Below are 144,179 nucleotides of genomic sequence, written 5' to 3'. Positions count from 1 at the left end.
TATAACTACCCTCCCCCACCAACTGCTATGGTATGTTGTGCCTGCACTTGTTGGCTTTTCTTTCTTTATTTATTTATTAGAGAGGGAGAGAGAGAGGGAGAAAGAGAGGGAGAGAGAGAGAGTCAGTCTACCATCTGCTGCTTCACTCCCCAAATGCCTGCAACAATTGGGGCTGAGCCAGGGTGAAGCTAGGAACCTGGAACTCAATCCACAACTCCCATAGGGTGGTGGGAATCAAGAGTGAAGCCAGGACTCCAGCCAGGCCCTCCCATACAGGATGCAGATGTTCCAAGTGGCATCTTAACCAAATGCCCGGTGCCAGGTACTTCCATACGTTATTTAGTTTCCTTCCCACAGCAACCCTGCAAGGAAGGAACTTTAACCCTCATTTGGCAAAGGAAGCCCCTGAAGCTCAGAAATTATAGAATTGGCTTAGAATACATAGCTCTCCAGGGACAGAACTAGGAATCGAATTTGATCTTTGCTCAGTTATTCAGCTCTTTTATTCTGTTTAACTTCTGAAGATCATAAGCCACATCATTCCTGATTATATAGTCATTGTTTTGGGGGTAAGAACCAAGTATAATACTTCTTTGAAAGTCCCACAGGGCCAGGAGTAACTTATACATAATTGTTGATTGATCCCCATAAGAGGCCGTGGTATCAGACAGCTGACCAGTCTTGTGACGAGCTTTTCTCTTTGAGAAGCTTCAGATCCATGAGTTGGCTCCAGGACGTGGGGCTGAAAGCAAGTATTATGTTTGAGGATAGGATTGGGCATCAAGTTTGTAACCCTGGGAACCTGCTTTGCCAGTAGCAGTGAGCCCGAGTCAAGTTCATGGTTAAGGTTCTTAATACTTTTTAACCTTCTGTTCCCTATACACAGAGACAGGCAGTCAGCATGGATTAAGGGAGCCCCAATTAACCCCTACCTCTTAATAGTTGGTCACTGCGCAGGAGTGGGCTGCCAGGTACGGAAGATTAGCTGGTCTGGATTATCTGCCTGGGCAGATTAGCTGGCCCAAGGTGGAGCAGCTGAGTGTCCCTCGGCTGAGTGGTGCTTGGTGTAGGCCAGGGCAATGGGGAGTTCCATGCCAGGTGGAGATCCTGAGAGAATTCTGTTCTATGTTGCCTTTCATGAGCATGCCAGCTTGCCCAGGCTGCCCTAACCAGGGATCACAGGCTGAGTGGTTTAAACAAGAGGAACTGATTATCCCATACTTCTGGAGGCTGCAAGTTTGAGCTCAGTGGGTGGGCAGGGTTGACTTCCTCTGAGGCCTCTCTCGTCAGCCTGCAAATCTTTTCTTTGTGTCCTCGCATGGTTGTTTCTCTGTCCTCGACTCCTCTTGTTACAAGAAGACCAGTTGTCATTGGATTTGGTTCATTCCGATGACTTCATTTCCACTGCATTCTCTTTTCAAAGTCTCTATTTTCAAATGCAGTCACATGCTGCGGTGGTGGGGGTTAGGGCTCCAGCATATAGGATTTGGGAGGGACACAATTTGGCCCATACCAGTGAGATTAACCAGTGATATATACCACAAAATGCTTATTAGAGATATACTGCCCCAGTGACTGCTGTGGCACCTGGTATGGTGAGAATAGGTTGTCTCCCATTGTGGCTGCATGGGTTACCAGGGGCCTGACTTGGGGGCCAGCATGTCATAAGCAAGGTTCTGGAAGAGGCCAGTGTGGTGGAAGCAAGGGAGCTAAACCCTGGGCAGACACGGTATAGCAAGGAGCCACCATCTTAATGGCTGTGAGAATTATTTCTATACTGTGTATATAGTATATGGACTCATACATAGTATATATTCCACATGGACACACAGTGTATTTGTGAGTAGAGGCTGTAGGAAATATGTATATATATGTGTATGAATATAAATATGGTATATAAGAGCCCTTCAGAAAGTTTGTAGAAATGCATATTATGAAAAAAATATGCAGGAATTTCAAAATTTTTACATCAAAATGTATCTTATAATTCCACTTTCCATGAATTTTTGAAGTACCATATATATAGGGATTATAGTATACTTAGTGTATATATTCTATACACATGTGTATATATAGTATATGTGTATTCACTATATATAATAGTAATATTATATATGTGTGTGTGTATAGTGTATATGTGGTGGTGTAAATAGTGACTATAGTATATATTTTTCCTATGTATATATACAGTATATATGTGGGTGTAGTATATAGTATATAGTAGCTATAACATATTTTTATATGTATATGGTATATATGTAGTAGTATTTATAGTGGCTATAGTATATATATGCCTACTTTAAATTATTTATTGGTTTCATTGAAAGGCAAAGAGACAGAGATAAAGATAGAGAGCTCCTATCCATAAGTTCACTCCCCAAATGCCCACAACAGCTGGGACTGGACTGGGTTAAGGCTAGAGCTGAGAACTCACTCCAGACCTTCCCCATGAATAGCAAGACCTCAACCACCTGCTGCCTCCCAGGGTAGGCATTAGTAGGAATTGGGAGAGGAGCTGGAACTTGAGCCCAGACACTCTGACACAGATGTGGGTATCATAACTGGAGTCTAAACTGCTACAGCAAATGCCTGCCCCACTATGTGTACTTTATGTTTGTGTCTGTGTATAGTTAATATATATATGTTTATGGTACATATGTAGCATGGATAGTGGATATAGTACATATATTTTATTTGGGTATGGTATATATATAGTAGGAAATATAGTGATGATTATATATTTTATCTATGCACACATATGTAATATATATGTGTGTGTGGTATACATGTTAGATATAGTAGTAGTGTAGCTCCTGGGTTTCTGATCGCACCCATTCATTATGATCCAGACATGATTTTGCATCACTTCTAAATGCAAGCCACCCTAGAGCTTTTCACCTAGCATGTTCACCTCATTTTGCAGTAATGAGAGTCCCCAGGAAAAGCACAGATTGGATTAGCACAAGACCCTGTTACTTCAGCACCCTGGGGAGTCCCAGCTGTGGTTCACAGCTATGAAAAACTGGTTCAGCCCCACTCACTTTCTTTAAATCACGAGTGACCTAAACAAATGAACCCAAAATGCCCAGGAAATTTAGCTGGAGTCAGTTCTTTGAAAACTGAAAGGCATGATGAGAATGAAAATTTTACGGTTCCCAACAGCTGAAGCTGAAAGCCAGAATTTATTGATTTGTCTTTGTAGCCCTTAGAGCTCAAATTTCTCACAGAAATTGTCAAATTGTTTAAATGCAAATGCTGTATCTATTCCAGGCTCCCTAGAAAGCTCTGCTTCATCATTGGACTAGAGTTTGGTGGGTCCATTCCTCATCTGGCATTTTCAAGTCAAACTTCAACCCAGAATGATGCATTTTTAAAATCTCCTAAACACGGTAAGGTTCCATGTGGAATTCCTAAAGAATTCCCAGAGTAGGGTGCCGGCACTATGGCATAGTGGGTAAAGCTGCCGCCTGCAGTGCCGGCATCCCATATGGGCACGGGTTTGAGACCTGGCTGCCCCACTTTCGATCCAGCTCTCTGCTATGGCCTGGACAAGCGGTAGAGGATGGCTTAGGTCCTTGGGCCCCTGTACACGTGTGGAAGACCTGGAAGAGGTTCCTGGCTTTGGATCAGCCCAGCTCTGGTCATTGCAGCCATTGGGGGAGTGAACTGGAAGATGGAAGACTTCTTTCTCTCTGCCTCTGCCTCTCTGTAACTCTGCCTTTCAAATAAATAAATAAATCTGTAAAAAAAAAAAAAAAAAAAAAAAAAAGAATTTCCAGAGTAGCAGAAGGGGAGTCACGTGTTCCCAGCAGCCATGACAGGAACTCACAGAAGCTGGAAGGAAGTGGGATGGCAGCTCATGGGAGGGAGAGGTGGATTCTGGTCTGTTAGGGAGAGGAATCAATGCAGTGTCATTTCCTTCTGGAAGGGGTATGGGAGCTGGATCTTCCAGACTTTGTTTCTTTCTTCGCTTTGGGTTGCCCTTCAGAATGAGAGATTATGGAGATTGCAGAGGGAGTACCCCAAAGAAAACACTTTGCTTTTGTGCTTGAAATGATAATGCAGACAAAGAGAATCATATCTTGAGAGGGAAAGCACACTGTACTCCATAGGTCTGCATAATTATTATGTGTTAATCAAAAAAGTTTTTAAAATATTAAAAGAAAATGGAAATGTTAACTATCTTCATTTGATTTTTTTTTTTTTTTTTTGACAGGCAGAGTGGACAGTGAGAGAGAAACAGAGAGAAAGGTCTTCCTTTGCCGTTGGTTCACCCTCCAATGGCCGCCGTGGCCGGAGCGCTGCAGCAGGCACACCGCACTGATCCGATGGCAGGAGCCAGGTGCTTCTCCTGGTCTCCCATGGGGTGCAGGGCCCAAGCACTTGGGCCATCCTCCACTGCACTCCCGGGCCACAGCAGAGGGCTGGCCTGGAAGAGGGGCAACCAGGACAGAATCTGGCGCCCCAACCGGGACTAAAACCCGGTGTGCTGGCGCCGCAAGGCGGAGGATTAGCCTAGTGAGCCGTGGCGCCGGCCTCTTCATTTGATCTTTTCACATTTTATCCATGTATTGAATTATCACACTGTACCCCATACATTTTAAAAAATGTCTTTTCATTTTATTTGAAAGGCAGACACAGAGAGATCCTCTATCTGCTGGCTAACTGGCCAAATGGCCAGCAATAGCCTGAGCTGAGCCAGGCCCACTCGGGAGCCTGGAACGCCCACTAAGTCTCTCATGGAGGTGGCGGGGACCCAAGCACTTGAACCATCATCTGCTATCTTCTATGCTGCACATTAGGAAGAAACTGGATCAGAAGTGGAGCCAGGAATTCAAATATGGGGTGCTGCTGTCCCAAACAGTATCTTACCCTCCTTGATAAATGCCTGCTCTTGAATACAATATTTTAAAAAAGATGTTAAAAGAAAGCTAACGCAGGAAAACTATGGGATGGTAGATTTGTGAGGGCTTCTTCTCAGAGAATCAGGACCCCTCCTCCAATTAGCAGGGGCCAGGGGAGTGATATAAAACGATGGGTGGACACTCTAGCTAAAACATGTTGCCTCATAACACATTGGCCAAGTGGTGAATTCGTGATGATGAATACTATTTTTTTTAATGGGAAGGTCAGCAATTTTTTTCTTTTTTCTTTTTGTATTGTTAAACATCTTTGCCCATTTTCTAGAATATTGGAGACTTTAATAGGTTTATGTTTTTGATCTTCTGTATATATAGAAAATTGAAAATGAATCTTGATATGAATGGAAGGGGAGAGAGAGCGGGAAAGGGGAGGGTTGCGGGTGGGAGGGAAGTCATTGAGGGGGAGAAGCCAATGTAATCCATAAGCTGTACTTTGGAAATCTATATTCATTAAATAAAAGTTAAAAAATAGGTTAATGTTTTATAATATTTATTTATAATATACTTTTACACAATGTAACACTTTTACCTCCTGGTGAACATTTTCATGAATTCTTTTTTTTTTTTAAACAGGCAGAGTTAGAGAGAGAGAGAGACAGAGAGAAAGGTCTTCCTTTTTCCATTGGTTCACCCCCCAAGTGGCCGTTACGGCTGGTGCGTTGTGGCTGGCACGCTGCGCCGATCTGAAGCCAGGAGCCAGGTGCTTCTTCCTGGTCTCCCATGTGGGTGCAGGGCCCAAGCACTTGGGCCATCCTCCACTGCACTCCTGGGCCACAGCAGAGAGCTGGACTGAAAGAGGAGCAACAAGGACAGAATTCGGCGCCCCCACCAGGACTAGAACCTGGGGTGCTGGTGCCACAGGCGGAGGATTAGCCCAGTGAGCTGCAGGACTGGCCTTCATGAATTCTTAAAATTTTCTGCATTTAGCTGTTAGTGAATTCTTGGTCTGGAAAAACACTGGTTTAAAATGGATGTTGTTGGATGCGGCACTGTGGTGTAGAAGGTTAAGCTTCCACCTATAGTGCCAGCATCCCATATGGGTGCTGGTTCGAGTCCCAGCTGCTCCACTTCCAATCCAGCTCCCTGCTAATGTGCCTGGGAAAGCAGTGGAAGATGGCCCAAATCCTTGGTTCCCTGCACCTGTCTGGGAGACCTAGAGGAAGCTCCTAGCTCCTGGGCCAGGCCTGGTGGTTACAACCATTTGGGGAGTGAACCAGTGGATGGAAGATCCTCTACCTCACAATACTTCACCTCCCTCCCCTGATTACATATACTTTAATCAAATGATTAGGGAGTTCTTCCGTAAACCTTGTCTTGACCATTCCATGATAGCCTATAATCATGATTTGATACCAATCTTTTTTTAAAATATTATTTATTTAAGAGGTAGAGTTATAGAGAGAGGGAGAGACAGAGAAAAAGGTCTTTCATTCACTGGTTCACTCTTCAAATGGCCGCAACAGCCAGAGCTGAGCTGATCCAAAGCCAGGAGCCAGGAGCTTCTTCCAGGTCTCCCCAGCAGGTGCAGGGCCCAAGAACTTGGGCCATCTTACAGGGCTTTCCCAGGCCACAGCAGAGAGCTGGATTGGAAGTAAAGCAGCCGGGTCGTGAACCAGTGTTCATATGGATTGGTGGCACCACATGCAGAGGCTTAGCCTACCCTGCCACAGTGCTGACCCCTGGATACAACTCTTGCGGTCAGATTGAAGCTACACTGAAAGGACTGAGACGCCCTCCTCCGCCTCCCCACCCTGGCCCCGGACTTTGGCGGAGATTTCTCAGAACAAGAGTAACAGACATAGCAATGAATAAAGGGTCCCCCAGCAGATTTCCTGTTGGAGAGGGGCTGAGGGGAAGGAAAGACCTGAAGTCAAGGAAGATAATAGTTTTCCTGCCATTCAACCTACAACCTAATGCATTTATTATCCATTTCCCTCAAGCTCATGAAAACCGTATGTGAGCTCACATTACAGTTCTTGCTTCCAAATTTAGAATTTCTCCAGAAAGCTAAGCAGAGCTGGCTGGCAGGTCTGCAAATACCAAGGACGTCCACAATCACCTCCCCAAGCAGCATTTCACAAACTGGAGATAACAGCTCACCATCATGGATTAAATGAAGCAATGCATTTAGACATGCCTAGCGATACACCTGGCACCTGGATGTTCCGGATGTCTTTCTTTTCTGCTGCAAAAACAGTGGCATTCATTTCTCCCCTTTTACTCACATGATTCAGATGTTCTGAATGCACTGAGAGGGAGAGGCTGAGATGGAGTTAGATGTGTAGGAGACTCACTGGGGGTGGGAATCTGTGGAAAACGAAGGGGAGACGGAGCAGACAGAGACAGGGAGACCGTGGTGCTGGCCCGACACTGGGGAGAAGGGAGGGGGGAAGAGGGAAGAGTGCGTAGGAAGAGCTTGAGAGGCCGGTACAGCAATGAGAAGCTCTTGTCCAGGCAATAGGGAGCCCCTGAGCAACCACTGCTCTTTAGAGGGCCCTGCAATGGTTAGGAATGGCTGACTCAAATCTCAGTGTGGCCACCCTTCGTCCAAGAGGTGCAACAGCTGACAGCTCCCTGCACTGCCTGCAGCAGGTTCTCTCTGGAAGGAGAACTGAACCATGCATTCCCATAGTTGCCGGGGATAAAGGAGGAAGCTTTCCCCACAATTGCACAGCTGCCGTGACTCTGTGTCAGGTTATAGCTAAAAGTCAAACCTCCAGTAGCTGAATAGAACAATCCGGTGCAGAGTCCCGCTGGGACAGGTGGGAGTTCACCATAGAGCCAGGCTGCAGGAAAGCCTCCCAGGTAAGAAGATTCAAACCGGAGAATCCAGAGGCTGCTTGGCACATGCTGGGTTAATTTCAAGTCCTCTGGGGGAGATGCAAAGCATGTCACTGAGTGAATGAAGTCTCATAATTAATTCTCCACTTTTAAATGTGAAATGAGAAGTTCACTGGGGCCTTGAGCATGTTGGGAGAATGACAGCTCCCAGGGCTGAGCAGGCTAGGCTTACGAAGGTTTAAGGGGAAACCTATTCTTGTTTTCTATGCCCCAAAGAGACAAAGGTTTAAAGGAGAGTTACACTTTGATTCCAGTGTTTTCCCTGACTCAAGTTCCTGGGCTCATGGGGCTGTCAGTCTTTAGCATAAGTAACAGAATTACCCTGTGGTGCTAGTTCCAATCTTTATGTCCTAGACTGGCAGATTCCAGTGTTAACTTGATACTACTCGCCAGCGCCGCGGCTCACTTGGTTAATCCTCTGCCTGCAGTGCCAGCATCCCATATGGGCACCAGGTTTTAGTCCCGGTTGCTCCTCTTCCAGTCCAGCTCTCTGCTGTGACCCGGGAAGGCAGTGGAGGATGGCCAAAGTGCTTGGGCACCTGCATCCACATGGGAGACCAGGAGGAAGCACCTGGCTCCTGGCTTTGGATCGGTGCAGCGCCAGCTATTGCGGCCATTTGGGGGGTGAACCAACGGAAGGAAGACCTTTCTCTCTGTCTCTCTCTTTGTCTATAACTCTACCTGTCAAAAAAAAAAAAATGATACTACTTGGTGTAGGTCTAAATTTTGTGGGAGTTGTAGTTTACATAACTTGGGAGGCCTCTTTTAGAAAAAGGATAGAAAATATTAAATGAGGTAGGAAAAGGAATATTTAGAAGAAAAAAAGAATTCATAACAAATGATAGATCAGGAATATCTGATACATGGCACAAAAATTACTTACACCAGAAAATAACCCAATATTTTAATGCACTAAGCACCTTATACACTTCTATCATACTTTTTCTTTGCAATTTTGGGCTGCATAATCTTTGTTCTCTTCCTCTTATAGCAATGATTTTATAGTATTATTTTTGTAGAGAGACTAGAAAGGTAACTGAGACTTTCCTCTAGTATGGCTGACCAAAAAAATGTTCTGGTTGTTATTTGATATGCATGTAATATGTGACTTTCCATACAGAAGTACAAGCTATTGGTATTACCTATAGGTTTGTATGTTACAGACACAGAAATTCTAATAAATTCTACTTTATATACTTACTTTGGAAAAGAACAATGCATAGTATGTTTATAATTGTATATATTTTATTGTTCTGATAAGAGAGCTTCTATTTTGCACCTATAAAATGGCCAAAAATAAAGCCAGATCAAGTTTGGAACAAAAACATTTATTGTCTTATAAAACATATAGATCTCGATTTGGGAGACTTCACACCAAGTGCAAAGAAGCTACCTTCCAGCAGCTACAGCTCAGCTTCCATTTTGACCTTTTTTTGTGATTGATTGTGCTGAGAGGACTTCAGAAAGCTTTTGGAAAAGTGGAATTAAAATATAAGTTTATTTTGTGTGAAAAAATTGAAGTCTATGCATAGTTTTTTTCATTATGCATGTTTTCTATGAACTTTTAAAAGGAATCGCATACGCATTGACTATTTTAAGGGCAAACAGAGCTGCTTAAACTCATTTGTGTACAGCTGACAGATTTAATTTCACTGAATCCTGCTGACAAGGGCATAATAAAGTTCATGTTTTGTGTTTATGATTAGAGATAGTGTTTCAAGGAAATCAAGATGACTTAAGTTTTGGTTACGAGGTTTTGGGCCATTGGCCTTGGGCTATATCTCAGCTGTGGCCTCTATTTTTCTTTTTCTTTCACAGAACTGAATTCTTTGCTCACATTTTTGACACGTGTGGGGATTGGAAGGATTCTCCCCAGACAAGCTTCTGGCTTGAGACATTTCAAGCCTCACTTCTCCTCTGCCATGCAAGGATGTGCAGTGCCAGGTGCCAGAGGACACGGCCTGAACGCCAGCCTGCCCCTGCCCCTCCACCTCAAGCTGTAGGCCTCTCTTTGATCTTCCTGGAAATCATTCTTAGCACTGTGACATCATCTGTCTCTTGACTTTACAAGGGAGAGACTGCAAAAGAACACAAAAATACGTCCCTTAGACTCCAATGAAATGTATCTCAGCTTAACTCCCCCTTCGTGGGATGCCAAAAATGCTTGTAGATTCTAGGAGAGATTGCACTAAGAGACGTGTTAACAGCTCATGGTTAAAATATCTTACTTTTGCAAATTTGCCAAAGTATCTGCCCACGTGAACATGTTGTCAGGAAAGAGCCCATGCAAATGAGGGGCTCTTCAAATCCACTTCAGGGCAGGGCCCAAGGGAAACTGCTCTGGGTAAAGGGAGAAGCCTTGATTTTGAAATGAGACTGAAAGCTGAGACACTGATGTTCAGTCTGTTTTCTGTTCATACAAAATGTTCCTGAAAATTTGCTAAAAGATCATGAAAAAATATCAGAGTTGACTTAGAAAATCTAAGGGTAGAGAAGGTGATCTGATTTTAGAGGACTCAAAAACAGCAAAATCACAAATGACATATTCTCTTTCTAGGTGTGATACTTACTTTAGATTATATTTTAAAAATATTATAAGATTGCAGAATTGGAAAGGTGCAAAAAAGCACACATTAAAAAGACCCCATGTCAAATTAAATTGGCAAACAAAAAAGCTGTCTGTACATTAATGTTTATTGCAGCTCAATTCACAGTAGCTAAGACCTGGAACCAACCCAAATGCCCATCAACAGTAGACTAGATAAAGAAATTATGGGACATGTACTCTATAGAATACTATACAGCAGTCAAAAACAATGAAACCCGGTCATTTGCAACAAGATGGAGGAATCTGGAAAACATTATGCTGAGTGAATTAAGCCAGTCCCAAAGGGACAAATATCGTATGTTCTCCCTGATCGGTGACTACCTGAGCACCAAAGGGGAAACCTGTTGAAGTGAAATGGACACTATGAGAAACAGTGACTTGATCAGCTCTTGTTCTGACTGTTGATGTACAATGTAATACTTTATCCCTTTTAGTATTTTTTTTTTTGTTCTAGTACTATTGGTTGAACTCTGTGATTAACACACAATTATTCTTAGGTGTTTAAATTTTAACTGAAAAGTGATCCCTGTTAAATATAAGAGTGGGAATAAGAGAGGGAGGAGAGGTACAATTTGGGATATGCTCAATCAAATGGTGGAGTTAGAAACGTGCCAGGGGATTCCAATACAATCCCATCAAGGTGGCATGTACCAATGCCATCTCACTAGTCCAAGTGATCAACTTCAGTTCACAGTTGATCACACTGATAGGTCTAAAAGTCAAAGGGATCACACAAACAAGACTAGTGTCTGCTAATACTAACTGATAGAACCAAAAAGGGAGAGAACGATCCAACATGGGAAATAAAATAAAAAAATTTTTAAAAAAAGTTAAAAAAAAAGACCCCATGTCATCTCTGGGTCTCTGACACCCAGTGACCCTGATTTCTTGTGTTTTAGTTCCATTCATGCAAACAATTATATGACCACATGGTGGTATTCACACATTAAATTTTGTATGAAGAGCTAAATGCAAACATATTGCAGGTATTATTCTAATTTTTGCTCTTCTCATTCATTAAAATGAAGGTACTTCAAAAAATTTGTGGAAAATGAAATTGAAAGATAAGTTCATTTTGGTGTAAAAAATTTAAAGTCCATGCATAGCTTTTTCATAATGCCTGACTTCCGTGAACCATTTGAATACCCCTTTTATGCATCAGTTTTAAAATATTTTGCACCCAAGTAGCCTCGCTTTTTTTTTTTTGATAGATAATGCCAAATTGTTCTTCATAATAGTTTTACCATTTTGTACCTTTTTAAAAAGATTTTTTTTGAACTTTTATTTAGTAAATATAAATTTCCAAAGTACAGTTTATAGATTACAATGGCTTCCCCCCCCATAACTTCCCTCCCACTCGCACCCCTCCCATCTCCCACTCCTTCTCCCATTCCATTCACATCAAGATTCATTTTCAATTATCTTTATATACAGAAGATTGATTTAGTATATATTAAGTAAAGATTTCATCAGTTTGCACCCACACAGAAACACAGAGTGTAAAATACTGTTTCAGTACTAGTTATAGCATTACTTCACATTGGACAACACATTAAGGACAGATCCCACATGAGAAGTAAGTACACAGTGACTCCTGTGGTTGACTTAACAATTTGACACTCCTGTTTATGGTGTCAGTAATCTCCCTAGGCTCTAGTCATGAGTTGCCAAGGCTATGGAAGCCTTTTGAGTTTGCCGACTTCGATCTTATTCAGACAGGGTCATAGTCAAAGTGGAAGTTCTCTCCTCCTTCAGAGAAAGGTACCTCCTTCTTTGATGGCCCTGTTCTTTCCACTGGGATCTCACTCGCAGAGATCTTTCATGTAGGTGGTTGTTGTTGTTGTTGTTGTTGTTGTTTTTGCCAGAGTGTCTTGGCTTTCCATGCCTAAAATATTCTCATGGGCTCTTCATCCAGATCTGAATGCCTTAAGGGCTGATTCTGAGGCCAGAGTGCTGTTTAGGACATCTGCCATTCTATGAGTCTGCTGTGTATCCCGCTTCCCATGTTGGATCGTTCTCTCCCTTTTTGGTTCTATCAGTTAGTATTAGCAGACACTAGTCTTGTTTGTGTGATCCCTTTGACTTTTAGACCTATCAGTGTGATCAACTGTGAACTGAAGTTGATCACTTGGACTAGTGAGATGGCATTGGTACATGCCACCTTGATGGGATTGTATTGGAATCCCCTGGCACGTTTCTAACTCCACCATTTGATTGAGCATGTCCCAAATTGTACCTCTCCTCCCTCTCTTATTCCCACTCTTATATTTAACAGGGATCATTTTTCAGTTAAAATTTTTGTTTATCTGTAATGTAATTTGTTTTTTAAAGCTTATTCCTAGGGATTTTTTAAATTGTAGTCATTATACATAAGATTCTTTCTTACTGTTTTTCTTCCAATTGTTGGTTTGTTGATCTCTATGTACTAAAATTTTAACCAGCCACTGTACTGAATTCTTGTTTTTTTCTTTTCATTTGGATTTCTTAGTTCTCTCATGTGAACCCTCTTGTAACTCACAAGTAATTGTACTTTTATTCTCTCCTTTTCAATTGTTACACCCTTAACTTCTTTCCACTGGCTGACCTCATAGACCAGTGCCTCAGAACAGTGTTAAATAATTGAAGGCTGATGGACATCTTGACGTCTCGTTTCCAGCCTACATGGGGATGCTCCTAGTATTTCATCCTTAAGCTGGCCTTTAGGCTGGGGCTGAGGCTGAGGGGAGAGATTTCACTATCTTAAAGACATCTATGTCTATTTCTTTAAGAGTTTATGCCAGTAATAAACACTGATGAAATACACAGCTGGCTGTATATTTGATTAAGTGTGGATTAAGATGTCTGCCATGAAGTGAGACTTCCTCCCCCAGTTTTGACACACTGACTCTTCTGAGGGTATAAAACTCCTGGTGCCTGTACTTTTATCTCTCGGAAGCAAGAGGCTCTCTGAGTGCTTCCTGCTCATCGGGCCCTGCTGCTCCCCCCACAGCTCATCAGAGCACTTGCATTGCTGGGAGAGAAGGACATAGTCACAGAGAATGGCTCCGTGCAGTCTATTAGCCTCCTGTTTCTGCTATAACAAGCTACCACAAACTTAGTAATTTAAAACACGCAAATTTATTATCTTACAGTTCTATAATTCAGAAGTCTGAAATGGATTTCACTGGGCTAAACTCCAGGTGTCGGCAGGGTTCTGCTCCTCTCTGGAGGTTGTAGGGGAGACTTCTCAACTTCTAGATGCTGTTCCTTTTTTGAGGGAAGGGGCTCAGGGCCCTTTCCTACATCCTCAAAGCCAGCAGCACAGCGTGTCTCTGACCCTGCTTCTATCTCCCGGACTCTCTTCTTCTGCCTCTCTCATCCGCAGTGAAGGACTTTGGTGATGACAAAGGCTCACCCACTGCTAAGGTCATCTGATTAGCCACCTTCATTGCCCTCTGCATGTGACTTAACATATTCAGAAACGCAGAGTTAGGAAGAAAACATCTTTGGGTGACATTTTTCCATTTAGAAAGGAGACCAAACCTGGGAAACTGCATGAAGAGGAAAGGAGGTGTCAATGCCTGGGATGGCCCAGCTGATGCCTGGGGATCTCCCCTGACAACACACACTAATCTATGAGGGACTCTGCGTGTCCCTGTGATGAGGGAGTGTAAATAACCATTCTTCCTGCCATATTCAGGGAAGAGTGGACACCTGTTTTGGTCCTGAGACTCAGGACCTATTGGACTTAATGTTTACGGACACCCCTGTTCTAATGGCTCAGGAGACTTGTTAGTGCCTCTCAACAGATAGCAGGACCCTTAATGATGAGGGTGGGTGGAATCTAAAGAAAAAACTCCTGACATTAGTACTGGTGAAGATCACTCCTATGGCACTAATAGCAAAATGTCAATTCTTACTTTCTAGCACATACACATACGATAAGGGCAGAATACAACAACATGTCAAATAATTGCATAGTCACCAGTGAGCCTAGATGACATTCTGGCTGAGTTGAATTGTGGTGGTTTGGAACTGCTGGTATGACTCAAAGACAAAATCAGGCTCCAGAAGGAGATTTAGGAATCTTGATGTAATGGGAGAGAGTTTCCTGGCTATTGCAGCCATTTGGAGAGTGAACTAGTGGATAGAAGATCTCTCTCTCTCTCCCTCTCCCTCTCTCTCTCTCTCTCTCTCTCTCTCACACACACACACACACAGAGAGAGAGAGAGAGAGAGAGAGAGAGAGAGAGAAACCCTATTTCGGTTGCTCTGTCTCTCAAATATATAAATACATTTATTTTTTAAAAATAAAGCTAAACATGGAAGTTGTGGGCCTGGGTCCAGACACCTTGGGGGCATCACTGGGTCCCAGCAATCTGTAGGACATTAAGCCATGTAGTGCAGTAAGGGAAAAGGTTCACATGGCTTCAGTTAGTCTCCCCAGGCAGCTGCCTTCATGGAGACCTTGCAAACAGAGCGTAGAACAGTGATATGCCCTGAAGTTCAGGGTCAAGTGTTGTCATAGCAAACACCACGGGGTGGTTCATGGTCTTGACTGCACCCAAGCTTGACTTCATTTAAAATTGCTTGACATGAAGGGTGTGCTGGTTGAGTTTGGGCCTTTTTTTCCTACTTGGGGATTTTTATTGTAATTGGAAAAGATGTTTACACAGATGCTTTGAACCTGTACTTTTTTTCATCTCATATCGCTGTCCCTTCTGAGACAGTCTGTGCTGTCAGGATGGTGTGCTTTAAGAGCTTCATTACTTGTTTTCTAGACTTTTCCCCCCTTCTTTTATTTCACAGCTTTGGTGTGTGTGTGGGGGCCAGGTTATACATGAAAAAAGATGACAGTATGTTATCAAACTTATTTTGGATTATTCCATTTGCCTTTGATTTCTAGGAGCCTATAAGAAGCTAAACATTCATGTAAATTTTGGAGTAATTGCACAGAAAAGAGAAATGTTACTACTTTTTCTTTTGGGTTGTCAGAGCATAAGAAGGACCAAATTTTATCTTCTTAGGCTAATCTGAAGATTAAATAAAATAAATAAAAATAATAAATAAAATAAATAAAAATGATAAAATACCTCAAATTTCATGAAGATCTCAGGGTCCTTGTTTTATGGGTATCAACTTCCATTACTGTCTCTGATTGGCAGGTCTGAGTGCTGGGTTTGATGCGAGCTATGCTGCCTTTCTCAATTAAAAAAGTCATAGAAAATATGATCGACTTGTTGTATGTGTGTTGGGCTTCAGTATTTACAAAGCAGCATTATAACATATCTCATAAAGACCCTGCAAGTGCAGGAAACTAGTCAGTGCTCTTGGGGAGTATTAATGCATATTAATATGTATGTGGTACATGTGCCTGCATCGCTATAGAATTTGCATGTTGATTTATAATTTACAAAACCCTCTCACAAATATATACACTCAAGGAAAGGAAACTACTTAGTGCCTCTGCTCCCTTGGGTATAAATAAATATTAAATTGGGCTTAATAGCACCGGAATCACTTCCTCTGTTAAATTAGATTCTTTACTAAAACTTGGACACCAGTAGAGGCGGAGCCTCACTGAGGACCACTGATCTGTGTCCAGAAGGATGGCATTGTTTGGCTGCTACCAGCCATCTTATCAGCTCTTTCAGAGCTTCCCTTTGATGTCTTCATGATGTCTTGCCGCTGGTAGGATAGAACTTAAAGCGACTGCTCTTTAGTAAGCTGTCATTTCTCCACCTAGATTTCCTGCCCAGATTTCTGAGTCATCTTTTTCTATTTTTCAAGCCACAGGTAAATGGCCCTTCACTTCACATGCCGGGGAGTGGCTGGCGAGTCAGAATGGCTGCTTGAGGGAATCTGCCTGCAGGAGGCTGGCTTACACCCACAGGCGCCATTTCTGAATTCAATTATATCTTTGGAACTTATTTTTCCCAAGTGGTAAGCTACATCTTTTCTCAGCATTTTCGTTTCATGGCATCATGGTTCAAAAGAGACTGAAAGCAGTGTGTTATGGTTTGGGTGTGTTTGTTCCCATGGTTTCAGGTCCTGGAGGCTTGGGCCCCCATAGTGATGTTATGAGATGGTGAAACCTAAGAATTAGGGTCTACTGGGAGGTGGTTAGGTCATCAGGGCTGCAGCCTTGGAAGGGATGAGTGCTGTTTTCACGGAGTGAGTGAGTTATCCCCAAAGGAGATTGTTATGAAGAGCAAGACTGGCTTCTTCCGAATCTCTAGCTTCCTGTCCCACCATGTCATCACTCTTGCATGCAGTCTTGGCCATCGGGATGTCATCCAGTGTGTGGTCTTGGAGCTAGCAGATGCTAACACCGTGCCCTTGAACCTCCTAAACTTTGAACAAAATAAGCCTCTTTTCTTTATAAAGTACTCAGCCTTAGATTTTTGTTATAGCAACAGAAAATGGACTAATATGCATCCTCCAATGATGAGTCTACTCGCATTCCTCAGCCCCTCTGCTTCTTCAAGGTGTCTGACCCTGCACCGGGATCCGCTCTTCTCTTTCTGACGCTGGCTCTATATTTCAAGGCCAATTTAATCTGTATGTCATTGAATCAATGATAATAGTAATAAAGCAATGAAGCAAGAAGTACTTCAGATACACACTTCTAGTAGCTTACATCATCTGCTCTACTCTTGACAGAGTTGAGCAATTTTAAGAAGATCTGATACCCAATTTCAAGTAATTCCTTGAACCATATTTATGGTTATTCACAAGACAAAATGTCCCTTAAAATCCATGTTTACCTTCTTCCCATTAGTAATAGAGCTACTTGAGTTTTAGTTAAGCACATGGACTCTATCTCCAAACTCTAATCCCAGCCTCCTTTGTAGTTATGTCTGGCCATATGCTGAGTCTGGGCCAACGGGATGTGAATGGATGTAACGTGTGCAACTTCTGAGTTTCTACTTAAAAGCATTTGCCCTGGAACAATGTTGCAAGTTTGCCCTGAACAGTGTTGCATGCCACATGCTGAAGGGATGCAGAACTGCACTACTTGTCCCCCTCCACTGGCTCCAGACCACTCAGCTGTGGACTGTGTAGTGTAGTGTTTAGCTTGGTCTATCCCTGAATATTGTAACAGATGCTTAGAATGTTTAAAATGTACACTCCTTATTATTAGAGAATGCAATACATTTCCAGGAAAGCTGTGTATGTAATGATAGTGTGTTTCTAACTGGTCCCCTGTATTCTCTCTTTTCTCCAACCCAGTCTCCAAATGACTATCAAAAGATATCATTCTGCTGCTTAAAATCTTCTACTGGGGGCTGATGGAGTGGCACAGCTGGTTAAGCAGCCACCTGTGACAGTGGCATCTGCTATGAGTACTGGTTCATGTCCTGGCTGCTCCACTTTGAATCCAGCTCCCTGCTAACCTGGAAAAACAGTGGAAGATGGTTCAAGTGTTTGGGCCCCTGCCATCTACGTGGGAGACCTGGATGGAATTCTAGGCTCCTAGATTCGGCCTACCCAGCCCTGGCTATTGAGGCCATTTGGGGAGTGAACCAGATAATGGGATATCTCTCTGTGTCTCCCTCTGTCTTTCTGCCTTTCAAATACATAAATAAATATTTTTTTTTAAATCTTCTTTTGGCTCCCAGGAATCTTAAATTCTAAACTCATAGCAAGAGACTGAGACTGTTTTAGAATTTGTCCTAAAAATAAGACAAACATGAAGGCTTTGGTCTTCTCTCATCACAAGAAATCTGGAGGGGAGGTGTGTCTGAGGCTGCTCTCACAACTCACTGATGCTGTGGCTTTTCCCTCTTGGATATGAGGTGGCTGCAAGAGCTCCAGGCCTCACGTCCTCTCACCTATCCAGATGAGGAGAACATGGATTCTTCCTTTTCTTTTTGTCACACTGAGAGGAGGGGAATCTTTCCCAGAAGCCCCTGGCAGACTTGCCTCAGGTCCCTTTGGCCAGACATGGATCAGGGGTCTCTGTCCTGGCTGCAAGTTGGCTGGGAAAGGAAGGCTAGCTTGTGGAAGGAAACTGCCCACGGTGCACAGAGAAGCAGGCATGGCTCAGGGCTGGCAGCCAGAGGGATGCTTCAGGAGCCTCCTGCCTCCCCTGTATGCTGAAATTTAAAAAAATTATTTTCTGAGACTATAAGTCCTCTTAAAATATTTCTTTGGAATTGTTATTATTGTTTATTGATCATTAGACAACTGATCTAAACAACATATAGTACCAATTTTGATAGATCATGATGTTTAAGAAAAAAATTGACTTTGTTAGAAGTATCTTTCTTCATGCTAACAAAAAAAGCACATTTCCACACTGAGCAATCGCATGGTGGCGGGACTGAAGTCGGGCTCCCCCTTTTATTGATCACTGTCACCTCTTTAACTTCTAGTCCCTGATCCTTCCTGGCAGAGACCACAAAAACAACCCCAGGCATCTCCCCGGGCACTGACAGTAAATCTGCGGTTGGAAAGACATTATTTGCTGCTGAAATGGGGTAGGGTTAGCTTCCATTGCATTCTAATCTTTATATGTTAAGTACCCTTACTCAGAAAAGTAGGTTGATGGGAATGGCAGGTATTTTATAATAGTAAGGACCATCTGCTCTTTGGGCCCCTTCTGAGGAAATGCTAATTGGCCCATGATGATCTTTAACGATCAAACCTGAATTTGGGATGGATAAGAGGCATGCCTTCCTCCTGTGATGTGGGAGGAGGCAACTGGAAAAGGGGAGATGGGGGACAAGGGCAGCCTCAGGCCACTTGCATCCCAGCAGGTCAGTTACAGGGGAAAAGTTGAGGGCTCAACACTGACTCTAAACCATCCGTGCCCAGCGTTTCCCCCTGAGAATGTCTGTGGGGACCCTCAATGATGTGCAGACCTCAGTTTAGAAACCATTGGCTGGGAGGATCAAATCAGGTAATGTGCATCTAGCCCTTTGCACACCATGAAGAATATCACAAGTGTCACTGATGATAACTTATTGCACATTTTCTGTTTTTCCAAAATCCTGATACTACTCACAATGTAAAAAAAAGGCTCTCAGTACTTCCCATTATAAATCCTGAAACCTATCTACTCTCTAGCAGGCCGGCTTCCCACTGGCTCACTTACTATAAAAGAAGGTTGGGAGAAAGGAGTGAGGCTCCTCTCTGGGGAGTGGTGAGTGTGGTGGGGAAGGTGGCGTAGAGGTTGGGGTAGGCTCTCAGGGAGAGTGCCCTCCTGTTCCCTGGCTGGGTGTCTACTTCCCAGTATTTGCTGATCTCTTCTGGTCTTTGTGGACAGAAGGAAGAAACCTGGAGGAGCCACCACTGTCCTGTGGAGGTCCCTGTTCCAGAAACTGTAACGGGCCAGGTGCTCCGGGAACTGGAGTCTGTAGCTTGTCCTACTGCAGAGCGGGTCACCTTACCATGCAAAGTCACCAACAAGGGACAGACAGGCCACAAGGTCACTGCCAGGGCTTGGGGAGCTGCCTGGGTCCCTATCAGGAGTGATGGGGAACCAGAAGTTAGACTGGTGATAATGATGGACTGACCCATTCCCACCATCGTGCAATTGCTCAGTGTGGCGATGTCTTTGGCCTTCTTGGCCTTCTCCTCCTGCCCCAGTAGCAGAGGAGCAGGCTCAGGGACGGGGACAGGAAAAAGGGCCATTTCCCTCCATCTGCTCCCTGTGGTGCTCTTGGTATTGTTAGCTTGCAAGAGCTGATTGTGCCCATCACTTCCCAGGTCTACAGTGTTAGTTTAAAGTCCATCAGGGCAGGAATATTTAACTACTGGGATTATTGAAAGCTACAAGTCAGTCCATCCCCCATCTGCCACCCCCAAGCTGATAGAAGTCAGGGTGTTCAGCATCTCCTGGGACACCACTGATTGTAAGTGCTCAGGACCAGCAACCTAGCACATGAGGGACAGGAGGCACAGGAGGAGTATGAATCAAATTTGAGATTTCAAGATGGACAGGACTAAAGTTCAGTAGCTAAAATGAGATTTTTTAATAATAGAAAATGATTGAAAGGCTATTAAATGGGACTGAAATGGCCTTAAGGGAGCCTGCTACCCAGTAGAAAAGTTGAATTTGGCAAAGCACAATGGTATGCTAGAAGAACAATCCTGTTTAATGTTTACATTTCTTTTCTTTTCTTTCTTTTTTTTTAAAGATCTACTTATTTTACTTGAAAGGCAGAGTTACTGAGAGACAGAGAGGCAGAGAGAGAAAAAGAGAGAGACACAGAGAGACAGAGAGAGACAGAGAGAGATTCCATCTGCTGGTTCATTCCCCAAATGGTTGCAATGGCCAGAGCTGAGGCGATCCAAAGCCACGAGTCAAGAGCTTTTTCTGGGTCTCCCATGTGGGTGCAGGGGCCCAAGGACTTGGGGCATCTTCCACTGCCCTCCCAGGCCATAGCAGAGAGCTGGATCGGAAGTGGAGCAGCTGGGACTCAAACCTGTACCCATATGGGATGCCGGCACTGCAGGTGGTGGCTTTACTTTATAGGACACAGTGCCAGCCCTTCAATGTCTGCATTTTATAAGTGGAATCTCTTCCATCAAATCGCATACCTCAGCAAAACCAAAGGTACTGAAAAGGGCCCGTTTCAAGCAAGAGCTATACAACATACCACAGAGTGTTGGGAGTTTCCAAAAATGGCTCCCAGTGAGATCCACTTGGCTTTGAGCCCTTTTCTCTCCCCTTGGAAACGAGCCGCAGAGCAGTGCTGGCAGCTAGAAGCCTCATCTTTTCTCCTGGCTTCTGCAGGGAACTCCCTCGCTGCCCACTGAGGGGGCAGGATCCACTGCTCGGGTGGGAGGGCGGCAGAGAGGCGGCTCCTGTCTTGGCCGAGCCTGTTCTGGCTCCAGAAGCAGATTCTGCAGCAGCATCAGGATCACCCTCCCTCTGCTCCATGGGCCATTCTGAAGGATGAGCAGCTGTGCAGAGAATTAGTTCTTTTGCAGAACAGAATCCTTCAATGAGACTAATTGTTTTTATAATAGGACTTTCACAGGAAGGGGAAAAAAAAAACTTCTCTCATAAAAGCAAATGGATTCTCTCTCTGCTCAGAATGCACATCTTCTGCCCAGCAGGTACCGGGATGCAGATGGTGTCTTCCATTCCCAACTGGGTATTTAATGAGCAAGGAAGGGGCCCAGCTCTCCTCTCTCTCCCTGCCTCCAACACTGGCTACACATTTCCTCTTTTCTTTGAGATTCAGTGGGATTGGAGGGGGCATCTATTTTAAACAAAAAGTGAAAGATTCAACATTCAGATGGAATTTAAACCAAGAATTTCAAAACAAAGGGAGACAGCCGCAATTGTTCCTAAGCCCCCAGCTTTTAAGGACCAGTGGCCCACAGGTTGTGAATTCTGAGGTTTCCATACCAGTCAGGACCAAGGTCGGCTGAAACAGGAACCAGACCACAAAGGCAGAACCAAAGAGGAAGCTGCTTTTCTCGCAGAACCACAAGCCTGAGATGGACAGTCCAAGGCTGCCCAAGGCTACTCAGGAGGCCACCGAGGACCCAGGTCTCCTCTGGCTTCCAGTACCCTCCTCAGGTGGCAAGAGGGCTTTTCTCCCTCTGGGCATTGCCCCAGATTATAGGCAGGAAGGAGGGTGATAGGAAAAGTGCAAACTAATGGGATCAGGACCCAGCAGTCACACCCTGTAGTGCTTTGAGAATAGCCTGCCCCCTGCAAAGCCTTGAGGTTTCATTTCCCAATTCAGCAGTGTGAGGGGTGTGGCCCGGTGGGAGGAGTTAGGGCAGGAGGCCAGAACCCTCATGACTGGATTAACGCCTTAGCTATTGTGGGAGTTTGGCCCCCTTCTTTCTCTCGCACATCCACTAGCCCTTCCACTTCTTGCCACAGGCTGAAGCGGCACAATGCCCTCTCTAGAGCCAGGCTCTTGGCCTTCCCAGGCTCCAGAACGGTGAGAATGCTTCCCTTTGTAAATTACCCAGTCTCAGTTCTTCTGTTATAGCTACAGAAACCAGACTGAGGCACGTTCCTTGGTATTTACCCAGATACGAAAATCTACATGCATATGCTTATATTAGCTTTCACAAGTCCCCAAACCTGAAAGCAATCAAGTTATTCTTGAGTAGGTGAGTGGATAAACAAACTGTGGCATATCCAGACAATGGGATCTTATTCAGTGCTAAAAAGAAATGAACTATCAAATCATGAAAACACATAGCAGAATCTTAAATGCATATTACTAAGTAAAAGGAGCTAATCTGCAAAGTCTATATATGCTGTGATTCCAATTTTATGGCATTTTGGAAAGATAAAACTACAGAGACAGTGAAAGGATTGGTGGCTGCCAGGGATTACTAGGGGGGAGGGAAAGATGAGCAGGTGCAACATGGAGGATTTTTATGGCAGTGTGATATCACCCTGTGTGCTAGATACTGTGATAGTAGTCTTGTTTTATTCTACATTTGTCCAAGCCTACAGAATGTACAACACCAAGAAGGGACCCAAGTGGACCAAGGTCTCTGAATGATAGCGATGTGTCATCATTGGCTCATCAATGTCGCAAATGCACCACTCTGATGGGTGGTGCTGACATTGGACAAGGTTGTGCCTGTGTAGGGGCAAGGCTATGTGGGAAATCTCTGTCTTCTCAATTTTGCTGTGAACCTAAAACTGCTTTTTTTTTTTTTTTTTTTTTTGGACAGGCAGAATGGACAGTGAGAGAGAGAGACAGAGAGAAAGGTCTTCCTTTTCTGTCAGTTCACCCTCCAATGGCCGCTGCGGCTTGCGTACCGCGCTGATCTGAAGCCAGGAGCTAGATGCTTATCCTGGTCTCCCATGGGGTGCAGGGCCCAAGGACTTGGGCCATCCTCCACTGCACTCCCTAGCCACAGCAGAGAGCTAGACTGGAAGAGGGGCAACCGAGACAGAATCCGGCACCCTGACCGGGACTAGAACCTGGTGTGCTGGCGCCGCAGGCGGAGGATTAGCCTATTGAGCCAAAGCGCCAGCCCTAAAACTGCTTTAATAACATTCAGTTTAAGAAATGGTGAGGGGCTGGCGCTGTGGCTCAGTGGGTTAAAGCCCTGGCCAGCATCCCATATTGGCCTTGGTTCTAGTCCCAGCTGCTCTTCTTTAGATCTAGCTCTCTGCTGTGGCCTGGGTTAGCAATAGAAGATGGCTCAAATCCTTGGGCCCCTGCACCCACGTGGGAAACCTGGAGGAAGCTCCTGGCTCCTGGCTTCAGATCGGCACAGCTCAGGCCTTTGCAGCCATCTGGGGGAGTGAACCAGCGGATGGAAAACCTCTGTCTCTGTCTCTGCCTCTCTCTGTGACTCTGTCTTTCAAATAAATAAAATAAATCTTAAAAAAAAAGAGAAATGGTGAGCAAGTTGAATCCATTCCCTTTCATTTAAAAAAAAAATAATGGCTTCCCTAGAAATCCCTTCCAGGAAGATTTTGCTTATACCTCAAAAGCCAAATCTGGGACACGAGCACTCCAGGTGACAAGGGAGTGACTATTTTTAATTTTACAGCATAATTTTACAAATACTATTTCTGTTTTACACCACTGTCTTTCCCCTACCAGAACCCAAGTACTGTTTTAAGAAAGTAAAGGAGACTATGTACTAGGTGGGCAACCTGTGTTTGCCACAGCTTCCCTTCCTGCTAGAGAGTTGTTCCACACACTGCCTAATGCCCTGAATCAGCTGATTAGTAAGGTATCCCTTTGACTTAAAGCTGTTTTCTAATAAAACCCCTGGGAATATTGCTATATAACTGTTGGTCCTTTACACTCCTGGTTAAAGAAATTTAGCCAGTATTTTCAGAGGTCAGTGTTCCTTCAGGTCTAATAGCTCTAAGGCCCTCTCCACTTGGAATCTTCCACCCTTGAGTCTGTCTCTGCAGCTGGAGGAGACACTGTATCTTGTTTAGGAGATACAGTGCTGAGTGCAGTGTCCCTGTGCACTGATCAGGCACAGGAGGCCAGCTCACACCATGTCTGTGGTGGGCATTGGTAGGCATGGCTCCTGGCTGCAAAACCTCCATGCTGACCCTTGAGGCTTCTCGGAGACTTGATGAGCTAACTCATTTCTTTCACAGATCCTTGCTGCTTAAATACAGGATGCTGGAATGGGTTCTGTCAGTTGTCATTTGTAACCTGACCTGGCTCAGTCTGACAACCTTTCCTCCTTAGGTCCCTGTCCTAAATAAAGGCCTCTTTGGAAATCTGTCCACATGCATTGTAAAGAAACACCACTCCATGGGAATTCCTGCATCCCTGGGACCTTGACCATCTGACTGGAACAGCATTCTAGACACTGCCTGTATGCACAGTATGTGATCCTTGTTCCCTGTCCGGTGTTCCTTGGGCCGCGCTGGGGAGAGCCATCTCCACTCACATCTCCTGCTCCATGGATTGCATTTGTGCCCCTCAGGGTCTAACATCATATCTTGCTGTCCATCACTCTTAGTGTCTCAGCTCACAGAGCTGCACAGTGAGCTCCAGTCCCATCTACTCTCAGAACTGTTTATCTTGGCCCTTACATGGGCTGCCTTGGGTGGTTGATCACATGTTTCATGCAGTCAGATGCCATTCCTCCAGGACCCGATCTTTTTATTTTTTAATTTTAAGAAATATTTATTTTTTATTTTTTTTAAAGCCGAGTTACAGAGAGAGGAGAAGTAGGAGGATGAGGAGAGAGAGAGAGAGAGAGAGAGAAAGAGAGAGAGAATCTTCTATCCACTGGTTCACTCCCCAAATGGCTGTAGTGGCTGGGGCTGGGCCAGGCTGAAACCAGGAGTCAGGATCTTCATCTGGGTCTCTCATGTGAGCCAGGTGTCGAAGTGGTGCCCATGAGGGATACCAGCATTGCAGGCGGAGGCTTAACTAGCTTTGCCAGCCCTATGGCCTGATCTTGAATGATATTTCCTCACACTTGAAATCTTGGAGCTACTAGTGCTGTGTTCTGTACATAGTTGGCCCTCAGGAAATAATTGAAAATACTAAATCTTTATCTAAATCCTCTCTCAGTTTCCATATCGTCTTATTTTTGCATCCTCCCAGAGGATGTTGCAACCAGGTACAGCCATGTAATTTTTTTTAGAGATTTAAAATTTTATTTGAAAGGCAGAGTTACAGAGAGAAAGGACGACAGGCAGAGAGAGGGAGATCATCCATCCGCTGGTTCACTCCCCAGATAGCCACAACAGCCAGGGCTGGGGCAGCCTGAAGCCAGGAGCCAGGCGCTTCTTGCAGGTCTCCCATGGGGGTGCAGGGTCCCAAGGACTAGGGACACCTTCTGGTGCTTTCCCAGGCACATTAGCAGGGAACTGGATTGGAAATAGAGCAGCTGAGACTTGAACCGGTGCACATATGGATTGCTGGTGTCGAAGGCAGTGGCTTTACCTGCTGTGACACCACAATGCCGGCCCCAGCCATGTAATTTAAAGTCGGCTAATTAGAAACACTCAAGACAGAAGTAGGAAGTGAGAGATGGCAGGCAATGATGGGAGACTAAGACTAAACACTGTCCAGAGGCCCCGGCTTTTCCAGGGCACTTTTAGGTGAAAATCTAATGCTGAAACCCAGACAAGGCTAAGGTTGGATCAGAGCAGCAGTGGCATTTCTGCCAAAAAAATATCCCAAATAGCAGTTGGTATCATTCCTGGCTGTATTATTCCTGCTGTGCGGCATTGCAGCCTGGGTCTCTGCCCTTCAGAAACTCTGAGATCTCCCTGGATCCTCTCACGAATTTCTTTCTATAGTCAACTAGGACACTGAATTCTGTTGTTCACAGCTGAGAACTACTTCAAACCAAGTGGTGGGCACACAGGACCAGGTAATGATTTGGAGTACGATCTGTGCAATCAGATATACCTGGGTTTGAAACTTGACCCAGCTAGCAATTGGCTCTATGACATTGCCATAATTGACTTAGTTCCCCCACGTGTCTATCCTGTTTATCATGTATCATAATAAAACCTATGACATTGAGTTGTTCTGAGATTAAAAAGAGAATGCTTGTAAAGCATTTAGCACATTGCCTGGCATACAGCTGGCACTCAGTGAATGGAAGCATATGTGAAGAAGGTGTATTCCTTCCTTTTACCTGTTGGATTGTTCTAGAATTTTTCTGCCATAAAGATGCACAATGAAGGATTGGAAATAGCTAGAGGCAAAAGCTCCTTTCATCGGCTGCAGAGGTGGTTTCCCCGCCTTCCTGTTCCAGGGGCACGTGGAATCCTCTGGAATCCAGCAGCGGCATCAGGTGCTCTCTCTTCAGAATGTGGGATGATGGTCTTTTTATGCTGGAAATTGGCCTTGCCACTGACTCTAATCAGGAAAATGCAAGAGTGGACTTGAAGATATGAATTTGGATGAATGGGGAGGGGGTGGTGGGTGGTGGGTATGGAAGAATACAAACATTAGCATCAGGTGCAACTTCAGCAAGGCTTTGGTCAGTATGTCATGTCACTCCATGCAATGTAAATACAGCCTTCGTTAATTCATATCCCGTTGTTCCTTCAACATTCACTTTAGCTCTACATTTAAAGCTTTCATCCTGGCTTCCCTGTCCATTTGGTCCAAATATCCTCTTGAGTTATTTCTGGTTCAGCTGTTTCTAACATGCTGATTTATGGGGCCTTGCTGGAGATACATGGTCAGGGAGTGAGGTGCTAAATGCAATGGGAGACATTTGCAATTCAGCAGTGTGGTCTTGACTGTGGCACCATCTTCACCCCGTGGAGGGGTAAAGTGGTGCAGGAAGGGATCCCAGACAGTGTAATTAAGTGAGCAGACAAAAATCCAGACAGGGCAGTTGCTTTGAAGACCCCATGTTGGTCATATAACATCAAATACACCCCCAAATTGATGGTTCTTAGCTGAGACAAAGCTGGGCAAACTCTGAAGTCTCCAGAGAAGTCTGGGACAAGCTTTGAGCTGCACAAATGGCCTTTGTTCAAGAGTGAAACCCGCATGTAGGACCAGAGCCTTTTACTTGCTTCCCTACCATTGCTGAAGCCTGACCCACTTCACCCTGCCCTGCCCCTGCCCCAGTCCTGCTCTTGCCTTCCCTAGTTCCAGATGAACATCCTAACTTACCACCAAATAAGCACTGTAGGCAACTTCATATTAATTTTGTTTTGGGAATTTAAGACTCCTATGACCTTGTTGAAATGTCACAGATCTGACTCTCAGAAACTCTCTGGCCTTGGCTACATTCTTGTTCCTTTCTATGCCTCATGTCCTGAGATATATATATATGATATGTATGATATATATATATATATATATATATATGATCTCCAGGGAGATCTCAGAGTTTCTGAAGGGCAGAGACCCAGGCTGCAATGCCACACAGCAGGAATAATACAGCCAGGAATGATACCAACTGCTATTTGGGATATTTTTTGGCAGAAATGCCACTGCTACTCTGATATATATATATATATATATATATATATATATATAAAATACAGAAATATATATATATTATATATAATACAGAAAAAAATATATATATAACACAGAAAGCTTGTAGGCCGGCGCCGTGGCTCAATAGGCTAATCCTCTGCCTTGCGGCACCGGCACACCGGGTTCTAGTCCTGGTCGGGGCACCGGATTCTGTCCCGGTTGCCCCTCTTCCAGGCCAGCTCTCTGCTGTGGCCAGGGAGTGCAGTGGAGGATGGCCCAAGTGCTTGGGCCCTGCACCCCATGGGAGACCAGGAGAAGCACCTGGCTCCTGCCTTCAGATCAGCATGATGCGCCCACCGCAGCGCGCCGGCCGTGGCGGCCATTGGAGGGTGAACCAACGGCAAAGGAAGACCTTTCTCTCTGTCTCTCTCTCTCTCACTGTCTACTCTGCCAGTCAAAAAAAAAAAAAAAATAGAGCTTGTGGAGGGCTTTAAGGGTGTTGATGGTGGCACAGTATTGAGTCAAGGATTCCCAGGAATACTGGGGTGTCCTGCCAAATCTTCACCTCTCACCCCTGATTTTTCCAGGGGAACTCCGAATTTCTTCCATCCTTCTTCCTGTCTCCCCTACCCTCTACTTGGAAGTGGTGCCAGAATTTACTCCTTTATTAGCATAAAGGGTATGTAGACTCATTCCCAATTCTTCTTTCTGTCACCCCAAACCAGGAAGGGGAGGAACATCCTCCTACCAGATTGTATAAGGAAGAAGCTCTCATCTCTTTGTCAAACCGTGAGTGTGATTAGGACACTTCCGATAAGAGCATGTGACCCAAAGGGCACTGACTGACTGCGGCCAGGCTGAAATGTTGTTCAGGCAGATTGGATTCCATTGTACTTTGTAGACCCCGTGGGATTCTACAAATTGAAGGTGTGTGGTCAGCCTGCCTTGAGCAAGTCCATCAGTAAATAATTATGAGCAGTTTCTAGCAATCAACTATTTTGTAAAAAGATTTACTTATTTATTTTGAAAGGCAGAGTTAGAGAGAGAGAGAGAGAGAGGTATATTCCATTTACTTGTTCACTCCCCCAGATGGCTGGAATGGCCAGCACTGGACCCGGCTGAAGCTGGGAGCAGGGATATCATCCGGATCTCCTACATGGGTGGCAAAGCTTTGCTCAAACATTTTGGCTATCTTCTGCTGATTTCCCAGGCACATTAGCAGGAAGCTGGACCAGGAATGGAGCAGCTGGGAAATGGAGCAGCACCCACATGGGATGCCGTGTCACAGGTGGGGGCTTTACCCTCTACACAGTTCTGGCTCACAATCAACTATTTTTAAATTAAGGCAAATTAAGGCATGGACTCTTTTTTTTTTTTTTTTTTTTTTTTTTTTTTTTTTTTTTGACAGGCAGAGTGGACAGTGAGAGAGAGACAGACAGAGAGAAAGGTCTTCCCTTGCCGTTGTTTTACCCTCCAATGGCCGCCGCGGCTGGCGCGCTGCGGCCGGCGCACCGCGCTGATCATGGACTCTTTTTTTTACACTTAATGCTACCACACATTTAATAGACTGCTACTGAGTGTAAGTATACCTTTTTTCAACCTACTATTTAATTACTCTTTTGAGAGATGTTTTTAATTTACGTTACAGTCAAATGCTTAACAACTCTACCAAAGGGTTCAACAAATAAAAGGTACACATACCATTGTCCAGCAGGAAAATAGGCATGGGCTATAAACAACAATCAAAGGAAAAGACGTTCAGCTTTACTCATATAACTTTTAAAATATTCACAAATCATTAAATGTATATTAGTAGGCTGGTGCCGCGGCTCATTTGGCTAATCCTCCGCCTGCGGCACCGGCACACCAGGTCCTAGTCCCGGTCGGGGCGCCGGTTTCTGTCTCGGTTGCCCTTCTTCCAGTCCAGCTCTCTGCTGTGGCCAGGGAGTGCAGTGGAGGATGGCCCAAGTGCTTGGGCCCTACACCCCATGGGAGACCAGGAGAAGCACCTGGCTCCTGGCTTCGGATTGGTGCAGCGTCGACTGTGGTGGGCATTTGGGGGGGTGAACCAATGGAAGGAAAACCTTTCTGTCTCTCTCTCTCTCCCCCTAACTCCGCCTGTCAAAAAAAAAAAAAGTATATTAGTATGCAATTCCTATTCATTTTACCGTAGCTTTTGTATGTACTGAGAAACCAAAAACTGTGTGTGACTCACTTCACTGTGATATTTGCTTTACTGCAGTGGTCTGGAACCAAACCTGCCATGTCCCTGGAGTCTGCCTGTGTATTTGCCTTTCGTAAGAGCGGGTCTTTCATCTATCATACATGGATGTTCCTGAGCTCCTTTAGAAGGCACAGTTCAGACTCTTATGCCAGACATGCTCCTGCTCCCATGTGCTACAAACAGGGCTTTCCTATTTATAAGGAAGAGAGAACAGTTTATATAGTTAGTCTTGCTGGTGACTGTCACCGAGTCACAAGCCTCGAGTTTTTATTTTTTAAAGATTTATTTATTTATCTGAATGGCGGAGTTACAGAAAGGCAGAGGCAGAGAGAGAGAGAGAGAGAGAGAGAGAGAGAGTGCTCTTCCATCCGCTGGTTCACTTCCCAGATGGCTGCAACAGCCAGAGCTGCGCCGATCTGAAGCCAGGAGCCAGGAGCCTCCTCCAGGTCTCCCACACAGGTACAGGGGCCCAAGGACTTGGGCCATCTGCTACTGCTTTCCCAGGCCATAGCAGAGAGCTGGATCGGAAGTGGAGCAGCAGGGACTTGAACCGGCTCCCATATGGGATGCCGACACTGCAGGCAGCAGCTTTACCCTCCATGCCACAGTGCTGGCCCCAGGCCTCAAGTTTTAGTAGAATCTACTTAGAACTTGGGAGACCCGAACCTTGTCTTCAGCAAGATTCTTGTCTCAAACTGCATGCTACTCCTAGCAGAATTTTACCATTGGGTGCAAATGTTGTCACTGAGAAGAACGGCATTGCACTTACAATTAACTATGGGAATGAGAAATTAAAACACATTAATATTTCCTTAATGAAATGGTAAATGCTAACACTGGATGTGCTGCTTTGGTTGTTCATTTTCTGAAGGATGCTGTGGTTTGAATGTGTCCTCCCAACAAAAACAGGTGCTGGAAACTTAATCACCATGGTAACAGTATGAGAGGGGCTCTAAGTGATGATTAGACCATGAGGGCTCTGCTTTCCTGAGTGACTAATGCAGTTATCGGGGGAGTGGCTTCCTTCAGAAAAGGATGAGTTAGATTCTCTCTCTCTCTCTCTCTCTCTCTCTCTCTTTTTCTGCCATGTGATGACGCAGCAAGAAGACCATCACCAGATGCCAGCCCGTTATCTTGGTTTTGCAGCCTCTAGGACCATGAGCCCCTAAATGTCTAGTCATTGTAAGTGACCCAGTCTGTGGCGTCCTGGTATAGCAGCACAGAGCAGATGAAGGCCAGGGAGCTGGCCTTAACAAATGTTTCCATTTGGAAGAACTTGCTCACATCTTGTTGTTAGGTTCTGCCTCCCTTCCAAGCCCATCTCAGTTGTTGCTCCCCTGGCCAGGATGAATCCCCACTTCACGTCACTCATTGCACACCTCACCCATCCTTCTAGACATTTCTGTGCTGTTTTACTTCACCTGGCACACCCTTACCTCCTTTGGAGGTTCATGTTGCATACACGTTCACACATTCCACAGAAACTCAATAATACGCAGCATATTTATTTAAAAGAAAGGAACAATGAATGGTGACAGTCTACAGTTGGCTACTGGTGTGATCTTGGGCAATTTCTTATACTGTGTATGTCTGTTTCCTCATGTGTAAAATAGTGATAGCCACAACCTCCTACCTTTAAGAGTAAATGAGATTATATATATAAAGAGCTTAGCCCAAGGCCTGGCTTATTGACTTCTCAATAAATGCCAGCTTTTTGTGCTATTATTATTAACATAGAATGTATTTTTCAGTAGGTACATTAAGGTAGGTTGGTTTCTTTGCTGACCAAGAGTGTGGTGGTAAATGAAGATTAGATCTGATCAACACTATCCCATAAAAGCAAAGTAATAGTAATAAAACTAGAGTAATTTCAACCAGTAAAATGATGCTTCAAGTTCTATATGCAATAATGAGAAGTTTCCAGAAAGGCCTCAAGCATACATTTGGCACATAAAAATACGACTCTATCTCATCACAAATTTGATCTACAGCCAAAATAATCTTGTCCACTATTGAGTGAATGCATATTGTGCTGCTCTCTCTGTGATACAGCACACCTTTGGAGGCAGATTGGGCACTCTGCTCTTTTACAAGGACTCCCCAAGGAAGGTTAAATTAATACCTTTTCCTCCTTGCAATCACTTTCTCATAGTAAGTGGAGACCTTTGCAATCAATCTGTGACCTTCAAGTGAGCAGCCCATGTAGATTTGTGCAATATCTATTGAGGATGATGTGGGGACAGTTTGTCCCCCTGGAGATTCTTTTCTCCAAGTAACACCTACATCCAGAATTTCTTCCCTTCGTGTCCTCCAACTCTTCCAGTTATATCAGAGCTAACCCATGTCTCTCTCTTCTGGCATCAGGAGCTTTCTCTCATCTTCCCAGACCAAGCCCAAACATTGACCCTCTCTAGGAATCTTTCCCTCATTCCCCATTGGGTTGGAAAAACCAAACTCAGATGCAGTGTCTCTTCTATATAATCACAACACTGGTCACTTCTGATATCAGACATGTGGGCATTTGTCCCATGCACCAAACAAGCAGACAATTCTGTCGCAGCAGACACTGCCTGGGGTCCTCTAATCCAATTTGGCTCTCACTCCGTCTACCTGGAGGTAGTGTCAGATCTCACAGGTTAAGGATTTGGCTCTCACTCCGTCTACCTGGAGGTAGTGTCAGATCTCACAGGTTAAGGACTTGGCTCTCAAAACTGCTCTCCCCCTTCAATTGTGCTTCTGACTTGCCAGCTATAATTCAGGGTTCTCATAACTCCTTCTCAGATTGGATTAATTTGCTTGAGCTGCTCACAGAACTCAGGGAAACATGTGGGTTTATTGGTTTATTATAAAGAAAGGTACAAAGGAAACAGATGAAGAGATACAGAGGGTGCGGGGGAAGGGCCACTGAACTTCCAGGTCCTCTCTGGGTGCACCACCCTCCAGGAACCTCCAGGTGTTCAGCTCTGTGGGATCTGTTCAACTCTGCCCTTTGGTTTTTTGTGGAGGCATAGTTGTTCATAGCATAGGCATCATTGCTGGTAGGCCAGGCAGGGAGGTCAGAGGTGTCCAGCAAAGCCTGTGTGTTCGGACTCTTCAGCATTCCTTCTTGTTAAGGATGGGGCAGGGGCCCTCTGCAGCAAGGAGGGGCCTAGACCTACTCTTCAGCCTGTTCTGAGGGAGGAGTTATGAACTATGGATGAAAACAGAAAAGTATCATAATTTCACACTGTGAAGAGTTTGTTGCCCCTTGGGTCACTGCAAAATTGTCCTTATTTGTATTTTTGCAGTTTCTTTATTTCAGGGCAAGGGGGTGTTTCAAGATTTGTTTCTGCTGGAATACTTATGAATCTCTTTAATGTGTGTATCTGGTTTTGGTAATTCCTAGGTGTCTACATTATAACAGCAGGGTTTGGGGACAATGGGATGGACAGCTATGAGGGCTTCTCTGAGTCTGCCTGTGGCACAGTGTCTGTCACCAGATTTTTCCCCTTGTGGTCATGATAGTAGTCACCACAGAGCAGCCAGCCCCTCCCCTGAATCCCCAGTACCACAGAAGCCCGTATTACTAGAGGTGATTCCTGGACCCAGCATGGGAGTCTCAGTGAAAGCTGGGATTTAATTCCCTATGGGAGTAGCAGATGGGAGCCTTGGGAAATAACAGTTGATTTATGGAGACAAGGGATTCTGTTTTATCATAGACCCTTGAGTTGTGGTCTAAAATCACATAAACTCTGATGAAGACTTGTCATTCATGCAGGAATTTATTCACTCATTCATCTCTTCCACAGGTATCTGCCGAGCACCTGCCGGATGCCAGGACCTGAAGGAGGGTAGGTTAGAGGCAGCCTCTGCTGTCACGGAGGGTGTTAGAGTTGTGCTGTCAGACCGAAGCCCACATACAGCTGTGATCAGTATCACAAAGAATAAAAGGAATGGACGGAAGAGGATGCATCTGTGTGTGTGTGTAAGCAGGTAGCTGGACAGGTTTATATAGAAATACAGTTATATAGATGATAGATGGATGGCTAATGAAGGCTTTTTAGAAGAGGCAGCATATAAACAGAGACCAAAGGTTAAGCAGATTTTGGAGCAAAAAAGCAGGGAGGAGAGCACCGGTGGCAGAGGGTGGCTCGTGTGCGAGGATCTCATGGAGTGTTCGATGGACAACAGGAAGTCGATGGGGTTGGAAGACAGGGAGAGCAAAGCAGGTGGTGTAAGCGATGAAGCTGGGTTGAGCTTGGGGAGCTGAATGGGGTGGGACTTTGGCATCTCAGGACAGACAATTTGCACTTTATACCAGGCCAAGAGGAGTCTGCTGAAAGACTTTGAGCAGGACAGTGCCAAGTTCACGGATTCTGTCACCTTGTTTTAGTCCTTCATCTCTAATTTTCCCTGTGAGGTGGGACTGCTCCAGGGGCTCTTGCAGCATCTGTCTCTCATAGGTAGGTTCTCTTCCATACCGTTGCAGGTGCCTCTTCTCCCAGGACAGACTGGGGCACGTTAGTCCTCCTGAGGTCTCAGCAGTCTGAGCAAGGTGGATGTGCTGAGAGGCGTCGCCAGAGCACTGACCACAGGCAGGTGGCAGCACACCTGGAACCAGGCCGGCTACCACCCTCCTCCATCCACGTTTGGGCTTCCACGGCTGGGTCTGGCTCCACACTTCCCAGGAAACCTGGTGTTGAAGAATCTGCTCTGATTTTCCATTGGATTTTTTTAAAAAAACAAATTGTGCAGTCAATGCACAGATATGGCAAAAATGTGAAGCAAATGACAGAGTTGAGAGCTGCAGCACTATCAAGCAGTGGCTGCTCTCCCTCTCAGTGCATGGCCCCACACCCATCCGAGGGGATCCCTGTTTATGTCACACGTGTGGTTTGGAGGTAGAAAAAGTCAACACGGAGGGAAATTTCAGAGAGTGACAATGAAATGTTTTCCAGTCTCGGGCAAAGAATCAGGTGCTATGTCTGAACTCCCCGTCCTACCCTGACATGTTATAATTCTACCCTGACAAACCTTGAAGAGAGCAAATAGTACATTCAAGCAATTTTTATTTTCCTTCCCAAACATATGGATCCATGTCAGTTGGCTTTGGAGAACATTCAGTTTGTGTTTTTGCCGAGAGTTTTGTGGGTGAAAAGTTTAAAAATAGCTGGGTACACGTAGGAAGTCTGCAGGGGAATGGAGGTAAATGCTAAGCTGGAAAGAGGTTCTGTAAGCAAGTGCCTCAGTGTTGGCCCCAAATGTTAGCAAAGACAAGAGAGCAAACTAACAACCGTGTATTACTCTTGGTCCAGCCAGAGTGTCTGGATCTATATGTGGGAGTAGAGAGAGTGATTCAGAAATATGTTAAATAATTAAAATTGTAAAAGAAGGGCAGGCCTTTGGCATGGCAATTACAATGCTGGTCGAGATGCCTGTATCCCACATTGGATTGCCTGGGTTTGGGACCCAACTCCAGCTTCCTGCTACTGCGGGCCCTGGAAGGCAGCAGTGATGGCCCAGGAATTGAGTTGCTGCCACCCACGTGGGAGGCCTCGGTCGAGTTCCTGGCTTCTGGCTCCTGGCTCCTGGCTTTGGCTTGATCCAGTCTTGGCCATTGCAGGCATTTAGGGAATGAGTGATTCAGTGGATGGGACATCTTTCTCTGCCGGTCTCTCTCTACCTCTCAAATAAATAAGTAAAAATTAAATGCAGGAAATACCACTTAACAAATTAAAAATGAAACTATTTTAAAAAATTTAAAAAGTGGTGAGGGGAAAACAGGGAGAGAGAATTCCATGTGGACGGGCCAGAAAAGTCAGGACTGCAATCTGGAAGGAAGATGTCAGTGAGGGTAGACGCCTAGACAGAGTCCACAGTGGCTAAGGTACGTGCGGACCTGCTTGGAAATAGCAACCTCGCGAGCTTTCTTCTCTGCACGCAGTTTCACATTCACGGTCCCCTGGGACATTTGGACCGAGTGCCATTAAGCGGCCTGATCAGGGTCAGGGCCCTGGACTTGGGAATGTGAAGATGGGGGCTGCCAAGAAAAGCAGGGTGCCAGCCAGCTAAGACACCGCGCCACACACAAACAGATTGCACACGCATGCGTTCGTGCACGGCTTATTTACCCAGTGCTGTTTTGGATGAAGGGCTCATTTGTAATTTGCCCAGGTAGATAAGGCTCATGCTTAAGCAACTGCAAGACTAAGTAGTCTGTGATTTGTCCCCAGTCAGGGACAACCAAGTTCATGTGCAGTTCAGCGGTAGGATAACCCAGCAGGCTTCCTGAGGGAGGCCGTGTTTGGACTGGAATTTGACAGTAGGAGTTTGGTGGGCAGAGTGAGTTGGAGGAATACCTTGAGCTTTGGCCCACATGTGAGAAGGCACGTGTGTGGTGGAGAGTTAAGAGCCTGTTTGGCTGGGGCGTAGAGTGATGAGGCCAGGTGGTGAAGGCCTGGGGGCACATCTGGGGAGAGGTCCCCGACAGCGTGTTGGCAGGAGGGAGCGTCTTGGGCAGGACTCTGTATAAGACACTGTTGCAAATAATAATAATAATAATAATTAGGGTAGGCACTTGGTCTAGCGGTTAAGGCATCAGCTGGGATGCCCATGTCCCATATTGAGGTACTTGGATATGATACCCTTCTCTGGCTCCTGACTCCAGCTTCCTACTAATGCTGACCCAGGGAGGCAGTGGTGATGGCTCAGGTAGTTGGGTTTCTGCTTCCTGCTTGGAGACCTGGATTGAGTTCCTGGGTCCCAGGCTTGGTCCCTGGCCCAGCCCTGGGTTGTGGCTGGTATCTGGGGAGTGAACCAGCATGTAGCAGTGCATGTTCTCTCTCTGCCTCTCAAAAACCAAAATACTTGGTACTTAGTGTGTGTATGGATGGGGTGGATTGATGCTGGGACAATGGAAACCAGTTGGGAGTCTACAGACTAGGAGGAAGATAACAGCTCATAAAGACACTGGACAGGGGGCATTGGCTTTCAGGCCGCCAAGTCAGGGGTGCCAGGAATCCCTCTTCATGTCCTGTAAATCAAACTAATTCTGACTCAAAGTCATCATCCTGTGTGTCCTTGGGAAACTCTACCGCAGTCATAACTGGGAACCCCTTATCCCAAAGAGGGACTCATCAAAAGCCAGGAGGATTCTGTGGAAGGTGAGCACAGGGATGGGGCCTCTGGTGTCTTGGGGTTTTACTGCCTACTTCCTTGCTGTTCCAGGTGGTGGTCCGTGAAGGCCATTTCTACACCAGGAAGAACTGAGCATTTGAATGTCCTTACTTTACACGTGAGGGAACCAAATCACAGAAGGTTAAGGAACTTGCCATGGGTTAAGGATTAGGAGACCCTGCTGTAACCACTAGTCTACACCATCTGTGTATCAAGAGTGGGAGGGGAGGAAGGAACAAGCCCCTAAAACCTGTAGAGCAAGAATAAGCAAGAGTGGGGACAGATTTGCTGTGAAGGTTAAGAAATTCAAAAAAGGTGGGGTTTCCAACCTGTTTTAAAAATAATTTTTTAGGGCCGGCACCGTGGCTCACTTGGCCAATTCTCTGCCTGCGGCGCCGGCACACCAGGTTCTAGTCCCGGTCGGGGCGCCGGATTCTGTCCCGGTTGCTCTTCTTCCAGTCCAGCTCTCTGCTGTGCCCTGGAGTGCAGTGGAGGATGGCCCAGGTCCTTGGGTGCCTGCACCCCATGGGAGACCAGGAGAAACACCTGGCTCCTGGCTTTGGATCAGCACAGTGCACTGGCTGCAGTGCACTCGCCACAGGGGCCATTGGGGGGTGAACCAATGGAAAAAGGAGGACCTTTCTCTCTGTCTCTCTCTCTCACTGTCCAGTCTGCCTGTCAAAAAAAGAAATAATAATAATTTTTAAATAATTTTTTAAATTACAAAGTTAATAACACTTACCAAAGAAAATACATCAAATTCAAAAGGGGAAATGAAACAGAAAAATATCACCCATCATTGTACCACCCAGAAGCAAAAATTATTCTAATTTGACAGTCTTGATTATTTAGCTTAAATTTTTATCAAAATTTCCCCTTCACCATTAAATATGCTTTCAATTATTATTTGTCATGGCTGCATAATATTCCATTGCATGGGCACCCAATTTATTTTTCTTGCTTGCTTTGCTAATTATCTACATATCCAGGTTGTTCTCCAGTGGTTTGCTATTACAGACTGTGCTGTGATGTACCAATGCATACATCCATATCTCTGATTTGCATAATTTCCTTGTGATGGAGTCCTGAAAATTGAATAAAGAGACACATGCATTTTTAAGGCTACTGATTGTTCTACTTCTTTCCAAGAAGGCTGCACCAATTGCTGTTGAGATCTGGGTATGAACATGAAGTCTATAATATTTGTGAAACCTTTGCTAATTTGAAAGGTGGCAGTGATGTTTCACTGTGCCTGGGTTTGCCTCTTAATCTCTGATATTCTTCAGAACGACCCTATAAAGGATTCACTCCTTAAAACACGATACTCTCAATGACTGAGTTTTTGGTATTTTCTTAAATTTTGCTGAGGCGAGTGCCTCAGGCACCTCACCCTAATCCTGGCCCCATGTCCCCATTTTGCAAATGAGGTTACTATGATTGAGAAATAAATTAACTTGATTAGGGTTCCAGTGGTGGGATTCAAACCCAGGGCCATGTACTCCAAAACCCCGTTCCTTTCTACTAGGCTGTCTGGGTGCACCACTTCTTCCGTTTTTAAAATGTGACTGATGAGCAGAGAAAAGAAAATATGAACAGGACCATGAAATTCCAGAAAAAGAGGAGGATTGGTTCTTTCCATGTAGATGTGGGTTGATTCAGAGGCATGGCAAACCCCAAATCATGGCGTGCATCTGAAAATTCAGGTCTAGCCCTCCGAAAAGAGTGTAGCCCAGCATGTGGGAGCCACCAGAGTGGGCATGCAGGACAGGAAAGGAGGGCTGGGCACACCGAATGGAAAGCTCTGGTGTTTATCCGGGTTAGACCAGAACAGAACGTGACAAGCAGAGTGCCCAGGGATGGTCACGTGCGGTTGGGTCACAGTGCTGACCTTGCTGCCAGGTGCCTGGGAGTGCAGCCAGTTCACTGCTTCCAGCAAGGGCAAAGCTGGGCAGAGGAGACACTCTTAGGGAGCGAGAGCGGGAGCAGGGGGGAGGGCTGCAAGCTCTGAAAGGAACCAGAGAAGCTAAAGAGGTCACTGCAGGTCCTGTCCCAGTGAGGACCACAGCCTCAGACAGTTCCTGAGCACTCCAGAGCGCATGGTAGAAGATGATCTCACTTGCATCGGGCACCAGAGTCTCATCTTACAGGAAGTGGAACATAATTCTTGGAGTAGAAATAGGATGAGGAGTGGCCCATTGCACAAACCAGTTCCCTTGGTTCTGCCAGTCTTTAGACCACTGCCTAGGGCAAAGGCCCTGGTAGTAGATGCAGTCTGCTAATCAGTTTCTTTTTGCTTCTTAAGCATCGTGGTTGCTAAGGGGAACACTGAGGAGGGATTGGACAGTTTTGGCCTTGGTTGGTTGAGGGACAAGATTAGCTTCTGGGAGTGGAGCAACCCAGGGTATAGGGAGCACTTGGGAAGTTGGGATAGGTTTGGGTAACTGCAGAGGTGAATGCAAGTTGGTCATGTGTCAGTGAACGGGAGTGACTTGGCACAGCATGGTCTGGCGCTTATGATAGGATGGAATCAGAGCAACTTACATCAGAGGGCAGGGTCGACAGATGAGATGCACCAAAGTCCATGGGGCCAAGGTGCCAAGATACCACTGAGGGCAGCGGTTCCATGGCCAAGCTCAGGCTCCAGGGTCAGGAGATGGCCCAAAGAAGGCAGAACGGGTCTCATGGTTCTAGAGATTGGTAGGGAGTCAGCAAGAGGGAAGTCGCTGGGGAAGGGAAGCCCAGAGCTGAATCTCTGGGAAAAAGGGTGTATTTGAGCAGTAACAAGCAGCAAGGTCCAGTTTGGGGTGATGGCTTGAAGTGGTGGAAGGGAAACTCACAGGGAGGGGGGGTGGCATGGCGTGCGGGGTGGTCACCATGTGCCTGGTTTCCTGCGTGGTGGAATTCTGTCTAGAGATGGCTGAGCAGTGAGTGTAGAACAGCTGGTGCAAAGAGTACCTCAGGCAAAACCTGCTCTGCTCTACCTCTCACTAGGAACTGGGAAAGGAGGCCTCTGGGCTTCTATCCAGAAACTGTGGCCTTTCTGTAGCTTGAGAAAAAGCAAGGACATTCATGAATCATCTGGTAGGTAGTAGGCAGGATAGGGTCTTTTGTTTGAATTCTGGAAGTGACCCTCCCTGGTAGGGAAGGCTGTCCGTATGTGACAGATGCTGAAGCAGAGGCTGAGAGAAATGAGAGAACCTTGACCTCCATGTCGTCATTGTGGATGATGGAGGCAGGATTGGAAACCAAGTCTTTGATACCAAAAGCTGGGACTGTGTTTTTGACTCTAGCAGAGGTTTGTTCCATCAGCTCTATCAGGAAGATTTGAAATCTATGGGTAAATGGTAAATAGTAATGATAGTGGTGGGAGCATGTCTGTGCCCTGAGTGCCAAGGCTGTGCCAGTCCTGTGCCTCAGCTCGTAGCCAGCTGCGGGCACACAGCCAGGACTCAGCGACTACTTGTCAAATGTTGAATGAGGATAAGCAAATGCACCCAGAGCAATGGAGAAACAGGTGCAGGGACCTGAATTCCTGTCTATTTTCAGGCATCTCAGTGGAGCAGGGTTGGGGAACCTTTTGGATATTGATAACATCATTCACAGGCCATACAAAATGATCAACTTAAAAATTAAACTGCTATAGATTTATTGAATTTCAAGTCCCACCTTCAGTTGCCTTGGCAGGGTCAGGCCAAATGATTTTGCAGGCCTCATATGGCTCACAAGCTGAATGTTCCCCATCCCTGTGGTGGAGGGCAGGGTACGATAGGGGAATTTTTTTATTTTTTTATTTTTTATTTTTTATTATTTTTTTTTATCTTTTATTTAATGAATATAAATTTCCAAAGTACGTCTCATGGGTTACAATGGCTTTCCCCCCCATACCGTCCCTCCCACCCACCACCCTCCCCTTTCCCACTCCCTCTCCCCTTCCATTCACATCAAGATTCATTTTCGATTATCTTAGTATACAGAAGATCAGCTTAGTATACCTTAAGTAAGGATTTCAACAGTTTGTTCCCACACAGAAACATAAAGTGAAAAATAATAGATGATTTTTTTTAAATGATGATGAAATCAGATCAGACCTATTGTCATGTTTAATCCCAGTGAGAGTCAAGTTGGGAATTGATAGTTTCTTTTCTTTTTTTTTTTTTTTAACAGAAGATCAGTTTAGTGTACATTAAGTAAAGATTTCAACAGTTTGCACCCCCATAGAAACACAAAGTGAAATATACTGTTTGAGTACTCGTTATAGCATTAAGCCTCAGTGTACAGCACATTAAGGACAGAGATCCTACATGAGGAGTAAGTGCACAGTGACTCCTGTTGTTGACTTTACCAATTGACACTCCTGTTTATGGCATCAGTAATCTCCCTATGCACCAGTCATGAGTTTCCAAGGCTATGGAAGCCCCTTGAGTTCTCCGACTCTTATCTTGTTTAGACAAGGTCATAGTCAAAGTGGAGGTTCTCTCCTCCCTTCAGAGAAAGGCACCTCCCTCTTTGAAGACCTGTTCTTTCCACTGGGATCTCACTCACAGAGATCTTTTTGCCAGAGTGTCTTGGCTTTCCATGCCTGAAATACTCTCATGGGCTTTTCAGCCAGATCCGAGTGCCTTTAGGGCTGATTCTGAGGCCAGAGTGCTATTTAGGACATCTGCCATTCTATGAGTCTGCTGAGTATCTCACTTCCCATGTTGGATCACTCTCCACGATAGGGGAATTTATGACATCTGGAAAGGCTTCAAAATGCCTGAGGCCTCTTGGAGCTGGGGGAGATTAGAACATTGGAATTGACTTTGCAACTGCGAGGTGTGGATGAAGTGGGCTCCAGTAGATGGGGGACTCTCTGTCGCAGCAGGCTTGAAGGGTGGATAGAAGCTCCTAGGGTCCCAGTAGGGTGACAGGCTCACCACCTGGCTGCCCTCTGCTTTCCAAACTGCAAAGGTGACCTCAAGAGCAAAAGAGCTGGGGAAAGCCAGCTCCCCAGGCATTCTGCCAGGGACAACATTGCCGCCTCTCACTACAGTCCTGCAGCGAAGGACCTCAAGGGGGGCTCATGGGAAGCTCGTGGGTGCTCCCTCCACGTGTCATCAATTCTGTCCTCCAAGCCAGAAAGCTACAACCTTGGACCAAATCTGTGACTCTATGGAGAACATCCCAAAAGGAACATCCCCTGATGAGCTGATTTTCAAAATCTGCACTAAGAAAAACTCGATTTTCTCCGAGGAACTACATTGAAGCCACTTAAATTACAACGAAACGAGACATTGTCCGTGGATTCTTTAATCATGGGAATGACAGAGCTACCCGTCTTTCCCTTTTTGCTGTAACTTTCAGGAAATCCAACTAACGTTGTCCTTCTTTCCAGGTGACATCCTGGCAAGACTCCTTTTCCTTGACCAAGATTTTCTGCTTCTGTTTGTATTGCCTCATTTCATGATAATGTTAGTTGCTTCAATGCTTTGCAGAAATAAGCTAAATGGAAAATTAAATGCAAAATAATACAGGGATGTGAAGCGCCTCCCTCCTTCCTGTTATTGAGGTAGTCTTCATTGAAGAGAGCAGTGACAGACCCTCCTGGGCAGAGTGGCCACCAGGTGGCACCAAAGCTCTCCCACGGCCATCTTCAGTGTGGTAATTTGGCCTGCAAGTGTCTCTATTCAGCCGGCCATTTCTTGGACTGTGCCACACACACTCAGAGTGGCTCCAACCCAAAATGCTCTGGACTTGGTTCTAGGGACTGGAAAAGTTGACCTACAGGAGTTGGGATGGCTTCTTCAAGACCCTGAACTTACCAAGACCTTCCCCACCTAGATCAGGACCGTAAGGGCTGTGAGGCAGCTGTGTGTGTCTACACCATCCCTGGCTGCTGAATGGGTGACCTTTGTCACAAATGGAGAGTCCAGGGAGGGTGTCACGGTGACAGGGAAAGAGCCCTGTCTTCTTCCACAAATGCTCTAGTGTGACTCCCAGCTGAAATGGACATACTGCCCTTGATAATGACACATCACTGGACAGTAGCTATGACCACCTACAGAGCCAAGATTGAACGGTGGAGACCCAGGTGTGTTGATGTCACCACTCATGGCGGGCTCTGCAATTCATTCAGAGAAACGACATCATTTAAAGCCATTTTGTAACCAAAACTGTAAGCCCCAGATTAGAAATAGGCTTCATGAGAGCTTGAAGAATGACTCAAATATGATCTTTATATCAGGGTCTTGACTCCTCATGAGTACATTTGTTATAATATTTTTATTTATTTGGAAGGTGGAGAGAGAGAATTAATTTCATTCACTGGTTCACTCCCCAAATGCCTGCAACAACCAGGGCTGGGCCAGGCCAAAGGTAGGAGCTCAAAGCTCATTCTGTGTCTCCCACCTGCCTGGCAGGACCCTAAGTACTTGAGACATTATTAGCTATCTCCCAGGGTGTACACTGGCAGGAAACTGGAATTGGGAGCAGAGCCAGGACTCAAAACTCAGGCACTCCAACATGGGATGCAGGCACCTTGAGTGGTGTCTTAACAACAGCACCTAACACTGTCCCCATCAGGTGTAACAGTTGTGACAAAAGGTGTTTCTCTTGAGTGTCCACAGCATTCATGTTCACTTCTCATGCTGGCCTCTCCAGCCTCTGCAGCATCTAACTGTGTTCTCGGGGATTAAAAGAGAAACAGAGTGTAGAAATAATGAGGTGATACTTATGGTCAGTTAGACGCCTGGGGCAGAGAAAGAGCAGGTGGCTGTTCAGCCACTGTGCTACTCTGCTGCAACCCTGATCTTGGAGAGCCCTGGCCAGAACGGGTCCTTGTCACAGTTGTGAGGGTTTGGGGAGGGAGACGCTCTCTCTGGTTGGTTTCATTTGCCTCTAAAAAAAAAAAAAAATCTCTTCTGGACTTGTGCGTCTATTCGAGTATTTCTTGGTGGACAGACTGGAGAATTCATTCACCCAACGAAAGCAAGGCAACAGGAAGATCCCTGCACTTCTACTTTACTTGGGCCTGAAGCGATCAGCCATGGGCTTAAGACATCCCAACCAAAGCAAACACCTGGTCCCACCTGCAGTCAGTGCAGCCTGACACACCCTCTTGTGACTGCCCCCTGCCCTCAGGCCCTGGAATCGAGCAGCACCACAGTCCAGTTCTTCCTATCATGTGTGTCCCAAAAGGCTCAACCCTTGCCCCAAGGGTCCCTCTCATGCTCGTGTTAAGCAACGGAGGCAATGCAAGCTCATTTCTGTAGGGCTTGCCGGGTCAGTGGGAGTGGACTGAGAAACATCTGATGCTTGCAGCACACACTTGGTGGTGGTCAGTATTGGCCAGTGTAGGATCACGAGCAGTAATATGGGGGATCTGATTTGGATGTGTACTTGATCAGGGCACTTGCTGATACAGCCCCCCAGGCATTGCTGGGGCAGAGGAGACAAGAAACTGTGTTCTATTAAGCGGTTGTGATCTTTTACGTTCTATCAAGCTAGGGTTAAAACTGAGACTGCCTACCTCACAGAGCCTAGGTTAGCAAAGAAATAATAAATGAGACAACTCTTTTTTTTTATGGAAAAATTTATTGAGCACCTGTAAGAGGCCAGCATCTTTCACAAGAACAATATCCAAGAGGGTCAGGATTCCCTAGTGGGTGTCAGGAGCCCTCCAGGATAAGGAAGTGCTGGTTGTGTAGCCAGGAGGGAAGCCGAGGCCTCTGGAACCCACCCTATGGCTCCTTCTCCACAGAGTGACTCCCATTTCCCCAACATAGGCACTGGGGCGCCTGAATGCGGTCTTCCCGCCCCTTCCCCCCTTGTGTTATGGGGCATCTGCCTTTCCTGCTTTCAGATGACCCTTGGGGGTCACTCAGTTTGGACCAGACTGTGATGAGGGTGGCGCTGAGAAGACGCTGGGCTCTGAGGCAATCCTGGAGGACATGCGAGAAGAATAAAAGAAGGGCATGGGTTAAGGACGAAGACAGGGCCATCCCTTGCCAGCTGGGCCACTCATGTTTTGCCTCGTTGGCTTTTGTAGCTATTGGGCTTGTGCCCCTGTTCCCTGGGGGCTGTGCCATTGCCTGAGTGACTTTTTTCCTCCTCCCTGATGTCACCGCTGCCTTCCCTTGCCAGCGGCTGACCCTGAGTCACGTTTCCAGGCAGGAGGGCACTGCTGGTGTAGGAACTGGTTCTGTAGAAAGAAGCCCTTTGGTGTTCTGGGCCTGTAGTTCTGTAGTCATTGGCTTGACGGGAGCAGCCTGATTTCTTGGCATCACAACCACAGTCAGCCAAGGTACACACTTCAGAGTCTCAGTTCTTAAGTCTCGAATCAGCCCCAGGCAGTCTAGTTCAAGGGCTGGTTGACCTTCACCCTTGGACCTTGTCTGGCCCACCAAAGTCTTATTGGAACTCTGCCACTCCCGTTCATTTTCATTTTATCCACAGCAGCTTTCCTGCCACAGCGGCAGTAGTTATGATATGACTGCCTACCCTATTTATTACGTAGCCCTTTTCAGAAAATGAATTAGAAGAGACCATATTTTCATTTATTTACATTGGAGTAGAATATTACAGTTTGAAGTCCTACAATGTCCAGGCCGTTTGAGGCAGGATCTAAGGCTCTCATTGCAAGGACGGTGTAGACCTGAGTGGGAGTCTGAGATCAGTAAGGGCTGCGTGAATGACTGTGTCGGAAAGATTTCGGAGGCCGGCTGGGCTGGTGTGGGCATTTTGGGAGTGCTGAACTCTGTGCCATGAGTCATTGTGACAAAGAGCACCAGCCTGGGACATGAACAACACACATCCATGTTCTCCTTCCCCAAAGATAAATGTTTACGCATCTGGGAGACAACTTGGCATTGCCCCTGATGTCACACTTGGCATTGCTGAGGCTGCAGTTGTAAACATGCCCTTCCTGGGGGTGAGATTTGAGTGCCACTCATGCTGCGACAGAGCCAGCCACAGGCAGGGAGAGCCGAGGCTGGGCTCCAGCTGCAGCCGTCCCCAAGCCCACAAGCATTTTTTGGAAGTATTTGGTCAGAACAGTGTGGTAGGTAGGTTCCTGGTTTTGGGGAGAGGGCAGTTGCTAATCTGTGCAATCAAAATGCCAGCTAAAATGTCACCAGTCACTTAAAAATAAAAAATGTAGGACCTGTGGCCAGGCATGCTGACTGGAAAAAGCAGTAGAAAATGTAGCTCCTATTGTCCTTAGACTGTGCTTTTGAAAACTGAAAATTCTTGCGATTACCTACCCAGTATGTCTAATATTCTATGATTCTCTAACTCCAAGGAGAGTCTTACTCAGTGATCTAAATAAACTCAAGAGCGTGGAGAGGTGGTCTGGGGCTCTCATTCATTACAGTGAATGTTATTGGAAAATAGATGCAAATCTAATTTTTGGAACTCAAATCAAATTTTCAATGCATGATGAGTCTGTTACTTGTGCCAAACCCTTAGAAAATCTCTAAGCCACTTTAGTGTAAATTCAGATTTTCAGAAGCCGCATGGCCTCAAAGGCAGGCATCTGTCCACAGCTGTCTTATCGAGCTGACTCTCCCCATTCTAAGCAAGACTTGAAAATTCCTCGGGCTACTGCACATATACACAAAGAATCCCGGAAGGTGCACATTCTGTTACTGTGCACGGCTGGCTCGTGCAAGTCACTTAGTATCCTTCCCACATTCGACATTTTGGCTTTAATTGTTTTCCTTCTCAGCAGGAAAATGTGCTAAATCAGCTCTGGCTGACTGGATCTTCTTTTCATCTCAAATAATTCTAATGAAACATTTAAGTGGTATAAGTGCACTAAGCCATGCCTCAAATTGAGCATTCAAAAATATATATTTTACGGCTTATTTTATTTGCATAAAATGTCAGTATTTTACGGCGAGTCCCTAAAATACACCATCTCTCAGTTAAGAATGGAGAGACTGGCAAATGTGCTCACGGTCCCCAGGCAGCAGACAATGAAATCCCAGACAGACCTGGGGAGCAGGGCAGAGAACGCTGGTGCGTTCCGAGACCAGAGGGACAGGGAGGCCTGAGCCTGCGCGTCTGCATCCGTGCGTCTGAACGACAAAGGCGGAGGCGGTCAGATGTAGAATTCTTCCATGTCATCATCCCCGGGGCCAGGCAACACGGCGGGTGGTGGCATGGCTCTGCTGGTCTGGGTGATGCGAGGAGCGTCACAAGAGAGCTCTGGGGGTGACTTAGGGAGCAAGGAGGTGCTGGAAGCCGGGGCAGCAGTGCCATCTGTCCCTGAGGAGCTGGAGGACCCTTGGATGAAGAAAGAGAGGGAGGCCTGGGAGGCGCCCGCGGGGGCCTCACTGACAGCGGGCAGTGGTGCTTCTCTGGACCCCTTGTGCCCTGGCCGGTGGCTGCTGCGTCTTTCGGAGGGGAGGGATGCCTCTGCCGTGTTGCAGAACCTGCTGGGTGCAGAGTATGCGGAGACCACAGACAGGTCCGAGGAGGACAGCCGCAGGCCTGTGTCCACATCCGTCTCCTGGGCCCCCTCTAAGTCATCCACAGAGAGGGGCTGGCTGTGCCTCCACTCGGCCGCCCTGGGCCCTGGGGCACCTGTGCTGGAAAACCACTGTGGTTCGGAGGAGGTGGCTGGCGAGGGTCCTCCCGTGGGCAAACAGAACAAGGACTTGCTTCGCTGGAAACACCAGGGAGGGCCCTGGGGGCTGCTGGCAAGTTCCTGCTGGTGCATGGGAGGCAGGTGCGTCCAGCTGGGTCCTGGGAGTGGGCAGTCGAGCGGGGACTGCGGGCTGCCGCCACAGCTCGGGGCAGTGATGCTTGGAGAAGGACTGGAACGAGGCTTCTTGTCGGAGGAGTGGTGCGCTCGGCCGGCTTTGGGAAACTTCCTGTGTACCCTTGGCACCTATGGGTGGAGAGGGCACCGCACGTTAGTTAGCCAGGCGTGGATGCATGAGACACACTGTACCATCACCGGGAGACTGCTGGATATGACGGCACCAGGAACCTCATTCTCCCAACTCTAGAGCCAAGATGGGCAGTGGGGCTTTGAGGAGTTCCTGCGTCTTGGGAGCTTGGGGAGATGCAACTCCTCATCCCAGCAGGGAATGACAGCTTTAAATGCACACACATACCGGGTTCCGCAAATCATCCAAAAGGATGAGGGCCTGGCCGAGCAAAGCACTGGAGACAAGAATTACGAGGAAGTGCCAAAAGCATGTTTGATGGGTGTAAGTCTCCTTCCACCCAAAGCTATCCAGTGCCTCCCCTGGGGACGCTGGAAATGGTACTGATGGGAGCTGAGAGCAATCAGGACTGGACGCACAGAGACACCTTCAACTCACAATGGCCCATGGCCCAAGGCCAGCTATTCTCCATGGAGAGAGATTAGCATTTACCAACTTGCTGTTAGGAGCAACTACTGCCTTTCTCTATTTTGCTTTGCAAACATTCTGTATGGGAACGCGACCACTGAGTAATCTTGTGCAGCCCGGTGGGCCTGGGTGAACAGTTTCACCCACTCTGTCCTCCCATCCACTCCCCAGGCCTCCCCCCCCACCCAGCCCTCACTGCGGCTCCCCAGGAGCTCCCTCTCTCTGCTGCATGGAACTGGGAGCCTCCCATGCACACCCCCCTGCCCCGGTCTCCTAGATTCTCCTTGCAGTCTGTGTCCAAGCCTACTGGTCAAGCTTACGATGCGAAGTTTCAGTTAAATAATGGGTCTGAGGCCGGCGCCGTGGCTCACTAGGCTAATCCTCCACCTAGCGGCACCGGCACACCGGGTTCTAGTCCCGGTCGGGGCGCCGGAGTCTGTCCCGGTTGCCCCTCTTCCAGGCCAGCTCTCTGCTGTGGCCCGGGAGTGCAGTGGAGGATGGCCCAGGTGCTCGGGCCCTGCACCCCATGGGAGACCAGGAGAAGCACCTGGCTCCTGGCTTCGGATTGGCGCAGCGCCGGCCATAGCAGCCATATGGGGAGTGAACCAAGGGAAGGAAGACCTTTCTCTCTGTTTCTCTCTTTCACTGTCTATAACTCTACCTGTCAAAAATTTAAAAAGAAATGTTTTAAATGATTTATTTATTTGAAAGAGAAGGAAAGAGAGAGAGAGGGAGAGAGAGAAAACGAGTGAGAGGGCCCAAGAAGAGGGTTCTGACTGGGCTTACTGTATTTACCAGGCACGGGCTTTGCCTTTAGCAACACACACCCCTACCTTGCTATTAAAGAAGAAGTCGATTTCCCCACAGGCATGGAGGGAATTCAGCGAGATCAAATTCTTGTTTGTCGGGTACCTATTGTGGGCAAAGGAAGGGAAGCTTACGCTCCCAACATTTCAGTCTTTGGTCACACGGCACTTATAATTCATTGAAAAAAAAAAAAAAGGGAACAAATAACTGAGACAAGAGACTGTGACGAGGGACACAGTAAAGGGAATTGAGGGAGAGATCACGTCGCCCAGTGGGGCAAAGCAGTCTTCGGTGGAGATGGCCAGAGGTGAGTCTTGGAGGATGGGTACCTGCGCTCCCGATGGAGGGCCTGAGAGAAAGCGGCAGGCTGGGGAGAGGCTGAAGTAAGCAGAGGCTGGGTGCTGGCAGAAGAGCCAGGGGCCTGTAGGGGGCAGCAGCAGTTTAGCTTGGCTGGGGTGCAGGTGTGTGGAAGGTCAAGTTGGGAATGGGGTCCAGAGCCATATTGGTCAAGAGGATCCTGGCCATCTGGGTAAGTAATGCACATGCTGATTATCCTTCCACTAAGTCATGCTCTTGATTATGGTTCCTCTCTATGGCCCTTCCTTGCATTGATTTCTATCATTTGTCTAATTCCTGAAATCTCCTAATACTGTAGCAATTGAATTGACTCATCCTTTCAATCGTTAACTGGGGGTCTTTTAAGCAGAGCTGCTTGATGGGTGTGCTTAGGTTTTCAGCTTTCAGTGGATTATTAAAGATGCCCAAGAGGGGGCAGCATGGTAGTGTAGCTGGTACCTGCAGCACCGGCATCCCAGATGGGCACTGGTTCATGTGCCGGCTGCTCTGCTTCTGAGCCAGCTCCCTGCTATCGCACCTGGGAGAGCAGTGGAAGGTGGCCCAGGTGTTTGGACCCTGCACCCGCATGGGAGACCTGGACGAAGCTCCTGGTTTTGTAGCAAGATAGCGCACAGTCAGAACTGCACAATGAGTCGGATGGAGGTCAGTCTGGAGGCAGGGAGACCATTTAGTAAATAGCCCTGTACTCTTTCATGTATTAAGATTCAGGAATCAGGCCAGTGCTGTGGCTCACTAGGCTAATCCTCCGCCTGCGGCGCCAGCACTCCGGGTTCTAGTCCCGATTGGTGGCTTCGGATCAGTGCAGCACACGGGCCATAGCAGCCATTTGGGGGGTGAACCAACGGAAGGAAGACCTTTCTCTCTGTCTCTCTCTCTCACTGTCTAACTCGGAATCCACAATTGCTCCTTTTCTTCTCCCATGGATTCAGATACTCAGGATTCTCCATGAATTATCTGTTTGGAATTTTTGATGCTTCTTCAATCCTAGGTTTCTACCTTCTCTCTGTGTGTGGTTTCTGTTTCCGCCCCGGTGACTTGCTGATCCTATTCCCTCCCAGCATAGCATATTGCAAACCGCAAGTTGTTTTCCTGAGAGTGGCTTTCAGAGCTGCAGGTGAAGAGCAGCAATTCAGGTTTCTGAGAGCCTGAATTACGGAGCCTTAAAGGATGTGACGCAAACGCTTTTCGAACAGGCAGCAAGTGCAGAAGGTGAGGCTCCTCTGAACTCGTGCTCCCCCAGGTCACTCTCCACTCTCAGGTCTGGTTTGGGGCAGCTCCAGGTTACATGGCCATGGGCACCTCGCTGATAAGGAGTAGGAAGGTTCTGCCTGGAGTAGGACCCTCTCACCAGGGCTTGCTGAATGTGTTCCACGGTCCCCTACACTCCCACACAGCTGGTGCTCTGGTTGGATGGTCTTTCTGCTCTGCAAGGCTCCGAGCTCCACCAGGAAGATCCTGCTTGGCACACGCTTTGCCCAGTGCCTGAGCCTTAACAGGAGGGTAAGCGCCAGGAGGAACCACCTCTCCACCACGGGGTAAGGAGCAGCCCCAGAAGGCCCAGGTGTGCCAGGTGTCACAGCTGAGTCTGGCTGAAGGAGACAAACTAAGGCCTGAGGCTCTTTAGAGAAGGAAGTCTTTGGATATGCAGGCTGCTTCCAGGGGGCACCATGATGATTAATTAAAATACCTGCCTTATTTCTCCCAAAGGCCGATCCCTCTGGGTGTCCTAATGTCATTTTCTTACTTGACAAGTGTACGCCCCCTTGTACCGTCTGCCCTTGAGTGCTTGCTCTTGGTGAGTATGTTGACAGTCTGCACCCGCATGGAAAGGGATGCCTCTGTGGGCACTGCTTTGTAAGAAGCAAAAGGGCAAGGTTCCCCTGCAAGGACCTGCTGGGGAACATTTAAATCCTCCCAGGCTCAGGGAACAGGCTGGTGTTAAATTTGGCTTCAAGTCAGGCACAACCGGCAGAGGACAAATCCTTGGTGGTGGCTCTGCAGAGATTCATGACTGTGCTTGGTTACAGAAACCTACCTCGACTTGGTCTTATTTTTATTGCATGATGAAGGCAGGAGTCCAGATGAACCCTGCACTCTGCTGCTTAACGGAGAGGTGACACCCAATCTTTTTCACAGGAAGGGCTGCCCACATGCACAGTGGTGATGTCTGCGGGGTGGGCAGAAGGCATGGCTGGCCCCGTGCTGTCCATAAGGGCAGGAACCTTGAGGTGGGAGCCAGAAGGGGGTAGGTGCAGAGCCCCCATTCCTGCAGCTCCCAAGCTAGACCAAGGGCCCCTGTGCTTGTGGGATCTTCTTGGAGCAGACCTGCTGGCAATCTCTGGCTGTGCCCAGTGGCAGAGGAGTTGGCTTTCCAGAGCGAAGCAAGACCCTGCCTCCTCCTCACGCAGAAGCTCTCGGGGACGGCCTTGCTGGGCTCCTCCCGGCGCCAGCAGCAGTGGCCCATGGAGAGGGCTCCTTGCTTCCCCTGGGAAGCAGTGTGGGCCGGCTGCCTCACTGGATTCCCTTTCTGGCTATTTAAGGAACTTTCTCTAAGGAACAGAAGAGTGTTCCATAAACTAATCTGCATAGGGCTCCCAGCCAGGGAGATCTGGTTATGTTCCTGCACTCACCAGGAAACTGGAATTCAGCAAAGGGCCCACGAGCTTTCCTGCAATTTTGAGCACAGCCAGTTGGGGAAGTCAAGAGGGCTGGTGTGGCCACTGAGCCAAAGCATCTTTTTCAGGGATCAGGGTGCTCATTCCCTGGTGCACAGCCAGAATCTTTTCTTGTTACATCTCTAAAGAAGGGGATTCTGCTCCTGCCCCAGGAACCCCAGCAGATTCACTGATGGTCAGCCTCACCCCCATCCCTCGTCTTGCATAGTAAGGCCATTTCCTCTTGCTCTGTCTTTGGCACAAACATGACCAGGGTGGTGCTGTCTGCCATATAATTATGCAGTGGTGGATCTTTCCATGCAGGGACTCAAAGCAGTTAGGGACTGTCTCAAGGATACTGGGCAGTGGGTGCACCCATGGGACTTTTGCTCCAGAGGAAAACAGCCAGGGGCAGGCATTTGGCACAGGGATTAAGTGGCTGCTTGGGATGCCTGCATCACTGCTGGAGTCCGTTTGGATTCCAGCTTTCTGCTAATACACACCCTGAGAGGCACTTGGGTCCCTGATACACAAATGAAAGTCCTGGATTGAGTTCCAAGTTCCTGGCTTTGGCCTGGCCCAGCCTGGTTTTTGCATGTATTTGGGTAGTGAACCAGTGGAAGGAAGATCTCTCTTTGGCTCTCTCTGCCTTTTAAACAAACAAACAAACAAACACACAAAGAAGACAAAGAAAAACACCCCATGTTGCTTGTCCTTTCACTCTGCTCTGTGTGGTTTTTATATTACCTGCTAAGGATCCTGTCCCCTGGGCAGAGCCTGGGCTGCCTTTTGTTGAATGGTCAGTAGAAAGAGATGAGGAAGACTTGGAAGAGAAAGACAAGGTTCACTTTAAAATTGGACAGAGCCTGTGTGCATTTTATACCAGTGACATCCTTAGGAAGAGGTTTGACAGTTGCCACTGGGACTCCTTACCGATGGGGGGCTTGGCGGAGCAGCCTGTGCTGGATGGCCATGTGCCCACCTTGCTTTCCCCTTTGCCACTGTGGAAAGGGAAGGCTTTCTGGAGAAGCATCAGAGCCATGTGCCAACTGCACTCCTCATAGAATGGAAAGTGGCATACGATGCAGGGTAAACTCAAAGTGCTTTCTCTCCAGAAAAGGAGAATGGCTTCAAAGTGAGCACCATCCTGACTGCCAACAATTCCACAGTCTTCTGGCTGCACCCCACACAACTCCAAGTGATCTCCTCCTGGTCCAAACCTGAACATGTCTTTGGCAAACCCCACTCCTCAGCAAGTGTTGTAAGTCACCCCTGCTCCTGTGACCTTATGTTTTCCAGGATCCTAACCCAAGTGTTCCAGCTGTGGGGAGGTTCTGTTGTTCCCAAACACAGCAGGTTCATTTGTAACTGTGACATTTCAAGGTGATCCCAATGTCTGCTTCGAGAGTACATGCCCATCTTGAGACAGATTTCCAGGTGATGCTATGAAGCCTGGTCTGTCGCTCTTTTCTCTTGGTACTGTTATATGGAAGTGGTTTATCTTGTAAGATCCATGTGTTGGGAGCTTGGTCCCAGAACGGTGATGTTGGGAGGTGGTGTGGAGCCCTTAAGTGGTGGGATCTAGTGGGAAGTCCTTGGCCAATTAGGGGCACTAGAAGGGATTAAGTATCTCTGCAGGGACCCTGGTTAGTTTCTGAGGCAGGGTTGTCATAAGAGCCTGCCTCTGGTCGCACCCAGCCTCTCTCCGGGCTTCCTGTTCTGAGATGTGTGATCTCTTCTCCCACCCAAGTACTAACCAGGCCCGACCCTGCTTATGGGATCTCTTCTGCCACACCTACTGCCATTTGCACATGCTTGCAGGAGCCTGTGCCACACTGCTTGGACTTTCAACCTCCCAGGCTGTGAGCTAAATAAACCTCTGTGCTTTATGAAGTTAGCCAGCCTCAAGTATGCTGTGATAGGAATGAAAAGCAGACCCGCAGAGGTACATCACAAGAGTGGTGCTGCTGGGCCAAAGGGTGGGCGTACCTTTGGCTCTAGGAGAGACTTTTGAACAATTTTCCAAACTGATGGTATTGATGTACAATTCCACCTGGAATTTGTAAGTATCCCAGTTGCTCCACACCCAATGTTTGGTGTCATCATTCTTTCTCATCTTTGCCATTCTGGTGGGTGATGGTGTCCCATCCTAGCATCAGTTTCATTTTCTTTGTACTGAGGATACAGAGCGTCTCTCTGTGCGGTTACTGGCAATTTGGACATTTTTTTTTCCCCTGAAGCACCTGCTCTTTATACTCAAGCATATTCTAGACTTAATTCTTTTCTAAGATGTACACATTGCAAATATCATCCAATCCAGGACTTGCCGTTTTATTCTCTAACTGGTATAATCTGATGAACAGAAGTTCTTATTTTTAACATAGTCATTTATCTTTTTTTTTCCTTTTCTTTTAAGGCTCTGCTGTAAGAACTCTTTCCTACCCCATTGAGTGGCTATTCTGAGTCCAGGGGTGAGGGCCAGGGTAGCCAAGGGCTTGGGTCCCTGAGAACAAGCACGTGTAGAGGAAGGAATGAAGCATCCAGCTCTGTTACGCCACTATGTGTGATCCTCAGCTGGACCTGGGCCTACCAAACGCCTCTGCAGACAAATGAGACATTCAGCAGAAATGGACTTTTACACGTCTACAGGGTCCATTGTAAAATCTTCATTTAGTGCTATGAAGCTTTTAGGAGCTGTGCTGGCTGACCTCTGGTATCTGGAATTATGTATATAAAACAAATAATCTGGGGCCAGCGCTGTGGCGTAGCGGGTAAAGCCGCTGCTTGCAGTGCCGGCATCCCATATAAGTGCCTGTTCGAGTCTCAGCTGCTCCACTTCCGATCTAGCTCTCTGCTATGGCCTAGGAAAGCAGTAGAAGATGGCCCATGTCCTTGGGCCCCTGCACCTGCCTGGGAGATCTGGAAGAAGCTCCTGACTCCTGGCTTCGGCTAGGCACAGCTCTGGCAGTTGCAGCCAATTAGGGAGTGAACCAGTGGATGGAAGACCTCTCTCTCTCTCTCTCTCTCTCTCTCTCTCTCTCTGCCTCTCCTCTTTGTGTGTAACTCTTTCAAATAAATAAAATAAATCTTAAAAAAACCCAAATGATCTCGTTTGCACCTAACAGATACTAAATAAACTCCAGCTGAGATCTTCTAAACTTGCTTATTAGCAGAAAAATTTAATGTGCTTATTTTAGGGTACCTCAAAAAGTTCATGGATGGGGTCAGCACTGTGGTGAAGTAGGTTAAGTCTCTGCCTGTGGCACCCCTTCCAGTTAGAGTCCTGGCTGCTCCACTTCTGATCCAGCTCCCTGCTGATGGCCTGGGAAAGCAGTAGAAGATGGCCCCAGCGCTTGGGCCCCTGCACCCACATGGGTGCACGTGGCTCCTACTTCTGGATCAGCTCAGATCCAGCCCTTGCAACCATTTGGGGAGGGAACCAGCGGGTGGAAGACCTTTCTCTCTGTCTCTTCCTCTCTGTCTGTAACTCTGCCTGTCAAATAAATAAATAAATCTTAAAATTTTATGGAATAATGGAATTAAAAGATGTTTATTTCAGGGTAAACAATTTTTTTGAAGGGGCAGGCACTGTGGCACAGTGAATTAAGCTGCCATTTGGGACATCCATGTTGCATATCACAGTACTGGGTTCGAGTCCCAGATTTTTTGCTTCTGGACCAGCTCCCTGCTAGTAATGCACCTGGCAAAACAGTAGATGATGGCTCAAGTACTTCTTGGGTCCCTGCCACCCACATGAGAGACCTGATTGGAATTCTGGGCTTCTGGCTTTGGCTGTCGTGGGCATTTAGAGAGTGAACCAGGGAATGGAAGATCTTTCTCTCTCTCTCATTCTATCTCACTCACTCAGCTTTTCAAATAAATAATATTTATAAAATTTTTGAACTCCATGCATAGTGTTTTCATAATACACATTTTCCACAAACTTTTATATATGTGTAAACATATATATATATCATACGTCAAAAATGAACAAAGCTATGAGGACTCCGGGATTCTGGGGGAAAGCATTATTTAATGATAGCTTCAGGTGCCTCTGCAACCTGCTTTATTTATTAACAGTAGCAGCTCTTGGGAAAATTAGCAGGTATCATAGGAAAGTCTGAGGAGGAAGAAATTGAGCACCTAGCGGTGCCAGGAAACACCCAGGTTATTGATTCGATACCCAGCATATTGAAAGGATATCCATTAAGGAGGAACAACAGAGAAAATCAAGGTTATATATGAGGAGAGGGAGCTGAGGCTGACAGATCCAATGATCGAGAAAGAACTCGAGAAAGAACACAATGTGTGAGAGTACTTCAAACAGCCAGGCGGAAATGGAGTAAAAAGAGAAGTTTACTTTGGTGCAAAAAAAAAAAAAAAAAAATCCATGCATATGAGGAGTCTTCCAAAAGGTAATAGAAAAAGCATAATATGCAAAAAGTATGCATGGATTTCAAATGTTGCACCAAAATAAACTTGTCTTTGATTCTATTTCTCCATGACGTTTCTGAAATACCCTCATGTATGAGCTGCATCTTCCCTGAACATTTATGCTTCAATATGATTTGTAAATTCCGTACCCCTCGGCTGTAAAACACAAGAGTAGACAGAATTGATTTTTATATTAACAAGGGCTCATCCGAATTTCATGAAGTGCCATGATTTGAAGGAATTTCAAATGAGAAATACTCCTGGACATGCTTCAATAACGACTGATAATGAGCAGAAACTTTGGTAAAAATCTGATTCTTACTGCATTTGAACAATAACCAAGAGGCAGAGTTTTGCGGTTTGAATTATCCAGATATTTTCTTCAATTCAGCATTTGAGGATATTTTTAAAAGATTTATTTATTTATTTGAAAGGCAGAGTTACAGAGAGGCAGAGGCAGAGAGACAGAGAGGTCTTCCATCTGCTGGTTCACTCCCCAGATGGCTGTAACGGCTGGAGCTGCACTGATCCAAAGCCAGGAGCCAGGAGCTTCTTCCAGGTCTCCCACATGGGTGCAGGGGCCCAAGGATTTGGGCCATCCTCCACTGCTTTCCCAGGCCATAGCAGAGAGCTGGATCAGAAGTGGAGCAGCTGGATTTGAACCAGTGCCCATATGGGATGCCAGCACTGAAGGCAGTGGCCTTACCCACTATGCCACAGCGCCAGCCCCCATTTGAGTTTTTGTTTTTTTTAATATTTATTGATTGATTTGGAAGGCAGAATTGGAAAGAGGGAGAGACCCTCTCTCAGCACTCTCAGCACATGATAGTGATACCTTCCATCCACTGGTTTACTTCCCAAATGGCCACAACAGCTGGGGCTGGGCCAGGCCAAAGCCAGGAGCCTAGAACTCCATCCACATCCCTTACATGGGTTGGGGGAGCACAAGCACTTGGGCCATCTATTGCTTTTTTTTCTCAGGCACATTAGCAGGGAGATGAGTTGGAAGAGGAGCAGTCAGGGCTTGAACCAATACTCATTTGGGGTGCTGGCATTGCAGGAGACAGCTTAACTTGCTGCACCACACCGCTGGCTTGTGCATTTGTGTTTTGTGCTACTGCTGGGTTGAACTTCGGCAAATTACTATAATCTAGACCAGAGGATTATTGTGCATGTATATATTTGGGGCACTGAGACATGTGGCTTCACCCAGGGCTCCTCTGTCTCAGCACAATCGACATTTTAGGTTGCAGAGTTCTCTGCTGTGGAGAACTTAGCAGTGTCCAGCCACAGATTCCTGTAGCACACCCCCATTCCCCCCCATCTCCCAGCTGGCACAGCCCCAAATGCCTCCAGACGCTGTGATATGTCTCTTGTGGGGGAGAGGTACATAGTGCCACTCACGGAGAACCACTGCTAACCTTCTGTGTCGGGGACACTGCATGCCCTTGCATCAGCTCTGGGGTCAGAGTTTTGTGGGGACCTCTCCCTGTCATCTTTTTTTTTTTTTTTTTTTTTTTTTAAACAGGCAGAGTGGACAGTGAGAGAGAGAGACAGAGAGAAAGGTCTTCCTTTGCCGTTGGTTCACCCTCCAATGGCCGCCGCGGCCGGCGCACCGCACTGATCCGATGGCAGGAGCCAGGTACTTCTCCTGGTCTCCCATGGGGTGCAGGGCCCAAGCACTTGGGCCATCCTCCACTGCACTCCCTGACCACAGCAGAGAGCTGGCCTGGAAGAGGGGCAACCGGGACAGAATCCGGTGCCCCGACTGGGACTAGAACCCGGTGGGCCGGTGCCACAAGGTGGAGGATTAGCCTAGTGAGCCACGGCGCCAGCCTCTCCCTGTCATCTTTAAAACTCACATGTCAACAGAGTTTTCAAAATCAGGTAGTTCTACAAAGCTTATTCAGGGAGGTGGGAGGATTCTGCCTTTTCCTCTGAGTCTCACTTCTTGGAGAAGGGCTGTGGTGGGGACATTCAGCTCCTGTACCATCCCACAGGGGAGTGCCAGCCTGTCACTTCTCCCAGAAGAGACCCCTCAATCTCCTGCCTGGGCGAGGGTGAGGGAGCTGGCAGCTGTGTTCTTAGTCAGTCTGGGAAAAGGCTGGGCTGGTGGGATAATGGTGACCCCAGAAATGCAATACAGAACTGCATTTTTTCTCCTGGGCTCAGTGTGGCATGCCCTGCCTCCACTGTGCTTGGTATTGTAGGTCTAGGTCACTTGGTCCATCTTTCTGTAGAATAAGCTTCAGTCTTCTGGCAGGATGAGGAAAGGGGAGCTGATTTTGGGGCCCAACTGCCTTGCACATATGTGCTCTAATAAAATTTTACCCACAAAATAGGTGTCAGTCTAGGGTTTTACCTGCTTTATATGAGTGTGTGTTACAATAAAACTTTATTTACAAAGTAAGTGACTGTCTGGAGGTTCAACTATATGTGTTTTCTAATAATACTGTTTACAAAAATAGGCAGTAGACCAGGTTTGGCCTGTGATCTTTAATTTGTTGACTCCTGTCACCTTTTATACAAATGTTTGAGTCAACTTTCCAATTTTACCTTCCATTCACTGAAGCAAAAGCACTGTGCATGTACTCTACTTTTCTTCCATTTAGCTTGGCCATTCAGTGGCTCCAAATGACAAAGGCAAGAGACATTCAGTGAGGGCAGGAAAGGAGGACTTTTTGGGGCCTCTTGATCTTGTAGGGAGTAGAGCGGATGTGTTCTTCCAGAGGTGATATACCGACCTCATCTGCTCCCCTTTTATGAGATCTAGGGTGGATGGAGGTCCAGTTCTGCTGAACTGCTCCAACAACATGCCTTGAGAGGCAAGTGGTTGGGCTTATGGAGCTCCTCTGAACTTCATGTGTGGGATACTTAGCATTTTTCTTTGCTTAATTTTGGCCTGGAGTCCAAGGACTAGTTCTGTGACAACTAGGCACCCATCACCACCATCTGATATAGGAAAAAATGGATTAGCAAAACTCAAAAGCAGCACCATCGCAAGACTAAGCTAGCTGATTATGTTGAAAATGGCACCACACATAAACCAAGGAACCCCAATGAGTTAGGCCAACATCTTCACAACCCTCCAGTGGGCTTAGCAAGTCCATACTATTGCTTGACAACAGTGGATCCTCACCATCCCCTCCCGGCCACCCACATCATCGTCACCATCAGGATCCGCAAGCACACACATTGCCCAGAAAAGGTGATGTAAGGAGTTCTCAAGCCTGAGATGGTCATGAACACACCACAGGAGAACAGAAGAGAGCAGAATTTATTGTAGGGACTGGGCCAGTTCTTCACAATTCTGGCTGCACCAAAGAATCAACTGGGAAGCTTAAACAAATACCCTGAAAAAACTCCCCAGGTGATTAAAAAGAATTTAAAAAATATTATTTGAAGAGCAGAGAGAGGGGGACACACACACATACATCTCCCATCTACTGGTTCACTCTCCAAATGACTGCAACACCCATGGCTGGGCCTGGCTGAAGCCAGGAGCTGGGAACTCAATCCGGGTCTCTCACGTGGGTGGCAGGGACCCAACCACTTGAGCCATCACTTGCTGCCTCCTTGGGTGTGCCTCCCAGGAAGCTCGAATCCCAAGTGGAGCCAGGACTTGGGCAGCCCCGGTGCTGAGCATACGTTGCTCCTTGGGGGATTCCACTGTGCGAGAACGGCCCGCTGCTTCAGACCGACCTGTCATTTCCCCCTGGTGCCCAGCCTGCTTGTTTTTGCTTTTATGGCCTCTGAGGTCATGACATTGTGCACGACTCCCTACTCTATATTTCCCAACTATATGCTCTTCTGAACTTTAAAAACCTCTTTCTTGCTCACTCTGAATGAAACTCTTGCAACCTTTCAACTCCAAAATTCTGTGATTTGGGGAGGCTGTGAAAGCTGAGCCCCAGAAAACCGTGCCATATCTAACTTCTACCAAGCTAGCAGGAGAGGCGACAGCAACAGACAGCAGGATCCTCTTCTCTGTCTCCCCCCCACCCAAGTTGGTTCCTTCAGCAGTCACTTTTTTCCCCTCTTTTTTATACAAGTGTTTTAACTAAAAGTGTACTGAACTTGGCCTCTCAGTTCACCCCTGTCTGGAAAACGTCACAGGTAATGGAAATTCTGGAGAACGAGTTTCCACGGCGCATTTCCTTCCCAATAATTGTTTTACTTTGTTCTTATCTGCAAATCTGTTTTAATAACCGAACTGGCTTTTCAGCTTTGAATGCTCATCAGTTCCAACCACTTCTGTGGCTTACATAAGCTCTCACACTATTATCTGTGAACTCACTTAAAACAGAGAACTGTTGAACACACCCGTAATGCAGATGCCAGCAACACAAGGCTGCCTGCATCAGAAGAGATCAACTAACCCACACATGGAACAAAGACCCAGGCTGCACAAAAGCTCTGTCCAGCCTTCCTCTGAACACAGGGACGTCATCACCATTTCAGCCTCTAAAGAGCCAAGCCAGATCTAATTGTTGCATGAATCTGCCTAACCAGGGCAAAGGGCTGATGGTCAAGATGAGCCTTGGAATAACAATGTGTCTACTAAGCAAGCAGAATTTAGTGTTAAAAAGAACCAGGCCAGGAGTATGTCAAGAACTCACTGTCACTGTTATCGGCAAGACTGCAATCCTCATGTCCTCAGCTGCTCTCCTGGCCAGAATGATGTGTGGGCTTTCTTGAGTGGCAAGCAGCAGGAAGATGTACTCAATTAAAAAAAAATCTTGTCTTTGAAGGGCTTACTACTGAAGACACAGAAGACCTGAAGACAGGAAGCTGGGTAGATGTTCAATGGCTGCTCTACTTCTGATCCAGCCTGCTAATAATAAGCCTGGGAAAGCAGTGGAAGGTGGCCCAAGTGCTTGGGCTCCTACACCCATGTGGGAGACCTGGAGAATGCTCCTGGCTCCTGGCTCCTGGCTTCAGACCGGCCCAGCTCCGGCCATTGTAGCCATTTGGGGGAGTGAATCAGCAGATGGACGATCTCTCGCTCTGTCTCTGTCTCTCTCTCTTTTTTTTTTTTGTCACTTTGCCTTTCAAATAAATAAATAAATCTTTTAAAAAAATGTGCCCCCAGTACTGTCTCACTAATGTTCAATTTCCCACCCATTCAGGATACCTGGACCTTCCACTGTCTTGAAGATTAGATTCTGGCTGGAAGCTGGTGCTGGCTGGGGTCAAATGGACCCTCCACTGCTCAGAGTGGGGTGCCATTTAATCTGTTAGAATTCTGGAGTACCAATGTAGGTTTTTGGAACTGCTTCTATGCCCAGAAAAAAAAATCCAAAAGCTACTTTTAAATATTAATGTTCAATTAATTAAAGTCGCTAATCTCAAGCCCAATTTCCCCTTATACTTTTTGATTTGAGTTCAGTACCCAAATCTTATTATTGTATTAATAAAGCTACCAAATGTTAACAATGAATTATTTTAAAAACAGCTTTGGTAGCTCAATTTCCTTTAACTTCTTAAACTGTGCTTATACATTTAATCTAATTGATTTTGTTTCGAAGTAGTTCAGGGGTCTAATTAATAAACAAAACTTTTGAAGTACTTAAATAATTCTTAAAATCTAATTAATTGAACAAAAGTATGGTGAATATAAACTTTCATAAATGTTTCAATGTTAAAAACTTAATAAATTTTATACTTAACATTGCTCATCTTAAAAGTATAAATCTGGGGCTGGCGCAGCGGCTCACTAGGCTAATCCTCTGCCTTGCGGCGCCGGCACACTGGGTTCTAGTCCTGGTCGGGGCACAGGATTCTGTCCCGGTTGCCCCTCTTCCAGGCCAGCTCTCTGCTGTGGCCAGGGAGTGCAGTGGAGGATGGCCCAAGTACTTGGGCCCTGCACCCCATGGGAGACCAGGATAAGTACCTGGCTCCTGCCATTGGATCAGCGCGGTGCACCGGCCGCAGCACGCTGGCTGCAGCGGCCATTGGAGGGTGAACCAACGGCAAAGGAAGACCTTTCTCTGTGTCTCTCTCTCTCACTGTCCACTCTGCCTGTCAAAAAAAAAAAAAAGTATAAATCTGGGCTGGTGCTGTGGCATAGCAGGTAAAGCCGCCACCTCTGGTGCCAGCATCCCATATAGGCGCCAGTTCGAATCCCGGATGCTCCACTTCCAATCCAGCTCTCTGCTGTAGCCTGGAACAGTAGTAGAAGATGGCCCAAGTCCTTGGGTCCCTGCACTCATGTGGGAGACCCTGAGGAAGCTCCTGGTTTCTGATCCGTACAGCTCCGGTCACTGCAGCCATCTGGGAAGTGAACCAGCAGATGGAAGACCTCTCTCTCTCTCTCTCTGCCTCTGCCTCTCTGTAACTCTGCCTTTGAATAAATAAATAACTCTTAGAAAAAAAATAAAAGTGCAAATATACATTAATTCTAAACGATATTTTAAACTGGAATCATGAGGTTGACCTCTTGTTCTCAACGGTCAAGTTCTCTAAAACACAACAAATTCTTAACATACCAAGCATGCACAAATCGTTTCTGAATCTAACACAAAATTTTTAATAGTATGAGTTTGTTTACTAGATTGTTCTTAATTCTAGATTTTTCTGGGCTTAAATAAGTGTCTACTAAGGAGGCAATGATGTCATTCTCACCAGAGTGGGGTCGTGCATGGACAGTGAATTTGCCTGGGAGGTGTCCAGACAAGGGGGGATAAGCAGAGCCTTCTGCTGCGGTTGCTATAGCAGGGATTCCAGAACTGAAGGGGTTGTTCCCATGGCCATGGCCCATGGCCCTGGATGGGAATCACGGCCTAATTCCTCTCTACTGACGACTTCTGCAGCCGTACTCACCACTGCTCGCTGGCTCTGCCGGCCGTTGTTTTTCCTAAGACACTGACATTGGATCCTGCTGACTTTACAGCTCTCTCAAGGCTTTTCTCCCTCTGCGGCCTCCTGGTAGGCACGTGTTCTTGGGTGATGCAAGAGAGGGCCCAGTTGATCCTGGAAGGCCCAGCTGTTTGAAATGTCCCGCTCGAATGTGGTTCTAGAGGAGTAACCTCACACCCGCTGACCAACTGAAGCAAAGCAGGCTGCGGATCACTCAGCCATTAACCTCGTTAGATTCAAGGGGACCTTGGAAAGCAATTCCCTCACTGGCTTCCGCGGCCCTGCGACATGGCATCCTCTTGGGGCCATTCACGGGTCCCAGGCCTCCAGAGCCTCTGCTCCCTCCCAGGGTCCCAGGTGGGCACGTTAGGACCACTGGTCTTGCCCCTGCCATGGAACTGACCGAGCCAACACCCTCCCTCCTGAACTGAGACACGTGGCTGAAGGTGGGTGGTCACGCCAACAGTGCGGCACAGGTCTGGGACTGTGTCTTACAGAAAAATTCCTGGTTCTCACTTAACCCCATTTCCTCCAGTGAAGAAGAGGTTAAATATCTTTTTATAACATTAGGAGAAAGTTATAAAACCATTTCTTTAGTAATGACGAGCCCTGGAAATGTTCTTTATAATCTGCTTATTATTTCCTCAAAGTTTTTCATTACTCCTTTCTTGTAACTCATTCCAAAGATGGGGATCAGAACTGAATTTTGCTCCCTAGAACTAAGTGTGTTATTATCCTGATTCTCAAGGTCAACTCACCCCCCAGCCCCCCCGCCAATGGATACTATCAAGAAGAGAGATCTAAGGTAAGAATACCAGGGGGATACTCATAGCTGCAGAAAGGGAGCTGGGCCACAGGACAGGTGCAGCTAAGGATTCGGACGCAACGAGACCCGCGCTTCCTCTTCTCTCTGAAGGTCAAGGCAGCACATTCTCCCTGGTGGAAAACAGCTGCCGACCACTCTCAATCTTTACATGTTACAGCTCTAGCCACCTGGAGGAAGACCACCTTTTCCCATCCCATGCCAGTTCCCCAGTGCCAATGTGACATCAGGTGTGTGATATCCCTGACATCAACTACAGCCAGGGAGGCAGGACTGGGTTATCTCACATGGAGCTTTGGCTGTGCCTGCGTGAATGGGGAAGGGAACTCTGGGAAGGATGTACTTTATGGAGCTAACACCTGCACTCAGGACATTGTGTAGATGGTTTGATAGTAGCAATTTCTCTTCAGTGACTAAATTACATTTCTCATTTGCAATGTATGAATTCCTTTTGAATCAGAGAAGAAGAACACTAAAAATAAAAGTCATATTTACATGAAAGCTGTGACAAGAAATCTGTGAACTTAGTTTCTTGGAAATTTATAGGAAATGAAGAGGAGCCAATAGCCTAATGATTTGGGTGTGACTTCAGCTTTGCAGTTCTAGGTTTTCTTGTTCTTTTCTTTGTTTTTTATTTTTGGGAAGTTGTTCATCTCTTGATATCCAAGGAAGACAAATCTATTTGATGTTTCCAGCAATAAATATTTCAGATAAACAGTACACTAGAATCAGACCAAAATGTCATATGTTTTGGAATTTCCAAAATACGATATATATTTTGTAAACTATATACAATGCAAAAGCAAAAGAATGCATTTGAAAATCAACCTGGTAATTTCTTGCAGAGGAGGTTTACCCACATGGTTACAGAAGTTTCTGATTTGTGTTACCCATGAAGCTTAGCATGTGTGAGGACAATTCTTGCTTGAGGACAGTAACTAAAAATCTTCAGATTTGAAAGTTTAGAAGATTTTCAGAAACAGAATCAGCCTCATGTTACAAGTTTGACAAAGCAGGTTGAATACACCACCCGCTCTCAGTACCTCTTTTTTTTGTGTGTGAGATTTTATTTATTTATTTAAGAGGTGGAGTTACAGACAGTGAGAGGGAGAGACAGAGAGAAAGGTCTTCCACCTGCTGGTTCACTCCCCAAATGGCCGCAAAGGTTGGAGCTTGGCCAATCTGAAACCAGGAGCCAGGAGCTTCTTCTGGGTCTCCCACATGAGTACAGAGGCCCAAGCACTTGGGCCATCTTCTACTGCTTTCCCAGGCCATAGCAGAGAGCTGGATCAGAAGAGGAGCAGCCAGGACTAGAACTGGCACCTGTATGGGATGCCAGCACTGCAGGCAGAGGCTTAACCTACTGTGCCATAGCGCTAGCCCTTCCTAGAACCTCTAAACATGCTATGTAAGGATGGTTCCCTGCTTATCATGGTTCAGCTAAGATTTTTCAGCTTTCTGATGGTGCAAAAGAATATCCTACTACCATTCTGTTTTTCCACTTCCAGTATTAATACTTATTGAATTACAAGAGTCACTCAAGACTTTATTACAAAATAGGCTTTGTGTCAGATGATCCTGTCTAACTGTAGGCTAATGTAAGTGTTCTGAACACGTTTTAGGTAGGTGAGGCTGAGCAGAGGTTACGTATATTAAATGTATTTTCAACTTAATGATGAGTTCATCAGATGTAACCCCATCTCGGGCCAAGGAGCGTGTGTGGTTTCCATTATGTCTTTTGCTTATTATCTGACTCCCCCTGTTGAATATACATTCGCCAGGGCAGGGACTGTTGTGTGTGTTGTTTACTGATGTCTCTGAGCTCCCAGTGCCTGGCAGAGCGCAGGCACCCTATAAAGCAGCTGAATGAACAACTCATTAAATTGAGGCATGAAATAAATGCCTCATGACTTAAAGACCATAGGCCTGCGAGGAGACCAGCTGCCATACAGATTAATTAGAGCAGCAGATGCTGTGGTAGGACTTCTCCTCTTTCTAAGTGTTGGTCCCAGGGCAGAGGCACACGGAGGAAGCCAGAAGGCCGTGTGTGAGCAGAGGCCAGGACACATGGCTTCCTCTTCCCAGGTATGTGGACACATCTTTTACAGTGACAATGCCCAAGCACCTGCCCTGGACATTTCCAGGCACCTCGATAACCACTCTGCACTTGCAGTCTGCTATTGGCCACTCAGTCTGCATGGTTCAGGAGGGGCCCCATAGCCAGGATTTGGTTATCAAGTTCCGCCATGAACAGACACCCACACAGGCACCCTCAGAGCATTCCTGAGTCCCTGCTACCTGAAGGGGCTTTGGAGTTGAGTAGGTGGATTCACGGCCACATTAAAATGCAGCTTTAGATACTCAATTTAGGAGCTGAGAGACAAATGTGTTTGTTGTAGATTTTACCTACTAGATGAGAGAGTTCATATAGTCTAAATTAAAATCCTGCAATGTGTAGGCAGTGGGCTCTGCAGATGGAAGCCTCCAAGAAACTATCCTCTAAAAAATGGCTACAAAGATGAATATGTGAACCTTCTCCAATGTTTATAACTCAAATACAAAGCATTTAGAAAGTTTATGGAGGGGCTGGCGCTGTGGCGCAGTAGGTTAATCCCCTCCTGCAGCACCGGCATCCCATATGGGCGCTGATTCTACTCCCAGCTGCTCCACTTCCAATCCAGCTCTCTGCTGTGGCCTAGGAAAGCAGCAGAAGATGGCCCAAGTCCTTGGGCCCCTGCACCCGCATGGGAGACTGGGAAGAAGTACCTGGCTCCTGGCTTCAGATCGGCGCAGCTCCAGCCCCTGTGGCCATCTGGGGAGTGAACCAACGGAAGGAAGGCCACCCCCCTCTCTCTACCTCTGCCTCTCTAACTCTTTCAAATAAATAAATAAATCTTTTGAAAAACAGCATAGCAAATATTTCACAGTTCTTACTGTGTGCCTGGATTTATTGTTTGAATGGTTTATTAACATTTTACTAATTTCATCTCATGGACTTGTACTGAATCAGTAGCTACACTGGAACTACATTTCCCAAGATTCCATTCCCCCTTAGGGTTGGTCATGAGCGAAATGTGCACCGGATGTGGAAGGTGGACACACAGGAGCAGCTGATACTGTACTCTGAAGGGTGGAGCTGGACTGTCGCTGATCTGCTGGCTCTCCTGTGGGCAGGAGGTCACTTGCAGGCCTGCAGTCCCTCCAGCTCTGTGTAATCCCTGTTCTTAGCTTCTTCTGTGCTCTAGGTCCACTGCAAGGGGTGCCAGCTTCTCAGGTCACCACATCACTGGAGTAGAGGCAGGGAGACAGGGGCTCCATCACGTCCCTGATCTCCCCGGCTCTCCAGCAGCCTTTCCTCCTGACTCTTTTTTTTTTTTTTTTTTTTGACAGGCAGAGTGACAGTGAGAGAGAGAGACAGAGAGAAAGGTCTTCCTTTTTTTCTGTTGGTTCACCCCCCAGTGGCCGCTACGGCCGGCGCACCGCGCTGATCCGAAGGCAGGAGCCAGGTTCTTCTCCTGGTCTCCCATGGGGTGCAGGGCCCAAGCACTTGGACCATCCTCCACTGCCTTCCCGGGCCACAGCAGAGAGCTGAACTGGAAGAGGGGCAACTGGGACAGAATCCGGTGCCCCGACCAGGACTAGAACCCAGTGTGCCGGCGCCGCAGGTGGAGGATTAGCCTTTTGAGCTATGGCGGTGCCGGCCCCTCCTGACTCTTGGCCAAGCTGATCTGGGGAGATCTTGGGCCACAGACCCAGGTGACCAGCCTAGCTCCAGAAGCACAGTGGTTCCCACCAGCTCCTGTGGCTGTGTGCAGTCCTCAGACTGCAGCATCTCCAAGCCTCCCCATCAATCCCATGACCTCCATATTGCAGATGAAGAAATGGAGGCAGAGAGAGGGAGAATAATTTGTCCAGTGTCACAGAGCTAGAATCTGAGAGAGGTGAGATACAAATGCAAACCCTGGCTCCGAGGTCTGTCTCTGATCATCATTTTTCTAATACACAGAAATCAAAAAAAGTGATCTGCACTTTCAGAGATTAAAGATGACGTATGCAAAGTGTCGGGGTCGTGACAGATGTAGATGCATGCTTAATAAACAGAGCACTTGCCGTGCAAGGTAATACAGTGCATGCTATTTTAAAGGTCTCTCTAGCATCAGCTGAAACATCTCAAAACCCAGCTCATTGAGTCCATGGGTGCAGAGGGACAGAGTGGCGAGCCTGAGTCCCGGAGGACGCAGAGTGACAAGGATTTGTGGGACCTCATGAGAACATCGGGAACTCCGGGAAATAAGAGAGGCATCACCTGAGTCTACCTGAGGGGCCACTCACATCCTGTAATGAGCTTTCACAAACTCTTCCAAATTCTGGCACTGCTCCCAACAGGACAGCGCTGTGGCCTAACGACACAGTGGTTACGGCTGCTCATGCCATGGATCACCCTTCCCTCTCTAAGCCCACTTGAAAAACATGTCTGCACCTTCTAGTCATGGTGGAAGACACTTATTGTTATCTTTAATGTGTCTCATAAGCAGAACCTACTGGGTGGGATTCCGCACCCAGAAAGGTTTGGGTTTTAGGCCTGGATTGCTTTTTTTTTTTTCTTTAAATCAAAGAATGAAAACTGCATGATTCTTTCTGCTTTGGCTTCCAGGAAGCCTGGCACTTAACCCCCAATGCCTTTCTCTGTCCTTGCTTTCTATGTTTCCAGATCTCTTAGGACAACCAATCTGCTATGTATACATTTGCCTAAATATTTTTAGAAGTAAGGCAGTATAGAAGTCATACATGCCAAATACATGCACTAAGAAGTCCTAAAGAAATAAAACTCGAACTCAGAGCATTGCACAAAATTCCTGGTAAGTGAGGTGTGCAGTGGTGGGAGACCACTGACTTGCTTCCTTCCCAAAGTGGCCCCGGAGCCTGTGGGTGCCCCAGGGAAGAGCACTCTACTTATTTCCACCAGGTTTCCCTCTACTTACAAGCCACTGAACCAGAGCTCATGTAGCTGAAGGTTCACCTGGCTGAGCAGAAGCCCTGCCCGGAGAGGCTCCATCACTTGTTTATCACAACCCACTTTAGCCAGGGTTGTGCGGTGCTCTCCTGTGCAGGGCAAGGCTGTGGCAGGATCCAGGAGGCAGGGAGGTGAGCAAGGACACGGGGAATCCTGCAGGCCCTCTCTGGTCTGAGCAGGTGTTTCCATGGAAACAGAAGAGGAAATGCTCTTTGCCTGCTCGAGAGTCACATTCAGTCATCTGGGAGCAGGGCTGGCATCCTGGCACCATGGCACTGTGGGCTCCAGCAGCAGGTGGACGAGAGCCCTGAGGGTTAGGGTCAGCCCCTCCCTGCCTCCCACCTCCCTTAAGGCTGGCCTGTTTGTCCCTCTCCACTCTTTGCCTACTCTGCAGAGGGAAAGGTCATAGCCAGAGAGCTCTCAGAAAAGTTATAGCTCCTTGCCTGGGGCCAGCAGCCTGTCCAGCTACTACTGACTGCAACAGGAACCATGGTGGGCCCAGGAGCCCTCTCCTTGTCCCTCTGGCCTGCTGAGTGCTTGCAGTGTGGAGCTGTCTTTACTGAGAGCCTGCCACAAGCAGGTGCTGGCATAGTTGCACGGGCCTGGCTGGATCCTCACCCCGTCACCTTCCAGACCGCCTCCGGAAGAAAGTGGCCAGTTTAAGGTGCCAAAAGTCCAAACTAATAGAACCTAAGGCCTCTGGTGGGAAAGCCATATCTGAGTACAAGCAGGGAGAGAGGGGGGTTCCCTTTGCATAAAAATTCCAGGGCTCCCAGGGGCTCATTCTCTCAGCATGAAGCCAGGAATCAGGCTTCCGGAAAACACCGTAAGTCAGAGCAATGTTTGATTTCACATCGGGGTGGGGAGAAGGTGGGTAGTGGGAAAGAGAAAAGTAACTAAAAGGTCTGAGCCCATTTAGCAAAAGGGTTTTATTTATTTATTTTTTTTTTTTACATTTTTGGGGTCAAATGAAAAAGTAAAAGTGGAACTTTAAAACACAGTTTAAGGGGCTGGCGCTGTGGCGTAGCGGGTAAAGCCGCTGCCTGTAATGGCGGCATCCCATATGGGCACCAGCTCGAGTCCCAGCTGCTCCACTTCCAATCCTGCTCTCTGCTATGGCCTGGGAAAGCAGTAGAAGATGGCCCAAGTCCTTGGGCCCCTGCATCCGTGTGGGAGACCTGGAAGAAGCTCCTGGCTCCTGGTTTCAGATCGGCACAGCTCCGGCTATTGTGGCCACTTGGAGAATGAACCAGCAGATGGAAGACCTCTCCCTCTCTCTGTCTCTCCTTCTCTCTCTGTGTAATTCTGCCTTTCAAATAAATAAATAAATCTTTAAAAAAAAACCCCACAGTTTGAGGAAACCAACACACGTAGCATATACGATAAAATGTGGAAGAAGATGTATCCAAGTGTTCTGAGTGAAATATTTTTTATATCATCTCTTAACTTCCAAACATTTTTTGGGTAATTTGGTTTTATTACGCTCTAATTAAAAAAATTATGAAAGCATCAAAGGAAGCCTAATTGAAAAGTAACAAAAAATATACAGTGGAAAAGTTCACTGGAAATTACAGTAGGGCTTGATCTGGTGCTTTAAGGTGAGGCCAACCTGACAAAGCTGGTGGTCAGCTCACCAGGCAAACAGGATTTGGTCTGCTCTGTGGGCTCTGCAGGCCAGGCCCCTGCCTGCTGCTGCCTCCCTGAGAGGTTTGCTGTACTCTGTCTGCTTCCCAAGCCCAGGAGGGGCCCCTCCAGAGCAGCACCCACGTCGCTGAGTGGCGGCTCACACCCACCGTACGGCATGGAATGGTCTAGACCAAGTGTGAAGCTGGGGCGCTGGGACTCTCTGGCTCACTCTCGTCCCTGTCCAGCCCTGTGTCTTCCTGTCTCGGACGGCCCCGGAGAGTGCTGGATTGGCTGCTCCTGGCACGCGGCCTGCAGGGGATGGGCCGGACCCACCAGGCGCCCCTCAGCACCTGGAGCAACAACAGCACTTGCTTCCAGGTCTAACGCTGCACCTGACCTCTTGGGAAGCCACAGCCTTGGACCGACCAAACCAAGTCAGCTAAGTCAGATGGGCAGGCCAAGAGGAAGGCGGCTCTGAGACCGGGAGCAGAAACCATTGCCTAAAACTCTGCGTTCCTGCCTCTGGATTCCAAATCCTGCCAAGCCTTGTGATCATTGTTTGCTTCTGTTTTCCTGAAGGAAAATGACTCCTCCCTCTGGGCCCAAGAGGGCTGTGGTGTCGCTTACACATGGAGGTGTCTTGAACCCGGAAGATGCACTGGGAAATGATTTTTTACAGGTGACTGCCAACCTCCCTGGGCAATCGGCTCAGATGATACAGCCCAGTGCAGGCAACACGGTTCACTGAGAACAGTCATTTCTTCAGTCTCGGCGGGGAGCCAGCAAGCCCAGAGTGAGCGCGGCTCACTAGCTGCCCAAGGGCTGTCAGCATCATTTCCATGGCCTCTCTGCCCCCAGCGCCCTGCTGCATCATGGCCTGCTGTTCACACGGTGTCTTCCTGCTGCCCAGCGGGCACGCCTGTGCTTTGGGTCACTGTGCTGAGAAAACCAGATGCCAAGAGAGAGGGTGAGGCTAGCTCATGCTTACTGAGGAGCTGGCGCTTGGGGCTGGAGAAATGCACCTTGAGGCAAGTCTATATTGTCCACTCCAAACAGCCCTTGCAACTTATACTCGTGATGTTCTGTTAGGATTTCTGATGGTAATCTACTTTAAAAAGCAGCCATGTGGAAGGCGGTGGGAATCGGACCTAAAGTGACACAGGGCTGCCCCTACCTTTAGAAAACTCTGTGCCTGCAGAAGGCACTCCCAGAAGCCACATGGAGAGCTGTCAGAAATGCAGAACGCTGGGCCGGGGCCGTGGCTCACTAGGCTAATCCTCCACTTGCGGTGCCGGCACCCCGGGTTCTAGTCCCGGTCAGGGTGCTGGTTCTGTCCCGGTTGCTCCTCTTCCGGTCCAGCTCTCTGCTATGGCCCGGGAGTGCAGTGGAGGATGGCCCAGGTGCTTGGGCCCCGCACCCGCATGGGAGACCAGGAGAAGCACCTGGCTCCTGGCTTCAGGTTGGCACAGCGCGCCAGCCACAACGCACCGGCCATAGTGGCCACTTGGGGGGTGAACCAACGGCAAAAGGAAGACCTTTCTCTCTGTCTCTCTCTCTCATTGTCTAACTCTGCCTGTCAAAACAAACAAACAAAAAACAAACAAACAAAAAGAAATGCAGAACCCTGGGCCCCATGCTGGACCTGCTCCATCAGGTTTCCCTCCAGGTAGGTTGGATGCTGCTAAGCCAGAGAAGTTAGTGACTAGAGCTGCCCAGGTCCCCATTGGCTCACGAGTCCACTCCTAGCCCCTACATTTACTGCTGGTCGTACGGCAGGGTGGGCAGTTCTGGGCCCTGACCCTTGGTGTTTCTATCTGCACGATGGGGAGAAGATTGGTCTGGGTTGTAGAAATACTGAGAGCTCCGGAAGATACCAGGGTGCCCTTAGCCCCAAAGAAACTACCAAGTATGCAAGGGACATGCATTATCTTATTATTAGTTCCTAAGGGAATTCTTGCATGCAAGGGTTCATACCTCAGTAAAAGGCTGACCCACTGGAGAAGGCTGGCCAATCTCTGAGAACACAAGGCAGGGGTGCTGAGTCAGAGGGTGGACCATTGTGATAGGTCCTTGGCTGTCCCAGAGGCACTGGCTGGGCCCACTCCTCCCCCATAGCTGGATGGCTGGCTCGAGGGGAAGGGGCTCCTCACAGCCAGTCAGGAGACACCGTGACCTGGGGAGAGTCCTCCAGACACTCCCATGTCCCATTGTGGGGCCCTCGTCACTGCACCCTCCCCCAGTAAGGCTCTCTTACCCTCAGCCTGCCCTACTGTGCACACCCCCCTTTCCTCTCCTCTCTCTCCTTCCTTCGCTCATCCACTGTACTTCCTGGGTGTCTCATGGATGCCAGACCCTGTAACAGGCACTAGGGATACAGCAGTGGGTAGGACAGACAACATCCCCTCCAAGAGGAGAGCCAGGCAGAGGGGACAGCGGTGAGGTCAGAGCCGGGGCACAGGCGAGGAGAGGGGTTGGAGGAGAAGGAACTGGTTGTCTCCTGGGGACAAAGGGCAGGCGCTGGGGCAGTGCAGCAGAGCAGTCACAGGATCTGACTTGGGTTTTAGAAGAGCCCCTCAGCCCTCCCACAGCAGGGCTACAGCAGGGAACTGTTAGGAGACCCAGGAGGCTTGGAGCAGTGGCGGTGGCTGCAGTGAGTGGGGCAGTAGGAGTCTGTGGATTCTGGAAGGGAGAACTTGGAGATGACTCAGGTGTTCGGGGATGGTTTACCCTCTCCTGGGCTGCTTCCTCCCAGCTGTCTTGCAGACAACAGTAGCTTGGAACCCTGCCCCTGCCCTGGCCCACAGCCCTGGCCCATACCTTGGTGCTTCTGCTCCCCTGGGGCTTCTCTGGAGCCAGCACCCATCTGCAGCTCAGCTCAGGTATTGGTTCTTCTCAGCAGCCTTTCAAGACCAACTCGCCACCCCCCCCCCCTCCCCAGCATTGACCAACCACCTGCAGGGATAACAGCTGGGTACCAACCAGGGAATGCTCCAAAGACTTTCTTGCCAAATGTGTTGGGATCCTGCACTTCAGATTGGGAAACCGAGGTCCCCAACACAATGGGACATGCCCAGGGCCACTCAACCAGTAAGTAGAAGAGCCGGATCCAACCCAGATACATGTGATTCTGAAGCCATGACACTCACGGCATTGGCAACGCCTCCAGGGGGCTGTAAAAGGCAGGGCCTGCACACAGGGCTCGCCTGCTAAATGCCAATGGCGATTCCCTCAGCATTGTCAGCACCCAGAGGGGCTAAGGGGGTTGCAGACCCATCTGAGAGCCCCCTGATGGCCCATGTCCTTCGTCTGCAGCCCAAATACATCTAGTATGACTGAAGAATGACACTTTAAATTATATTTAGCTGTAATGTACTTAAAGACTTCATGTGGCTACTGTCTACAATTGAACAGCTCAGCTCTAGAAAATATATAGAGAGGCCAGCGCCTTGGCTCACTAGGCTAATCCTCCGCCTGCGGTGCCGGCATTCCGGGTTCTAGTCCCAGTCGGGGCCCCAGATTCTGTCCTGGTTGTTCCTCTTTCGGTCCAGCTCTCTGCTGTGGCCCGGAAAGGCAGTTGAGGATGGCCTAGGTGCTTGGGCCCTGCACCCGCATGGGAGACCAAGAGAAGCACCTGGCTCCTGGCTTTGGATTGGTGCAGCGCACTGGCCGTAGCGGCCATTTGGGGGGTGAACCAACAGAAAAGGAAGACCTTTCTTTCTGCCTGTCTCTCTCTCACTGTTTAACTCTGCCTGTCAAAAAATAAATAACAAATAATAAAAAAAAATAGAGAGAGAATCAAATAGATTTTGGATGCTACTCTTGGTTCATCTGATTTTTCCTATCAACAAATGCCTTCTACTTCAAACCCCTTATGTATCTAATTCTTTTTATTAATCTTCTTACACACTATGTATCTTTGTCAGCCACCATATATCTTTTTAAAAAATGTAATCCCTCCGTACAGATTTTTTAAAAAGATACCAGTCATACTCAGCAGACTCATAGAATGGCAGATGTCCTAAATAGCACTCTGGCCTCAGAATCAGCCCTAAAGGCATTCAGATCTGGCTGAAAAGCCCATGAGAGTATTTCAGGCATGGAAAGCCAAGACACTCTGGCAAAAGATCTCTGTGAGTGAGATCCCAGTGGAAAGAACAGGTCTTCAAAGAAGGAGGTACCTTTCTCTGAAGGGAGGAGAGAACCTCCACTTTGACTATGACCTTGTCTAAACAAGATAAGAGTCAGAGAACTCAGAGGGCTTCCATAGCCTTGGAAACTCATGACTGGAGCATAGGGAGATTACTGATGCCATAGACAGGAGTGTCAATTGGTAAAGTCAACAACAGGAGTCACTGTGCACTTACTCCTCATGTAGGATCTCTGTCCTTAATGTGCTGTGCATTGAGATTTAATGCTATAACGAGTACTCAAACAATATATTTCACTTTGTGTTTCTATGGGGGTGCAAACTGTTGAAATCTTTACTTAATGCATACTAAACTGATCCTCTGTAAAAAAAAAAAAAAAAAGAAATTATCAACTCCCAACTTGACTCTCACTGGGATTAAACATGACAATAGGTCTGATCTGATTTCATCATCATTTAAAAAAATCATCTATTATTTTTCACTTTATGTTTCTGTGTGGGAGCAAACTGTTGAAATCCTTACTTAATGTATACTAAGCTGATCTTCTGTATATTAAGAGAATCGAAAATGAATCTTGATGTGAATGGAAGGGGAGAGGGAGTGGGAAAGGGAAGGGTTGTGGGTGGGAGGGACGGTATGGGGGGGAAGCCATTGTAATCCATAAGCTGTACTTTGGAAATTTATATTCATTAAATAAAAGTTAAAAAAAAAGATACCAGTCATATTTTCAATGTTCTTTTCTCCTCCTTCTTCTTCTAGCTACAGACACTTTCATACAAGACAGAGTAATCAATATGTTCATTTACAGGAGTGGAGGATATTCCTCTGCCACAGGCCATTTAGATTTTATAACATCATCTGGGGACCATATAAAATTATCAGTTTAAAAATTAGCCTGCTACAGATGTATTGAATTTCAGTGCTGCCTGCGGTTGCCTCGGCAGGGCCAGGCCCAGTGATTTCTCATACAGGTCTTATACTGCCTGCTGGCTGCAGTCCTCCACCCCTGATTCAAGGGAAGGGAGTTCCGGATAGGGGAGGAACAGCCTTTTCTGTCTCTGTCGGGTTTCTGCCTCCGTGTGTTACGTATATGAATGCTCAGTTTGTGAAAATTCACTGAGCTGTGTAATTAGGACCTGTGCACTTTCCCACCGTATGTTATTTATACTCATCTTCAATACAGAGCAAACAAAAACATATAAAAAGAAGCCACTCTAGTCAAAACCCAGTGTCGGGTTAGCTCGATGGGCTATGGAAAGGACAGTCCTTGACTGGACGGAGCTGTAGTTCGGCAGCATGAGGCATCAGTGCAAATTTCTATGATGCACTTTCCAGAGAAATCTCAGGCAGCTCCTGTTGCCAGTGACCCCCTACCCAACTCACTACCTCTGCCCTGAACCAAAAAATGCCAAGAAAGCAGTAGAGAGGAGGAGGGCACCTTTCTTTCCATCTTGTCAGATCCTAGTTACAAGCACTAAGGGGGAGAAAACCATCATGGCCTCTCTCCTACAGTGGAATTAAAATGGAAGGAAGAGTTCTAAGAAATGGGACATCAAGTCAATGGTGCAGGATGGGGAAGGAAAATACAACTGACATTTTACAAAGCAACAAAAAACCACCCAACCAAGATTTCTTCCAAATACAACGCCATCCTTACATTAAGCCTTTGACTACAGTGTAAATTAAAAATATACTATCTCAAATATTAGGAAGGAAGGAAGGAAGGAAGGAAGGAAGGAAGGAAGGAAGGAAGGAAGGAAAAAAGAAAAAAAGAAATAGAGAGAGAGAAAGAAAGAAAAAGGAAGGAAGGGAGGGAGCAAGGACGTATCATTACATTCTTGCAACTGTGTCTATGAACCACACTGAATCTGTTCTCTTTGTATTAATATCACATTCACATGAGGACTGATGAAAGTTGTGTTGTAGTAATCACCATGAATTTGCTGTGACCCTGAGAATCTAATGTATTAATAAAATCCTTTTAAAAAGTATAACTCCAGGGGCTGGCGCTGTGGCATAGTGGGCTAAGCCTCCACCTGCGGCACCAGCATCCCATAAAGGTGCCGGTTTGAGTCCCAGCTGCTCCTCTTCAGATCCAGATCTTTGTTATGGCCTGGGAAAGCTGTGGAAGATGGCCAAAGTGCTTGGGCCCCTGCACCCACAGGGGAGACCTGGAAGAAGCTCCTGGCTCCTGGCTTTGGATCAGCTCAGCTCCAGCCATTGCAGCCATTTGTGGAGTGAACCAACAGATGGAAGACCTTTCTCTCTGTCTCTATCCCTCTCTCTCTGTAACTCTACCACTCAAATAAATAAATAACGTCTTTTTTAAAAAAGTATAACTCCATCCAATTGAACAAAAACATTCATCTTCAAAATTATGGTTGAAATGGAACCTAGGGAAATCTGAGTACTAAAAAGAATGTAAGGCCAGCTGTGGCATGGTGGGTAAAGCTGCTGCCTGCAGTGCCAGCACCCATATGGGATCCTGGCTGCTCCACTTCTGATCCAGCTCTCTGCTCTGGCCAGTGGAAGATGGCCCAAGCCCTAGAACCCTGTACTCACATGTGAGACCTGGAAGAAGCTCCAGTCTCCTGGCTTTGGATTGGCATAGCTCTGGCTATTACAACCATTTGGGGAGTGAATCAATGGATGGAAAATTCTCTCTCTTTCTTTCTCTGCCTCTGCCTCTCTGTAACTCTGCCTTTCAAATAAATAAATAAAATCATAAAAAATATTGTTAAGCTCAAACAATATAATCAATTCTCAAAAAAGAGACTTTAAGAAAGTAGGGGTGCTCTCAACTCCTCCACTCCCCATGACCTAAAATACCTAAATTTTTCTAAAGACAGGAATATAAATGTTTTCTTTGGAAAGCAACTTAAATTGATGGGCAGGTGTGTAGCTCAAGCTATGGCAGAAGGCTGCTCTCTGCAGTGATACAGGTGAATAATCACTTGTTCTGGTGGCCATTGACAAGAATTGTGGGCACCATTTGTTATTTCTGCCCACGTTAACTCCTCAACATTCAGGCAAAGGCTTGCATTCCTAAGTCCCAAGATAGAAATCCTTCTTCTTATTCTTTTTACACTTTGATCCCTTAACTTCAAAAGCCTGCACCTTTGTAAACTTCATAACCATCTAGATGTGTGGCTCTCCTTTGAAATATTCTCTCAGTGGTTCCTTTGAGCAGAACCCACACCAAGCTTTTGTACTTTGCTCTTGCATTTATGTTATTAGAGGGATCAAGAGAAAAAAGTCTTGCAATTACTGCAAAAAGGAAGAAATCACTTCCGAAACAATCACACTCATTTTGTTCTTTTTGTAGAAACAACATCCTTTGCATTTCGTTGACTTTTACTTGGCACAACTCTATTGTGCTTTGCATCAAGAACTGGCAGTCTTCAAACACAGAAGGAAATTTTTCTCACTTTTCAAAAGGGATTAGAGAGCAAATGCTAGCACTCAGTTTACTGAGAAATAAAGCAATAATACTTAGTGTAGTATATGTGTGCCTCAAAAGGAAATCTGCAGGTCAGATAATTTCCATGAATATTAAATATCTTAGGGTGACCTTTCTGACTTGACAATAGGCTGCCTAAAGTCTGAACCAGTTATCTCACAGGGGCCACATTCTCGCTTCATTTCATGATATGTGGATTAGCGTCCTGGGGTTTAAAGCCAAAACCAACAAAAACTAGGAAACTTTACCTGTGATTTGATAAGCCACAATCAATGCCTGTAAATGTCCCCAATTCACTATCAGCTTTCTTTTTTAAGGTAACCAAAGGTGGGGGGAAAAAGTCTCTGCTTTTCAGAAAACAAAGCCTTGCGTGTCAGCAATGGATTTGTCGGAGAGTGGCAAGATGGTGGAATAGGAAGGGAGCACACTGATAGTCCGGGAAGACAGTTTAATAAAAGTGGAGATACTGCAGGTTCAAGGAAGAGTAAGGGAAGAAACAGCAGAGGAAACTCTTCCGGAACTAGTGATTCACAGTGGACCTGCGTGGAGAGCGTGGGAGCCCACGATTCAGGACACCAGTGGCAGAATCAACACACCAGCGCTGGAACGTGAGGTGAGTGGAACCTCAATAGCCTGAGACACTGGCGGGAAAGTGGAAAGAAGAGACTAGAGGGAACGAGGCTTGAAACCCCATGGGGAAAAGTTCACAAGGCTAAATAGAAGAGAGAGGAAAAAAAAAAGTGACTGATACGGACATGAGTTTCTCTCTTTCCACTCACCTCTCAAAGATGAGAAAGACAAAGAGCAGGTGCCATTTTGAACATACGTCATAAGCGGGGCAACCTCAGGTCTGCACCTGCCCTAAGCCAAGCAGAAAAACCTGACTCTGGAGGGGTGAAATAACAGGAGATTAGGACCTAGTGAATGTGTGGTGCTAATGAACTGAGACTGTGAAAAAAGAGACGGTGGGGGAGAGAACTCATGGAATTCATGAGAGTACTCTCCAGAGATGCTACAATTCGGTAACCTTGGCAACCCAGTGGGAGACTGCAAGAGAATTTGAGCCCACAACTGAGGGCAGCACAGATTCCCTGTGAGGTCCTTGGGAAAGAGCTTCTGATCTCTGGCTCCTGTGGGTATATCATTCGCCTGCTAATTACCTCCAATTCCACTCAGCTGTGCGGAATTACTTCCCCTTTGAATCAAAAAAATAAAGAGAGAGAGATTTACCACGCTTAACCTGGGAGTGTCACCTTTGGCACACCCTTAACCCTGAGGAACCAAACAGAGCTCTCAGGCCACACCCATCTCAAGCCTCTAAGACTCCATCAAAAGCAGACAGTCCACTTAATACAGTCATAGTATAACAAGAAAAAACACCACAGTGAGGGAAGAAGAATCCAAAGAATATCTCCACAATGCCAAGCAACAAACGCAGAAACTGAGGAAACCAGAACAAGGAAGACATTATGACATTATGACACCCCCAAATGAACAAGACACCCCAAGCCAAGATTATGAAGATGATGAGATGGAAGAAATGAGAGATACGGATTTCAAAAAATTTATGATAAGAACAATTAGAAGTTTTCAAAAACAAATGCTTGAGCTAAGGAATTCCTTACTGGACAGGATATAAAATCTCCTTCAAGAAAATGAAATGTTAAGGAGGAATCAAAAGGAAACGCAGAAACTAGTAGAACAGGAAAGTGTGATAGTGAAGAGAAATCAAAATGAAATGAAGAACTCAATAGATCAAATAATAAACACAGTAGAGAGCCTTAAAAACAGAGTCAGTGAAACAGAAGAGAGAATATCGGACTTAGAAGACAGAGCACAGGAAAGGATACAGTCAAACCAAAGAAAAGAAGTGGAAATTAGAAATTTAAAAAATATTGTGGGGAATCTACAGGATACTATTAAAAAACCCAACATTCAGGTTCTAGGAGTTCCTGAAGGCATGGAGAGAGAGAAAGGATTAGAAGGCCTTTTTAGTGAGATACTTGCAGAGAACTTCCTGGGTTTGGAGAAGGACAGAGACATCCTAGTACAGGAAGCTCATAGAACCCCTAGTAAACATGACCAAAAGAGATCCTCACCACGACATGTTGTAATCAAACTCAACACAGTGAAACATAAAGAAAAGATTCTAAAACGTGCAAGAGAAAAACGTCAGATTACTCTCAGAGGATCTCTAATTAGACTCACAGCAGACTTCTCATCAGAAAGCCTACAAGCTAGAAGGGAATGGTGATACATAGCACAGGTACTAAGAGAGAAAAACTGCCAGCCCAGAATATTATATCCTGCAAAGCTCTCATTTGTGAATGAAGGTGAAATAAAGACCTTTCATATCAAACAGAAATTGACAGAATTTGTAGCCACTCGTCCAGCCCTGCAAAAGATGCTTAAAGATGAGTTACACACAGAAACACAGTCATCAATATGAAAGAAGGTAAAGGAAGGAAACCTCACAGCAAAAGATCACAGGAAGTTCAAAGCACATATTAGAAAATATCTTTGGCAAATGGCAGGGCAAAGTTACTACTTATCAATAATCACATCGAACGTTAATGGCCTGAACTTTCCAGTTAAAAGACACAGATTGGCTGACTGGGTTAAGGAACAAAACCCATCTATTTGTTGCTTACAAGAAACACATCTTTCCAACAAAGATGCATACCAACTGAAAGTGAAAGGCTGGAAAAAGATATACCATGCCAACAGAAAGGTAAAAAGAACAGGCGTAGCCATCTTAATATTGGACAACATAAACTTTAACACAAAAACTGTTAAGAGAGACAAAGAGGGGCACTATATAATGATTAAGGGATCAATTCAACAGGAAGATATAACGATTATCAATGTATATGCACCTAATTACAGGGCACCGGTTTATTTAAAAGATTTGTTAAGGGACTTAAAGGGAGACTTAGACTCCAATACAATAGTACTGGGGGACTTGAATACTCCACTCTCAGAAATAGACAGATCAACAGGACAGAAGATCAACAAGGAGACATTAGATTTAAACAACACTATAGCCCAAATGACCTAACAGATATCTACAGAACTTTTCATCCTACACATAAAGAATTTACATTCTTCTCAGCAGTATATGGAACCTACTCTAGGATTGACCACATACTATGCCATAAAGCAAGTCTCAGCAAATTCAAAAGAATTAGAATCATACCATGCAGCTTCTCAGACCATAAAGGAATGAAGTTGGAAATTAGCAACTCAGGAATCCCTAGAGCATATGCAAACACATGGAGATTGAACAACATGCTCCTGAATGAACAATGGGTCATAGAAGAAATCAAAAGAGAAATCAAAAATTTTCTGGAAATAAATGAGGATAACAGCACAACATACCAAAACTTATGGGATACAGCAAAAGCAGTGTTAAGAGGAAAGTTTATATCAATAGGTGCCTACATCAAGAAATTGGAAACCAAATAAATGAGCTTTCAATTTATCTCAAGGATCTAGAAAATCTGCAGCAAACCAGACCCAAATCTAGTAGGAGAAGAGAAATAATTAAAATCAGAGAAGAAATCAACAGGATTGAATCCAAAAAAACATTTCAAAAAATCAGTCAAACGAGGAGCTGGTTTTTTGAAAAAATAAACAAAATTGACACCCCATTGGCCCAACTAACTAAAAAAAAGAAGAGAAAAGACCCAAATCAATAAAATCAGAGATGAAAAAGGAAATGTAACAACAGACACCACAGAAATAAAAAGAATCATCAGAAATTACTACAAGGACTTGTATGCCAGCAAACAGGAAAATCTATCAGAAATGGATAGATTCCTGGACACATGCAACCTACCTAAATTGAACCAGGAAGACATAGAAAACCTAAACAAACGCATAACTGAGACAGAAATTGAAACAGTAATAAAGGCTCTCCCAACAAAGAAAAGCCCAGGACCAGATGGATTCACTGCTGAATTCTACCAGACATTTAAAGAAGAACTAACTCCAATTCTTCTTAAACTATTCAGAACTATCGAAGAAGAGGGAATCCTCCCAAATTCTTCCTATGAAGCCAACATCACCTTAATTCCTAAGCCAGAAAAAGATGCAGCACTGAAAGAGAATTACAGACCAATATCCCTGATGAACATAGATGCAAAAATCCTCAATAAAATTCTCGCCAATAGAATGCAACAACACATCAGAAAGATCATCCACCCAGCCCAAGTGGGATTTATCTCTGGTATGCAGGGACGGTTCAATGTTCGCAAAACAATCAATGTGATACACATTAAAAGACTGCAGAAGAAAAACCATATGATTATCTCAATAGACGCCGAGAAAGCATTTGATAAAATACAACACCCTTTCATGATGAAAACTCTAAGCAAACTGGGTATGGAAGGAACATTCCTCAATACAATCAAAGCAATTTATGAAAAACCCACGGCCAACATCCTATTGAATGAGGAAAAGTTGGAAGCATTTCCACTGAGATCTGGTACCAGACAGGGATGCCCACTCTCACCACTGCTATTCAATATAGTTCTGGAAGTTCTAGCCAGAGCTATTAGGCAAGAAAAAGAAATTAAAGGGATACAAATTGAGAAGGAATAAGTCAAACTATCCCTCTTTGCAGATGATATGATTCTTTATTTAGTGGATCCAAAGAACTCTACTAAGAGACTATTGGAACTCATAAGAGTTTGTCAAAGTAGCAGGATATAAAATCAATGCACAAAAATCAACAGCCTTTGTATACACAGGCAATGCCACGGCTGAGGAAGAACTTCTAAGATCAATCCCATTCACAATAGCTACAAAAACAATCAAATACCTTGGAATAAACTTAACCAATGACGTTCAAGATCTCTACGATGAAAATTACAAAACCTTAAAGAAAGAAATAGAAGAGGATACCAAGAAATGGAAAAATCTTGCATGCTCATGGATTGGAAGAATCAATATCATCAAAATGTCCATTCTCCTAAAAGCAATTTATAGATTCAATGCAATACCAATAAAAATACCGAAGACATTCTTCTCAGATCTGGAAAAAATGATGCTAAAATTCATATGGAGACAAGGAGACCTGGAATAGCTAAAGCAATCTTGTACAACAAAAACAAAGCTGGAGGCATCACAATACCAGATTTCAGGACATACTGCAGGGCAGTTGTAATCAAAACAGCATGGTACTGGTACAGAAACAGATGGATAGACCAATGGAACAGAATAGAAACACCAGAAATTAACCCAAACATCTACAGCCAACTTATATTTGATCAAGTATCCAAAACCAATCCCTGGAGTAAGGACAGTCTATTCAATAAATGGTGCTGGGAAAATTGGATCTCCACGTGCAGAAGCATGAAGCAAGACCCCTACCTTTCACCTTACACAAAAATTCACTCAACTGGATTAAAGGCTTAAATCTATGACCCGACACCATCAAATTATTAGAGAGCATTGGAGAAACCCTGCAAGATATAGGTACCGGCAAAGACTTCTTGGAAAAGACCCCAGAAGCACAGGCAGTCAAAGCCAAAATTAACATTTGGGATTGCATCAAATTGAGAAGTTTCTGTACTTCAAAAGAAACAGTCAGGAGAGTGAAGAGGCAACTGACAGAATGGGAAAAATATTTGAAAACTATGCAACTGATAAAGGGTTGATAACCAGAATCTACAAAGAAATCAAGAAGCTCAACAACATCCAAACAACCCACTCAAGAGATGGGCCAAGGACCTCAATAGACATTTTTCAAAGGAGGAAATCCAAATGGCCAACAGGCACATGAAAAAATGTTCAAGATCACTAGTAATCAGGGAAATGCAAATCAAAACCACAATGAGGTTTCACCTCACCCCGGTTAGAATGGCTCACATTCAGAAATCTACCAACAATAGATGCTGGAGAGGATGTGGGGAAAAAGGGACACTAACCCACTGTTGGTGGGAATGCAAACTGGTTAAGCCACTATGGAAGTCAGTCTGGAGATTCCTCAGAAACCTGAATATAACCCTACCATACAACCCAGCCATACCACTCCTTGGAATTTACCCAAAGGAAATTAAATTGGCAAACAAAAAAGCGGTTTGCACATTAATGTTTATTGCAGCTCAATTCACAATAGCTAAGACCTGGAACCAACCCAAATGCCCATCAACAGTAGACTGGATAGAGAAATTATGGGGCATGTACTCTATAGATTACTATACAGCAGTCAAAAACAATGAAATCCAGTCATTTGCAACAAGATGGAGGAATCTGAAAAACATTATGCTGAGTGAATTAAGCCAGTCCCAAAGGGACAAATATCATATGTTCTCCCTGATCGGCAACAACTAACTGAGCACCAAAGGGGAAACCTGTTGAAGTGAAATGGACACTATGAGAAACAGTGACTTGATCAGCCCTTGTCCTGACTGTTGATGTACAATGTAATACTTTATCCCTTTTAGTATTTTTTTTGTTCTAGTACTATTGGTTGAACTCTGTGATTAATGCACAATTATTCTTAGGTGTTTAAATTTTAACTGAAAAGTGATCCCTGTTAAATATAAGAGTGGGAATAAGAGAGGGAGGAGAGGTACAATTTGGGACATGCTCAATCAAATGGTGGAGTTAGAAACGTGCCAGGGGATTCCAATACAATCCCATCAAGGTGGCATGTACCAATGCCATCTCACTAGTCCAAGTGATCAACTTCAGTTCACAATTGATCACACTGATAGGTCTAAGAGTCAAAGAGATCACACAAACAAGACTAGTGTCTGCTAATACTAACTGATAGAATCAAAAAGGGAGAGAACGAACCAACATGGGAAGCGGGATACACAGCAGACTCGTAGAATGGCAGATGTCCTAAATAGCACTCTGGCCTCAGAATCAGCCCTTAAGGCATTCGGATATGGCTGAAGAGCCCACGAGAGTAGTTATGCATGGAAAGCCAGGACACTCTGGGAAAAAAAAAGAAGACCTAAATGAAAGATCTCTGCAAGTGAGATCCCAGTGGAAAGAACGGGGCCATCAAAGAAGGAGGTACCTTTCTCTGAAGGGAGGAGAGAACTTCCACTTTGACTAGGACCGTGTCGGAATAAGATCTAAGTCGGCAAACTCAAAAGGCTTCCATAGCCTTGGCAACTCATGGCTAGAGCCTAGGGAGATTACTGATGCCATAAACAAGAGTATCAAATTGTTAAATCAACAACAGGAGTCACTGTGTACTTATTTCTCATGTGGGATCTGTCCTTAATGTGTTGTCCAATGTGAAGTAATGCTATAACTAGTACTGAAACAGTATTTTACACTTTGTGTTTCTGTGTGGGTGCAAACTGATGAAATCTTTACTTAATATATACTAAATCGATCTTCTGTATATAAAGATAATTGAAAATGAATCTTGATGTGAATGGAATGGGAGAGGGAGTGGGAGATGGGAGGGTGCGAGTGGGAGGGAAGTTATGGGGGTGGGAAGCCTTTGTAATCCATAAACTATACTTTGGAAATTTATATTTACTAAATAAAAACAATATTAAAAAAAAAAAGGAATGGATTTGTCTGTTAATTCCAGAAGGCGTGGGTCTGGAAGGCGTGTCTCAGGTAGGGCCAGGGGTGAGAGGTCCTGTCATCCACCTGTTCAATTCTATTCTACAGAGTAGTTCGTGATCTCTAATGAGTCTGGGACAACCCCTGGAAGGAGACGAGAGGGAAGGGCTGGTAATAAGCCAAGGTGCTAGCTGTGGAAGACCTGGGGCAGTGTGCTTCCTTATAATGTATCCACACACTCCTTCCCCATGCCTCCCTCACTGGCTCCTTCTTCAAGTGAGCCCAGCCTTCTGCCTAGGAATATAATGGTGGGAGGCAGGACAGGCCGGTGTGGGAAGGAGGAGAACATGCACTGGCTCCCAGTCATCAAACCCATGGGCGTCCTAAGAACACCTGGTGCCAACTCCCTACGGGGAGGGGCTAGATTCTGGAAAGCTCCCTTAATAAGTACTCGACCCAGGGGGTTAGAAGCTCACTCAATCTCCAGGAGCCCTGGGGTCTGCGCTGCTCCATCAAGGGGTGACAGAAGAGAACTGGGCGTGGCTTTGCCGAGGGACACCTGAAATGCAAAGTACCAGCTGGAAAGGCCTCTCAAGCCCCTCCGGGTTGTGGATGCGGTGTGGACAGCTTGACCTGGCCTGGGAGCCACCCAGAAGTCCCCATCTTCCCTTTGTCCTAAGGCTCACTCTGCAGCCAGTGGGAAGGTTGCTGGCAGAGCCAACCTACTGGCTTCTAGGCTCCCAAAGGCAAACGGACAGACAAACAGAGGGATGGACGGATGAACACGCGCCCCGGGGTACCTGCAGAAGAATCTTGTTCCCGTCGTGGTCCTCCGTCTGCCAGCGCCCCTCACTGATGGGGCTGCAGGGGTTGGGCAGGAGGGGCACCAGCTCGCCCATGTCCTTTACTCGGAACTCCAGCACGGAGGAGTCGGTGGGGACCGGGTTCTGGTCGCAGGGCAGCCTTTTCAGGGAGAACTGGATGTCCAGGTCCAGGTTGGAGAAGATGGGGAAGATGCAGAAGTCGGTTTTCCTCTGGCTGGGGCTCCGACGGAGAATCAGCTCGTAGAAGCGCAGGCTGTCGGCGTAGCTGTCGTGGCGACAGTAGATGGTGAAGCGCACGATCTCCTTGCCATAGTGCACGGGCCGGATCGCCCACAGAGGAGTCCCGGGTGCCAGCGTGAAGAAGTCCTGGCTGCAAGGCAGGTAGGGCAGGAACCTGCCGTGCACGCGCTCCGTGTGGTGGTGGCGCCAGGGCGGCCGCCGCAGCGTGCGGTGCAACTGCAAGATCTGCTCCTCGCCATACTCTTCCTGCAGGAACAGCACCACGGCCAGCGCCGGCTGCGTGCCCCTGGGGGACTTCCGCCGCCGCCCGCTAGAGCGCCGCTCTGACACCCGGAATAGCGGGAGGTCCGGGTGGATCCAGGCCAGGACCTTGTCAATGGCCTCCTGCAGGGGCCGCGACTCCCCTGGGTCCGCGATGATGTGGATGCTAACCAGGAACGGGTCTTGTGCCTCCTCCACCGAAAGCTCACCTGGGAGCATACACAGACACACACACACACACACACACACACACACACACAGAATGAATGGATGCATGAACCAATGAAATTGTGATTATTGCATTAAGGTGTTCAGAGATGACACGTGTGGCCTTGGCAGGGAGAGAAGCCAAATTCTAATACAACTGACTCCACGATCTGTAATTTTCTGATTTCAAGGTCAGGTGCAAGAACTACTAGGGCAGCTCCCTAGTGGCCAAGGTTAGGAATGGTTTCCAAGCTGTTCAGTTTTAGGAAACCTTGGTCCTGCATCTGAGCAGGTGCAGCCGGGTAGGGAACATTTGACTTCCTGTTTATCTACTAGAGGACAGAAAGTCAAGTCTCAAAGGGGTAAGGGGCCCACTGGAAAATATGCTGCACTGCCACCTGCATGCCATTCAGTATTTCCTGAAAGAACTGCAGCATTTCACCCTACAAACTCCCCCAGTACCACTGCGCTCCTGTGCTTTGCTTAGTTCACTGGGCTGTTCTATTCATTCATTTAACCAGCCCTTATGGGCTCCTTCCTATATGCCTGGCACTGACCCATGGGGCCTGCTGTGCAGGATGAAGAGACCTGTGCTTGCTCCCTGGGAGCTACTCCAGCTGAGAGTTCAAGCCCAGCCTAGGAAGGTGTCCTGCCCATAGTACCTCCCTGGCATGATCATCTCGCTGCTGGAGTCACAGGGACAACAGCCTGGTGGGCGCAAGTGCAGTGTTCTTGCTGTTGAAGTTTATGGGGCTGTGCTTTGGGGTGCGGTTTTGAAAGCTTGGTAGGCCCATGACTGCCCGCGTGGGGCTGCCTTTTGGGCCACTTCCTGGCTCATGTCCACCCGGAAGCCCACCCTTCCTGAATGGGGCAGTTCCCCGCCCTGTGGTCTCTGGCAGAGTATCTGGAAGCACTGGACTGCAAGTGTCAAGCTTCCTGTTTACCTTGGCAACACCTTCCCATGGGTGACATAGTTTGCTGGCCACCCTGGCATATTTCTAACTGATTAGCTATCCTTGGTAAAAGGCTTGCTCTTTTTAAAAGATGGCTTGGGGCAGGCATTAGGGCACAGGCATTAGGCCACCACTTTAGGATGCCTGCATCCAATACTAGAGGGGAAATTTGAGGCCCAGCTCCTGTGCTTCTGATCCAGCTTCCTGGGAATGTGCCCTGGGGCCCAGCAGATGACGGCTCACGTGCTTGGGTGTCTGCCACTCACAAGGGAGACCTGATGTAGTTCTGGTCTCCTGGCTTCATTCTGGCCCAGCCCTGCATGTTTTGGGCACCTGGAGAGTGAATAAGCAGATGGAAAGATTTTTCTTTCCTAGCTGTCTCTGTCGCTCTCATTCTGCCTTTCAAATAGATGAAAAATATATAAAAACATTTAAAAAGATGGCTTTATTTGCCTTTGTATAAATTGTATGACTCACTTCAGGGAAAATAAGGCATCTTTAGGCTAACTGTGATGGGCGGTGTCTGGAATCTAGACCTGTCTTCACATTGTCCACTAAGGGTATCTGGCACCGCAGGACCATGTGGTCCGTGATGTCTGAGAAATGTGATGTGCTTGAAAACCATGACCTCAGTTCACAGGATGAAAGGTAATCTTCATGGTAGGTAAGCAAGATACGCCAGGTGGGCTTATGGGCTAGTTTCACTAAGTGCACCTATAATAACACAGCTTCGATTTTGTTGGGTCAAAATCTGTCTGAATTTTCACCCCAGCTCTGACTGTCAGACATCTCACTGCAATACTTCAACTTGTTGTTACCTTCTCTCTTTCATTCACTCATTTGCACACTTCTGGAGCAGGCACTGTGAGTAGGTACCAGGTACTAGGGAAGCAAGGAAGCTGGCACCGCTGAGAACTATGGGAGTCTGTACCGACTCTGGTATGAAGTGTTCCTCTATAGTTGTGCAGTGCACATCCTGCACAGCCACAGGCAGCAGCCCTCTAAAGAACTGTGGCCACAGGTGAGACCTACACAATTTAGGTGGGAACACAGGCAGAAAAATTTAAAATCAGGGGTGGGCACTGTGGTGTTGCAGTTTGGGCTGCTTCATGGTGGTTTATGTCCCAGCTACTCTGTTTCTGGTCTAGCTTCCTGCTAATGCACCTGCCTGGCAGCAGATGATGGCTGAAGTGCTTGGGCCTCTGCCACCTGACAGGAGACCTGGCTAGAATTCCTGGCTCCTGGCTTCAGCCTAGTCCAGGCCTGACTGTTGTGGACATTTGGGAAGTGAACCAGTGGATGAAAGATCTCTCCCTCGGACTTTCAAGTAGACAGAAATGTATAAGCAAACATTAAAGAATTAAAATTCAATATGATCTATGCCTATAAGAAATGCAACAGACTTGGGGCAGAGGCTAGATTCTCAAGTCAGTATGAAGGGCTGGTGCCATGGTTCACTTGGTTAATCCTCCGCCTGTGGTGCCGGCATCCCATATGGGCGCTGGTTCTAGTCCCGGTTGCCCCTCTTCCAGTCCAGTTCTCTGCTGTGGCCTGGGAAGGCAGTGAAGGATGGCCCAAGTACTTGGGCCCCTGTACCTGCATGGGAGACCAGGAAGAGGCACCTGGCTCCTGGCTTCGGATCGGTGTAGCGCCGGCTGTAGCGGCCATTTGGGGGGCTGAACCAACAGAAGGAAGACCTTTCTCTCTCTCTCTCTCTCTCTCTCTCTCTGTCTCATTATCTAACTCTATCTGTCAAATAAATAAATAAAAAAAAGTCAGTATGAGGGGCCAGCACCGTGGTGCTGTGGGTTAAGTCACTGTCTGTGGTGCCAGTATCGCATGTGGGCACCAGTTTGAGTCTCAGCTGCTCCACTTCTGATTCAGCTCCTTGATGATAGCCTGGGAAAACAATGTAAGATGGACCAAGTGCTTGGGCCCCTGCACCCATGTGGGAGACCTGGAGGAAGCTCCTGGCTCCTGGCTTCGGGCTGGCCCAGCCCCAGCTGTTTTGTGGCCATTTGGGGAGTGAACGGGCAGATGGAAGTTCTTTCTTTATGTCTCTCCCTCTCTCTGTAACTCTGATTTTTAGATAAAAAATAAATCTTTAAAAAGAAACAGGTTTTGAGCAAGCTACTCAAATTCAAAAATAAAATCAATACAAGGTAAGGGTTGCCCGTAGATAGAAATCACTACCACTGAAAACTCGCTGGATTTCCAATCACGTCCTGCGTGGTTCTGACTTGCAATAAGACTGCACAGCCAGAGTGCTGGTTCTTTGATTGAACACGAGGTGAAATAACCGGTTTGCTGTAGGACCCTGTAGAAAAGAACAGTCTGTTTCTTTAAACACCAGACCCCCACTAGGAAAATCATGCCCTTCACTCTACAAGAAGCTTTTGGGAACTTGAGAGGCTTCCGGAACCTGAGGATGACTAGGGTAAGAGCAGAGTGAAGCCTTCATTCTCCTGCGACAATGGGAGCAGATGGGGGCGGGGGTGGAACTACTGAACTTCTCCTCTCCCTCTCATCACTCTCTCTGGTGGAGCATGGATTTGCAAACTTGGAGAGCTCAATAGGAGCCAGATGCAATTCCAACTAGCTACTATGTAGCAAATGAAGGAGCCACTCTTTCTCTCCAGGGCATCTGAGAAGGCTTCCTGGAGGATGGTGTCCTGTAGATCTTGAAAGGTAAATAGCATCTCACTTATAGTAACTTCCTATGTAGCAGTGATCACTGTAGGAAGAAGGAGACAGTCCATGAAGGCCCAGAACTTTGCAAAACCAAGCACATCCGAGAGGAGGCAGTGAGTAATTCTTAATTATAGCAACAGATGTGCCTGGAAAAATGGACTGGAGCCAGGGTGTGCAGGGCCTCAGCACCATGTGGTAGGTGATGGAAGGTTTTAATAAAGAGCTGTCATGTTGAGGTCAAGACAGAGGGGAAGTTCACTGAAGGCAAACCAGACAAGAAAAAAATCAGGACTGAGCAATGCAGGGGTTTGCATCATTGGCCTTAAGTCTCTCTCCTGCTCTCTAATTGTGCTATCTGCCATGTTGCTTTTCACTTCCTCCCAACAAATGGAGGAAGTGGATTTCCCCACACTTGGAGTTTGGACCAGGCCAGATGCTTGGCTTTGGCCAGAAGAGAGTGATATGTGTTTGTTTTCCCTCTTGGTGCACCTGGCATTTCCCTGAGGAAGAACACGCTGGGGCTAGCCCACCATCCCAGGGGGAGGATGACAGACGTGCAGCAGAGCCCCCTAACTGAGCCCAACCTGCATCAGCCAGCGGAGTCTGAGCTGGATCAGCTGACCCAGACGTGGGAAATAATAAATGACTGTGGTTTCAAGCCAGGGAGTCTGTGGGTAGTTGTTACAGCAGTGCTGACAGGTACAGATGGAATCAGTGGGTGAGCAGAAGAGGCATGGACGGCTTCCCAGGCTGGTTAAGACGACAAGTGACAGAGTGGAGCCCACAGGCGTGGGGGGTGCTTTGTTGAGAGAGCAGGAGAGTCATGCACCTAGCTGTTTCCAGCTTGAGCACTGGTGTGGTACAATGCTTAACTGTGAGGGGGAACAGAAGAGGGCAGGCTTGTGGGGAAGGCTAAGGAGTTCTAGGGTGGCCACTTGACTGGGGTGAGCAGACTGTCTGTTGCTGAGGTGATGGGCTGAATTTAAGGATTGGCCAGGCACCCTTTTGCTCTTATGTAGTTATTTGATAAATGTGTGCCTCCCTATTGATCTGAATCATGGAAATTCATCATGATGGCTTAGAAAACAATTGGAATTCATGGGATATTTCAAACCTTTTCATTGCTCGCCGTTTCTGCTCTCCTGGGTTCTTTCCATTTCACTGAACATGAACACCATTATCAGCGGAAGTGCAGTTGAAACTGCAGCAGAGAACATGCAAACCAATGAAGTTTTCCACCAGTCAGTAACCAGGGGAGATGCCACTGTCACCACAAATGCAGATTGCACCTTAAACTCCAACAGGAAGACACATGACTTGTCCAAGCATCAGTGAATGATCAGTATACATGGAAAAGGAGAGAGAGGCTTTGAGCAACCTGGGGTAAACCAGTTCACCCAAGACATTATCCTAGATAAAGCTCACTGAATCCTCACACAAACCCTGGAAGGGGGCCCTACGATTGTCCCCAGTTTAGAGAGCAGGAAATGGAGGCACAGAGAAGTAAAATAACCTGCCAAGACACACAGACTGGGTTTGGCTGCAGCATCTGAGGTCCGAGTACACTGCCACCCTGCCCTGTCTATGGTGCCCATTCCACAGCAAGGTGATCAGCTGCTACTCTCAGCCAGGCCTGGCCAGGCTGCCACTACCCTTCCTTCTCCATGGCTCTCTTGCCTCCTCCAGTTGGCTGCCTTCCTGGCTACCAGCCAGAGCTTCATGTCTTGGACACTCATTTGCGTCTCTTTTGTCTGGCCCTGGGTCTCTGAGAAGAACAAGCCAGAAACTGCCGCCCAGTGGGCACACGCCCAGGTCCTTACATCTCAGCACTACCCTCAAGGGCAGTGCCAAAAGGCCAGCACTACATGTGGGTGCACTGGTGGGAGAGAAGGAGAACCGTGACCCAGAGGAAGGCCGCACCCACAGGGAGGCCTGGGTGGGGAGCGCTCCGGGGAAGGTAGCAGCTGAATTTCCCAAACTCGTCGGGTGCTCAGCCTTGCACCACCTCCAGCAGTCACACAACGGTTTCCCAGGGAGCAGAAACAAAGGCTGCGCTGAGGCCTGCGTGGCTGAGTGAATGTTTACAGCTCGGCAAGTGGGCGAGGTGCCCGGCCGCGGAGCAGGCCTGGGCTGAAAGGCATCAGACCAAGCAGCAGCTCTCCTGGCAGCTCAGGATGCAGCCGGGCCAGGGGGACGAGGACCCCCAATGCCCCCCTGGCACTGCACGGACCAGGGAGGTGCAAGGGGTTGCAATTCTGCCCCAGAAGAGCGAAGGGGAATGAGCAGGGGCATTCATGTGTTCCAGCCATGGCTGGCAGGTGCCCACTGCACGGGATCCAAAACCACGCACAAGCTCGCAGACCACAGAATGCGGTTCCAAACTGTCATTGGGGGCTAGGGTTACACATAGCCCAGAGAAACCTGCTTCTGTGCAGCTGGATAGGGAACCCAGTGTTTGAGGGGAAGGAGAGGAAATGTGAATAATTCATTATCATGAAAAGCCTCTAGGTTTCCCTGGAGTGGCAGAGTTGACACAACTGAGGGATGGGCTCTCCTTTATCATATCCATTACACATCTCCGCCCAGGGCCCCAGACAGCACCTGTTGAGTCAGAGTCAAACACAGACCCAAAGGGAACCAGACAGGGGGAGGGGCTTCCCCACGGTGGCCGAGAGGCTGGCGCTGTCCCCACCATGTTAAGGAGGCTTCCAAGTTAGCTGGCACTTCCCAACAGGAGAAGACAGAGTCTTTCTCCGAGACAGAGTTGCTTTCCTTTGATAATGTAAGACAAAGACAACTTTCAGGAGGATGGAGAATAAGCTTGGGTCTTCCAGGAGGCAGACAGTGCACTATTACCCTGGGTATTTGTTATATTTGTCCCAGTATTTCACCTGTCCTATATATCCTTCCTCTGACCACTTATATTTTACAGGAAAAAAATTAGACAATAGTCATCATTTATTAAGCTCTTATGGTCTTGCCAGACATTGCCCTGACAGCTTTACATATACCATCTAATTTCATTTTTAGAACAACGCCACCAAAGCGGTGTATCCCCCCCCCCACCACCACTACTCTGCAGGTGAATTGTTAATTAGCTTGCCCAAGGCTGAGAAGGGTAGGGGCTGCCTGAGCCCCAAGTCTGTGCTCCTGGCCAATGTACTCTGTCACCTCCCAAGACCACAGTCCTTAGCATCATCCTGTTGGTTTCTTGCCTATCCCTTGGCCAGCCTGGTGCAGCTCTGCAACCCTGGCTTGGCTCCTTCAGCCTGCTTGGGTGAGAGACTCTGCTGGATTGGACCGACCCTTCACCTGGGCAGGTCTCGGAAGCCCCAGTCGCATGGAGAAGGGTAGGGGAGGGTGGACTGAGGCACTTCTGCCTGTGGACGTCCTTTGGGGTTCTGGATTCCCCTCAGCTATCTCAGTGGCACCTGCATCAAGATCCCTCACCACCATCGCCTGCAGCCTGTGACTTTGCACCAGGTTGGCCTACACAGTCTCACACATCCGATACCTGCCAGACTGGCAAAGTGGTGCGTCTCCATGGACCCTCTCCCCACAGTGGGTATGTCCAGCAGAACGGCCAGATCACTCATCCCAGACGTAATGCCTGGGCACGTCTCAGGTAGACAAGCTCAGTTACTCCTGAGAATTTTTGAGCAATGATTAACATCACTGTCATCTCATCCACAAGTTGTCACTGTGAGCGTGCAACTTGGGCACGACCATTAATTCAATCAAGGGGTGATTACTGAGCTCCTATTATGTGCCAGGCACAGTGGGGTAAAACAACGTCTCTGCCTTCACAGAGCTTATGATCCAGGTGAGGGAGACGGATGATAAACAATAGGCGAGATGCAGGCTAGGAGCGGAGAGCTGGAGATTCCCTGGAGAAACACAGGCTCCACCGCGGCTATAATAAGAGGTTGCCAAGGCAGCAGCTGTAACCCTTCACCATCAACTGAACAAACCACCATGCTCCATCCCAAGCGCTAAATTTCCTACCCACACCCCAGTGCTCCCCCAGGCCTCCAGGAAGCTGACAGATCTGAAAAAAGGGCATTCCCACTGCTGTGGGTCCTTTGATTTGGGGAATCCAGCCCGCCCAGGAGCCTGGATTCAGAGCCTCTAACCTCACAGGCCTCAGTTTGAATAAGCCTCTCATTTGCATGTCTAAAACCCTACTCTGGGGCACTGAGTAGCACCTCAGCTTGGATACAGTCACCCACTGGCAGAAAACCCAGGTGACAGGTGGGTCAGACCCAAGGAAGGCTTGCCCAGGGAACAAGTGGAGACTGTGAACCAAGATCAGGCCAGCAGACAGGAGGGAAAGGGCTCCAGAGCAGCCAGGGACGTAAAATCCACAGACAGGGTTGCCCTCCCCTAGGAAGCTGCCTGGTCTTCCCAGAATGCCAGAACTGAATGCCCCGAGAAATGCGGCTCCACATTCTTCCCGGGAGAGCCCATTCATCCATGTAATGAATAACCTGCCTTTGCCGCCTTTCACAGGGTTTTTAAAGCCAGTTCTTCAGCCCTCTGCACTAATGAGAAAATTATAAACAACCCCCCTAGCCAGCCACTACTCAAGATAAAATCTTAGACTTGTAAAATTCTTAGCGGTTTAATACTTTCAACAAGGCCACTGGCTAGACTGAAGCTTCGGGCTGTGGGAGTGGCAAGGCTGGTCCCCTCATAGGGGTCCCCAGTGGAAGCCGGAATTAGATGCAGAGTTGGGAACAGTGAAATGTGATGGCAATGAGGTCACACGTAAATTTAGGGGATCCAAACTGTGTTCATAGCATAGATAAAACAGTTCTCCTCCCTCAGCCTAAATTCACAGAACTTTTGTGTAACTGAAGACTTGAACATAGGCTGAAATGGTTGAGCCTGAACTTATATTTTCAACTGCCAGAGGAGAGTCAGAAGGAATTTTCTGATCCTTCAGCCCTCCCAAGCTTTGGGAAGAAGGATGTTTTTGCTATCACGGCAATTATGCGCCTGCTGTCTCCATTTTTATCATCTGTTGCAGAGACAATGTCAGGAGCTTGGATGGCTCATTTGCATTCCTGAGCTCATTCTGAAACCAGGTCATTATTAAGAGAGAGATAATACAGAAAGTCAGGAAGGCTGCACTTTTTTCCACGTGAAAGTGGGACATGCATTTTTCTTTAAATGTATTCCTAAGCCACATGCAGTCAGGCCCATCATTCTGAAACACCTTCTCCTGGTGGGAAGGCGAGGGGGAGAAAAGCCAGACATTAACCAGAGAGTAATGACAAAGATGCTTTAAATTCCAGCATAGCTCAACATAAATTCAAGAGAACCAGGCGGGTGATGGAGAATTAATCTGATGAGGCATAAATGCAACAAGAAATGCTTCGACACCATTTGTGTAAGTCCTTAAGAATGTACTGGTTTGGAAAGTTTATGAGAAGATACGCCAGGGCTGCCGCACACCAACGCCCCCTGCTTAATGAGGTACTAAGACCCCCTTTTGTCGAAAAACTCAAGGATTCTAAATGCCTGAAGAGATGATGACGTTTACACAGACTCCTGTCTTCTATGCAGCAATTTCCGTTTTTTTCTTAGCATTGTGATGGGCTTGTCATTTTCGTCGGCAGCAAAATCATCCTGAGAGCCAGGATCTCAATGGGATCTTGTACATCTGGAGAGGACGCAGTGGGACAGGATTCGAATGAACATTCACCTTGTTTTGAGAAATAAAACGAGTCTACCAAGACAACGCTGTGGGGAGCAACCCGGACTAGACTAAGTTACTGGAATTAAGACTTATTCTATGCATCTGCTCTCCCACAATATGGCGCTGGGAGAGGAGAAAACAGCTTCTACCCAGCTGCCTCTCACCAACTTGACAAGCTGCAGGAGCTGCTCCTGATTGGAGGAGAGCAGCGTACTCGGCGTGTGGGCAGCCGAGTTGGGATTGGCGGAAGAGGACTATAAAGGAGGAGAGAGACAACATGACCAGGAACATCTAAGGGGAACATCTAAGGGGAACACCTGTGCAGCCCCCGAGAGAGCCGGCCGGCGGTGTGCTGCTCCCCCGCGGAAGTGGGGAATGTGGCAGGGGGAACCGCCCTTCCACGGAGGTGGAAGGGTCGGTAGCCAACCCGGGAAGAACCAGCAGCAAACCCGGGGAGGGCCGAGCAGACAAAAGAACAGTGCCGGGTCCTGTGTCGTTCCTCCACGAAGAGGGGGAGCGACATAATGGTGCCGTGACTTGGATAGGAAACTTAGGAGGGAAGAAATGGGAAAATACCGGAGAGAGAGACTAGCAAAGAGCCTAGGGAAAAGCCCGACGGAAAAGGTGCCGGAAGAAGCTATCGAAAGCCTAGGCATAGACTTGGATACGGACTGTGGGAAAGAAGTTAGGATTTAATGTGAAAGCAAGAAGAAACTTAGACTCAGATACGGACTGCAGTTTGAAAGTGAAAGTGAAACCGATAAGAAACTTAGACTTGGATACGGACTGTGGGGAGAGGCCAGGAGAAATGAGGGAGGAATATTGTTGGAAGAAAACTTGGGGAAACATACCGGGTAGAGAAAAATGTTAGGGAGGATGAAGCCGCGAGTGCAGGCCGAGGCGGAGACGGAAGCCATCTTGGAATTCTTCAAGTCAGCCAGGGGAGCAAAAGGCGAAGATCTGGAACCAGAGGCAGAGACTTGGGCCGCCAGGTTGGAATTCGCCAGGTTAGTCCGGGAACTTGGATTGAATGCTAGTGGCGGAAACGTGAGCTACGCTGTGTGATTCGCGGAAGCCGCCGCGTGCAGAGAGAGCACGGGGCGTGAATAGATAGGGAACGCGGGGCTGGCGCGAGGCTGTGGTGCGGGCGCGAAGGGCGTGGAGACCGCGGAGTGTGCGTGCGAAGCCGAGCCGCGCAGAGCCGGGAGCCCGCTGCAGGGTGGGCGCCGGGAAGCCGCGCAGATGAGAGAAGCGCGGGCTGAAGCGGCTCAGAGCCGGGAAGCTGCCGAGAAGCAGCCTCGGGGCGGGCGCAGGGAAGCCGCAGGGATAAGAGAAACAGTTTAGAAGTAAAATGAGAGAAATAGGAATGCTGGCAGATAGAAGTAAAATGGGAGAGATAGGAATGCCCGCAGATAGAGAAATAGACAAAAATAAGGCCTCCCCTCAACATGGCAATGAGAGAGCTTGGATTCGGTCTGCCTGATTAAGGAGGTGGTGAGCACCTGCGGGCGGCTAGCAGCTTATGCGCCACAGGTCACCGAAGACAGGCACGAATTAACATCAATAAGTCTCCCCACAATACCGCAAAGAGAAGGCTTGGATTTGGTCTGCCTGATTAGTAAGGCGGTAAGCACCAGCAGGCGGCTCGACCAGAGTATGAGCTGCAGGTCACCGAAGATAGGCACGAACCAACACTAATAAGTCTCCCCACAAGACGGCAATGAGAGGGCTTGGATTCGGTTTGCCTGATAGGGCTTGTAAGCACCTGCATGCAGTTCTAGCAGAGCAGAGCATGCGCTGCAGGGCACCGAACTCAGGCACGCATCAGCACCTAAAAACCTCCTCACAACATGGCGAAGAGAGGACCCGGATTCGGTTTGCCTGATTGGTAGGCTTGTAAGCACCTGTGGGCAACTCTAGCAAGCAGAGCAGAGTGTGTGCCGCAGGGCACCAAAGACAGGCGCGTATCAACGCTAAAAAATAAAAAGAAAGGGGGATCTGTGGGGAGCAACCCGGACTAGACTAAGTTACTGGAATTAAGACTTATTCTATGCATCTGCTCTCCCACAATATGGCGCTAGGAGAGGAGAAAACAGCTTCTACCCAGCTGCCTCTCACCAACTTGACAAGCTGCAGGACCTGCTCCTGATTGGAGGAGAGCAGCGTACTCGGCGTGTGGGCAGCCGAGTTGGGATTGGCGGAAGAGGACTATAAAGGAGGAGAGAGACAACATGACCAGGAACATCTAAGGGGAACATCTAAGGGGAACACCTGTGCAGCCCCCGAGAGAGCCGGCCGGCGGTGTGCTGCTCCCCCGCGGAAGTGGGGAATGTGGCAGGGGGAACCGCCCTTCCACGGAGGTGGAAGGGTCGGTAGCCAACCCGGGAAGAACCAGCAGCAAACCCGGGGAGGGCCGAGCAGACAAAAGAACAGCGCAGGGTCCTGTGTCGTTCCTCCACGAAGACGGGGAGCGACACAACGCAAAAAAGACAAAAGAGGAGACTCGTAACCCAGGAACCCCAGGTCTCCTGCTCTCACACTAGAACACTAGACTCACTGTGTAGCACTAGACTCAAATGTGTTGCCACTCTGAGTATGATACTGACATACCCCTGGTCTGTGTTTGCAAATCTCAGATCACATGTGAATTGAATTTCATTTGAGGAGCAAGCTTACCGGTCGTGGCCAGGGCAGTGAGTCCAGCCCCTTGTTTTACAGATGAGCTCAACCCATCAGATGACGCAGGTCTAGAAAGAGAAGGAACGAATCTCCCGACCCCCGCTGTGGGGCCCTCCCTTCTTACCACAGCTGCCCCTGTTTCTAAAGTACTCACTTTTGCTGCAGGACCCCAGGACTGCAAAACAGACGGAGACACAGAGCGTCCCGTTTTGGGGGAACTTACAACCTGATTGAGAAAGTGACAGCCACACATGGGACAAATACAAAATAGCTGCAAATGAGACACGGAAAAACCTCAGTGATGTAGAGGGTGAAGCTCGGAGAAAATACCCAAGTGTCCCCAGAGTGTTCTTGCCTGTCTGTGGTCCTCCACCTGCAGTCAGACTGTTCACCGCTTCAGGGTTGGTGCCGGTCCTAATGGACCCGCTAATCTCGTTTCTGATGCTTCTTTTTCTTTCTTTCTTTTTTTTTCACAACTCACAGAAGAGAAAATACTCTTGCCAGGCAAGGCTCTTGCTACAAGATCTGGGCTCCCAGAGACACAGACTTCTTTCCAGGCTACAAACAGACCAGAAGGTTCACACCTGAGACAGGGGTCAGGGTGACTTTTACAGCTCAGAAGATGCCACGTTCTGGCTCCTGGTGGGAGGAGGAAGAAGACTGGAAGGGACCTGGCTCCAGTCTGCCTGAGAAAGAGGCACCCATCAGATGTGTCCTGAGAACTGCACCGCTGGGTGCCCCCGCAGCTCCCTGTGCCTTCCTGTGTCAGGGTGGGAGAGGTGGGCAGCGTGAAGTTCAGCTCAGTTGCAGAGGAACACCACAGCCCTGCTTTTACATGAGTCTGTTGCACTCACGGTCACGGGAGGTGCTCACCCGAGTTCTCTGGACAGCCCAGCAAGTCATAAGGCGGTTGATGGGACCCACGTGAGCAGCCAGTCTCAGAGGGGACTGCCAACTGCTCAGTCCAGCAGATCTGTGACTCCACGCACTTTAGCCTCACCGTCCTCCAGCCCGAGGCAATGAAATTTTAAACACGGAATCAGAGACAAAGCCCGATTCTGAGCAAAGATTTCTTGCCACTGTTCTTGAGGCAAAAAAAAAAAAAAAAAAAAAAAAAAAGGGAAAATTCATCCTTCCAAGCTCAAGTAGAATAGTGCATCCTCACATTTTTGAGCTGGTAATAATGTCAGAAGATGCTAGGGTGAGATGAAATACAAGAAGGAATGAGAAGAGAAAGGAAGATTCCTTCTCGTCCATAACTAGTGTTCTGGACAAAGCAGAAGTGTAACAAATGTGGAAGAGGGAGACGTGGTTAGCATGCAGACGAGACGAGCAGTGGGACTCTCAGTTTTTCAGCCAGCTCTGAATATTGGGAAACTTTAAGGCGATGAGCTGACTTCCTGCACAGTATCTCCCAGCACTTTCAGCCTGTTACCCCACGAGATACCAAAGGCAGCAGTGTGGACATCTAAGAAAGAAAGAAACTGTCTACTCCCATGGAAAATACTCTCCATAAAGTCTGGGCAAAGCAGTGACAGTGCTGCTGTGGCTGCTGCTTCTGCCGGAGGTTGGAGTGGGAAATGTAACCCATTCCACGCACACTGAATGAGAGATACAGGAAAGCCTCCAACTTGAGGGTCTCCACAACCTGAGACGCTCCCTACTTAGAACCTACTCCACAGAGCAAGTCTGCACATGGTTTATGCATATACCATCTGCGCTTGTCTATCTCCCTTTTTGTCCATAATCCATCTATCTCCTCCTTTTAAAGTTTCTTTTGAAAATTTATTTATTTGGAAGGCAGTGTAATGGGCTGGGGGAAAAAGAAAGGTTGAGAAAGATCTTCCATCTACTGGTTCACTCCACAAAATCCCACCACAGCCAGGGCTGGGCCAGGCTGAAGGTAGGAACCAGGAATTCCATCCAGGTCTCCCACATGGGAGGCAGGGATCCAAGTACTTGGACCACCCACTGCTGTTTCCCTAGGTACATTAGTAGGGAGCTGGATCAGAAGCGGAAGAGTCAAGATTCAATCCCAGGCACTCCAACATGTGATGCAGATGTCCCAAGATGCAGCTTAACTTGCTGTAGCACAACACCCACAAACCACATTTTTATGAGACGCCCCCCCCAAACCCTCTCATCCATGCCAGTGAGAGAGTGAAATGACGCCTTTGAAGAATAACCTGGCAAAAGGATCAGAAACTTTAAAAGATCCCTACACTTTTTAATCACAATTCTACTTGTAGGATTTATCCTAATAAAGAAGGATGTGCCCCAAGACTGAGTACACAGATCTTCCTGACAATGCTGCTTATAACAGTGAAAGTAACCTAAACGGCCAACACGAGGGCACTGGCAAATATGGCACAGTGTAGAAACAGATGGGATGCTGCACAGGTTTTCAAACCATTGCAGCTGTAGCTTTGCTGACATATAAAGATGTTCACAATATAGTTGGAAAATCAGACTATAAACAATATATAAAAAATCATTTTTTGGTAATAGTATATATTTATAGGAATACAGATGCTCAAGGGCCAGCACTGTGGCATAGCAGGTAAAGCCACTGCCCGAGATGCCGGCATACCATTTGGACAGCAGTTAGAGTCTGGGCTGCTCCACTTCCCATCCAGCTCCCTACTGGTGGCCTGGGAAAAAGCAATGGAAGATGACTCAACTGTTTGGGCCTCTGTCACCCACGTGGGAGACCTGGATGAAGCTCTTGGCTCCTGGCTTTGGCAGTTACAGCCACTTGGAAGTGAACCAGTGGATGGAGGATCTCTCTCTCTCTCTCCTCCCTCTTTCTCTGTAGCTCTGACTTTAAAATAAATAAATAAACATTTAAAAAGAAAAAAGAAATATAGATGGCTCAGAAAAAATCAATAAAGGCAAACTATGAAAACTAGTTGTTTCTGGATGACTGGATTGTGAGTTTTTGTCTTCTTTGCTAATTTGTATTTTCTCATGCATCTATAATTACTATAGATGCTTTGAGTATTACAACTCATTTTGTCATTGAGAATAGCACCAGGTGCACATCACAGGCAGGTGTAGTGCTGGCTGCCCTCTTTGTTTTGTCCATTACAGCCTCACAACCCCAGGGAACCAGATGTCCCTGGTGTGTCCCCTCAGCTTCTCAGGGGAAAGACTGTCATGAGAAGTCTGCCTCCATTTTTCTCTCATATCCTGCATAGAAATTGACAGCCTCTGTACCACTGCAGTAGCACAATGAAAACTTATCTGTACAGCCAGGACTATAACACATTTTTTTGGGGAAGCGATGTCAGTGTAGCAAAGGATCAAAGGACGTGCCCATGTGGTATACCGTCCTCACACTTCAATTTCCTGATGCGTATCTTTGTTATTGCATTTTTCTTATCAACTGTCAACAGAAACATGGTCTCACTTTTCAGGCTCCCTTTTGGAAGACTGAAAATACAGGCCCCACATCATCGAGTAACACTCTAAATGCACGCACGCTTGCAGCTTCGGTAGTTTCATTCATCTCAGAGGTTTCACTTACTACGTCCACCATCCTACAAGTGCCGCTGCCCCTGCCTCTTAAAACATCCCCAAACGCCATCCGCGTTTTATGATGAACCACACTGCATGGAGGAACATGGCCATTTCTTTTAAGTTACTAATAAAATAATTTAAATTTTTATCAAGGGAAAATGATTCGTCATATGGATTCTAGAGCCTATGGGTTATACCATTAAACATCAGAATCCACATGTAATGAATGCAGAGGAACCACATCCATCGTGGATGACTTAAGGGCAGTTTTGCTTAGAGGGGGAGGTGGGCCAGCTCAGGGCTCCTCACATTTTCAGTCTGTACAGAACCCAACACCTCGGGAGATCCAGGGTGGGGCCTGGGATTCTGCATTTCTTTTTATTAAAATTAAAAATTTTTGATATGCAACTTTGTACATTTTTATGGAATGCAGTGTTTTATATGTATGTATACATAGCATGATCCATTCAAAATTTACAACCACCTTTCTCATTTTCTTATGTCTCCTTTGTGCTTGGAGCCTACTGGCTCCTCTCCTCCAGTTCTTTATACAGCATACAACAAACACATTATTGTGAACACAGTCACCCCATCGCGCTGTGGGATGCTAGAACTCTTCTATCTCACTGTGTTTTGATACCCATTATCCAATCCTCTCTCTTCTCACCCCCACCCTTCCCAACCTCTAGTAACCACTACTCTAAGTTCAGAGCAACTATTTTTTTTTTCAAACTTCCACATGAGAAAAAATATATGGTATTTGTCTTTCTCTGACTGGCAATGTAATAATTGCCAGTTCCATCAATTTTGTGGCAAGTGTCAGAATTTCATTCTCTTTTATAGCTGAAGACTACCCTATTACACATATGTAACACTTTCTCTATCTGTTCACTCATCAGGGAACACCTGGGTTGATTCCATTTCTTGGCCATTGTGAATGGTGCTGCAGTGAACATGGGAGTTCAGGTATCTCTTCTACATGCTGATTTTATCTCCTTTGGTTTTATTCCCACAAATGGGATAGCTGGGCCATGGAGATCTATTTTTACTTTTTTTGAGGAACCCCTATACTATCCTTACCATAATGGCCACACTAATTTGCATTCCCACCTTATCAGCATTTGTTACTGTTTGTGTTTTTGATAATAACCATTCTAACTGGAGTGAGATGATACCTCATTGTGGCTCTGATTTGCATTTCTATAATGGCCAGGGATATTGAGCAAGTTTTTTCATGTATTTGTTGACCATTTGTATGTCTTCTTCTGAGAAATGACTAATTAGATCCTTCATTCCTTTTTACTTAATTGAGTTTGTTTCTTATATATTCTGAAGATTAGTTTTTTGTGAGATGCAAATATTTTCTTTTTTTTTTAAAGATGTATTTATTTATTTGAAAGTCAGAGTTACATAGAGAGGTGAGAGGCAGAGAGAGAGGCCTTCCATCCAATGGTTCACTCCCTAATTGGCCGCAATGGCAGGAACTGCGCCAATCCAAAGCCAGGAGCCAGGAGCTTCTTCTGGGTCTCCCATGCAGGTACAGGGGCCCAAGGACTTGGGCCATCCTCCACTGCCATCCCTGGCACAGCAGAGAGCTGGATCAGAAGAGGAGCAGCTGGGACTAGAACCAGTGCCCATATGGGATGCTGGTGCTTCAGGCCAGGGCATTAACCTGCTGCACCACAGCGCTGGCTCCTTCCCTTTCTATTAGTTGTCTTTTCACTTTGTTGATTGTTTCTTTTCCTGCACAGAAGCTTCTTGGTTTGATATAATCCCATTTGTCAATTTTTTACTTTTCGGTGCTTGTGCCTTTGGGGTCTTATCCAAAAAAAAATATATCACTGCCTATGCTAATGTCTTGGAATGTTTCTTCTGTTTTCCTCTAATAATTTATTTGTTTCAGGTCTTATGTTTAGATCTTTGATCCATTTTGAGTTGACTTTTTTATAGTGTAAGAATTGGGGGGAGAGGTCAAGTTTCAATCTTCTGTATTCGACTATCCCAGTACCACTTATTGAAGAGGCTGTCCTTTCTACAGTGTATGTTTTTAGCTCCTTTGTCTAATATCAGTTGACTGTAGATGTGTGAATTAATTTTGGGGATCTCTATTCTGTTACATTAGTCTATGTGATTGTTTTTATGGCCATATACCATGGTGTTTTGGTCACTGTAGCCCTGTACTAAGTCTTGAAATCTTTATTTCTTTGAAAGGCAGAGATAGAGAAGAAGGGGAGGGGAGGGGAGGGGAGGAGAGAATGAATCTTCCATCCACTGATTTACTCCCCAAATGGCCTCAGCAGCCAGGGCTGGGCCAGGCAGAAGCTGGGAGCCAGGAGCCTCTTCCAGATCTACCTGGGTGCATGAGCCCAAGTACCTGGGACACCTTCTGCTTCTTTCCCAGGTGCATTAGCAAGGAGCTGGATTGGAAGTGGAGCAGCCAGGACTTGAACCAGCACCCATATGGGATGCCAACACTGCAGGTGGAGGCTTAACCTTCTATACCACAGCACCATCCCCAGTCTTGAAATTTGTGATGTTTACACTTTTGTTCTTTTTGTTCAAAACAGTTTCAGTTGTTTTTTTTTTGTGTGTGTGTGTGTGTGTGCTTCAATATAAATTTTAGGATGGTTTTGTCTAATTCTGTGTAGAATGTCATTGATATTTTGATGGAGATTGCATTGAACCTATAAATTGCTTTGGGTAATATAGACATTTTAACAATAATTCATTGTCCTAATCCTTGAACACAAGAGGGCATACCTTATTTATGCTTTTTTCATTTTCTTTCATTAGTGTTTTGTAATTTTCCTTGTAGAGGACTTTCGCATCCTTGAATTTATTTCAAGGTATTGTGGGGAGCAACCCGGACTAGACTGAGTTACTGGAATTAAGACTTATTCTGTGCGTCTGCTCTCCCACAATATGGCGCTGGGAGAGAAGAAAACAGCTTTTACGCAGCTGCCTCCAGTTCAACCAATAAACTGTAGGACTTGCTCCTGATTGGAGGAGAGCAGCGTACTCGGCGTGTGGGCAGCCGAGTTGGGATTGGTGGAAAAGGACTATAAAGGAGGAGAGAGACGGCATGCACCAGGAACATCTAAGGGGAACATCTAAGGGAACACCTGTGCAGCCCCCGGGAGAGCCGGCCGGCGGTGTGCCGCTCCCCCGCGGAAGTGGGGAAAGTGGCCAGGGGGAACCGCCCTTCCACGGAGGTGGAAGGGACAGTAGCCAACCCGGGAAGAACCAGCAGCAAACCCGGGGAGGGCCGAGCAGACGAAAGAACAGTGCAGGGTCCTGTGTCGTTCCCCCACGAAGAGGGGGAGCGACAGGTATTTTTTAAATAGCTATTATGAATGGAACTATGCTTGTAAGTTTTTTTTTTGTTTGTTTGTTTTTTTTTTTTTTGACAGGCAGAGTGGACAGTGAGAGAGAGAGACAGAGAGAAAGGTCTTCCTTTTGCCGTTGGTTCACCCTCCAATGGCCGCCGCGGCCGGCGCGCTGCGGCCGGCGCACCGCGCTGATCCGATGGCAGGAGCCAGGAGCCAGGTGCTTCTCCTGGTCTCCCATGGGGTGCAGGGCCCAAGCACTTGGGCCATCCTCCACTGCACTCCCTGGCCACAGCAGAGATCTGGCCTGGAAGAGGGGCAACCGGGACAGAATCCAGCGCCCCGACCGGGACTAGAACCCGGTGTGCTGGCGCCGCAAGGCGGAGGATTAGCCTAGTGAGCCGCGGCGCCGGCCCTATGCTTGTAAGTTCTTTATCAGTTTGTTATTGGCATATAAAAATGAAGGGGATTTTTGTGTGTTGACTTTTGTATCCTGTGACTTTGCTGGGTTCATTATTAGTTTTAACCTCTCTTGGAGGTGTATCTCTCTACAGAACTGTGTCATGTGTAAACACAGGTAGTTTGACTTCCTCCTTTCCTATTTGTATGCCTTTTATTACTTTCTCTTGCCTAATGATTCTGGCTAATAGTAACAAATTGAATAAAAGCAGTAAACATATTTAGTGCCAGATTTTAGAAGAAATGCTTTCAGCTTTTCCCTATTTAATATGATGTTGGTTGTAGATTTGTCATTTATAGACTTTATTATGTTGAAGTATATTCCTTCTATACATAAGTTGTTCAAGACTTTTCTTTTTCTTTAAGATTTATTTACTTATTTGAAAGGCAGACTCACACAGAGAGAGAAGGAGAGGCAGAGAGAGAGAGAGAGAGAGAGAGAGAGAGAGAGAGAAAGGTCTTCCATCTGCTGGTTCACTCCATGGTGGGCCACAACAGCCAGAGCTGCGCCGATCTGAAGCCAGGAGCCAGGAGCTTCTTCTGGGTCTCCCACTCGGATGCAGAGGCCCAAGGACTTGGGCCATTTTGTACTGATTTTCCAGGCCATAGCAGAGAGCTGGATCAGAAGAGGAGCAGCCAGGACTAGACCCAGTGCCCATATGGGATGCCGGCACTGCAGGCGGCGGCTTTACCCACTATACCACTGCACTGGCCCCTGTTCAAGTTTTTTTTTTTTTTTTTTTTAAATCAGGAATCGCTGTTGAGCTCTATCAAATGCTTTTCTGCAGCTATAGAAATGCACAGCCTGTTGAGGTGATGTACTACATTCAAGAGTTGTGTATTCCGAACCATTCCTGCACCTCTGGCATAAATCCCACTTGGTCAGGATGAATGATTTTTTCATGTTTTGTTAGATTCAATTTGCTGGCATTTTACTGGGATTTTTGCATCCATATCCATCAGGGATATTAGCCTATAGTCTCCTTTTTTGGGTTGTGTCCTCCACTGGTTTTGGAATCAAGGTAACGATCACTTTGTAGAATGAGTTTGAAAGGGTTTCCTCCAGTTCAGATTTTTGGAATAGTATGAGAATAATTGGTGTTAGTTCTTTCTTAAAAGTTGGAGGAATTCAGCTGTGGTCCTTGGCTTTTCTTTGTTGGGATACTTTTTATTACTACTGCAATCTCATTACTTGTCATTGATCTGGTCAGGTTTTCTATGTCATCATGGTTCAATTTTGGTTAAGTTACGTGTATCTAGAAATTTACCCATTTTTTCTAGGTTTTCCAATTTGTTGCCACATATTTGTTTATAATAATTCCTGGTGATGTTTAGTGTTTCTGTGATATCAATTATAGTATCTTCTTTTTTCTTAGTTTATCTGGAAGTTTTTTTGATTTTATCTTTTCAAAAACTTCATTTATCTTTTTTTTTTTTAGTTTATATTTCATTTACCTCTGCTCTGATCTTTATTTATTTCAATACACTAACTTTGGATTTGCTTTATTCTTTCTTTTTTTAAGGCCTTTGAGATACATGGTTTAGTTGTTTATTTTTTTTCTGGAGGCACTTACTGCTATAAACTTCTCTCTTTATACTGCTTTTGCTGTATCCCACAAGTTTTAGTATACTGTGTTTCCAATATCATTGGTTTCAGAGTGTTTTTAAATTTCCCTTTTGATTTCTGCTATGATTTGCTGTTCATTTAGGAGCATGTGGTTCAGCCTCCATGTATTTGCATACTTTTTAGACTTTCTTTTGCTGTTAATTTCTAGTTTTATTCTAATGTGGTCAGAAAAACAATACATGATGTGATTTTGATTACTTTTTAATTTGTTGAGAGTTGTTTTGTGATCTGATAGTTGGTCTATCCTAGAAAATGTTCTAGTTTCTGATGAAAAGAATGTGCATTCTGCAGCTGTTGAATAAAATGTTCTGTAAATGTCTATTAGGTCTACCTGGTCTACAGGGCAGCTTAACTCTGACATATCTTTTTTTTTTTTTTTTTTAACCTGGATGACTTGTCCATTGGTGTAAGTGGGCTGTTAAATTCCTCACTATTATGGTATTGAAGCTTATTACTTCCTTTAGATCTGATAATTTTTAATTGCATTCACTAAAATTAGGGGTGTATATAGTTATAACTGTTAAATCTTCTTGCTGAATTGACACTCTCAGCATCAATTATTACTTCTTTGTCTCGTTACAGTTTTTGTCTTAAAGTCTATTTTGTCTGACATAAGCATAGCTACTCCTGTTCATTTTTGGTTTCTGTTTGCATGGAATATCTTTTCTATACTTTCATTCTCAGTCTGCATGTGTCTTTACAGGTGAACTGACTTTCTGGTAGGTAGCATACAGTTGGGTACTTTTTTATTCATTTGGCCAGTTTTAATCTGTTTTGGGGAGGATTTAGTGTATTTACATGCAAGGTTGTTCCTGATAAGAATTTATTTAACATTCCATTCCCTCTTGGCCTGTAAGGTTTCTCTTGAAAAATCTGCTGTAAATCTAATGAGGGTTCCTTTAAAAATGACCTGGTGCTTTTCTCTTGCACATTTTAGAATTCCCTCTTTGTGTTGTACTTTTGAGACTTTATGTATCACAGTGAGGCTATTTTCTGGTTATGTCTATTTGGGGGCCTAGGGACCTCTGTATCTGAATGTTCATATCTTTTCTAGATCAGGAATGTTTTCAGCTATTAAGTCATTGACTAGATTTTTTTAAGGGGTTCATATTGACAGCACACTACCCTTGATACAGTAAGAACCAGTATTTTTTTAATTAAATTATTAATTATTTTATATTTGGAAGACAGAGATAAACAGAGATCTTCCATTCATTGGTTTATAAATGCTTGCAATGGCCAGGGATGGGCCAAGCCAATGTCATGAACCCAGAACTCAGTCTGGGTCTCCCACATGCATGACAGGGACCCAGGTATTCGAGCCATCATCTGCTTCCTTCCAGGGGCTGTGCATTGGCAGGAAGCTGGAATCATAAGAGGAACCAGGACTCAAACCCAAGCACTCTGATATGAACAGCAAGTATCCAAGCTGCATCTCAATCACTGTGTCCGAAACCAGTCCCTGAACAGGTTTTATAAGCATCTATTCTTCTCTTTGCCTTCAGGACTTCCCATAATTCATGTATTTGTTTAATGGGGTACCAAAGGCCTTGGAGGAGATTTCATTATTCATTTTATCTTATGGGGGACTGGGGTTCTGGGGGTCTATCTGACTGGAATATTTCAAAAGATCTGCCTTCCAGTGGAGGATGGCCCAAGTGCTTGGGCCCTGCACCCGCATGGGAGACCAGGAGGAAGCACATGGCTCCTGGCTTCAGACTGGCGCAGCGCTGGCCGTGGCGGCCATTTGGGGGGGTGAACCAACGGAAGGAAGACCTTTCTCTCTGTCTCTCTCTCTCTCTCTCACTGTCTAACTCTGCCTGTAAAAAGAAAGAAAGAAAGAAAGAAAGAGAGAAAGAAAGATCTGCCTTCAACTTCAGATATTCTTAACTTTGCTTGGTCTAGTCTGTTGTTGAGGCTTTCAACTTTATCTGTTATTTGGCGCATTGCGTTCTTCAGAGAGATCTCTATCTCTTTCATGATTTTTTTATTAGTAGCATACATTGCTTTCCCGATTTCATTTACCTGCCTGTCTGTGTTCCCCTGTTTGAGTGTCCTTACAATCATTCTTTTGAATTTTTTGTCAGGGGTTTCAGCAGTCTCCTTTTCTCTGAAGTCTCTTCCTAAAGCATTATTGTGTTCCTCTGTGGGCAGCATATTGCCTTGCCTTTGCAGACTGCCAGTGCCCCTACACTGGGATTTGTGCGTCTGTCAGATTAACTGGTTCTGTCACTTTTAATGACAGACTTTAGTGGGAAAAAAGTGACTTTGCTGAGAATGTGTCTTGTGATGTCTGTTTAGTCGGTTATTTTTGGCTGTCTTTCTAGTTGGATGCCTAGTCCTGTTTCCCTGTTTCCTCCTCCATAGCAGCTGATGGCTGCAGCAGTGGGGGGATGGGTCTGTGCAGCAACCTGTGGGGCAGGCTCCAGGATCACAAGGCACCTGGAGGAGGCTGCGGGAGCACTGGCCTGGAGCCCCACTGGGTGCAGCGCTTCACACCCGTGCAAAGCCCAGCAGGGACATGTGCACCCTTGCAGTGCTCACCCCAGGTCTCTGTGCATTGACTTGACACCAGCCAATCTTTCTGTCCTCCACCCAGACAATTACTCTCTGAATCTTCCGCTACTTAGGTACTGAATGAGCAATCCTGTGGCTGCCAGTGTTGCAATTTTAGAAAACAGAGCCCACACCTCCCAAGACCAGCCCTGCCTAGGGTAGGGCCAAAGCCCACTTGCTTTGGGCTGCCTGCTGCTGAGGTGGGTTTTCAGCCCAAGGCTGCTACAAACAACCACAGGTCATACTGGCTGTGATAAAAATCTGGTTGACTGGGGCCACTGGGCTCTACAAGGGCCTCTACTTTCAGGTGCTCACTGAAGGGCAACGACCATTAGTATCTGCCCAATTTCAATTTTACCAGGACTAAGACTTTGTTCTGTGCACACTCCGGTGCCCTACTCCAGAGTGGGTGGAGTCTTGCTCCTCCCCGTCTACTGGCAGTTGGAGGAGGGGCAGTGAAGGCAGTCCCTTGGCACCCGGAATGACACTAAACTGCCAGGCATTCCCGCCATCCCAGCCCGCGTGTAAGGTACCCGGTGGTGTTCATGACTGTCCCGGGTTTTGAGAAGGAAGTCTCTTTTAGAGCCAAAATTAGCACAGCAAGGAGAGAGTTCTACAGGATAATCTGAAAGAGACAAGGAGTTCATTCGGTGATCATTTCCTATTGACACTTTTTCCTGGGGCTAAATATCCTCTCCGAAAAAACATAACTTTGCAACTCCCAGCACTTCCTAAGAGTAATTTTCTAAGTATGATTATAATTAATTGAATGGAAATACTCAATCACACATGATGGGGATGTCATTAGCATTACTCGGCATGGTTGACTATTTTTCCCTGGCATAATTATTGTTTTTCTTTCATCCTGTTTAGAAATCTCTCCCCTTTTATTGAAATCACTCAAGGATGCAAATCGTACGTAGTGGCTTAATGATCTTCTAAGCAGATTTCCAGACCTCTGGAATAGCGAACTAAAATTCTGAGAGTCTAAATTAAATTTATCTTCTGTGGAAAGCAGTCTGGTTGAGCCAAGGTCTCCTGTGTGCCAACAGGTGTGGCACTTTTCGGAAGAGAGACTACCTGGCCTGTCAGGCTAAAAAAGGCAAGGAGGCACCCACTGCAGAGAGAAGACATTCGCCCACTGAAACCCAGCTGGCCATCCAAGAAGCCCATGAGCCCCTGCTCCCACAGTCAGCTGGCGACAGAGGACACTGCCACAGAAGTGCTTCCGGAATCACAGGGGTCAAGGGAACGTGACCCAGCTACCCACGTGTCCTCCTCTGCCCCGGTCAGCAGTGGCCTCTCACCGCAGGCTCTCTCCCCGTGGCCGTGGCCGTGGCCGACAGGGCGCTCTCAGTCCAGAGAGGCCGGCGTGGACTCTGAGCCACCCTGGCTTCCAGGTTGACCCTGGAGGCCCATGGAGAGGGTGTCTCGTCGTCTGCATTTTTATTTTGGGTCAACGAAAGAGCAGAGAGAAAAGACACAGGTTCTTGCATCTCTCCCTCCCTTTCTCTCTTTTCAGAAGAGTTTGTAAGACGTACACATCTGTGCATCCGGGATCTTCCGGAAGCATCCTCAGAGGTCATCCGGCCCAACCACCTTGTTCTACAGAGGAGGAAACAAGGCCCAGGGAGGGTAAGCGACTGGCCCAAGAGCACACAGTGAGTTCATGGTGGAAGCGGGCCCAGAACAGTCCACCTGACCATTGGCCGCACTGTCCTTGTACCTTACCCTTGGGGATGAGCCGCAGGAGGAGGCAGCCCTGCGCTCTGAGAGGAAACATGGCGGCTACGCGGGGTGACTGGCGCTCCCCGGAGGGAGCGCTCAGGACAGTTCCCCTGGGATGGAACCCCAGCTGCAGACAAAGGCGCAGCAAGGTGGACGCTCAGGCTGCCGCAGGGGAAGCGCGAGCACGCCTGTGAACGCAGGCACGGACGCGCAGAGGGGCAGATGTGAGCGCCGAGAAGCCCGTGGAGGAGTGACTCCCGACCAGGGGTCAGGAATGGCTCAGAAGGGAGCGGTGCAGTGGAGAGAGGCTGAGGACGGCAGCAGAATGACAATGAGGGGGCCGGGCCAAGGCAGCTGGAGGGCAGCCCTGGGTCCTGCTGGTTGCACGGAGGTCGCGGCACAGGGCCCCTGCAGTAGCAGGCCGACCTGAAACGGAACCATTCGGGCTGAACACCGCACCGAGCAGCCAGCTCTGAGCGTGGTGCCCCAGCTGGCAGCGAAAGGCTAGCTTCACCATCTACTTGGGCAAATACCGTTCCTGAATGTCACAGTGAGACCCGCGCGTTAGCAGGGGTACAGAGCCTTCCTTCTGCCGAGGGCCGCTGCCTTGGCTGGGCCACGTGGTTTTGCCATGGGATGTTTCCACCCCTGCTTTCAAGGCCAGATGCATTTATTTTTTTCTTTCACTGACTGCTCAAGGTGCCTTCTCCCGACTGTGGTGGGGCTGGGGTCTCTGTCCCTGGCTGGGAGGAGAGGCGCACCAGGCAGGTACCCCTGAGGCCCAGCAGGACCCCCTCCTCTTTCTTCCTCAGTAACAGAACCATGGGACTGGTGGAGTGGAGCCACAGAAAGCATATATATCCCAGACGCCCTTGTAGCCAGGGACAAACACGTGACCGAGATCTGGCCAACAGGGATAAAGAAATTCCTGGGTAGGATCTGTGGAAAAACACCTTAAAAAGTGAAAATAGCTTAGTCACCAGGTACTTCCTGTTCCTTCTTCCTGCTGAGAACAATGATGTGATGACGGTGATGGAGGAAGCCATATTGTAAATCTGAGGCAACCTCAAGGATGGAAGACAAAACCCAAGAACGGCATAGCCGAACGATTCGAGGATCTTCTACATAAGACCTGCACTGCTTCTTCTGGACTTAAAAAACATATTTTTTTTATGTTAGAGGAAAACAAATTCCCGCTTGGTTAATCCTGTCTCTATTATATGTAGCCAGCTACACCTCCTAACTGAGAGAGAGAGATGAACACACTCCTCACCAAGAGGCCCATCGCTGGAGGCCGAGGTGGGACCCACCACCTATTTGAAGGGAAAAGGCAGAGCAATAACAGAGTATCGATCCCAGCTGCACCATGAGCAATGCTAACTTGGAGACCGCAATTAAAATAATGGAGAGCAAGCCGTCCCAAACCAAATTACCGGTCTCACGGATGGGAGAGGTGCTTTGTTGTGACCCCAGAGGACAGATCTGACAGTTGCAAAATGAGCGAAGGCTTCAGACGAGTGTGTTAGAGAAATCATTCTTCAAGAAATGTAGCCTCTGGGCGAAATGGAGTGGAATGAGAACGGCGGCACCGCGAGACGCGGTTCAAGGAGCTGTCTGTGATTTCAGGAATGCAAAGCTTCAGGGAGCGTGCGTGAATCACCCGAGCATTATTCTCATTATTACTAATGGTTCTTAATAAACTAAGGGGCATGGGAGGGGTGGGCCTCCAGGTGGCTGAACGCTCAGAAATTGCTCACTGCAGTTACACTAATAACTAAATATAATTTGACACTCAATGACAATTCCAGGTCTACAGCTTCCCCCAGTCTCCCGTTACAGAGGGGAGCCAAGCCAGGGCCTCAGTCAACAGAATAATCCAATTAAGGGTTCCTCCATTTGGGACTGAGTTAGAACTGAGAGTTTAACAGGAGAGTTGCAAAGGGCAAAAACAAGTCAGTATTTACTGATTCACAAAATCCAAACTTTTACTGTAAGAAGGTTATTTTCGTTAAAGTCAGTGTTCAGCAGTCTGAATGGCTTTGGACATTCACGTTGTGATTTTAATCACTATAAATCTTTTCTAGATGTGAAACAGAATTCCCCATAAAGACTTACTTCTACTTTTTTTTTTTTTTTTTTTTTGGACAGGCAGAGTTAGACAGTGAGAGAGAGAGAGAGAGAAAGGTCTTTCTTCCGTTGGTTCACCCCCCAAATGGCTGCTACAGCCGGTGCGCTGTGCTGATCCAAAGCCAGGAGCCAGGTGCTTATCCTGGTCTCCCATGGGGTGCAGGGCCCAAGCACTTGGGCCATCCTCCCCTGACTTCCCGGGCCACAGCAGAGAGCTGGACTGGAAGAGGAGCAACTGGGACAGAACTGACGCCCCAGCTGGGACTGGAACCCCGGGGTGCTGGCGCCGCAGGCAGAGGATTAGCCTAGTGAGCCACGGTGCCGGCCTCTACTTTATTTTAATATCAAATATAGGCACCTTATTAATATTCGGGGTGCTTCATAAACTTTTTTTAACATGTATTTATCATTTGAAAGGCAGAGTGATAAAGATGTAGAAAAACACACACAGAAATGGAAGGGGGAGCGGAGAGAGAGGGAGAGATTTTCCATGCACCGGTTCATCCCTCAAATGCCCACAACAGGCAGGCTAAGCTAGGCTGAATCCAGGATCCAGGAACTCTGGGTCTCCCATGGGAGTGGGAGGAACTCCCTAAGCCCTTTAGCCATAGCCATCGCCATCATCTGCTGCCTTCCCGGTGCATTAAAATGAAGCTAGGTTGGGAGTAGAGTAGCTGGGACTCGAACTGGCACTTCAACATGGAATGAGGGCATCCTAAGTGGCAGCTTAACTCACTATGCCATCGTGCCCACCCCCAGCAATCATTGTTTTAACCACAGTCAGTAGTGTCCCTTATCCCAGAGGGATGTGTTCTGAGTCCCCCAACGGATGTCTACAACCTCAGTACTGAACCCTGTAATCTACATTTTATCATATAAAAACATTTCTATGATAAAGTGTAACTTATAAAGTAGACGTGGTAAGATACTAACAATAACTAACAATAAAATAGAACAATTATAATGATATAATGTAATAAACTGTGGTATCAGGATGCTCGTGCTTTGGGGCCATTATTAGGTAAAATAAGGGGCACTGAACACAAGCACTGTGCTACCTGGCAGTTGATCTGACGACTGAGATGGCTACTAAGGGACCTACCTAGGACAACGGGGAGTTTCATGTCCCAGGTGGGACGGAACAGGACAGAGGATGACTTTATCACCCTATCTAAAATCTGTAAATTGCTTATTTCTGGAATTTTCCAACATTTTTGAATCCTGGGTAACTGAACTGCAGAAGGGGAAGCCACAGTACTTAGGGGTTACTGGATGAATCTAGGAACCACCTACAAGGCAGGATGCACCGATAAGGGGAGATGGACAGCGGGAACTGTCTGCAGCCCTTTGAGCTGCATTGAAGTGGAGAAATGACAGCTAAATTCCCTGTGTCAGTATTGCTATGGACACACTTCGCAGGGTGTTGGCAGGGATGGATGTTTCCACCATTTGGGGTAGGGAATGCTATTTGCAGAAGTAAAAGGGAAACACCGACCCACCGATGAGCCGGAGCACTGGGCAGCTCCGGGGCCTGAGCTTCCTGTCAGCCTGTGGGCAGCAGGTGTTTGCAAAGCTCAATGAATGAGTCATCCCAGGTTCTTCAGAGCAGGTGTTCCTAGAAGCACCTGGGAGCAGCTGAGGAAGCCTGGCCACAGCCTTCCAGCAGGATTTCCCTGGGGGGAAGCAGTGGTCCCTCTAGCCCCAAAATCAAGGGACAAATCAAGGGACAATCATTCTCAGAAAAGCTTCCACTGCCGGAGTGAGAGCATCCTGTCACGTCCTTTGGCAAGGATACCTTTGGCGATTCTTACTCACTATGAAAGGGTTTCGACATGGGTGGCCTCCGTGGGACACAGCCCTGGGTGGGGGTGGGGATCTGTTAAGACAATGCGACAGGACATTTAACAGGTACTTACTGCTGGTGGAGGACAGGTGGCTGTAGTCGGACCTGAAACACAAGACCTCAGTGTTAGTAGCATGGTCACCATCCTTCTTCATCTAAGTGATTTACTCAAGCTAGACTTTGGAATGGTCAATGGGAAGTAGCATGTAACTGGTAAAAGAATATCACAAATTAAAAGCTGAGGCTCATTTTGTGCAAAGTCAAGTCATGTCCGAATGTGCAGGCAGAACTTCAAAGGCATTTTAGAAATCAGGGGTCCTTCACGTGAGCTCTACGAACCCTCTGACACGAGTTGGGAGGTCCTCGGCCATCTGAGTTTGGTGGCAAATTTCTGTATGGTTGTTTAAGCACCTCGGCAGATCCATGGCTCCTCCGAAGACTAAGCCTCTGCAAACGAGCACCCTCCAGACACTGGCACCGCACCACAGGGAGATGTTTCTTTGCTGACATAAGCAGGGCATGCCTGAGAGAGAGAACCCTGGCCGATGAAGGCCTCCGAGTTCAAGGCACGGCTGAGCAGCAGGAAACAGGGGTACAAGGATAGTGCTGGACACTGGAGGAACAGGATGTGGGCTGTGATGGGGAAAGGGAAGAGGTGGGGTGAAGGCCGGGGAGAAAGGACCCACTCGGTTTCCAGGCTGAAACCCAGCTGCCGGTGCCCAGCCGCTGTGAGAACTGGAATCCGTCCACGGATCTGCCCTGCCTGTGTGGCTTAGGAGAGCCTCTCTGGTAATGAATTCCGCATGGAGCCATTTATTTTCTCCCCCCAGTGTCCCAAAGTCATTCCCAGTAGGAAATTAATCACTTAGGCCCACAGGGATCTAACTCGATCTAATTCTGACTTGGTAGTTAGGGGACGCAGTTATGCAAATAAACTGCTTAATTATGTTTAATTTTACAGATACAAACTTCTTAGTCTCACGCTGCCTTTCTTGAATCATCCAATTTTCACTCCATTGAGCTTCTTACCGCATTAAAAAAAGCACATGTGAGAAACCTCTTTTCAAAAAAACCAGAAGAAGCTTGCCTTTTGTTAGTTAAAATAACCTGCATTCCCCAGACAAGACGGTACCCGGATTTATTAGGAGAGGAGCAAAATGGAAGAAAGACAGCACGTGGTTTTAGCTTTTTCATATTTTAGTATGAAACACTTTAGTAGTCATAGAATCCTTGAATTGTAAAACTGGAAAGAATAACAGCTACTACTAACATTTGCACATTCCTTGATTGCAAGCTCATTTACATATATATGTATATATATATAAAATGGGATTTTTTTGTTTTGTTCATTAGGAAACTGAAGTGATACTAGTTGTAAGAGGATCAGGAGGTGAGGAGGGATAATGAGGGTGGCAAGGAAGACGCTGGCAGGGAGGTGGCTTGGCTGGGGTGTGGTGACATGGAGAAGACAGCAATCCAGCACTGGTGCACTAAATTCCTTGTAGAACCAGGCAAGACATAAACAGACACTGGGACAGTACTTGGATATGTAACTATATATAAATGCAGGGAATGCTCCCCCATCATTCCCTGTGGTAGATGCAATAGCAAAACAATGCCATGACAATATGATCATTTGAAGATGGCCAGGTTTTACAGACATGTCATGACTATTCAAAGACAACATACACTAAAAATCTGCAACATTACTATTTCTCTTATTATTAAAAATGTGCCAGTGTTTTCAGCGAGGGCTTTCCAAATATGCCTGAAGCAGATGGGGTTCACATATGCGTACATTTTAAAGATCTGCATGCAGATGGATTTGTATGCAGGATGAAATTTACATGGGAAACATCACTCCAGAGTCTTAAAGTGCAACAGGAATATTTTAGGACAGGCGCTAGTGTAACTGACACCCCTCCATGATTCAGTCCCTGTCTCTCCAGACTAAAGGCCCTGCCTCGGCGGGCCTGCCAACTGGTAGGTCTTCAGCAGTCACACTCGTCCTGCTCCAATTCCTTCTCCACACAGCAGCCAGTCTTTGCAAAGCACAAATCTGATCATGTCTCTCTCTCTCTCTCTCTCTCTCTGGATGAAATTCAAGCTCACTAGCTGAAAACACAAACCCCTCTCTCCGGGACAGATGGTCTCTGGCCAGCTCCACAGCCCAACTTCCAACCCTGTTCGCCACCAAAACAGAAATCAAACGGCCAGAAGGGTCACCTAAAATCTCACATGCCTCTCCACCTCTGATCAGAAGTTTCTGTACTTCGTTTGGAGCTGATCTTTCCACTGCACGCCATTGTACCATGCTGCCACCTAGATTCTGCAATTATCATTTTAGATGAAGTGATGCACTGTAATGTATTCAACCATTTCCCTCGGTTTGGCTATATGATTGGTCTTGATTGCTCACTTTTACAAAGCACATGGCAAGGAGATATTACAAATATAGCTTTCCGTTTTTCTCTTGTCCTTAGAAAAAATTATCATCACTAAGAATATAGACTGAGTCAAGGTATGAACACTTTTCTAGCTCTTTTTTTTTTAGAAAAAGATTTATTTATTTATTTGAAAGTCAGAGTTACACACAGAGAGAAGAGGCACAGAGAAAGAAAGAGAGAGAGAGGTCTTCCATCTGCTGGTTCACTCTCCAATTGGCTGCAACAGCCAGAGCTGCGCTGATCTGAAGCCAGGAGCCAGAAGCTTCTTCCAGGTCTCCCACGTAGGTGCAGGGGCCCAAGCACTTGGGCCATGCTCCACTGCTTCCCCAGGCCATAGCAGAGAGCTGGATCAGAAATAGAGCAGCCAGGACTCCAACCGGCGCCCATATGGGATGCTGGCACTGCAGGCAGCGGCTTTACCTGCTATGCCACAGCACAGCACTGGCCCTACTTTTCTAGCTCTTAACATAGATTCCAAATAACCCTAAAGGATCATTTACTGGGAATTGTGCAAAAGACAAACTGTTAAGCTTGAAACAATTTTGTGCACAAATAGGTTCAAGCAATTTCAGAAAACAACCGGATAAAATCAGGTACTTGATCAGGATTCTCTGGAGAAGTCTACACGTGCCAGCTTTCTTAGAGTGGGAAGAACAGCAGTTGGTACCTACCTAGAGCTTTGTTTATTGATCTCACACGATAAGAATTTACCTGGCTGGCTGCATAAGACACCAACCCTGCCAGAATGATGCACTGAAGGTGAACTCAGGAATTTTAGGATGAAAAAGTTTTGGAGACATGATATAGATGAGCAGAAGAATGCAAGTATATGTTTTAACACACCTGATGCACACAAGGGAGCCTCAAAAAGTTCATGACTAAAAGGAATTAAAAGAGAAGTTTGGGGGCCAGCGCTGTGGCGCAGATGGTTAATGTCCTGGCCTGAAGCACCAGCATCCCATATGGGCACCAGTTCTAGTCCCAGCTGCTCCTCTTCTGATCCAGCTCTCTGCTATAGCCTGGAAAAGCAGTAGAAGATGGCCCAAGTCCTTGGGCCCCTGCACCCACGTGGGAGACCGGGAAGAAGCTGCTGGCTCCTGGCTTTGGATCCAGATCGGCGCAGCTCCAGCCATTGCGGCCAATTGGGGAGTGAACCAGCGGATGGAAGACCTCTCTCTCTCTCTCTCTCTCTGTCTCTCCTCTCTCTGTAACTCCGACTTTCAAATAAATAAATCTTATAAAAAAAGAGAGAAGTTCAACTTTGAGAAGCAATGACTTTGAACAGCCCTTTTCTTAATTGTTGAGGAAAAGGCTCCCCCCCCCCCGTTCTATTTGTTGAACTCTTAACATAGAGTTTATCATATGTGTATAAATTTAATTTAAAATAGATCTTAGTTAAAAAATAAGAATGGGACTAGGAGAGGGAGGAAGAAGACAGTGGGAGTGTGGGTGGGAGGGCCAGTATGGTGAGAAGAGTCACCATGCTCCTAAAGTTATAATTATGAAATGTATGAAGTTTGTATTCCTTAAATAAAAGGTTTTTCAGAAAAAAAAGCTTATTTTGGTGCAAAACATTTTTGAAGGCCAGGCAGTTTTTTCATGATATACATTTTTCATAATATACGTTTTTCTATAAAGTTTCTGACACTCAGGTATTTTTACACCAAAATAAATATTTTAACTCCATTTTCCCACAAACATTTAGAAGTGCTTTCATATATAAAATGAATACTTTCCTGAATTATCTTTCCCAATAAAATCATGGCCTAAGAATTGATCTTGGCATTTCTGTCAGAATGGTTTTGATGTTTCTGTAAAATGCCAGCCCAAGGCCTCAAGGGCCTCATCTGTTAACTGCATTGAACTGAATGCCTGGTAATGCAGGGGTAACCAGCTCCACCTTGAACACAAAGATAATACAGTACTAATCGATCATCTTGTCTTCTACCCAGGATTCCCTCTTTGACCTTAAGAAAAAAAAGTTCTATTTTAAGTTAGTCCATTATTCTTTCCCATTCGCTTGTTTAAATCTAGGCCAATGAATTGTTTGGGATCTCGCAGGCCGTGGTGAAATACCAGCTCAATATCACACAAAGACAGAGGACATGGTACGACCCTGGCCAAGGCAGAAGCTCAGCGACAGCTGATGCAGAAGTGCAAGTCCATTAATGCCAGACCAAACTATTGAATTGAAACAACCCGTCAGGATTGCTCACACTGGAAAGAGTGGCTTAGAGGCCAAATCTGGGCCACCTCACTAGTGCAGCCGTCATTATAAAGCACTGGCTTGTCTTTGGGGTCATGAGGAGCTGCCTGCCCCTCTGTTAAAGGATTCTGTCTCTGCAGCTAATTTATCACCCTCAGCAGCCCATTTGCCAGTTTTTTTCTAACAGAAAGTCCAAAGCTGCACAATCTTGCTTTCAAGTAGATTTGGGAGGTGGGAGTTTCAAGATGACCCTCCATCGACACAGAGCACGTGCTAGCTTTTAGTTGTGGCTTGTAGTAGGTGGTCCGACAGCAAAGGCAGCGTTTCAAGCCAAAGAAACTGAGTAGAAAAGCAGAATGACATACACCGCACATGGCTCCATGGCGGGGGATGGGGACACAATGTCACCAGCTGGGAAGCATGCTGGAGACTGGGACTTCCTTTCAGGCCACTCACAAGGCACGCACCCCCAGGCTCCATCTCACCATCCATAACATAATAATACTTACAGTACTGAGGCATGCCCTACAGTCGGTGGGATGCTCCAAATGAACATATGGCATTTAAAGGCATCAGAGCGGAGCCAGGGCTGTGGCATAGAGGGTGGAGCCACCACCTGCAGTGCCGGAGTCCCATGTGGGCACTGGTTCAGGATCCCGGCTACTCCACTTCCGATCCAGCTCTCCGCTATGGCCTGCGAAAGCAGTAGAAGATGGCCCAAGTCCTTGGGCCCCTGCACCCGTATGGGAGGTCTGGAAGAAGCTCCGGGCTCCTGGCTTCAGACTGGCGCAGCTCCAGCAGTTATGGCCAATTGGGGAGTGAACCAATGGATGGAAGACCTCTCTCTCTCTCTCTCTCTCTCTCTCTCTCTGCCTCTCCTTCTCTCTGTGTAACTCTGACTTTCAAATAAATAAATAACATCTTAAAAAAAAAGATTGAGTGCTAAATGCCACACGTTGTGGTCAATTCTTTAAAAAAATAAAATGAGGCCAGCGCCGCGGCTTACTAGGCTAATCCTCCGCCTAGCGGCGCCGGCACACCGGGTTCTAGTCCCGGTCGCCCCTCTTCCAGGCCAGCCCTCTGCTGTGGCCAGGGAGTGCAGTGGAGGATGGCCCAGGTGCTTGGGCCCTGCACCCCATGGGAGACCAGGAAAAGCACCTGGCTCCTGGCTCCTGCCATCGGATCAGCGCGGTGCGCCGGCCGCAGAGCGCCGGCCGCGGCGGCCATTGGAGGGTGAACCAACGGCAAAGGAAGACCTTTCTCTCTGTCTCTCTCTCTCACTGTCCACTCTGCCTGTCAAAAATAAATAAATAAATAAATAAAATGAAGGCATCGGAGCATGTAACATGAGGAATATAAAGGACCTACGGTCTTGAGTTCACCATCTTTATTGTATAATGAAACCTTAAGTTTATCACTTGGAGCATTTTTTGCAGCAATAACAATGGTGCCGTGAGAAATGGCAATGGGCCGAGGGTTAACTTATGCCACGTACAGTTCTAGAGACTATGGACTCCTCACCACAAGCCTGTGAGGTGGGTGCCAATGTCTTCAGCTGAGGGCACTGAGAGCTTAAGGAACCAGCTCAAAATTCCACGATTCCCCAGTGGAGGAGCCACAGTGTGGACGGTAGCAGGTTGGCCCTTGTAACCATAGCCTTCATGACCCAACACAGTCTGCTCACCGGTGGTGAGACCCCTAAAATTCCTCAGAACCATCTCTTTGGTCTGACAGATAAGGAGACCGGTCATCAGCTTCAGCAATGCCCTAAACTCCCTTGCTCCTGTGCTCTGTTCATCCTCCCCCCAACAATCGCTGCACCCCCAATCCTGGATTATTCCAACTCCCTGCTGGCTCTCTAGGCCTGACTCTGGGCAGCTGAGCACTACCGCAGGAAAACAGTCAGGTGGGCTCCTAATCACTAATCTCACTGGCTCTCACTCAGTGCCCCTAAACAATAATTTCAGATCTCTATTCTCCTGAGCTGGGGATGGGAAAGGGCTGCATTGAGCCCCAGTGGAAACCCCAGCTTCCCTTCCCTCTCCCTGCTGTGGGAAGGGAGCTGCCTGTCCTCCTATCCAAAGCTGATCCATCCACAGGCAACCTCAAGTCCACCTGCTCTCACCTTTCCCAAAGGCTGACAGTACAGGTGACCATCTTTCCCCCTCTGTCTCTATCCTTTCCCTTTTAACAGACTCCTTCCTAGCAGCACTGCCTGCCCATCAATCCCAACATTTAGGAAATCCTTCCCTCACCCCCCAGTCCTGACCATGCCCCTTCCAAAAGCTCTCTCCTCTTCCTCATCTTCATCTCTCTTCTTAGAGCCACTCGGATCTGGCTTCTGCCTCCACCACCCCACTGTCAGGTGCCACTCTGCCTTCACCTCATTCCCACCATTTAAAAAAAGACACTTCGCACTCCTCAATTAGTTTCTCAGCGGCACAGCTGATTGCGCCTTCCTTTCTCAAAGACTCAAAGGCTTCAGCGATATCACCTGCGGCCTTGACTGTGTGCCTACTCATTCCCAGGCTCCTTCACCCGCTCGTGTTCCTTACCTGACATTTCAGTGCTGCAGCTCCTTGAGGCTGCACAGAGTTGTTGAAGGGTTCAACGAGTCTCTGAACAGTACCTGGCACACAGCAAACGCAAAGTGTTTGCTGTTACTTTGCATTGATTTAACCTCTCCCAGGGCCTCAGTGGTCATTTTTAGGTAGACAGTTCCCAAACACAAGGTCATCATGCAGATCTCTGATCTCCAGCTGGTGCCATACCCAACTGCTGACTCATCATTTTTTGCTTTGATGTTTCTCAAGACCTCAACCACATATGGAAAATAAAGTGCCTTACCCCCTGCCTCAACCTGGTTTGGAAAAGATCACAGGCTCCTTTGAGACTATGCTTTAAAAAAAAAGTCAGTTCTCATTTAAAAAAAAAAAAAAACTCACAAAGCACATCATTTTGCACACAACTTGAAACAATTCATGGATTCCCAAATTAAAGGGCACTGCCTTAACAGAGCATCACTTGAGCTGAGTCTTGAAAGAAGAGCACAGTTAGAGTTACACCTGTTGGACACAGGTGTGCCAGGTGGAAAGGGCATACCTGGATGGCCGGACAAAGGCAAGGAAACAGAAAAAAGAGTTGGGTGTGGCTAGGCACAAAGTGCAAAGAAGAACTGGGTGAGAAGCAAGGCCCAAGAGAGAAGGAGGGACTCCACAATGTTGGGGTTTAGGCCACGCTAGTGTCTATGCACTTTATAGATGATGGAAGCATAAGTTTCTGAAGGAGAGATCAGATTCGCCTCATATAGCACTGAGTGTTTTCTTTGTGCTTTCTATGCAATCTCAATAGGTAGCAAACCATACAAAAGCTAGATGATGGGGGGCAGAGGCAACAAGCTCCAGAAAGTAGGGAAACCCTGAATGACTTTTTTTTGCCAGTTAAACAAAAATTCAAGGGATGTAGGACTACAAGGCAAATATAAGACTAAGAAGCATACACCAAATCTATTTTATTTAAAAGCATACCATTCAACCTTTAGCTTAAAGATGCCAGCAATGCAATCAGAAATCCTTAGACAATTCAGTCCACTTATGAATACACAGCCTAGTGACAGAAGCACAGAACCGACATCCTGGAGTCAGCATGCCCGGGGAGCCCCTCCAGGAGCCTTGGCAGCTGTTGAGCTGGTGCCTGGAACCCGGGGGTGATGTCACCCCCTGGGTCAGGGCTCCCTTTCCTGTCTCCAAAACAGAGCCCTTAGAAAAAATATCTGTCTTAGATAAACTCTGCAAACTGAATATGAATGGCCTAGTGGACAATTTACTTTACCCGGCCATAAAAGAGCTGGTTAATTTTGCTTTGTTTCTTCTCTTCACGGTCCAGTTAACTACGGGCAGGAAAAAATTGCCAAGGAGCTTCAATTAAAATTGATAAATACCACATACAAAGTGTGGAGAAATGCAAAGGGAGTTCAGTATTTGGAATCAGGTTACCCCCCTGGGTTACAATTGGCTTCTACAGTGGACTATGAATGATCCCAAATTTGGATAACAGGGCAAAGCCCATTGCTAGGACAATGTAAAATCCCATCTGAGCTGGGAGTGCTGGTGGGGGCTGGGCTTGAGAGGCAGGAGGCCCCAGGTGCGGAGCCTAAATGGGGGTTGGGCCCGACCCCTCTGAGTCCGGACTCCCTTCCTGCCCTCACAGAGTGGCCAAGCCCCGAAATCTCCCAGGCTTTCCAGGAACGAGGCTTTCTGTAGTCCGGGCAGCTCTCGCCCTCCCCCAGGGTCACTCCAGAAAGGAAAAGCCACCCTTTCCTCCGGGGTCAGTTCCGCCTCCTGGCTGCGGTGCTGACTCCGCACAGGAAAGCCCTCCAGAGATAGCGGCCGGGTGGAAGCCATGACAAGCACTTTCATCTCCTTAAAGATATTTGGTCTTTATCCCACGCAGGAAAACAGTGTTACTGGGAAAGGACTAATTAGTTCCCCAAAGCCTGAACTAATTGTTTGAGTCCAAGAAAGCGAACAGAACACTTCCTTCAATAAGCAGGGCTACATCGCGGCACCGGCGGCCTCCCGCCCGGACAGGTGCGCTGGGAGCTGAGTTCCATGGAGGGCTGGAGGCGGCCTGGGCAGCGCTGGATAAAGTCCCTCAATAAAAAACACGAAATGGGAAATGCCATCTTCCTGCTGGACTTCTGCAAGACTTTTGGGTGCCGGGCGTCCCACCCTGCTCTTCCTGCCTTCCCAACCCCAGGGCTAGACTCCTAGAGGACGGACCCGCGCAAGGCTGAAACAAGTGCAAGAGCATCGCTTCTCTCCACCGGTGCTAAGGGGCAGTGCTTCGGCCTGGCACTCACGTGACAACGGCCCTGCAAGAGGGGCTGCGGTGGGACTACACTGATCCTCGAGTCCTTCCACTTCCCTCCCCCGGGCTGGGGGCCCGCGCCAGGACCAGACACGTGGTTCTGGCCCCCACGGGACGGCTCGGGAGGGGTCCTGACAAGAGGGGAAGACCCGTGCGCGTCTGGTCCCGCCGCAGCAGCTCCGGCTCCACAGCCGGGATCAGGAGGGTTCCCTGCCCGTAGGAGCCGCGGAGCAACTCGGAGCGCGCCCCCGCCCACCGCCCGGCCCCGCGCGGCTCACCCTCCGGTCTCGGCGCCCGAGTCCGCGCAGTCATCCTCCTCGCCGCCGCCGCCGCCGCCCGCCTTCGGGTCCATGGCGCGCGGCCCGGCCGCGCTCCGCTCGCGGGTACCGGGCGTGACCCGGGGCGCGCTCTCTCCGGGCCTCCCAGGCCAGAGCGACCCCAGTCCGCCCGGCTCCCTCAGAGCTTCTCGCAGCCCGGCTCCGGGAAACAACTCGGACGCCGGCTGCCGTCACCCTCGCCGCGCCCTCTCCCGGCCGCGCCCGGCGGGGCACCAGCGGCCACGGCCGCCCCGCCCATCGGCTCCCGGCAGTGCGCGCGGGTGTGCACCGGCTGTGTGCGCGGGCGCGCACCGGCTGTGTGCGCGGGCGCGCGGGGCGTGTGCACCGGGTACAACTACACGAGGATGTGCGCGCGTGCACGGGTATGTGTGCACGAGGGTATGTGCGTGTGTGCGCGCGCGTGTATGAGCCGTCGTGTTTCGCAGGCTTGTGTGCAGTGCGTGCGTGAGTGGGCGACATGTGTGCGGTCGCCTGCCTCTCTCTCTGTGGAGTGCTAAGAGTGTGGTGTGTCTTTACATTTGCAACACCTCTGCACGGACAGAGAGAAGGGTCGGTGCGAGTCTGTGATCGCGTATGGGACGTGGCTGTGTAAGCGCACACAGGGGATCTGCGCTCTTCCTGGGCCCAGAGTCCGGAAACCCGGAGTCCCGGGGATTGCCTTGAGGTCCCCAAGCCCTGACGCTTCCAGTAGCCCGGAGAAATACCCGACAGCACCCGGGAGGCGGGAATGTTTCCCAGTTGGGACCAGTTCCAACACCTGGGTGTTTTCTGAAAGCTTCTTCAGAACAACCAACGCTGAATTCATTGTCGCCTTTCTCAGCACAGGTCTGACTGCCTCCCGCCCCCCGGCTTGCCAGTTTACAATGCTGTCATGCACTCTGGCTGTTTTACACGATTTCTTCACAAATAGTTTAAAGCGCAGGGGATGCACCTGCCTTCAGGGCATGTTGCAGCAAGAGGGATGATGGGTGCTTGCCTAGGACCCCCTCAGCTGCGCAGAGTGAGCTCCTGATCGCTGCAGAGGCCTCCCTCCCCTCTTCCTTCTTAGTAAGGTGGGTGGAGGCAAAGGTGGCCTGAGCAGCTTGGATCTCATTCTGGCGGCCCTGCTGAAGCCATTGGGAGGCAGTCGCCTCTGCCTTATTCTCTTCTAAGGCAAATTCACCTGTTTGGGTCTTAATTTCCACATCTGTTGTGAGGTCAGTGAGTCACATATGTAAAACACTTAGCCAGGGTCCTTGTACACCCCGAGCACGGATCACAGGCAGCTGTCATGACATTGCAAGCAGTAGCTAACCGCATTCTCAATCTCAATGTGCAAAGCAGTGCCACCCTGGGTGACAAGTGACACCGTGAAGAGGAATATGGTGTCTTTGTCTTTCTCTACCTTGTCTGCTCTTCCTTCCTACTTATCCAAGTCTTTCTGATTCTTATGTTAAATAAATGACACAAAAAGAGCACTCCAAGGACAAGAGAAGAAAAGAGAGGCAGCCTCAGAGTCAAGAAGAAATGCAGGTAAATATGCCAACCCAAGTCTCAATTGGGCTCCCTACTGAGTGTAACATTGCTTGCACTCAACAGAAGTGGATGTGTGACACCCAACTGGTGCTCACTGGCTGAAGGAAAGGAGTGGTTCCTAAAGGACACCCCCTCCCCTACTCCATGCACTGGTTTCTAAAAGAAAACTCCTAAACAGGGCATGGAACATTGTGAGTGATGCATTGCATACTGTCATTAACTGCCATTCAAGGTTTGTCAGCTCATTCACCATCAAACAAGAGGCGAACTCTGCATTTGCAAATGAGATTCCTGCCCTCATGGAGCCAGAGGGGTGACTAATGAAACAATAGATTATGTATGCATAGTATTATTTATTACACTGTTATTTATATTATTATTTTCATTATTTATTATTAGCTTATATATAGTATTATATATCCCTTTATATATATGTAGTATTTTTTAAAGTTCTTTTTAAAAAAGATTTATTTATTTATTTGAAAGGCAGAGTTCTAGAGAGTCAGAGTCAGAGAGAGAGAAGGGAGTCTTCTATCCTCTGGTTTACTCCCCAAATGGCCTCAATGGCTGGATTGGAACTGGAGTAGCCGGGACTCAAACCAGTTCCCATGTGGGAGTTCTGGCACTGCAGGCAGTGGCTTTACTCGCTACACCACAGCTCAGACCCGGCATATATACTATTAGTGTCTCCAGGAGATAACTGACTAGGAAGGAAAAGAATTGTGTGCCCTGAGCAAGAAGAAACATTGTTGTGACCCCACCAGCAAAGGCAGCACAGCAACTGCACCTGCCCCCAGAATGCCAGCTCCAGGCAGGGACCCACCCGTTAGAGTCACAGCTGTATTCCCAACACCTGGGACTGTTCCCAGAGCAATCAATATGCGTTAGAATAAATGAAATTAACACAGCCGCCGCTAGGGGGTGGGCGAGGGAAGAGGGCGTGCCAGACAGAAGCCAGCATGTGTGAGGCACTGAGGCACCGTCAGGCTTGGAGCATTTGGTCAGAAGGGCGTGAAGGAAAGTTGGGTGACTGAGCTACACAAAACGACAAAGGGGACAATGATGCTATTCAACATCATAGTGACAGCTCCAGGAAGTCACCCAGAAGCATTAGAGCATATTTGGAAAGTGGAGGCACAAATGCTGTGTCAATGAATCCAGAATAAAGAGAGTGATAGAAATGGCCAAATGGATAAATACAATGAATGTTCTACCATCTTGTTATCCCTACAGGCACAGGGGAACCTGGCTATGTCTGTTCTGTGTGGGGACAATTCAGACATGCACCTCATTGGATGCCCTGTGAAATAGTTTTGTTTTTCTGTGTCACAGAGGAGGAATCAAAATCTCCAACTGGTGGATTAGGGGAGCCAGGCGGTCCATCCAATGGGATTGCAACCTCCATGTTGAGCTACTGGGTCATCCAGTTCTAGCCTCAGGAAATTGGCAGAGAAAAAGGCCGGGGAAGCAAGGGTAAAGTCCGCATGAGTCTATAGAAGGATCTTGGAAAATGAGGTGCAATTTAGAGGCTTTCAGCTTTTCTCAGATACACAGAGGCAGGCCCGATCAGACCAAAACCTGGGAGCACATCTCAAAATGCAGCACTGCCTCAGGTGTCCCTCATCCACAAGGAGCACACGTGTTCTCCTTCATTGTTGGTGTGGATGCCCATGGCAACCCGGTGAGCATGTCTGCTAGGAAGATGCAAGTATACTGGGGCGGTACCATTGCATTCCAGTTATGTGTGGGCTCCTCATTCAGATCCCAGGTCTTATAGCCTCAATTTACTTATAAATAAATAAATAAGTCAGTAAATAAATAAAGCAAGAGACAGGGAACCAGCACAAGTACCTCCCAGTCATCACCACAGGGTATCTAACCCTTGGCCTTGACCACAGCTCCCACACTCTGTTTTCCAGCTATTTAACACGAATCACTTTGGTTATGGGGTACAGCATCCTCTGTCCTCTCCCCTGTAAGGTGGGGACAGAGGAAGGCCACTGGCCTGTTGGGGTACCCTGCTGCTGCTCTAGAGATGTTCCCATCAGAGCTTGAAGACAGCATTTGAGGAGTGCTGAGATATAGAGGGGAGTGCCACAAGGCCATCTGCCAGACCCCCAACCCCCTGCGCTCAATGCTTGCACACTCACCAGAGGGATAGAGCAGCCCATCCATGGGCACTGCGGTTCTTACTGCATGTCAGGCATTGAGGGAGGGATTCCATACACGAGCTCTTTAAATTCTCACTAAAGCCTTGTGAGGCTCCCGATTGTGTTCTCTCTCTCTCCCCCTCTCTCTCTTTTTTTTTTTTTTTTTTTTTTTTAACAGACAGAGTTAGACAGTGAGAGAGAGAGACAGAGAGAAAGGTCTTCCTTCCATTGGTTCACTCCCCAAATGGCTGCTGCGGCCAGTGCGCTGTGCCGATCCAAAGCCAGGAGCCAGGTGCTTCCTCCTGGTCTCCCATGCGGGTGCAGGGCCCAAGGACCTGGGCCATCCTCCACTGCCTTCCCAGACCACAGCAGAGAGCTGGACTGGAAGAGGAGCAACTGGGACAGAATCCGGCGCCCCAACTGGGACTAGAACCTGGGGTGCCAGCGCCACAGGCGGAGGATTAGCCAAGTGAGCCACGCTGGCCCCGATTGTGTTCTGGAAATGAGGCAGTTGTGAATCTCACAGGGGACTCGAAGCCCTTTGGAAACCATGAAGCATAGGAATACGAGAAATCATTGATTTTTTTTTTTGATAACTTTTTCTCAGAAAGGTCTGAGCCTCACTCTCAGGTTCTATCTTACCTGTGATGCACCTTTCCATCTCTACTGATATGATTGCATGTGTTAGTGTATCAGAAAACAAAGCCATTCTTTCACTCATTCATTCATTTACTTACTGAACACTCAGTGTGTGCCAGGCAGTGGCTGGTGCCAAGGATACATCAGGAATAGGCCAGTTCCTGGCCTAATGGAGTCTTTGAGGTCAGGCCAGGGCAGTTACCATGGTGCATGGTCATGGACAAGTTTTGCCATCCCACCAATCCTAGCCTTTCTTTGCTGGCTCCTGAGAGCCCTACCTGGCACCTGGCAGGTTCACAGAGCTATTGGCCATTAGAGTAGGTCTGGAATATCAAAGCCCTTTACTGGAGGAAAAAGCTCAAAGCAATTTTTGTAAAAATATATTTATTTCTTTGGGGGAAGAGAGAGAGAGGGAGGCAAAGGCGTCTTCCATCTACTAGTTTCCTTCTCAAATGTCTGCAACAGCTAAGACTGGGTCAAGCTGAAATCAGGAGCCAGGAACTCCATCTGGGTCTCTCCCACATGGGTAGCAGTGACCCAAGTACTTGAGCCATTAACCCTTGCCTCCCAGGATGCCATGACCCCAACAGTGAAACTGGAACCCGAAACCACAGTGCTCCAATATGGCATAAGGAGTCTTAGCTGGTATCCTAACCACTATGCTAAATGCCTTCCTCTCAGAATAATCTGATGGTAAATAAAAAGCATCAGCTTTGCTGATGAAAGTGATAAATTAGTCATCAAAAAGGCCAAAAATCATGGAGAGGAGTCTAAATTCTGAAAAACAGTAGACAAGCGGCCTTAAGATAAGAACTTTAAGGTAAGAGACTGAAAATAAATAAAAACAAAAATTTCCAGGATGTGGGATTTGCCAGGCCACTTCCATGGTACCAATGTGTACCAAATACCAAAAAGCCTGCTGGACCTAATGTAGTCCTTTAAGTGAAATGTGAGTTTAGATTGTCCAGCAGCACAGAAAACTGGAAAACATGTTGGTTTGGACAGTGTTGTTCACTCATTTTTATTTATTTCTTTATTTTAAATAACATGTTTCCCAGAAACAAAAATTTCAGGTTAAAGGATGGCATGAAAAAAAAATCATTTTTAAATTCCCAAGTCTCCAGGACAGCCTGTCTGATGTGAAAAATAAATATTATGATCACGACAAGAAAAATTATAAGCGATTGACAAATCTACTTAGACAAAGAAAGCCACTAGCCTTCCATGCAGACAGAAGGGGACCAGATGGCACGGGGATAAATGGAACGAAAGATAAACTGTCGAGTTGGAAAATAATCCCATTAAAGTATAAATGACTCCGCTTTGATGAGGCAGAACACAGATAGGAGTCCTGCCCCCCAAAGAACACTCTGCTTGCAGTTTCAGGGCTGAGATATGAATTCCAAGCCAGCCCCTGCTGCCCCCGCCCACTGGGCCACCCCAACGGCTGGGCTGCTGGGTGTAAACTGAGACCAGGCCATGAAGACCTCTGGAAGCAGAAATGTAAGACTGCGAAGGAAACCCTAGACCAGGGCACTGCCCTCCAGGCCCCGGGAGGATGGACGCAGCTTCTGGACATTGTGGCTGGCACTTCCCTCCAGGAGGCTATGTTTGGCCTCCCCTGGTGCTCAGCCTTCCACAGCTCTGCCAGCTGTGCCGGTCAGCTGGGAGGCTGCACTGACTGACACTGACTACTTGCAGGTTTGGAGCACACATGCTCAAGGTCAAGATGTGAGCGGAGTTGGTTTCTCCTGAAGCTAATCTCCTTGGCTGGCAGGTGGCCGCCTTCTCCCCGTGTCCCCACGTGGCCTTTGTCCTGTGTACCTGCACCCCTGCGGTCTTTTTGTGTGTCCAAATTTCCTCCTCGTACAAGGACTCCAGTTCAGATTGGATAAGGGCCTACCCTAATGGCCTTGCTGTCTTCATCATGTCTTTAAGGATGCTATCTCCAAATGGGGTCGCATCCGGAGGTACTGGCGCTAAGGGCCTCAACGTATGAATTGGGGGTGGGGGCAGAGTTCAGCCTCCAACATTCCCTTTGAGGTAGCCTCAGGTGGGAGGCGAGATCCTCCAAAGGGTAGAAGTTTGTAAGTTTTGACACCAGCCAGACTGCTCAAGTTCAAGTCTTCCCTCTATCACCCATTAGTTTTGTGACCTGGGGCAGGTTACATGAGACCTCTCTGAGACTCAGCTTCCTTGCTCCTACCACAGGCACGCTAGTGCTCTGTGATGCTCCCGCAGCTGTCACATGCAGAGTGCCAGGGCCACGCTGGGTGTGTGGGAAGCATTGGGTGTTGTCATTTTGCCGGCTGCCGGTTTCCAAGTCTTCAGGGCCCTTCTCAGATATCTGAGTGCCCAAGTGCTCCTGGGCTCTCTCCACATGAATGCCATGTGTTCACACACCCACTCTTCAAAATTATACTCACTCAGGCATCCTGCGGCACCTGACCAAATAAGACAGAGGCCATGCCCTTGAACCCCAAGAGTCCTTAGCAGGAGACCCAGGCTGGTAAATCCCAAACCTCTATACGGTGTAATCAACATTGTCTCTGGGGTGTGTGCCGCTAGTTCTGAAACAGGTGCAGGATGCAGTGGGAGCCCAGGGCAAGAGGGAAACAATAGGTTCTGAGGAGAGAGAGGAGGAGGTGATGGGAAAAGATGTCACCCAGCAGATAAGCTGAATGTTAAAGAGTGAGGTTGAGTCCACCAAAGAGACCGAGAGGGGAAGGGCAGGAACCTGGCTTCTCTGAGGCCAGGCCATCCAGCCTCCCCCCAGCCCGGATCCTCACTGGTGCTAGTGTGTTGCTACTACAGACATCTGGCTTCTCCCACTCTGGACCTGGGCATTTGGCTCAGGACCATCCTACCTGCTTCAGTCCTTGTCTTCATTTTGCACCTGCTCTACCTATGCAGTTGGAAACTCCCAGACACAAATTGAAGACCACCAGTTCCAGTCCTTTGTGACTCCCACCTGTCCCTTAACCTCGTAAAGGCTTCTATTTATGCAGCTAGAAATGGAACTGTCCTAAGAGATCTTGGCTGTGACAGCCATTGGCCTCCAGTGCAGCTTTAACGACTTTCATCACCGTGGCAACCCGCAGACCATAGGCAGATGGCTCCACTGGGCACTTCCAGTGCATTGGCTTCCAGCTGCATTTCTCTCTCTCTCTGTCCTCCTTGCACTCACTCCCTGAGAGAGATCCTGTCCTGCTGGCCCATCAGCTACTCCTGGGGACCCTTCGCAAACCCTCAGTCAGGCCGAGGGTTCTTCTCCTAGATCCCTTTGTAGTAGAACGTTTGTCGTTATACCTGCAGGCTCACTCAGTCTTGTTTGAATTTCCAGTTTATGTCTGGGGATCCAGCATTCTTTTCCTGAGTTGTGGGTTAACAAGCGTTGTGGGCCATTTCTGCTTACCAGAAGTGCCCTGCAATGTTTCTCTTCTAATTTCATCACCATTGTCTTAGTCCATTCTTCTCTCTTTTTTGGCCTAGCATATTGCACTATTATTTCAAATGAACTCCAAAATTAATTCCTATCCCTCCCATCCAGAGTACGCTTCCCAGAAGACAATTCTGACCATCATTCCTTCTGTAGTCTGTAGGATTACAGCAGCTTCCCATTGCTCTTAGGATAATAGAGACGAGAACTGTATGCAAATCTCCAGCCATATATCACCACAGCCCCTCTCATGCTGTCCACATTGTCTACGCTCCAAATACACTGACCTTCTTGAATGCCTGGAATGGTCAACCACACCTCCAAGAGAGGCACAGGGCCTTTGCATATGCCCATTACTCAACCTGGAATACTTACTCTTCCTGGCCCATCTTTACCTGGTTCCCTCCCACTTTGTTGTCGGATCACCTTCCAATCATTATTTCCTTCTTACTAGATTGAGCCCCTAATTTTATACATTCAGAGATTCTTTTTTTTTTTTTTTTTTTTTTGACAGGCAGAGTTAAACAGAGAGAGAGAGAGACAGAGAGAAAGGTCTTCTTTCTGTTGGTTCACTCCCCAAATGGCCGCTATGGCGGGCGCACTGTGACGACCCAAAGTCAGGAGCCAGGTGCTTCCTCCTGGTCTCCCATGCAGGTGCAGGGCCCAAGCACTTGGGCCACAGCAGAGAGCTGGACTAGAAGAGGAGCAACCAGGACAGAATCCGGCGCCCCAACTGGGACTAGAACCTGGGGTGCCGGCGCCGCAGGCAGAGGATTAGCCAAGTGAGCCGCAGCACCGGCCACATTCAGAGATTCTTAAAGTCATCATTTGCTTTTTGTTTGTGTGGTCCTCTGATCATTTCCTCTTTCCAACTCTAAGTGTGAGCTCCATGAAGACCAGACTATCTGCTGTCATTGTGTCCTCGCTGTCTAACTTAGTACCTGTCACATGGTGCTCTCACAACAGACACGCCTCTCTTTGCTTCTAATGCCCAGTCTAGAACGCAGTAGGGATTCCTCAAAACTTGCTGTAAGGTGACAGAGCACATGGGCTGGAAATGTTCGGATGCTTCTTCCAATTGTATGGAGGAAACTAGAAAAATTCCCAAAGATGCTCATTCTCTTTTTTGTAAAAAAAAAAAATGTACTGCTTTGTTCAAGTGTTTATCATGGAAAAGGAGGACTATGTAGCAGAACAGACACCGTTTAAATCATTAAATTTCCTCCCAGGAGATCTACTTACTGGAAGAAGCATGAAAACAGTGTACACTGACGATGGTCAATTCCCACAACCCCTCAAGAGTTGACTCAAGTGAATGCTGGGTGACCTCTGGTCTCTTCCAGGCATGAGTAATCTAATCTGGAAAACATCATACAGTGAACTGGCTGTGCTTTGCAAGTACTTTCTGCTTTCACTTTTCCGTAATGTTTTCCAGAATTTGAAGCAGTACATCTAAGTCATCAGCAGGTGAATTGGGCCTTTTTCTCCCCAGTCTGTCACTGACTGGCAGCTTCCCAGGGTGCAGGGTGGTGAGGCTGTGCCACCTGGTGTGCTCACAGGTAGAGGTTGCTAAGCACTGCGAGTTCTTTGTGGGGGGTAATAGGATCTCTGCAGGAAGAAAAGAGGCTGTCTTTGAGTATAGGGATTCTTCTTCCTTGGGGCTAGGTTAAGTGCTACCCTGCTCAAGGGGAGCAGAGTGATCGCACCAGCTCCCTCAGTGTCTTTCTGCACTGCGGTTCCGTGATCTTGTTAACGTTTGACAGGAGGTAAGTGTAAATGCGCAAGTCCATATAACCCCTGCGTTTTCTCCTAGGGATAAAATTGAATAGGAAGTGGTATATATCATAGTGGTGGGGATCTGGCTGTGTGCTTTGGAATACTAACTAGCTGCAGGGTTTCGTCACCTTGGAAACAGGCACAGCCCGATATGGGGATCTCGGAAGGCTTATGCTACTGATTCAAAATGTGCGTGGAGCTGGCTTCCTGGTGGCAGGGAACGCATGTGATATTTTATTGGTGACACTAGAAACACTGGCAAGTGGTGTTCTAGGCAATTTAGGAAACTAACATTGCATAAATCCAAAAGATCGAGGTTCAACCACTGATCTTAAAAGTGGAAAGTTTTAGATTGTTTTGTACATGGTGCTAAATGCCAGGATGATTCATAGAAGACAAAAAAGAAAAAAAAAACCTGCCAAACATCTGCCTGTATGGTTTACATGATGCCAAATATTGAGATATTTGAAACTTTCAAATGTCTAACATTGCAATAATGAATTTCTGGATGAACAAGTGTGGGGTTCATTTTATTTTTTTCAATTTTCTATTTTGGTGCTGTATAAGTAATTTTTGAAAAGCTCTTTACTAACGTAATTAGAGTTCACATTGTATATCCAGAAGGCTTTACAAAACAAGCACATGTTCCAATTCTATCACAGAATTTCTCCCCAGAGAAAGACCCAGAAGACATCAAGGTGATGGCTCAGCCCTAGCTTGCATAGGTGGCCACGCCCTCCACCCTGGAGTGCCCCCTGCACTTGGTAGCCATGAGGCCACTCCTGCTGTTTGTTTGTTTTTTTTTTTTTAGATCTCTGGGGGTGCTTCTCCTCAGGTTTCTTTGCTAGAACCTACAGTTCCATGTGGCTCCTAGTATTTGAGTCTCTCTGTCCCCAGTGCCTCACCTTCTCTTCTCACGCTCCACGCCCCCTCCACCGTGATCCTGTGCATTCTCATGAGCAAGTGCCATCAATGGAACTGATGATTTCTGCGTTTCCATCCTTGATCTCCCTGCCGAACTCCAGTCCTAATCTAATTCCCTACACAGCATTTTCACTTGGATGTCTCAGAGATCTTTGGAACTTAGCGCGTTCAAAATCATCATTCAGGTGTTCTTCCCCAGATCCGCTGCTTTTCCTCTCTGGTTCCCATATAGAGCTCCCTCTTAAATGATCTCCCTCATCTACAGGCACCATGGAATCATGTCTGATGCCTTTCATCCGCAGTCAGCGCAAACATGCCTCATAAATATCTCTGGCATTATCGGCTTCCCTTCGTCTCCACTGTTCAGTTCAGGCCAAGGTCATTGTGGACTCAGGTGCAACCCTGTATCCAAGCCTGCCCTCTAACCAACTATTCTCCCACACCAGGCAGAGAATTCTTACACACAGGCAAACTATCTCTTGTTACTGCTCTGCTTGAGGTCTCTTTTGTGGTCTCCCAGCACCCCGAGGAGTAGCAGGAAGAATGGGTTTTCAGCAGGACTGTGAATGAGATCTTAGAAATGCCTGTGGGGCATGTGAGTAGAGTCCTCGGTAGGAGACTGTCTCAGTGGCGGCTGGGGGTTGCCAGAACAAAATACCATACACAGGAAGGCTTAGGAACATCAGATTTTTTTTTTAAAAAAGATTTATTTATTTATTTATTTGAAAGGCAGAGTTACAGAGAGGCAGAGGGAGAGAGAGAGAGAAAGAGACAGAGGTCTTGCATCTGCTGGTTCACTACCCAGAGGGCCACAGCAGCCGGAGCTGAGCCCATCCAAAGCCAGGAGCCAGGAGCTTCTTCTGAATCTACCACTTGGGTGCAGGGGCCCAAGGACTTGGGTCATCTTCTACTGCTTTCCCAGGCCACAGCAGAGAGCTGGATAAGAAGTAGAGCAGCCAGGACTTGAACCAGTGCCCATATGGGATGCTGGCACTGCAGGAAGCAGCTTTAACTCACTGTTCCATAGCACCAGCCCCTAAACAGAAATTTGTTCTCTGGGGCCGGCACTGTGGTGCAGTAGGTTAATCCTCCACGTGCAGCACTCCAGTTCTGATCCAGCTCTCTGCTGTGGCCTGGGAAAGCAGTGGAAGATAACCTAGGTCCTCGGGCCCCTGCACCCACGTGGGTGACCTGGAAGAAGCTCCTGGCTCCTGGCTTCGTATTGGCGCAGCCCGGCTGTTATGGCCATTTGGGGAGTGAGCCAGTGGAAGGAAGAACTTTCTATCTCTCCCTCTCACTGTCTGTAACTTTACCTCTCAAATAAATAAATAAAAATCTTAGAAAAAAAGAAATTTATTCTCTCAGTTCTATAGGGTGGAAGTCTGAGATGGTTCTGGTGAGGGTCCTCCTCCAGGTTGCAGACTGCTGACTTCTTGAATCCTCACATGGCATACTGAGAGCAGTCTAGACCCTTGCCTCTTTTATGAGGGCATCAATCCCGTTCATGATGGATCTACCCTCATGACCTAATTACCCCCTAAAAGTCACCTTCAAATACCTTCCCATACTCAATTCTCCACTTAAGACTTTTTCAGGGGACACAAATACTCAGTCCATAACCAAGATGTAAATATGGTGATTGTTGCAGGAACTAGGAGCCCAAGGGAGACATCCAAGAGGAGGTCCCCCAATCAGAGCCTCATACTGGGACCACACATGAGTGTGCCCACAGCATTTCTGAGGCTTCAAAAAACAAGGAATTCCAACTTGCTAGAGCCCCCGGAATTGACCAGTCTGTTGGGGTTGTTTTGTCTACACCAAACAACTGAGATACAATCAACACGTCAGTTCATTTAGTCATTGTATAAAATACAGCCATCACATTTCCCAAAGACTTAAGTTCATTGCTAAAGACATTCTGTGCCTGAAGACAAATTTTAAGACAGATTATAATCAGAAGGCTTCTTGGTGAGCACAGAAACCAAACTAGAAACGCGAGATAAATGATTCTTGTTGGAATATTGGTCTGGACTATTCCAGACCCTGCAGAAGGTGAGTTTGAGAGCTCTGTACTTAGGAAAACCTGGTGCTGGGATAAAAACAGAAAACTAATTTCATTGCTACAGGAGAATTTTTATCTACAAATGTTTTACCCCTTGTCATAACAAAACAATAAGCAGCTAACAGAAGGAAAACACAAGGCTCTGGTGATGTTCAGCATTCAGATAGAAATATCTAGCTCAAAGCATGTCATAATTTGACTGGTAACTTTGTTCTCTTAACAGGAACCAGCTGGAAGAATGTTCTAATTTATTAAACTTTTGCCCTGAGGAAGACAGAGTAGTTTAGGGAATAGTCATTTGATTCCTTGCTTCTGCTTAGGTCTTAGGGAAAAAAATAACCAAAGAGCGATAAGCACCACTATACTTCTGATAAAATGCCTTGGGGGAAAAGAACCCAGGAGAAGAAAGCTCTGCTCCGATGAGCAGAAACTGGGAGAAGCACAGTGAAAGTTCTAAGCTCAAAACTGCTGAGGTTTGTGGATTCCTCTTGCCCCATGCCTCCCCTTTTAAATGACTTTGAGAATTTCACTCTGAGCCAGGCTCTGTTCTGCACCTTTTACACGTATTACCTCAGTGAATCCTCAGCCCTGTGTGAGTTAGATGCCATATGTACTCCCAATTTGCAGACAAGAAAATTTAGGTGCAGGTAACTTGCTGGAGCGCCATCAAAATTGTCAGCTTCAAAATGGAATCACCGGGGGCCGGCATGGTGGTGTAGCGGGTGAAGCTGCGCCATGCAGTGCCGGCATCCCATATGGGTGCCAGTTAGAGTCTCGGCTGCTCCACTTCTGATCCAGCTCTCTGCTGTGGCCTGGGAAAGCAGTGGAAGATGGCCCAAGTCCTTGGGCCCCTGCACCAGCATGGGAGACCTGGAAGAAGCTCCGAGCTCCTGGCTTCGGATCGGCACAGCTCTGGCCCTTGTGGCCATTTGGGGAGTGAACCAGCAGATGGGGGACTTCTCTCTCTCTCTCCCTCTGCCTCTCCTTCTCTCTGTGTAACTCTCACTTTCAAATAAATAAATCTTTTAAAAAATGTAATCACCATGGTCAAACTTCTGCCAAACAGAGCTGAGGGAGGCCACAAAGGGAGGGCTGAAATGTGAAAAATCCCACAGAACCATAACCTTGTACAAAGGTCGCCTTGACCTCACGTGGAAAATACTTCTGTGAGGATGTGCACCACTGTATGCTCAGCCTTGGACAGATGTCACCCTTGATCTTGATTCCTGAAAACTCTTATTCTTCATCCTTGCAGCCAAATATTATTGTATGAAAACAATTTATGTACTGCTCCTTGTTTGGCTTCTAAAAAGTCTCTTTGCCTTAACTTCTTTAAATATACAAATAGTTTACTACAGCATCTTTATTTTTATTGCAATGCTACTCCCAAATAAACTTACTAATCTTTGGAGACTCTCTCTGTTATCTAGGTTGACAGTGTGTAGCCAAGGAACTGGCTGAGCAGGGCTATAAACTGGGGTGGTTTGATTCCAGACTTCAGTCTTGAGAACCCAGGCTCTTCCTTTAGTCTTCCTAGAAGTGAGAATGTATTCCCAGTCCATGACCCATCGTCCTGAGGGATCCAACAGCATAGTGTTTGCGGGAAGCCTCGTTAGTGTGATGGACACTTGCACCTGGGTGGAGAATGGGGCTGCCGGGACCTGAGATGTTGGTGCTTTCCCTGTTTTCCTTTCTTACCCAAACACCACAAAATGGGGTTCTTAGGTTCCCCAGCTACAGGCAAGCTGGATTGGTATGGGAGCTCTTCAGCTGGCCACAGCCTCCTCTGCCTTCCGACCTGCGCACCGGACATGTGGATAGAACCCCACTGTCTTGTGGCTCTTTCCCTAGGCTGCCTTTCTTTCAATCTTTCTTCAGAGGAACCATCACTCAGATGTCAGCTTCCTAAGTTAAAAAGATCCCTTCGAGTGCGCCTCTCTGAGATGAAGCTACTCTCTAGTTAGCCAGACCAGGCTTGGGCAAACACAAATTGCGTCCGTCCCGCATTTGCACTTGATCTCCTTGTGTCATTCTATTGTGGAACATTGCCCACGATGTCACCTGTGCTGCCGTTCACTGCCCAGCAGGTAACATTATTTCTAGGTTCCAGTGGTGATGCTCATGGAGTCGGGGTGGAGATAACCTTACTTTTGATGAGTTAGCACAGGGAGAATGGTATGAGAGTCAGTGGGAGCTAGTACCAGAGGGAGACAGCAAGGAGTCCAAACAGACCCTGGACAATGAAAGCAGGGAGGGGACAGGAAGGAGGATATGAGGGCAGACCCCTGGAGACTAATGGGAAACCATGTCATGCTGGCCAAAACAGGTGGGCGACTTGGGAAGGGGGTTGGTCATCCATAGTGACAAATATCATGTGGAGGTCAATAAAATGACACCTATGAAGATGTCACTAAGTGTCAAAGAGGCTCAAATATCAACTTGTCAATAAAACTTTCCTTTATCACCTTTTTAAAATTACACTTCACCTTTCCCCTACTCTGCATATCATAAAGTTAATGACATAAGTTCTTTTTTTGGTTAAGATTTACTTACTTACTTAATTAATTTATGTATTTTTTACAGGCAGAGTGGACAGTGAGAGAGAGAGACAGAGAGAAAGGTCTTTGCCGTTGGTTCACCCTCCAATGGCCGCCGCGGCCGGCACACTGCGCTGATCCGATGGCAGGAGCCAGGTGCTTCTCCTGGTCTCCCAAGTGGGTGCAGGGCCCAAGCACTTGGGCCATCCTCCACTGCACTCCCTGGCCACAGCAGAGAGCTGGCCTGGAAGAGGGGCAACCAGGACAGAATCCGGCGCCCCGACCGGGACTAGAACCCAGTGTGCCGGCGCTGCAAGGCGGAGGATTAGCCTATTGAGCCGCGGCACCAGCCAAGATTTACTTAATTTATTTTAAAAACAGAGTGATACAGAGAGAGAAGGAGAGACAGAGAGGGAGATTTTCCATCTACTGGTTTACTCCCCAGTTGGCCACAATAGCCAGGGCTGAATGAGGTCGCAGCCAGAAGCCTGGAACTCAATCCCAGGTCTCCCACATGAGTGGCAGGGGCCCAGGTATTCTGACCATGTTCTGTTGCTTTCCTAACAGCATTAGCAGAGAGCTAGATTGGAAGTAGAGCAGCCAGGACTCAAACTGATGCTCTGATAGAGGATGCTGGCATCATAGTGCTTAGCACACTGTGCCACAACACTGGCCCCTTATGCTGTGGTTTCTTCAGCTCAAAATATTTGCAAATGGTGAAAAATTGTCAGATAGTACAAACATTATACATTGATATTGAAGGGGCTGATGTTGTGACATAGCCAGTAAAGCCATTGCCTGCAACACCAGCATCCCATATAAACACCAGTTCACGCCCCAGCTGCTCCATTTCCCCTCCAGCTCCCTGCTAATGACCTGGAAAAGCAGCAGAGTGTGGCCCAAATACTTGGGCCCCTGCAACCACGTAGGAGATCAGAAGAAATTCCTGGCTCCTGGCTTCATTGAGGCCATTTGAAGAGTGAACCAGTGGATGGAAGATTTCTCTCTCTTCCTTTCCCTCTCTCTCTGTAAGCTTGCCTTTCAAATAAATAAATAAATAAATCTTAAACAAAAACCCCAGTCATGCTCTTTCCCCCATGAACTTCTTGTTCCACTGCCTAACTCCCTTAACAGGTTTTTCTGCATCCTTTCAGGCATTTTCCATGCATATGTTCACATATATAAATGTATTGTTTTTCACCAATTTGTGGTATTTAATACAGACTATGCTCTGCCTTCAGTTTTGCACTTAATATATTTTAGAGATGTTCCTGTATGAATACATACAGATATGCTTACTTTTTACATTTTTATTGTATGTTGATAAATTATAATTGTATGTACATATGTAGTACAAAGTGATATGATTCATGTCTACATGTGGAATGATTAAACCAAGCTAATTAACATATTCATTACCTCAAATATTTATCACTTTTTGTAGTGAGAATATTTGAAATTTACTCTAACTTCTATTTTAGAAAGCTTTCCTTTAATATTTTGTTGCATGAGTTGTCTCATTTTTAACCAGTTACCTATTGATGGATCCAAATGCCTTGAAGAAAATTCTCATACTATCTCTTTGTTATTTTGTCTAGATGTAAATAAGTTTGTAGATAAATTGCTAGAAGAAGAATTGCTGATATGAATTTAAAGCGCTTCTTCTTCAGTTCTAGTTTGAATGAATTCAAAACTTGGTTTTACTCTTAGCATCCCACTGTGTTAGACTAACATTGAGCTGATACTTCATCCCTTGCTGCCCAACTTCCTATTGTAATAATGAAGATATTTAATAGCTATGCAAATAATACACTGGAGATATCATTTATTAATGTGGCAGCAGTAAGTACCACTTGTGCACTGAGTGATTGACTTAATAATTCAATTCCACAGCCTTTATGAAAGGCTCGATTCCTGGGCTTGCTTCCTCCTTTTGTGCACATCAGTCCCACGTGTGGTCCTCGGCGCTGCAGAGAGGAGCAGGGGAAGCCGGGCGGGTTTCACCATCTGAAACTGCAGCTGAGCCTGCTGGCTACGCTTTTGGTGGCCCAGCTGTGGCCAGCAGGAGAGCTTTCCGCTGACACACATTAAGTGGAGAGAAATTCCTCTTTCCTGAGGAACCAAGGCGCATTCAGTCCCTCACAAAACACCTGAGCTTGCTCTGCCTCTGCCTATAGCCGTGAGTCAGGGATGCGACAGGGGTGGCGCAGCCCATGTGGAAGTCCTGGCTAAGAATCCTAGCGCAGGGGGAGCCAACCTGTGAGTCTCAGGCTTGTGAGCAGCTCTTAGAACATTCCTTACAGCACAACTGGAGCAAAAATTTCCCCAAAGTTCCCCTCTTTTTTTTCTCTTTGGCAATAAAGCAGAAATATT

At 47.1% G+C, this 144,179-nt stretch overlaps 1 protein-coding gene and 1 long non-coding RNA gene across 5 annotated transcripts; one reads left to right on the top strand and one right to left on the bottom strand.

Annotated features, from left to right (window-relative positions):
• Nucleotides 1-44,659: 44,659 nt before the first annotated feature.
• Nucleotides 44,660-127,013, bottom strand: FAM124A (family with sequence similarity 124 member A). 4 transcript variants are annotated; one of them, XM_089304197.1, is made up of 5 exons: nt 126,705-127,012; nt 116,978-117,009; nt 86,964-87,697; nt 49,280-49,358; nt 47,842-47,977 (listed from the first exon to the last, which is right to left on the bottom strand). In XM_089304197.1, exons 1-4 carry the CDS (start codon nt 126,776-126,778, stop codon nt 49,287-49,289), a joined length of 912 nt encoding a protein of 303 aa, XP_089160323.1. In that variant the 5' UTR covers nt 126,779-127,012; the 3' UTR covers nt 47,842-47,977; nt 49,280-49,286. The 4 variants fall into 4 exon arrangements, with proteins under 4 accessions (XP_051688184.3, XP_051688185.2, XP_089160323.1 ...); XM_051832224.3 differs by lacking the exon at nt 49,280-49,358 and having other exon boundaries at nt 44,660-47,977; nt 126,705-127,002; XM_089304196.1 differs by lacking the exons at nt 47,842-47,977; nt 49,280-49,358 and adding an exon at nt 84,558-86,722 and having other exon boundaries at nt 126,705-127,013.
• Nucleotides 49,381-56,645, top strand: LOC149124606 (uncharacterized). Its single transcript, XR_016213309.1, has 3 exons — nt 49,381-50,819; nt 53,380-53,525; nt 54,681-56,645. It is a non-coding gene; the product is annotated as an uncharacterized LOC149124606 (long non-coding RNA).
• Nucleotides 127,014-144,179: the final 17,166 nt, after the last annotated feature.

This window comes from Oryctolagus cuniculus, chromosome 9 (assembly GCF_051225735.1).
Source record: "Oryctolagus cuniculus isolate XC-2025 breed Fujian yellow rabbit chromosome 9, ASM5122573v1, whole genome shotgun sequence".
NCBI lineage: Eukaryota > Metazoa > Chordata > Mammalia > Lagomorpha > Leporidae > Oryctolagus > Oryctolagus cuniculus.
Note: the sequence above shows the minus strand (reverse complement) of the source record. Positions and strands in the feature narration are given on the sequence as shown.

Bases quoted from the DNA above. Each gene is read 5' to 3' on its own strand.
- FAM124A (XM_051832224.3), bottom strand. From the start codon at position 126,778: ATGGACCCGAAGGCGGGCGGCGGCGGCGGCGGCGAGGAGGATGACTGC. The intron at 87,698-116,977 runs GTAAGTACCTGT...GTATGCTCCCAG, and splicing joins CCACCTGTCCTCCACCAGCA to GTGAGCTTTCGGTGGAGGAG. The intron at 47,978-86,963 runs GTACCCCGGGGC...CTCCACCCATAG, and splicing joins GGAACAAGATTCTTCTGCAG to GTGCCAAGGGTACACAGGAA.